General features: G+C 45.7%; 10 protein-coding genes and 1 pseudogene across 13 annotated transcripts; 6 read left to right on the plus strand and 5 right to left on the minus strand.

Annotated features, from left to right (window-relative positions):
* Positions 1–43678: 43678 nt before the first annotated feature.
* LOC125523470 (sucrose transport protein SUT5-like) lies at positions 43679–47494 on the plus strand. The gene is made up of 11 exons (XM_048688507.2): positions 43679–43864; positions 44037–44102; positions 44392–44490; positions 44916–44980; positions 45614–45732; positions 45835–45937; positions 46023–46098; positions 46212–46403; positions 46525–46978; positions 47083–47126; positions 47210–47494. Exons 1-11 carry the CDS (start codon positions 43709–43711, stop codon positions 47393–47395), a joined length of 1560 nt encoding a protein of 519 aa, XP_048544464.2. The 5' UTR covers positions 43679–43708; the 3' UTR covers positions 47396–47494.
* A 3150-nt stretch (positions 47495–50644) lies between these two features.
* Positions 50645–51958, plus strand: LOC147957907 (uncharacterized). The gene is made up of 3 exons (XM_087536994.1): positions 50645–50782; positions 50888–51034; positions 51503–51958. The coding sequence occupies exons 1-3, from the start codon at positions 50699–50701 to the stop codon at positions 51956–51958; spliced, it is 687 nt and encodes a 228-aa protein (XP_087393120.1). The 5' UTR covers positions 50645–50698.
* A 6245-nt stretch (positions 51959–58203) lies between these two features.
* LOC147957908 (MEIOTIC F-BOX protein MOF-like) lies at positions 58204–61523 on the plus strand. 2 transcript variants are annotated; one of them, XM_087537159.1, is made up of 6 exons: positions 58204–58286; positions 58436–59561; positions 60059–60214; positions 60301–60487; positions 60702–60759; positions 61241–61523. In XM_087537159.1, the coding sequence occupies exons 2-5, from the start codon at positions 58569–58571 to the stop codon at positions 60740–60742; spliced, it is 1377 nt and encodes a 458-aa protein (XP_087393285.1). In that variant the 5' UTR covers positions 58204–58286; positions 58436–58568; the 3' UTR covers positions 60743–60759; positions 61241–61523. The 2 variants fall into 2 exon arrangements, with proteins under 2 accessions (XP_087393285.1, XP_087393284.1); XM_087537158.1 differs by having other exon boundaries at positions 58211–59561.
* Positions 61524–62397: 874 nt separating this feature from the next.
* Positions 62398–65138, plus strand: LOC147957909 (cytochrome c oxidase subunit 5b-1, mitochondrial-like). The gene is made up of 6 exons (XM_087534630.1): positions 62398–62616; positions 62705–62790; positions 62908–62958; positions 64377–64443; positions 64593–64672; positions 64795–65138. Exons 1-6 carry the CDS (start codon positions 62490–62492, stop codon positions 64864–64866), a joined length of 483 nt encoding a protein of 160 aa, XP_087390756.1. The 5' UTR covers positions 62398–62489; the 3' UTR covers positions 64867–65138.
* Positions 65139–65278: 140 nt separating this feature from the next.
* On the plus strand, positions 65279–67318 carry LOC125524179 (putative receptor-like protein kinase At5g20050). The gene has a single exon (XM_048689251.2). It carries the CDS (start codon positions 65771–65773, stop codon positions 67136–67138), a length of 1368 nt encoding a protein of 455 aa, XP_048545208.1. The 5' UTR covers positions 65279–65770; the 3' UTR covers positions 67139–67318.
* A 1596-nt stretch (positions 67319–68914) lies between these two features.
* LOC125521006 (wall-associated receptor kinase 3) lies at positions 68915–73555 on the minus strand. Of its 2 annotated transcripts, none has more exons than XM_087535238.1 (4): positions 72687–73555; positions 70811–71699; positions 70552–70722; positions 68915–70373 (listed from the first exon to the last, which is right to left on the minus strand). In XM_087535238.1, exons 1-4 carry the CDS (start codon positions 72879–72881, stop codon positions 69181–69183), a joined length of 2448 nt encoding a protein of 815 aa, XP_087391364.1. In that variant the 5' UTR covers positions 72882–73555; the 3' UTR covers positions 68915–69180. The 2 variants fall into 2 exon arrangements, with proteins under 2 accessions (XP_087391364.1, XP_048542003.2); XM_048686046.2 differs by having other exon boundaries at positions 70811–71707; positions 72687–72947.
* A 3746-nt stretch (positions 73556–77301) lies between these two features.
* LOC125523648 (wall-associated receptor kinase 1) lies at positions 77302–85244 on the minus strand. Its single transcript, XM_087536715.1, has 5 exons — positions 83441–85244; positions 81423–82776; positions 79235–80137; positions 78947–79117; positions 77302–78775 (listed from the first exon to the last, which is right to left on the minus strand). The coding sequence occupies exons 2-5, from the start codon at positions 81607–81609 to the stop codon at positions 77583–77585; spliced, it is 2454 nt and encodes an 817-aa protein (XP_087392841.1). The 5' UTR covers positions 81610–82776; positions 83441–85244; the 3' UTR covers positions 77302–77582.
* A 939-nt stretch (positions 85245–86183) lies between these two features.
* Positions 86184–90989, minus strand: LOC125523649 (wall-associated receptor kinase 3). 2 transcript variants are annotated; one of them, XM_048688698.2, is made up of 4 exons: positions 90751–90988; positions 88461–89369; positions 88165–88335; positions 86184–87772 (listed from the first exon to the last, which is right to left on the minus strand). In XM_048688698.2, the coding sequence occupies exons 2-4, from the start codon at positions 89338–89340 to the stop codon at positions 86589–86591; spliced, it is 2235 nt and encodes a 744-aa protein (XP_048544655.2). In that variant the 5' UTR covers positions 89341–89369; positions 90751–90988; the 3' UTR covers positions 86184–86588. The 2 variants fall into 2 exon arrangements, with proteins under 2 accessions (XP_048544655.2, XP_087392842.1); XM_087536716.1 differs by lacking the exon at positions 88165–88335 and having other exon boundaries at positions 90751–90989.
* Positions 90990–96917: 5928 nt separating this feature from the next.
* LOC147957910 (uncharacterized) lies at positions 96918–97915 on the plus strand. The gene is made up of 2 exons (XM_087531973.1): positions 96918–97611; positions 97686–97915. Exons 1-2 carry the CDS (start codon positions 96918–96920, stop codon positions 97913–97915), a joined length of 924 nt encoding a protein of 307 aa, XP_087388099.1.
* Positions 97916–101235: 3320 nt separating this feature from the next.
* On the minus strand, positions 101236–101869 carry LOC147957911 (uncharacterized; annotated as a pseudogene).
* A 195-nt stretch (positions 101870–102064) lies between these two features.
* On the minus strand, positions 102065–106274 carry LOC147957912 (protein FAR1-RELATED SEQUENCE 3-like). Its single transcript, XM_087531879.1, has 5 exons — positions 105847–106274; positions 105476–105758; positions 104681–105391; positions 102378–102530; positions 102065–102091 (listed from the first exon to the last, which is right to left on the minus strand). The coding sequence occupies exons 1-5, from the start codon at positions 106182–106184 to the stop codon at positions 102065–102067; spliced, it is 1512 nt and encodes a 503-aa protein (XP_087388005.1). The 5' UTR covers positions 106185–106274.
* Positions 106275–116105: the final 9831 nt, after the last annotated feature.

A 116105-nucleotide genomic window follows, 5' to 3' on the forward strand; every position in this document is an offset into this window, starting at 1 on the left:
GGGCCCCGACGCCGGCTTGGTTGAGTACGGGTACCGGGTCCCCTTTGGTGGAATCCACGTCTTCATTGGCCGGATCGGCGAGCCGGGCCCTGAGCTGGCCATCTGCACCGACCTCATCGAGATGGCTCAGCGTGCGAGACCCTCCCAAACTCAGCCCGCCGTGAAGCGTGCCTTTGCGGGTTGCATCCATGGAGGGGAGTTCTCTGAAGGATCTGTGGATGGCGGTGAGACGGCCGTCTATTCTGATGGTGAGTCGTCCACAGGCGAGACGGATTCATTGTATCAACTACAGGATGGCGGGCTTGGGGGCTTTTCCGATGGCAGCATTATTCCAGACCCCTTTGAGCCGCCGAACAGAGCGAGGGTCTTCGTGACTGGTACACAGCCCGCACAAAACTCTACAGCTGCGGCAGCAATAACCTCCGGGGCGGCCGCGGCCGGGTCAGGAGACCTGGCGCCCCCGCCGGTTCAGGTGCTGATGGATCTTATGGATAAGATGAGGGCCCTGTTGACCGTCGTGGTTGAACCGGCAGATAAGGCTCAGCATGATGCGGAGGTGGCACGGCTACGTGAGGAGGTAGCACAGGCCAAGGAAAACTTGGCGGCAGAGGACGTCAGGATGGCAGCAGAGCAGACGGCTTTGGACGCCCGGGCTCAGCAACTTCAATCAGAGGCTTTTTAGCTCACGATGAATCTGAACGCATCAAATGAGGTCATGAGGAGAAGGCACCAGAAGGCTCAATCACGACTGCCTTTGACTTACGATCCTAGGAACCTCTTCCACACACCTGGAGCCGGTCCCAGTAACCCGCCGGAGGCAAACCGGATTACAACACCTGGAGATGGGGCGCCGGGTCAGCCGCGGGGTATGGACCCCCCCCCCCCCCCCCGTGTGAATACTGCTCCACCTTGTTATACACCGACGCCACCGGGTCACTTTCCGAGCCCTCTGGAGAATCTAATCGCTGCATCGGCACGTTTGGCGGCTCTCCCCATGGAAGGCGACTCTCCAACAGCGATCGAAACGCGAAGGGTCAGAGAACTTCTTCAGACGGCTCTGGCACAGCAGGAATCATACTCTTATAGTTGAGACAGAATTCATTCAACCCCTCGCCCGAGCCGGAGCCCAAGCTATAGCAGGCATATGGATTCAGCGGCCGTGTCAAGCAACGCCCAGCGCCATAACCAGTCATGCAGGTATGACCCGTCGCGTGATTGGGCTCTTAACTTCGCTGACCAGGAGAGGATTCGCCAAGAGGCTGAGTGGGTGGCTCAAGAGGCAGCTGAGCAGGCGGCTTACCAAGATTTTCCGGTTTATCCGACGACCTCTGTTGAAGCAGGTGTGGCCACAAGGACAGGAGGTGTCCCTTGCTTGGTGCCGGCTCTACATAATGAGCGTTTACCAAAGAATTTCAAGGGGCCTCAGAAGGTGCCTAATTATACGGCTGACTTACAACCCGGGGCATGGATCAAAAGTTATGAGATGGCCATGGAATTGTTGGAGGTCAGTGACACGGCGATGGACAAATACTTTACCATGATGTTGGATAGGACAGCTTGCACTTGGTTGAAGGGGTTTTCCCCCAACTCCATCGGCTCATGGGCAGAGTTAAAGGCCCAGTTTATTCAGAACTTCAAAGATACATGCAAGCAACCCATGTCGATTGTGGACTTAACTAATTGCAAGCAAGAGGAGGGTGAATCCACGACCCATTGGGTGCACCGGGTAAAGGAGATAATACATTCATCTGATAAGATGGATGCTGGCTCCGCGGTCTTAATGTTGGAGAAAAATTGTCGTTTTGAACCTCTGGAACAGAAGCTGGGGCGGCTCAAGCGTGATCGCAATGACATGGGCCAGCTGATGGTGGCTTTGGTCAAATACGCCGATTCTGACAGTACCAAAGATCTCGCATCTGACAAAGAGAAGACAGGGAAGGGAAAAAAGAACGGCAACGGCAAAGGTCATTAGCATAACCCGACAATCAAGGAGGTAATAATAAATGTAAGGCTGGCGGTAGACTGGAGTTTGTGGCTAACACCAACGCACAAGGCAACAATCAATAGCGTAAGGGGAGGCCACCTCCTCGATCAGGCGGGTCAGGTCCTACCCTTGAGCAGTTGCTAAATGAACCATGTCCAAGACACGGCACCCGCGAGAAGCCGGCCACCCATCTATGGAAAGATTGTATGATCATGAAGACGTTTAAGAATTCTAACATGTTCGATGGTAATCATGGGCTTGGCAATGGTTCAGGCGGTGGCGGCTTTCATGGCCCGGGCGGCGGCTCAGGCGGTGGCGGTTTTCATGGCCAGGGCCCTCAGGGCAATCAAGGCGGCTATAATCAGCAATCTGGCCAAGGTAGTCAACAGCAGCAGCAATCCGAGTATCAGAGTAACCCAAAGCAGCTAAACAGTGGGCAGTACCATGTGTTCACCACCAGTTTATGCAAAAGGGACCAGAAACTTCATAAGAGAGCTGTGAATGCGGTTGAACTGGTGGTTCCATGTTATTTGAGATGGTCTGAGCAGCCTATTGTGTGGAGTAGGGAAGATCACCCTCCCCTGGTCGATAATCCGGGTCACCTGGCTTTGGTGGTGGCTCCTTAGGTTGGTGGATACAAATTCACTAAAGTACTCATGGATGGAGGCAGTAGTATCAACATTCTCTATTATGAGACGTTCCGTCGCATGGGGTTGACTGACAGAAGTCTTAAGACATCCAACACCGTCTTCCATGGAGTAGTGCCTGGTAAGTCGGCATATCCAGTTGGTAAGATTGAGCTGGAAGTAGCCTTTGGAGATGAGCATGATTCTAGGACGGAGAAGTTAACTTTTGAAGTGGTCAACATCAAAAGCCTGTATCAGGCCCTGTTTGGACGGCCGGCTTATGCAAAATTCATGGCACAGCCATGTTATGTTTATCTGTAGCTCAAGATGCCGGGTTATAAGGGCACTATCACAGTGCATGGAAGCCGGAAGATAGCCTTGGAATGTGAAGAAGGTGATGCTGATTACGCCGAATCTATTTGTGCAACAGAGGAATTGAAGTTTTACAAGGATAATGTTGACCCAGCGGACATGACATCTTTGAAGAAGCCAACTACTGAGCATGAGCCGGCGTTGAAATTTAAGTCAGCTGACGATACCAAGATGATTGATTTTGTGCCTGGCGACTCATCCAAACAATTCATTATCAGTGCTAACTTGGATCCCAAATAGGAAAGCGTGCTCATTGAGTTCATCCGTGAGAACCGGGACATCTTTGCATGGAAGCCTTCTGACATGCCGGGTGTACCGAGAGAACTCGCTGAGCAAACTCTCATTATTGACCCCAAGTTTAAGCCGGTCAGGCAGTTTCTTCAGCGGTTCAACGAGGAAAGGCGTAAGGCTATTGGAGAAGAGGTGGCCCGCCTCTTGGCAGTCGGGTTTATTGTTGAAGTTTTTCACCCAGGGTGGTTGGCTAACCCGGTGCTTGTGCTCAAAAAGAACGGCACTTGGCGTATGTGTGTGGATTACACAGATTTAAACAAAGCTTGTCCGGCTGATCCTTTTGCTCTCCCTTGTATTGGTCAAATCATTGATGCTACGGCGGGTTGTGAGCGTTTGAGCTTTTTGGATGCTTATTCTGGCTATCATCATATCAAAATGGTAGTTAAGGACTAGGAGAAGATGGCTTTCATTACTCCGTTTCGAGCCTTCTGCTATGTGTCTATGCCTTTTGGGCTTAAGAGTGCCCATGCGACTTATCAGCGGTGTGTACAAAATTGCCTTCGTAATCCGATTGGCCGTAATGTTCATGCTTACGTGGACGATATAGTGGTGAAATCCAGAGAGAAGGAAACCTTGGTAGCTGATCTGAAGGAAACCTTTGATAACCTCCGGGTCTACAAGGATGCTTAACTCGGCCAAGTGTGATTTTGGAGTCCCAGCTAGCAAGCTTTTGGGCTTTTTGGTGTCTAACAGAGGCATTGAGGCTAACCCAGAAAAAATTAAGGCAATTACATCTTTGGCTAAACCGGCGTGCATCAACGATGTTCAGCGGCTGGCGGGTCGCGTTGCAGCTTTGAGCCGGTCCATAAGCCGGTTGGGTGAGAGGGCTATGCCGTTGTATCAAATGATGAAGAAGACGGATGATTTTGTCTGGAGTGATGCTGCTAACTCTGCCTTTGAAGATCTGAAATGATAGCTCGCCGAACCGCCGGTTCTTGCTGCTTCGGTTGAGAAGGACCATTGTTGTTATATGTGGCTGCTAACACACGTGCTGTCAGTGTAGCCATTGTTGTCGAGCGCAAGGAGGCTGGCAAGGAACATCCTGTTCAACGGCCGGTTTATTACGTCAGTGAAGTGCTCATTGAGTCCAAACAGAGATATCCACATTGGCAGAAGCTTGTTTATGGGGTGTTCATGGCAATCCGGAAGCTTAAGCATTATTTTCAAGGTCATCCTATCACTGTGGTTAGCTCTGCTCCTTTAGGAGATATTATTCAAAATAGAGAAGCCACAGGACGAGTCGCCAAGTGGGCCATTAAGCTTTGGTCTCATGGTTTAAAGTATGTGCCACGTACTGCCATCAAATCTCAAGCACTGGTGGACTTCATTAACGATTGGACGGAGTTGCAGATACCTGAAGAGAAGCCAGACAACACATATTGGACGATTCATTTTGATGGGTCCAGACAATTGGAAGGCTCAGGGGCTGGAGTTGTTTTAACTTCTCCTTGAGGTGACAAATTTTGTTATGTGTTGTGATTGATGTTTCCTTGTACTAACAATGCAGCTGAGTATGAGGCCTTACTCCATGGGCTTTGAATGGCTAGAGAGATGAGTTTAAGCCGTGTACGGTGCCTCAGCGACTCAGATCTGGTGGCTTAGCAAGTATCAGGCAAGTGGGATTCCATGGACCCTCTCATGGCGGCTTATCGCCGTGAGGTTGACGTTGTTGCTGGACACTTCAAGGGTTATCAGGTGGAGCACATTGACCGCAGAAAGAATGAAGCGGCCGATGCTTTAAGCCGGTTGGGATCTTAGCGTAAGCCGGTGCCGCCTAACACCTTTTTAGATGTTATGCATAACCCTTCTGTCAAGTTGCCTACAGAAGAGGACTTGGCTATTCTAGACCCAGAAGCACAATTGGTGGCGGCTCTTCATGTCATTCCAGATTGGACAGTGCCATATTTGGCTTACATGACCCGGGGTGAGTTGCCGGAGGATGAGACCTTGGCTCGACAGATAACCTGGCGGTCTAGGTCAATGACAATTTCCAATGGTGAGTTGTATCATCGCAGTGTCACCGGAGCGTTTCAACGTTGTGTCTCTCCTGAAGAAGGTCAAGAAATTCTTCATGAGATCCATGAAGGAGATTGTGGCCATCATGCCGGTTCAAATTCTCTTGTGGCCAAAGCCTTTCGTCATGGTTTTTACTGGCTAACGGCTCACGCTGATGCGGAGGATCTGGTCAGTAGGTGCGATGGGTGTCAAAAATTTGCACGACGAGCGCACGTGTCGGCTTAAGAATTGCGGATGATTCCAATCACTTTGTTGTTTGCAGTCTGGGGGCTTGACATGGTTGGACCTTTCAAAAGGTCTAAAGATAAGAAGACGCGCCTTTTGGTAGCAGTGGACAAGTTCACAAAATGGGTTGAGGCAGAGCCGGTCAGTAAGTGTGATGCGGCCATGGCGGTTCAATTCATGAAGAAGGTGATCTTTCGTTTTGGCTTTCCACATAGCATTATCACTGACAATGGCACCAACTTGTCCCAATGAGACATGGAAGAGTTCTCTCAACGGGAGCATATCCGGCTTGATGTTTCATCAGTAGCTCACCCCCAATCCAATGGTCAAGCTGAAAGAGCCAATCAGGAAATCCTGAAAGGTCTAAAACCCCGGCTTATGGTCCCTTTACAACGGACGTTGGGTTGTTGGGTGGAAGAATTACCCTCTGTGATATGGAGCATCAATACTACTCCTAATAGGTCTACGGGTTATACGCCTTTCTTTATGGTTTATGGAGCGGAGGCAGTTCTGCCCAGTGACATCCGTCATGACTCGCCCCGCGTGGCGGCTTACGTTGAAGCTGATAACGAGCAAGCCCAACAGGATGCGCTTGACTTACTAGATGAGGAGCGAGACTTGGCAGCAGCCCAATCAGCAATTTATCAGCAGGACCTGCGCCGTTATCACAGCCGTCGGGTTAAGTCCAGAACCTTTCAAGAAGGTGACCTGGTGCTCTGGCTCATCCAGGATCAGTCTAATGCACACAAGCTATCCCCACCTTGGGAAGGACCCTTTGTGGTTAGCAAGAACTTAAACAATGGGTCATATTACCTTATCAATGTTCGAGAGCACCAAGACTCACGTAAGTCGGAGGAGGAGACCCGCCGGTCATGGAATATTGCTCATCTTCGGCCTTACTACACTTGAGCCACCGGCTCTCATAATGTACATACTTTAACGTTGTATATATTATGATAAGTAATAAAGCAGGACCTCTGTCCTTTTTTGATCATATATCTTTATCATTCTAATTATTCAAAATGACCAGTTGGGGGCTGATCGTATTCGAATCTAGCTTAACCCTTTTGATCCGGATCATGATCGTATTCGAATCTAGCCGTTAAACCTCGTGGTCACCAGGGGGCTTCCTGTTCAAACATAGGTCGTATTCGAACCAAAGAGAACATAGCTGTCATAACCCTTTTGATCGGCGCAAAGCCAAACTCACTATGGGGCTTCTTTATCGTATCCGAATCATAGCTTAACCCCTTTTGGGTCCGAATTGGATCGTATTCGAATTAGGGCCGTTAAAAACCTCTCAAGGTCATTTGGGGGCTTCCTGTTCAAACATAGGTCGTATTCGAACCAAAGAGAACATAGCTGTCGGTACCCTCTTGATCGGCGCAACACCAAAGCCACTGGGGGCTACATGATCGTATCCGAATCCTAGCTTAACCCCTTTGGTCCGGTTTACTGATCATATTCGAATCAGAAGCCTCCAAATTTTTCTTACTGCTTGATTTACATTATTTGAAAGATACTCTTTTGTTTTATTGGTTTTTTGTTGTCTCGAATCTAACTATAAGGCTGGTTTCAATTTAAACCGGCTTGGTCCTTTGACAATAAGTTGCCAATGTATAACAGTCATCAGGCATATGGAGTATTGACTTATAAAACGATTGGTTATCACCCTTACTGTCTGGGTCATATAAGCCGGTAGTTCAGAATCAAAGAACATAGGTATGACATTGTCGTTCATAAACAGACTTATCTGTGTTTTTTGTTAATCAAAGGCATTTTCAGCCTTGTTTATCTTTACATCTGGTCCTGATTATTCCACTGTGGTAATTTCATAGTTATGTATCGGGTGTTTTGATCCATCCAGCGATAAACTGCCAGGACAGATTTTTCATCTTTTGCATACAGGAACAGATTTAAACACTACAGATGTGATAAAGGTTATAATGCATACATTGACATGACGGGTAAAACAGTCATATGCAACATCATATGCACGACGGCATAGACAAAACATGCAGTTTTCAAGCTAACCTATTACAAGGCATTGAGAGCCCAAAAGGTTAAAATTGTTTTCTCTCCTAAACAGATGTCAAGCTAAGGCCGATTCATTAAGTCTTGGCCGGATTATTCGGACTGTTATGACTCCTCCCTCACCGGTTCACCTCCCTCCACTGGTTGGAAGCTGGGCTTGGACCAATCAAAGCCATTCAGAGCAACAAACTCAGCTTCATCGTCAATTAGACCAGCCGGGTCAATTTCTGGGGCAAAGGTGTGTTGGCGAACCGGCGGGATAAGATCTGTCACTTTATACGAGGGAGTCGCCATCTTATTATTATCAACATCAAAACCCGGCTGATATTTATCAATGTTGGTTTCCTCGCCAAGGATGGTAGCATGAGGACGAACTCCCCTCACACAAGCAACAAAGTCATCTTGATCAAACAAAGTCTCGTCTTCCTTCAAAGGGGGATACCCCTTGGCTACGTCGGCCGGGTCTAGTTCCGGCACCTAGGCTTTGGAACGACTTAGGGCAGTTAGGGCTCCGGCTCTTGCACAAGACCGCTTGACCTCTTGGAATCTGGCGGGTAAAATAGATAGCTTCTTCAAAACGTCACTCAAGAGGCTGGCTCCTTGGTTGGCTGGGGAGATAATAGCAAGCGCCTGTTGAGCCCTAGTATACAGTTGCTCCACCAAGGTGTAAACCGCCTTGAGATTTGTCACACTGTTTTGACTCAGATTGTTGCTCCGTGGACCTATGAGTATTTTAAAAAAAGGTTAAGCAGGCGGCTTATATTTCTAACAAAAATAGAATGCAAGTAAGTTTGCAAATGACTCATCAAAGATTGCGGACACCATCTGAGACACACGGTTTTTTAAGCCGGTGAGCTCCGTGGTAACCTCCTTGAGAGCCACCTCCGCTGTCTCAGCATGTTGTATCAGCAAGGTTCTCTCATCGGCCCAGGATTTCTTCTCCGCATCAAAACTGGTCTTCAGTTTTTCAGCTTCAGAGAGGCTCAACTGGAATTTGGAGTCAGCGTTCTTTTGTTGACACCTGATTTTGGCAAGATATAGACTGCAATGAAGATGGTCTCGAGTGAACGGGTTTTCAGCATGAAAAGATTCATGTCGCCGAGTGGAACAACTTTGATGTTTCGGTTATATTCATTCGACCTTACCTTATGGACCGAAACTATACTCCGAGAATCATAATTCAATGTTTCGAGTGGTTTTTGGCCAATCACATCTTCAAGATGACCTCGGATGAGGAGCACTCTTAAGGAATTGTCTTCGTCTCGTTGAGCCAATCGATTTTGATATATAGATCATCTCAATCCAAGTTCATATGCAAAAGTTAGAGGCAATACACCGCAGACCGAACCTCAACAGAAATATGGCGCAAGGTGCCACACACTTGTCTAATAGGTTGCGCGAGTAATTCGGCCATCAAGGCGGCCTTGAATCGAAAAACCTTCAACACGAAAAAGTTTTGTCTCATCGAGCCGATCGTTTTTCATATAAAATTTGTCTCAATCCGAGATCGTATGCAACCTGGAGAGGCAAATCAAGATCAGGCTGTGTTTTCAGTCGGGAAATTCGAGTGAAAAGTTTACCATCCGAATGAAAACCTACCGATCGAGTAAAAGGTCGAGTGAAAACTTATCAATCGAGTAAAAGATTGGCTTCCGAGTGAAAATATAGTAATCTGAGTGAAATTATCATCCGAGTGAATTTATTCCGAGTGAAAAGATTACCGTCTGAATGAAAACTTGACGTTCGAGTAAGATATTGCCTTCCGAGTGAAATATAGTCATCCGAGTGAAAGATTATCTTCCGGGTGAAATTATAGTCATCCGAGTGAAAGATTGTCTTCCGAGTGAAAGACTCTAACATCCGAGTGAAAAGGTCCAGTCGGACGAAAAACTCTAATATCCGAGTGGATGAGCTCGGATCCAAGTTAAACTGAAGATGTGCCCGAAAGGTAATCCAGATGACCTTGGATGGAAAAGTGATCAACACGGAAGTTGTGCGCATCGTCAAAACGGTGAACTTTGGTTTTGGAGTCATTATCATCTGAGACAGTAATACGGCATGTAAGTTCACTACGAGACCCGGACAATCCAGTCCGTTACATGACCGAGTCCGACTGGATATTAAAGATGGCTTCGTAGAATATTCAAGATGGTCTTATTTGGAAAAGTGTTCAACATAAGAATTGTTCGTCTTGTCGAGGCACACAAGTTTCATATTTGGGTCGTCTTGATCGGAGGACATATGCAAGCTCGGCGGCCCGCGCAAGGAGGAAGACAGAAGTTGGGTCTGAATTCGAGTTGGAATAGAATTAGGACTCTAGGACGTGAATTCATGTAATTTTTTGTAAGGAAAGCCTAGATGAATTCTTTGCTTGTACGGGAAGTCCAGCCGCCTCTTATATATGTTGGGGGTCATGGCCGATTGAACAACACCAATCGAACCAATGAATCTATTACACTTTTGTGTTCATCTATCTTTATCCCCTACCTTTGTATCTTTCTTTCTCATTATTCGTTCGTTCTTCGCGTTGGAGGGCAGAGATCCATGAGGCTCTAGGGGCGAGCGAATCGACCTAGGGCAGCCCATAGCCGCCGCACTCCCTGACGGGGTCCCTCCCGGGAGTGTGGGGTTTCGGGTCCTCAAAAGCGCCCGCTGACTGTCTTGCATATCGCGTTGTCGGTCGGGTCTCCTTCGACGTGAGCTGCGGTGCATCACCCCCGGCGTCGAGGGTACGCACGACGTGTTCGTGTGTCAACACACTTTTTGGCGACTCCGCTGGGGACGAAGCTTTGAACAGTCTCCAGCCTGTTCTTGCTACAAGGAGAGCGTCATCGAGCGGCTGCAATCTACAACGGTAACATATATCATCAATCTCCTTACGTAGATGCAAATAGCCATTATGTTGATGTTTCTAGATCTTTCAATGGACATGTCATGTCGGCTAGCCCTAACGAGCAAAGGCCGACTAGTTATTCCGTTGGAGAAACTTGGAATTTACATAATCGCGACATGCAACTTATGAATCTGAACTTTCGTGCATTGACAACATCTTTCAATATGCCGATGAACAACACAATTTGTTTGAGTGATCAATATATGACACCTCATGTGTAGGAGGGCATCTCACAGTTTTATCCATCGGCAGCCAACTCGCAATATGCGGGTTTATCCCCAAACATGCCGATGAATGAGGCAATCGGCCATGCTTCCATTAGCTATTTGGCCGGTTATCCTCAGTCATCATATAATACACCTCATGATATTAATTGTTCAGCATCATATGCAACTAAAAATATTCATGACTCGGCTCACTTTTATGGCCGAGTGAATGGAGATTCTACAGGAGTGTATGTGTCTAATATTGCAGGAGATGAGGTGACTTTGACTGCGTTAAAAAGCTTAGCGAAAAATAAGAAGATTACCACTCTTTGCCTTGAGCAACATGATAAAGGCTTGGTTCCTGATTATGAGGCAATAAAAGCTAGGGTTTTGAAATAATATGAAGTGTTACCGATTGATCAAATTGGCATGAGAAAATATTCAACAACAGTGCACATGTCTTCACCTATCATTGCAGCATGTTATACACCCCCTATACAATCGCAAAATTTCGGCAACATCAATTCATTGCCGATAGATCATAAAAGTATTGGGGGGCAAGCTGATCCAAGCAGGGCTGAGTTTAAAGAAAAACATGTGGCCCAAGTGGACAAGATCAAGCCAAAGCTCACAGGGAATAGCGTCAACGAATTTACTACGCCAACTCTTGAGGAATTACCAGCAGAATATCGACATGCTTATGAAGCACTCAAGAAGAAACATGGAGTGGAATATTTGCAAGAATACGCAAGTGCCTTCCTCCATGTAGCAACCATGTTGGCTCCTTTGCAATTTTGGGGCAAGATAAAAAAGAAGCTTTGCAAGAAAATCGTCAAGAAAGGGTTCACTCGGCTAATACGGTTGATTCGGTTGAAACTGAGTCAAATATGACTAAGTCGTCTACAGCTGAGTTGAACAATTCCTTTTGTGACAAGACAATGGTGGATACAATTTAAACCAAATTGACCACTGAGACGTTTAAGGCCGAGTGTGTTGCATCGAGCCAGCCGAGTGCATTGTGTCAGCCGAGTGCATCACCGGCTAAAGCCGCTAGAGCCGAGTGCATCAAGCCAGTTATTGCTGCGTGTACCAAAATAGAAGATGCAAGCTTCATCGAGCAAAAGAACGGTAAACGCAACAAATTGGCCGTGCTCGATTTTCTGGATGTGAGGGAGCTTACATGCTGCCCTATGAGTTCCGTGCCAAACAAATTGATGAGCATCAAGAGCAAAGTTATATGGCCAAACAAAGTTTGACTAGTGATGAAGACCAAGAACCAGAGCGTGCAGCTGAACGAAGTATAGCTGACGAAGAGCGGTCGAGTGGAATCCATTCGGGTAATCCGAGTGAAATCTACTCGGGAAATCCAAGTCAAATCTATTCAGGCAATCTGAGTGATGAGGCACGAGATCCAGAAAAAGAGGAAGATGCATTCGAGAATTATTCAGAAGTGGAGCAAGGTATTGTTCCAGTGGTGTAACCATCTTCTCGTTCCAACGACTTCACAAAGGTACACCTAGCCGAGAGTTTACTCAGTTTTCGATTCGGTCAAAATCATATTGTTGATGCACCCGTTAGTAAGATTCTAATTAATTTTGAAAGACCGATCGAGATGAGTAATCTATTTGTTTCGAATTATCTTGTTACTAATCATGCTGATCAACACATGGCACCATTCATAAAGGCTAATAGTGACAACTTATCGCAACCATAGTTGTTCCCGTCATGCCGACTGAACTTTATATTCATATGGGCAACTTTGTTTGTTTCATGCCTGGCTAACATTTGGTCTCAGATGAGACATATATTCTGTAATTATTTTGGTTGCAGGAGTATAAAGCCAGGTTCAAAGTTCTCCAGGATAGCCGATTCAAGAGCATCGGGAAAGGAGGACGAAAATCAATGCATAGACGAGTCGGATGATGTTAAACTGACACCACTCAATTGTTTTGTATCGAAGCCGGTATCACAATATCGGTTAATGGACCAGGAGTGTACGTCCAGTGCAGTCATAGTGGGTCACATCATCAGTACATCGCTGACTAATCTTATTATTATAATTGATCATGATGTCGAGCCGTCAAGACAAGAGCCAACGCAATGTTCGTTCAAGAAAAATGTCAAAGATTGCAACATGATCCATCAAGTCAAGCAATCGGACAAGATAGGACGATTGGAGTTTGTTGAGGCACGATCATTTGGACAGTCGGATCATTTTGACGGCCATCAAATGTTGACTCGGCTATCTTCAGCCGATTTATCTAAAAGTGGACATGTACACGTCAATGATGATGAGGTCAAGTCTTCGAGCAAGGATATTGTTAAAAAGTGCATCAAGAACAATCTTGAAGATGGAAATTCCATCAAAGCTACAATGATAACATCTAGCACTGGGGGGCAACAAGAGAATTCAAAGACCGGTGCACGCACAACCAAAGAAAGCAAATGCGATGGTAAGCACAAAAGCAAAAAAACCGAAAGTCACTTTCGCGCAGTTATTAGAAAAGTACCAAAAGATAAGTGAGGCAAAGAGTGCTTATCGGCCGAGTGAACCAAAAGCATCAAAGTCACCCCCAAGGCATAAATCTGAAGACTTGGATGGCAAAGGAAGACGTTGAGCAAGCAGACTTCATATCCTGCTTTTGGTCTGCCAATGCCAATGTCGTGGATGCCTCCCTACGCTCATGTAAATCCATATCCATCATGGGGCACGTATGATACAAGGGCAAATTATCCATCTTATTTTAGATCATCTCGCCAACATTATGCAGCTCCAAAAAGATCAACATTTGATGAACAATCACATGTCAAAGACCATTTCAATCATAAGGAATCGGTCCGGAGCTCAAGGAACAAGAAAGAGGTGGTCAAGCAAGTGTACCAGGTCAAGAAAGATGGTCGTAAGTGTGCTACTTCAGATTTGTTCTCAAATAACAAAGAGCCAGTTAAAGTATTGACATTGGCTACAAAAGGCAACGAGGCAAGTCAGTCAAGTGCCAAATCTGAAGGGAAGAAGTTGAGAGTGCACAAGGCCAAAAAAGAGTTGGCATTGGTTGAAACAAAATCACAGCCGACGTGCTCACTCGGCTTAGCACATTGGCAAGAGAAGGAATTACAAAGACTTAGTGCACATGAGTTGAGAAAGAAGAACATGGCATGGGTTCCCAAGAGGAGCAGTCAAAATAGAAATGATGTCCGACCTTCTATTGCAACAAGTGTTAAAAAGGTGAAGAAAGAAAAGGATGGCCGCAAGAGTGCTATTTCAGATCCGACTCCAAATGACAAAAAGCCAGCCGGGCCTATGTTGGCTGCTAAGGACAAGAAAGTGAAGCAAGTAAAATTCAAGGATCCAATAGTCAAGTTTGGACAGGCCAAGCCAGAGATGCCCAAAGTCAGGAAGAATTTGCCAGTGCATAAACCAAAGTCCCAGCCGGGACGCCCACTCGGCTTACCATATTCGCAACAGAAGAAGCTAAAACATCTTAGGGCCAAAGAGCTGGAGAAGAGGAACATGGCCTGAGTTCCTAAGGGAAATCCTCGAGTCAAGAGAGGCATCACATCTCCTGTTGCGAAGCCAGCAGAAATAAGGGAGTACAAGCGTAAAGCCCGTAGGCGAGGACGACAATTTTCATATAGGAGACTCCAGGAGGCGTCTCATCCATATTCTTCAATCGTACCATCAAAATCAACGCTATGGAATTTATCCTCAGCCGAAACATCTGACTTATTTCGGCTATTCACACTTTGGTGGACGGACTCCCGAGCACTTTTGAGATAAGAACGCATGGCCGATATTTGCATATCGCCCTCAGAATTCATTGTGTTGACAAACCCGGCATCTGGCTAACGGTGTTCACCATGGTTGATTTCCTACTCCTATAGCCGATGCTCGGTGTTTGCCAATACTGGCGAGGCCGACTTAATTATTGAGTCGACCACCAATCAAGGGTCTAGTGCATAAAAGAGCCCCGACTCCAAATGTTATTTATTTGCAGGATCCAAGTCAGGAGACAGACGTTGTTCGGCGGAGGCTTGATGGTGTACTTTGATAACGAGTTGAGTCGCCGAACAGTTGACGGTATTCCTTTGAGGTGCATGGTCATAATCGTTCGGCAACCGTCTTCGTTGATGGGTTCTAATATTCCCAGGGAATGCCTGGACAAATGCAAGGTCCGGATTGACATAAGAAACTTACGTGGAAGCTTTGTGACATCCAATTGTTGTTTTCAGACAACTATTATCCAAGAGGCTCTACCGAAGAAGCAACAAACATGAGCATATGGATGATTAAAATTATCATACTCAACATGCACAGCCGATGGAGTGTCGACATCGTGCTTAAACATTACCCTAAGCAAGGTATTTTCTGGCACGCAAGCTCTGCCAGAAAACAGGGGGGCATGTGTTGACACCTGATTTTGGCAAGATATAGATTGCAATGAAGATGGTCTTGAGTGAACGGGTTTTCAGCATGAAAAGATTCACGTCGCTGAGTGGAACAACTTTGATGTTTCGGTTATATTCATTCGACCTTATCTTAGGGACCAAAACTATACTCCGAGTGTCATAATTCAATGTTTCGAGTGGTTTTTGGCCAATCACGTCTTCAAGATGACCTCGGATGAAGGAGCACTCTTAAGGAATTGTCTTCGTCTCGTCGAGCCAATCGATTTTGATATATAAATCATCTCAATCCGAGTTCATATGCAAAAGTTAGAGGCAATACACTGCAGACCGAACCTCAACGGAAATATGGCGTGAGGTGCCACACACTTGTCTGATAGGTTGCGTGAGTAATTCGGCCATCAAGGCGGCCTTGAATCGAAAAACCTTCAACATAAAAAAGTTTTGTCTCGTCGAGCCGATCGTTTTTCATATAAAATTTGTCTCAATCCGAGATCGTATGCAACCTGGAGAGGCAAATCAAGATCAGGCTGTGTTTTCAGTCGGGAAATCCGAGTGAAAAGTTTACCATCCGAATGAAAACCTACGGATCGAGTAAAAGGTCGAGTGAAAACTTATCGATCGAGTAAAAGATTGGCTTCTGAGTGAAAATATAGTAATCCAAGTGAAATTATCATCCGAGTGAAAAGATTACCGTCGGAATGAAAACTTGACGTTCGAGTAAGATATTGCCTTCCAAGTGAAATATAGTCATCTGAGTGAAAGATTATCTTCCGGGTGAAATTATTGTCATCCAAGTGAAAGACCCTAACATCCGAGTGAAAAGATCCAGTCGGACGAAAAACTCTGATATCCGAGTGGATGAGCTCGGATCCGAGTGAAACTGAAGATGTGCCCGAAAGGTAATCCAGATGACCTCGGATGGAAAAGTGATCAACATGGAAGTTGTGCGCATCGTCAAAACAGTGAACTTTGGTTTTGGAGTCATTATCATCTGAGATAGTAATACAGCCTATAAGTTCACTACGAGACTCGGACAATCCAGTCCGTTACATGACCGAGTCCGACTGGATATTAAAGATGGCTTCGTAGAATATTCAAGATGGTCTTATTTGGAAAAGTGTTCAACATAAGAATTGTTCGTCTCATCGAGGCGCACAAGTTTCATATTTGGGCCGTCTTGATCGGAGGTCATATGCAAGCTCAGCGGCCCGCGCAAGGAGGAAGACAGAAGTTGGGCCAGATTCAGACTGAATCCGAGTTGGAATAGAATTAGGACTCTAGGACGTGAATTGATGTGATTTTTTGTAAGGAAAGCCTAGATGAATCCTTTGCTTGTACGGGAAGTCCAGCCGCCTCTTATATATGTTGGGGGTGATGGCCGATTGAACAACACCAATTGAACCAATCAATCTATTACACTTTTGTGTTCATCTATCTTTATCCCCTACCCTTGTATCTTTATTTCTTGTTATTCGTTCATTCTTTGCGTTGGAGGGCAGCGATCCACGAGGCTCTAGGGGCGAGCAAATCGACCTAGGGCAGCCCATAGCCGCCGCACTCCCTGACGGGGTCCCTCCCGGGCGTGTGGGGTTTCGGGTCTTGAAAAGCGCCCGCTGACTGTTTTGCATATCGCGCTGTCGGTCGGGTCTCCTTCGACGTGAGCTGCAGTGCATCACCCACGGCGTCGAGGGTACACGCGACGTGTTCGTGTGTCAACATCTTTATCTCCACCTCTTGATCCACCAGCTGGGTCTTTGCATCAGTCAATTGAGAACCCAATTCAGTTAGGGCGGTCTACAAACATGCACAGGTGTGTTAAAATTTATTTCAATAAAGGTTATAATGATTAAAGTCCCAAGTGCTTTGCAACGCAACACCACACTAGGCACTTGGGGGCTAATGTCTGCCAAAGCAATTTTTAAATGCAAAATGGCTCTTCCATGTTTAAAGTCCCAAGTGTTTTACAAGTAACAACGCTTGGTACTTAGGGGCTAATGCATGATATTAAGAAAGTTTTTTCATGTTGAGCCGGATCACACTATTTGTTTGGACTGATTCAAGACAGTTATGAAGTCAAGTACCGGCTCATTCATGATAAGTGAGCCAGCCCTTGGGGACTACATGTGAAATTTAATCTAGACTTAAGGAAAATCTAATATAGAGCATCAACCTATATCACAAGTCTACAGATCATTCAGGTTCATCATAATCCGGAGACTTGGGGGCTGGCAGAGCTTATGTAAGATAGTGAAAGCCGGAGAACGTACCTCATATTTCAGTTGCAGTTGCTTGATCATCTCAATTTCTGAGTCACGGCTGGAATGCACATGAATGAGGTATCTAGACATCATGTCACTAACATTCAGGTGAGCGTAGACGTCAAACTGCACCTTCTGCCTTTCTAAAGCCTCTTGCTTGGCAGAGTGCCGGGCCAGTACAGTTGGGTTTCCCGGCTCAATGAATCGACTGCCAGTAATTAAGACATCATTGTCAGAAGTCGTTGGCGGGTTAGCTGAGCTAGATGGCTCAGCGGTAGACGGATTGAGAATGGTCTCATCAACTGACGGCTCAGGAGGGTCTGATTGAATGTGGACAGCAGGGTCTTCTGGTGCTTCAGATTGTTCAGGAGGAGTTGGTATTGCCGGTTCAGGAGCAGGGTCTTTCAGTTCTTCCGCCGGCTTAGCTACCTTGGCTTTCTTGGACTTTGCTTGACAGCTAAGAAGGATTTCATGAGTTAGTATAATGATGCAGACTTAAAGATGTAGAAGAAAGATAATTTCCCTTACCCAGGGGCAGTCTTGAAAGCCGGGAATTGAGTTTGTGAAGAATCGCCAGAAGAGCGAGAAACCTCCTACAAAAGTAAAATAAAGTTAAGAGAGTAAGGAAATAGATTCATTGATAAAAGCAAGAGACAAAGGTAAAAGAAACCTCATTTTAGCGTTTTCGAGGAGTTTTTGGTAAGGCGGAGGGCAGTTCATTGTCATCATCAGTCCGGGCCTGATGGCGGCTCTCAAGTTGTTGCTTTTTCAAAAGAAAAATGAGGATCCAAATAAGCCAAAGGGTGTGAAAACCTTACTTTCTGGGTTACCAGTTGAGGTTTCGGTCTTGGCAAAGGTTCTGAGTCAGAGGAAATAGTTACCTCTTCTTCTACTGCCTGGCTGGCCCCTGTGTCATCCTGGCAATAGTCAGTGTCAATAAGGTTGTTAAAAAACAGGCCAAGGGAGTCAAGGGCTATCCGACTCAGAAACATCATCCAGCTTGAACATATCAGAAGCAGTCTTTTTCTTCTTGGACTTTCGGGTTGTCTTCCTGGTGGCTATGGCAGCGGCTCTAGCCTTCTTGGCGGCTTCATGATCATATTTGGCCTTCCAGATGTCAGATTTGGCCTATAGGCAAATAACAGGTTAAAAGTATGCAAGTACTTAACTACTGAAAGCAAAATGGGGTCAAGGGGATTTACCTCTGGTGTCGGGTTAAGTTTGCAGAAAGGATTTAATCCAACTTTACTGCAGTCCTCATATTTTCCGTTCACAAGGATGGTTGACATTGCAACAATGTCCTCTTCAGCCAGTGGTACAGAACTATGACGCAGAGGGTCATCTGGGCCTCCGCCATATTTATACATCAAGTTGGATCAACGGCCCAGAGGGATGACCGGCCATGCGATCCAGCAACGGATCAGGTTAACTCGAGTTAGGTTGTTTCCCAATAAAGCTTGAATCCTTTTGATGGATGGTATGAGCTTCTTGCGTTCAGCGGCAATCAGCTTGTCAGGGAGCACAAACTTAGAGTCAAGACGCTCCACGTGATAACCCGGCAGTGGCTTTTCATCAGCTGATGAAGTGTCTTTGCAGTAAAACCAGGTTTGGTTCCAATCCTTGGGATGGCTTGGTAAGACTACTAAGATAAAGACAGTGCCCTGTCGGCGCTGAATCGGATTCCACCAAGTTCCAAGCTAGGACCGTTGGTGCATTCATTCTGGCGGTTTAGATAGAAATACTCTCTAAAGAGTTCAACGGCCGGTTCTTCTTGAAGATAAACCTCACAGAGAACTTGGAAATTGCAGATGTTGGATATGGAGTTGGGTCCAAGATCTTGTGGATGAAGCTTGAAAAAATGCAGAACGTCTCTGAAGAACTTTGAGCCGGGTGGTGAAAAACCCCGATTCATGTGGTCAGTAAAGATGATAACTTCACCATCTTTGCGCTGAGGCTGTTCTTTGGCCGGGTCAGGAGCATGATAGGACATAATGGTCTTCTCCAGCAAATATCCGATGGTGACAAAATCTTTCAAGGTGTCATCAGTAACTGTGGAAGGGACCCAGTTGCAGACTGTTGGCGCTTTTGATGGCATGATGAAAAAGGACAAGCTGAAAAGAAAGTAATTTGCCGGTTCAAATTAATTGGTGGAATTACAGGTTAAATGATTATAATATAGATGAGTAATGGTGGCTTAAGTAAGGGCTAATGATATATGAAGGAGAAATGAGCCGGTATGATAAGCCGCCATGGCGAAAGATATTTGAAGGTTGTTTGAGACAGAATTGACTAAGTACCGAGGCAAACAAGTTTCAAAAGCTATTGCTATTATTTTGGATCAAGATGGTTCAAAAAAGAAAAAGAAATCTAGACCTAAAAAACCAGCACAAAGGAGTTCATCAGTTCTAAGGGGACCTTTGTACAAGAGAAAGGGATCTGCTAGCATCTGAAATGGATGCAAAACAACTACCGCGTAGGTTTTATACTTCTTTTAGATCAAAGGAGGGTGCGGTGGAGAAACTCCAAGGAATCTTCAATTAACAGCGAAGAACACCGACGAACTTGCAACCCTAATGCGGATCTAAAGGTGCGGAAAGGTAAGAACTTATGGATGCAGATCTACTGTGGAGGGTCGCTGCTGTTCTCTGGACAAGCTCAGGGTGATGCAGCGGCCAAAGTTGAGGACGACGGTTAGCACTGTGGTGGCGGAGCTCGAGCGGCAGAGAGGTTGCGAGAGAAGGAAGAACAAGAAAGAGGAAGGACCGGTCGTGCCTATTTATAAGGAGACAGGTGAACAGGTAGGCACAAAAATCAAGGAAGGCTAAAAGTAATGATTATCCAGCTAAATGGACGCCTCGATTTAAGGAACCCATTTAAGATAAGGATCCGTTATATATGACGTCGTGGCGGGTTTCCAAATTTTCTGAAGATGATGTCATGGTGGGTTCCAGAGCTTTTAAAAGCAGCAGAAGATGGATTTCGTCTAAGTGTTGGAGATTGACAAGAACAAAGTTCAAATTAACCTGGGGCCTAATGTTGGGGATATAACTACCAGGTATGACCCACCCAGGAGGGGCCGGGTCAATCACCATGGCGGGTTACTTAAAAGAAGCCCGGCGAGTATACAGGGCGACGGTTCATGATAAGGCTTGTAGTAGGCCCAAGCCTAGAGGCGGCTTAAGGCCCGTAATTATAAACCGCCATGTATGATAAGACTTGTAAAGTAAGGCATGTAAAAGAAGTTATCAAGCCGGACACGTGGTATGAGCCAGTCGGGACTCTGTAGGCCGCCAGGCGTCAACCCGTGTATATAAGGGGACGACCCGACGGCGTCTTAGGGCAGGAAACAACAGATCGAGAGCCAAGCTAGTGTATTTCGCTCCTTGGTCATCGAAACCTAGCAATACCACAACAACTGGACTAGGCTTTACCTTCACCGCAAGGGGCCGAACCAGTATAAACCTCTCGTGTCCTTTGTCCCGATTAACCCCTTTAAGCTTCCTAGTTGTGATTCCACGACTAAGTCCTTGCACTAGGACATCTGCCGTGACAATTCCACGACACAACCCATCACCGTCCAGCAAGCCTACGATGGAATTACTCATGCACGGCAGTGAGCATCATGAAATTGGTGATGGGGGAAGGTTTATGATGACGATGGCGACGGATTCCCCTCTCCGGAGCCCCGAACGGACTCCAGATCAGCCCTCCCGAGAGAGATTAGGGCTTGGCGGCGGCTCCGTATTGTAAAACGCGATGAATCCTTCTCTCTGATTTTTTTCTCCCCGAACGTGAATATATAGAGTTCGAGTTGAGGTCGATGGAGCATCAGGGGGCCCACGAGGCAAGGGCACGCCCCCCACCCTCGTGGACAGGGTGTGGGCCCCCTGGCCTTGATTCTTTCGTCGGTATTTTTTATATATTCCAAAAATATTCTCCGTGAAGTTTCAGGTCATTCCGAGAACTTCTATTTCTGCACAAAAATAACAACATGGCAATTCTGGTGAAAACAGCGTCAGTTCGGGTTAGTTCCATTCAAATCATGCAAGTTAGAGTCCAAAACAAGGGCAAAAGTGTTTGGAAAAGTAGATACGTTGGAGACGTATCAGTCAGCAAGGGTAACGTCCTTCGCTATCATGCTCTTGACGCGTTTGTGCAGCCGCAGCATCTCGGGGACCGACCCCCAGTCCGGACTCTTGTTGGTCCAGGATGTAAGCCTCAGCGGGGGTCCGGATCTAAAGGCTGGTGCAGCCGCCCACTTGGAGCCGCGGGGTTCTGTGATATAGAACCATTCCTGTTGCCATATTTTGACGGTGTCCACAAAAACTCCTTTTGGCCAATTTGACTTTGGGAAGCTTGCTCACCATGGCGCCACAACAGTCTGCGTGTTGCCCATTGACCACCTTTGGTTTCACATTAAAAATCTTGAGCCATAAGCAAAAATGTGGAGGGACACGGAGGAAGGCTTCACACACGATGATTAACGCCGATGTGAAGGCGAATTTGGGGCCAGATCGTGAATATCCAGCCCGTAGTAGAACATGACACCCCTTACAAAGGGGTGGAGGGCGAATCCGAGTCCACGGAGGAAGTGGGGGATAAACACCACCCTCTCACCGAGCTCCGGCATGGGGATGACCTACGCCGGATCGGGAAGCCTGTGCTTGATTTCCGCGGTCAAATACCACGCTTCCCGCAGCTCCTTGATGTTCTCCTCCGTGACGGAGGAGGACACCCACTTGCCTTGAGAGCCAACCATGGTCGGAGGAGTTTTCAGGGAGAGAAAAGTTTGGAGTTTGGGCACTAGAGCTCGGGGACGGAGAGGAAAAGAGAATGAGGCGTGGGGTGGAACAGATGGGTTCTATCCACTTATATGGACTGCGAATATCAAGCGTCCCCTCCCTTGAGCCTTAAAACTCGCCTGTTCCCAAAGGGTCACGCAAACCGCACGGTTAGGTTACCAAAACTCGTATTGATGAGAATCCCGTAATAAGGGGGCACGATCTCTGCTTTGACAAGACGTGTCGCTGGAGGCTGCGTCTCGAAACACGAAACAGGAGGCCAAAAAACGGTTCAAAGTAATAAAATGGCTGGATGTAATGTCTTGTGAAATCATCAGAGGATGAAACTTGTCTATATTTTACCTTTATACTTGAGGATTGTGATTATTGTACAGAGCTGGATATAGTGCTGGTGTTCAACTACTTTGAAGTGTTCGAAGGAGGAACCCGCCTTGCAATGCCGAAGACAATCTGTGTGTCAGACACATCGTCGTTGAAGACTGGTTCAGGGGCTACTGAGGGAGTCCAGGATTATGGGGTCCTCGGGCGTCCGGGCTATATGATATGGTCCGGACTAATGGGCCGCGGAGATACAAGACGGAAGACTTTCCCTGTGTCCGGATGGGACTCTCCTTGGCGTGGAAGGCAAGCTTGGCGTGCGGATATGTAGATTCCTTTCTTTGTAAACCGATTCTATACAAGCCCTAGCCCCCTCCGGTGTCTATATAAACCGGAGAGTTTAGTCCGTAGAGCCATTCATAATCATCAAAGTCAATCAACTCTTGTAACCCCTATACTCATAAAAGTCAATCAAGCAGGACGTAGGGTATTACCTCCATCAAGAGGGACCGAACCTGGGTAAACATCGTGTCCCTTGTCTCCTGTTACCTTCGATCCTTAGACGCATAGTTCGGGACCCCCTACCCGAGATCTACCAGTTTTGACACCGACAATAGGATTTCTGGATCGATCACCTGCTGAGAGATTGCATTGAGGAATGCACATAGCTTCACAATGGCTAATCGAACGTTTTCCAGTAGAAGCCCCCTCAATGCAACCGGAAGCACTTGCATCATAATCACGTGGCAGTCATGAGACTTTAGGTTCTAGAACTTTTTCTCTGACATATTTATTATTCCCTTTATATTCGACGAGAAGCCAAATGGGACCTTCATACTGAGCAGGCATTCAAAGAAGATTTCCTTCTCTTCTTTGGTAAGAGCATACCTGGCAGGACCTTCATACTGCTTTGAAGGCATGCCGTCTTTTTTGTGCAAACATTGCAGGTCCTCCCGTGCCTCCGGTGTATCTTTTGTCTTCCCATACACGCCCTTGAAGCCTAGCAGGTTCACGTAAAGGTTCTTTGTCACGTGCATCACGTCGATTGAAGAGTGGACCTCTAGGTCTTTCTAGTAGGGTAGGTCCCAAAATATATATTTCTTCTTCCACATGGGTGTGCGTCCCTCAGCGTCATTCGGAACAAACAGTCCGCCGGGACTCTTTCCAAAGATTACGTGTAAATCATTGACCATAGCAAGTACGTGATCACCAGTATGCATGGCGGGCTTCTTTCGGTGATCTGCCTCGCCTTTGAAATGCTTGCCTTTCTTTTGACATTGATGGTTGGTCGGAAGAAATCGACGATGCCCCATGTACACATTCTTCCTGCATTTTTCTAGGCAGTGCATGCATGCGTGGTATCCCTTGTCTGTCCTGAAAGGTTACTGAGAGCGGGCCAATCGTTGATGGTCACGAACAGCAACACATGCAGGTCAAATTCCTCTTGTTTGTGCTCATCCCACACACGTACATCGTTTCCATTCCACAACTATAAAAGTTCTTCAACTAATGGCATTAGGTACACATCAATGTCGTTGCCGGGTTGCTTAGGGCCTTGGATGAGAACTTGCATCATAATGAACTTCCGCTTCATGCACAGCCAAGGAGGAAGGTTATAGATACATAGAGTCACGGGCCAGGTGCTGTGATTGCTGCTCTGCTTCCCAAAAGGATTAATGCCATCCGCGCTTAAACCAAACCATATGTTCCTTGGGTCACCTGCAAACTCAGCCCGGTACTTTCTCTCGATTTTTCTCCACTGCGACCTGCTAGCGTGTGCTCTCAACTTCCCGTCTTTCTTACGGTCCTCTCTGTGCCATCGCATCAACTTGGCATGCTCTTTGTTTCTGAACAGACATTTCAACCGTGGTATTATAGGAGCATACCACATCACCTTCGCAGGAACCCTCTTCCTGGGGGGCTCGCCGTCAACATCACCAAGGTCATCTCGTCTGGTCTTATACCGCAATGCGCCACATATCGGGCATGCGTTCAAATCCTCTTACACATCGCGGTAGAGGATGCAGTCATTAGGGCATGCATGTATCTTCTGCACCTCCAATCCTAGAGGGTATATGACCTTTGTTGCGTACATACTGTCAGGCAATTCGTTATCCTTTGGAAGCTTCTTCTTCAATATTTTCAGTAGCTTCTCAAATCCTTTGTCAGGCACACCATTCTCTGCCTCCCACTACAGCAATTTCAATACGGTACCGAGCTTTGTGTTGCCATCTTCGCAATTGGGGTACAACCCTTTTTGTGATCCTCTAACATGCAATCGAACTTCAGCTTCTCCTTTTCACTTTCGCACTGTCTCCTTGCATTAACAATGACCCGGCGGAGATCATCATCGGGCACATCGTCTGGTTCCTCTTGATCTTTAGCTTCCCCCGTTGCAGCATCACCGTATTAGGGGGCACATAGTTGTCATCATCCTCTTCTTCTTCGTTGTCTTCCATCATAACCCATATTTCTCCGTGCTTGGTCCAAACATTATAGTGTGGCATGAAACCCTTATAAAGCAGGTGGTTTGAAGGATTTTCCTGTCAGAGTAAGACTTCGTATTCCCACATATAGGGCATGGACAACACATAAAACCATTCTGCTTGTTTTCCTCAGCCACTTCGAGAAAATTATGCAGGCCCTTAATGTACTCGGAGGTGTGTCTGTCACCATACATCCATTGCCGGTTCATCTGCGTGCATTATATATAATTAAGTGTGTCAAAAACCATTACAGAACACCATGAATAGATAAGTGACCAAATTAATAGAAGTTCATCATCACATTAAAACCGAAGTACATACATAGTTCTCATTGAACAACATATATCTCTCCAGAGCATCTAATTAAACCATACATTGAAACTATGTAAAACATTTCAATGCAACAACAAATGCGATCATAATCGCAACCAAGGTAACAATTGATCCAACGGCATAATGATACCAAGCCTCGGTATGAACGGCATATTTTCTAATCTTTCTAATCTTCAAGCGCATTGCATCCATCTTGATCTTGTGATCATCGACGACATCCGCAACATGCAACTCCAATATCATCTTCTCCTCCTCAATTTTTTTTATTCTTTCCTTCAAGTAATTGTTTTCTTCTTCAACCAAATTTAACCTCTCGACAATAGGGTCGGTTGGAATTTCCGGTTCACATACCTCCTACATAAATAAAATCTATGTCACGTTGGTCGGCATAATTATCATAAACAATAAATGAACCAAATAGTTATAAAAGTTAATATATATATACCACATCCGAATCATAGACAGGACGAGGGCCGACGGGGGAGGATACCAAAACCATCGGACTATATAATAACAAACAATAATAGAAGTAAGAAAATTAGACAAATATCTATCTAATCATACAAGTAAGAATTTTTTTTCTTTCACAAAGAAGATAAGAACAAGAGGCTCACCACGATGGTGCCGGCAACGAGATCGGCACGGGCAATCGACGGCGGTGAAGATGGGGATGGGACATGACGGACCGCTAAACCTAGACAAATCTTGAGGAAAATGGAGCTTGGAGGTTGAGCTTAGAGAGGACAAAGCTTAAGTGGTGTGGCTCGGGCATTCCATCGAACACCTCATGTGCATAGGAGGTGAGCTAGAGCACCGCAAAGCTCTCCCCTCGCCGGCCAGAAAAAATAGAGCAGTGGAGTGCTCTGCCCACGGGCGAGGGGTATATATAGCCACCTCATTGGTACCAGTTCGTGGCTGGAACTGAGACTAAAGGCCACCGTTTGGTCCCGGTTCCAGCCACGAACCAGGACCAATGGATGTGGGCCAGGAGCGAGGCCCATTGGTCCCGGTTCATATCTGGAACCGGGATAAATGGGTCCAGACGAACTGGGACCAATGCCCCACGAGGCCCGGCTGGCCCCCTGGGCTCATGAACCGGGACGTATGCCCCCATGGGTCCCGGTTCGTGACTGAACCGGGACTAATGGGTTGGCCAGGCCTGGACCAAAGCCCTATTTTCTACTAGTGAACGCTTTGCTTATTATAAGAAACTGTTTTGGCCTGTCCTTTGCCACAAAAGGATTGGGCTACCTTGCTGCACTTTATTTACCATTACCATTACTTGCTCGTTACAAATTATCTTTCTATCAAACTACCTGTTACCGACAATTTCAGTGCTTGTAGAAAATACCTTGCTGACAACCACTTGTCATTTCCTTCTGCTCCTCATTGGGTTCGACACTCTTACTTATCAAAAGGACTACGGTTGATCCCCTATACTTGTGGGTCATCAACGACCACGACGCTACGCTGGAGATCAAGGTGTCGAGCCGGTGATGATGGAGATCATGCTATTTGGAGATGGAGATCAAAAGCACAAGATGATGGCCATATCATGTCACATATTTTTGTTTGCATGTGATGTTTATCCTTTATGCATCTTATTTTGCTTAGAACGATGGTAGCATTCTAAGATGATCCCTTCACTAAATTCCAAGATAAAAGTGTTCTCCCCGAGTATGCACCGTTGCCAAAGTTCGTCGTTTCGAAGCACCTCGTGATGATCGGGTGTGATAGACTCTACGTTCACATACAATGGATGTAAGACAGTTTTGCACATGCAGAATACTTGGGTTAAAGTTGACGAGCCGAGCATGTACAGACACTCGGAACACTAGAGACCGAAAGGTCGACCGTGAGTCATATAGTTGATATGATCAACATAGAGATGTTCACCATTGATGACTACCCCATCTCATATGATGATCGGACATGGGTTAGTTGATTTGGATCATGTATCACTTAGATAACTTGAGGGATGTTAATTTAAGTGGGAGTTCATTAGTAATTTGATTAATTGAACTTAATTTATCATGAACTCAGTCTTAATAGTTTTTGCATATCTATGTTATAGATCAATGGCCCATGATACCGTTTTCTTGAATTTTAATGCGTTCCTAGAGAAAGCTAAGTTGAAAGATGATGGTAGCAACTACACGGACTGGGTCCATAACTTGAGGATTATCCTCATTGCTGCACAAAAAATATGTCCTTGATGCACCGCTAGATGACAGGTGTCATGGAATTGTCACTGCAGATGTCCTTAGTGCCAGGACTTAGTCGCGAGGCCAACGCATCTATGTGGTAGCTTGAGAGGGGTTGAGCGGGACGAGAGACGCGAGGTTTTACCCAGGTTCGGCCCCTCACAGGAGATAAAAGCCTACGTCCTGCTTCATTGATATTGATGATGATGATGATCACGGTTACAAGAGTGCTCATCTTGAGAGCTATTGTCTAAACCTAACTTGTCCAACTTGTGGAACTTGTGAATCTTGTCCCTTTTGGGGAGCCCTGCCCCTCATTATATATGTTGGAGGGGCGGGTTACATGTAGAGTCCTATTAGGATTACGACTAGTCTATCTCTAATACAAACCGGATACAAGTCCAGGTCTTAGCTCCTTGTAAGATAATATTCCTCCTGACTTTCTTCTTAAACCGGCCCACCATTAAACGTGAACCGGCCTTCTGGGTCTTGGGCCTTGTCATCTGTCTGTCCCGCCCGCCGGATCACCAGTGAGTCATAATAACCAGGTGGGTTGCTTGTAAACCGCCAGGTCAAGGTGGGTCGCCAGTAACTCGCCAAGTGTCAGCGGGGTCTTCAGATAAACCGCCAAGTCCGGCCGGGTTAACTTCCGGCCGGTTTACACCGCGGGGTATATCCCCGACATTAGCCCCCAAGTTTAGCTTGGATTTATTCATGGTAAACTTATGCTGCAAAATAAACACAAGAACAAATTTGACAGGTTATGCTCCGGGTTAAGAATTGTAAACCGGTACCTGATCATCCTTAAGTCCTTGTTATTTCCTCCTTCTGGGAAATCCGGGTCAACAGACCAGCTTCATAATCAATTTGCCGACATTGGCTTGTCACCGAGAAATATTGTGAAGAATAACTCCTTTGACTCAGCTCCGCCGGTTTAAGAAATATGGGTCTGAAAATACTTATCTGATATTCAGCCGGTTTGAAGATGTAAAACTTGCCGGTTTAATATTACCAAAATGGCCGGTTTATAAATATTGATGGCGTCGGGTCATAATTGTTGTCGACACCGGGTCATGTAATTGATCTTCCTGATTTGCTCAAAACTAATAAAATGAAGATGTTCCTCCTTTATATGCATAATACCTGTAGCCCCCAAGTCTTAAGAGGAGAACATAGTGATAACTTAAGACTTCCTCCAATAAGTGTTTCAACCTTGAAGAAATCCGGTTTGTTCATCTCAATCATATAAACTGAATACTCCATATATGTAGCCCCCAAGTGCCGGGTCATTATGCAATAATTAGCAGGGACTTTATAAATATAATCATGTAGACTTGAGCAGTGATGTGTAGCCCCCAAGGGCTGTCTTAGTAAGATAATACTGAACCGGGACTTGATATATACTTCAGTGAAAATAACATCTTATAATGTAGCTTCCATCGTAGGGCTTGAACCCACGTTCACAAGGTTAAGAGTTTTGTGCTTTACCAACTGAGCAATGAATCCTTCAATATTATGGATGAAAACTTGTGTACCTTGAATTGTTGACAGGAGCAATTGGTAGCCCCCAAGTGTCATGATGCATGCTTGCAGCGACATGAGACTTGCATGTAATCTCGATTTGAATAATGTAGCCCCCAAGTGCCGGGTTGTAAGCCTGCAGCGACTCGGGACTATTCCTTCCATTGTAGAATAAATCATATCCTTTGATAAAAGAGTAGACATTGCGCTATAGCGACTTTGAAAACCTTAATAATAAAAATCCAGCCATGTTGGCTATTCAAGATAATATAACCCGGTATGAAAACCTTATTCATTCAATATCATAATGAAATTTCAGCCAAGTTTGGCTATTTGAATAATATAACCCAATGATTTATAAGCGCATGATTCCAATGGCGCAATCCAAATATATACTGGCGACTTATTGTCCAAAGCCAGGCCGGTTTAATAAACACCGGATCATACTACCGGTTTAATAAACACCGGTGATCATGCTTTATTCAACTTGTTTCTGCATACATTAAGTTTAAAGTGTCCTGGCGGTTTACCGCCGGACGGGTCATAATGCCCAACATATAACCTGGGTTTATAACCAAGGCTGCATTTAGAATAATCAAATATGAAATATATCATACCTGTGACATTGAATCACATCGTTGGTTTTACCAACTTTTCATAGTAAGGGTGATAACCCAAATCTTGAGTACTGATAACTCCTTCCATATTGTGCCAGTTTATGATAAGACCGTGCCGGGTTGTGATAAACACCGTGTTACTCCATAAGAGGATGTTAACAACAAGGATCAAACCGGGCAAATAGTCTCTGGATTGACGTGAACTGTGTTCCGTCAATTGATTGGTTGAAAACTTTGTCGGTTTAAAGAACGCAAAAAAAAGCAAAAAAAAACCTTCAAAGAAAAGTGTAAATCAAGTGCAATGACAAAACGTTGCAAAAAAGGTTTATTTGAGCTGATCAGATGGTGTTATCATGGCCGAACACGACCAAGCTCCCGTTAGGTGTAACTATGGTTCTAGTTAGCCAGGTCCCCAAATGAAACCGTGGCATTTATGCCGATCAAGTGGCATGGTCATGGTTCGGGTTCGACCAAGCCCCCAAATGATTCTGTGACCTTAGGCCGATCAAGAGGCATGAGTGGTTCAGACGTGACCAAGTCCCCAAGTGATCTGGTGGCTCTCGCCTATCAAGAGGTATGGTATTGGTTCGGACACGACCAATCCTCCAAGTGATATAACATGATGCTTTTAAAAAGCGAACTCAAGGGGTAAACCGGAGGCCGCTTTAGAACAACTCCGTGTAACCACACATGATATAAAAGAACAGATACCCCGCTTTAGCCGAGGTTCCCATGTGATCAATAATATGTCATGGCCAGTAAGGCAGAATACCCATGTTTGAACCGCACATCATGGCAGCAGGTCCTCTTTGGCCATTTTTAACTTTTTGCAAGAGATAAATTCTTCTTGAACCAGGATCTTGAACCGGATATTGAAAGCTTCAAAGCTTTATGGGAGACATCTTTCCCTTGAACCGGATTTTAAACCGGAATCTTCATTTTTAGCCGGAAATTTTTTTACGGCCTTCAAACTCGAACTTGCGAGAAGTTAATTCCCTTTTGAACCGGACATTATTAAACCGGATTTGAGCGCTTCAGAGTTTTGTAGGAGAATGGATTTTTCTTGAACCGGATTGTAAACCGGAGTCATTTCTGATGACCTGGAACTTCTTCATCGAGCCGGGATTTTATAACTATCATATACTTTCTAAGCCGGAAATTTTCTGACGGCCTTTAAACTTTCATCAATATAACAGTAGCCTCCGGGACCGGGTTATCCTTCCTCCATCGTCCTGGGGTTCTTAAATTTGCTGAAACTGGCAAGATTCGCTGGGTCATGTCATCGTAGCCCCCAAGTCTCAAAGGTGACTCGAGGAGTTGGCTTGAGACTCTCCATATTTGACCGTGATATAAATCGGCATAACTTGTATATCATTGGCGTTGATAGCACGATGTGAATCCATAGAAGGTTGAGGTGACTGCGGCGGGTTGTAAATGATCCCATATGAGCCGTATCAGCAACCCGGCCAATTGTTCCTTCCAACTGGCGATTTGAAGTTTAATCAAAACTGTAGTGGCGGCGACTTATGCGCCCAATAAACAGCTCATGCAGACAAGTGCAGCCCGGTATGTTGATGTAGACCAGGCCGCGAGAGACGGACGGTAAAAATAACCGCAGCATCAGATACGGCACAGCCAGATGAATCGGCCGCGGCGTAGTAAGTCGGTGCGGACGGGAGAGTCGGCCGCGGGAGTTGTAAACCGGCGCGGACGGAGAGGATCAGCACCGGTGTCGTAAACCGGCACGGACGGGCAAGTTAATCGCGGGCGCGGTCCCGACAAATTGATGTAGATCGAATTACACGGGCGGCGGCTTGCGCACACCCGTCCAACAGCAAACGATAAATCATTGTCCTGCATTTATATAAATACACAGACAAAGTAATTGTTCCTTGAAGAAAACAATATATGCTGAAAATAATAAGAAAAGATAGCACCTGGCATGTGTTGGATGAATGAGTATCATAGTACTTGCAGTACTGTGCCAGGCCTCCGCCATTAGCTTTTGTTTCTGGTAGCCTTCTGAACTAGCTTTGCTCAATCAGCATCAGACATCCACTCTAGGATTGATGTATGTTGGCAGCCTCAGGACTTGTCCACTTGACTTTTCCTCCAACCAATCTCCTCTTATCTCTTTCTCTTTCACTTACAGGGGAGCGCACGGGAGTAAAAACCTGGGCGACTCACGGCCATAACCCATAGCAGAGGGGCGCAAGACACGGCAGCTCGGGCAGAATCAACAGGGCCGCGGCGGTTCAACGACCGGGCTGTAGTAGAGACGTCCACAGACCGACGTCAACAGCTTGGAGGCGAGGCCGGAGTAAGGCGCCGGCGTTCTGTGGCGCGGACAGCTAGGGCGACTCTCTACAGAAGTCCGACAGGACGGCCACCCACAAGCTGGGGCGGTACGAGGCCGAGATGACTACAGGCGACACGAGTCCGGGCTCAAGGCCGCTGCGGCTCAGGGTCGAAGCGCCTCGACATGGGCGTGCAGGAGCCGGAGCCAGCGAGGGGCTTAGCAACTCTGGTGGCGCGGCGGCGGCCTGAACCTTGGTCAGGGCAAAAAGTGGAGCAGGGCAGCTGAACGGGGCGTCTCCCACGGCGGCGAGGGAGACCGACCTCAGGCGGAGCAGCATGAGGCCCAGGCGGCGGGGCGTTGCAGCAGTAGCGGTCGACTCGGAGGCAGTCGGCGGACTGAGGCCGCACCTGTGTCCACAACGGCCAAGGAGAAACGGGTCCGGTCAGCGCGAGATTGGAGACGGCTCGGAGTCGTCGCGCGCGAGACTGAAAACGGCTCGGAGATCAAATCCTCCTCCGAGCTGCCGTCGGTTTGACTTTTCCTCGTGCCATGGGTCACTTTTGCCTTCACGTCTGGAACCAGTAGCTATGGATGATGGAGTAGCAGCAGTATCGCGACCGATCGATTTCTTGGGAGTTGCAGCGAACATGAACACAAAAATCAGCTGACGCCTTCAATCGGCAAAACAGGCTGCAGTGATTTGTACAGCTAGTAATCGGAGTCTCGGACACGCAGCAGAATCTTCAAATTTGATCTCGGCAGGTAGAAACTTTTACAGGGCGATGTAGCAGCAAAGATGGATCTTCGGTTGACCTCGGAGTCAAAGCGCCATGAATACATTGCTCGTATAGTAAACCTTGTCTTGGATTCGGCGTATTGAAATGACGGCGGACAGATCGCGTGCAAGGGCGGCAGACAAACCAACCCTAATTCCTTTGAACCTTGAATCTCACAAAACTTCAAATCTGAACTGACAAATTTGACACTGATGCAAATCCGTTCAAACCAGCTTTTATTCATCCGAAAAATTGTGAGCCCCTCGATCCCTAGGAGAGATCCCTCCAAGAACTCAACACCACCGTGCGCAAACCCCATGGTGGGCGCCAACTATCGTGGAATTATCACGGCAGATGTCCTTAGTGTCAGGACTTAGTCGCGAGGCCAACGCATCTATGTGGTAGCTTGAGACGGGTTGAGCGGGACAAGAGACGCGAGGTTTTACCCAGGTTCGGCCCCTCACGGTGGAGGTAAAAGCCTACGTCCTGCTTCATTGATATTGATGATGATGATGATCACAGTTACAAGAGTGCTCATCTTGAGAGCTATTGTCTAAACCTAACTTGTCCAACTTGTGGAACTTGTGAATCTTGTCCCCCTTTGGGGAGCCCTGCCCCTCCTTATATATGTTGGAGGGGCGGGTTACATGTAGAGTCCTATTAGGATTAGGACTAGTCTATCTCTAATACAAACCGGATACAAGTCCAGGTGTTATTCAAACCGTTTAAGTCGGCCTGCTGGGCCACCTCCCATGATGGGCCGCGGCCTACCTCCGTGAGGATACCCGTGTCCCATATCCACGACAACAGGCCTGCTGCAGGAGCTACTGTAGATGTTATGAACGTTTGGTAGACTTGATCTGATGACTACTCGATAGTTCAGTGTGCCATGCTTTACGGTCTAGAACCGGCACTTCAAAGACGTTTTGAATGTCATGAAGCATATGAGATGTTCCAAGAGCTGAAGTTGATATTTCAAGCTAATGCCCGGGTTGAGAGATATGAAGTATCAAACAAATTCTATAGCTGTAAGATGGAGGAGAACAGTTCTATCAGTGAACACATAATCAAAATGTCTGGGTATCATAACCACATGACTCAGCTGGGAATTGATCTTCCAGTTGAAAGTGTTATTGGCAGAGTTCAGTCACTGCCACCAAGCTACGAAGGCTTTGTGATGAACTATAATATGCAAGGGATGGTGAAAACGATTCCTGAGCTCTTCGCGATGCTGAAATCGGCAGAGGTAGATATCAAGAAGAAGCATCAAGTGTTGGGTTAACAAGACCACTAGTTTCAAGAAAAAAGCCAAGGTAAAGAAAGGGAACTTCAAGAAGAATGGCAAGCAGGTTGTCGCTCCAGTGAAGAAGCCCAAAGCTGGAGCCAAGCCTGAAACTGAGTGCTTCTACTACAAAGGGAGTGGTCACTGGAAGTGGAACTTCCCCCAAATTCTTGGCAGATAAGAAGAATGACAAAGTGAACAAAGTTATGTTTGATATACATACTAGCAAAAAGACTCGTGCGTTGCAACGGGAGAGAAAACACAAACTTCCCTAACGCAATGGCTCAAGACCCCCTCCACCTCCTCCCACCACCCGCCGCGAGACATTATGACATCAACATACTCTTTGAAATCATCCATACTGCCATGAAAAGATATGTTGCCCAAAAGCTTAAACGTGAAAGTATTTCGTAAGGCTACTGAAGGTGACTCACAGAAACATCTTCATGGTAGCGAGTATCTCTTCACATCTTTCACAATGTTAATTCCATTTTCTTCACTTGACAGGCAACACAAAATTCCATGAACCCGTCTTGGCATTTTTTTAGGGATTTTGTAGCGTAGCACTATTCGTGTCCAATGATATTACGAGGTTGTACAAAACTCCTTCATCCCTGACTAATAATAGAGAAAATATGGAGTGTGTGTCGCACACAACAGGGGCTCCCCACCGACTCTTTGTATTTTGGTGTCAGGCGGAAAAATATAAAAAACCTCCACCGCATGCCACTATGTGCCACCTTCTGTATTCAACTCCGACAAAGGTCACAAATAAGATTACTCTCATCCCTAGTAACATTGTGAAATTTAGTTGCTTCACTAAAACTAAGAGTACAAATGTCTAGATTCTTGTTTTTTTCTGCGGGAAAACTTTGTCAAACTTACAAAAGTTTTTATGTTTTCTTGCTTTTCGCAAGTTAAAGTTACTTATGTCAGGTGTGTTGATGACATGAAAACTACGGCTCCTATGACATAAAGATATAGAAATTTGCTTCAAGTATGAAGAAAACTTTTGTCAAACTTGTAGAACATGTTTACTTCGGGAGAAAGAATTGACATAAATATATTATTAAAAGGAAGTATTGCCCATACGTTATAAATCAATCGTTGCATGCGGGTCTACAATCCCGTTCATATATGTGCATTTTAGAATTCTGTTGTTTTAAAGTAGCAATCAACCACCCATTTTTAAACGGGACTCCCTTTTTCGTTATTATTATTCTGAGAAAAATATTGTACATGACAAACAACAAATAAATATTTTTTTATTATGATTTAGAGAACATACATTCACGAACTGGGACGCGCGGGATGGGGAAAAACTACGCACTGGCTCTTTCTTTTTCTTTCTTTCCTTCTTCCCACTTCCCGATTTTTTTTCTATTTTTCTCTATATAAAAACCTGAAATCCCTGCTTTACATTTTTATTTTCTTTCTTTATTTCCTTATTACGGGGTAGCTTCCAACTTTCCTATTTTTTTCCTGTCAAATCTGAAATCCCTCCTTTCCTTCTTTATTCTGTTTCCTTCCACATTACGGGATGGCAAGCTTCCCAATTTCCTTTTTTTCTCTATCAAACCCCTCATTATGGGATGAGTTCCCACTTTCTTATTTTTCTCTATCAAACTAAATCCCTCCTTTCCTTCTTTATTTTTGAGCATTAAATTCTGGATCCCTCCTTTCCAACTTTATTTCTCGGCATTAAATTCCGAATCTCTCCTTTCCTTCTATATTTTTTTCCTTTCCTTCCTCATTATTACGGGATGAATTTTCACTTTACCCTCTTCTCCACGTGGCTCGTTGATGATCAGGCAATTTATCTACGTATATAAATTGGCAAGCTTTTGTAAATATGACCGATGTGGGATCATTAAATTGTACGATGAATCATCTATTTCACATGGGTATTGCATAGCCCATGTGGCCGCAGCCCTCAAGATGGCTGTTGAGTTTTTGGAGTTCAAAACCCCAATCCTACTCTTTTTTGTTCGGCCCACACCAACCAGCTGTGTGCGGCCCACAACCACGTGCAGGTCCAAGTGTGTGGTAGGAACGCAGCGAACGTGATGTTTTTGATGTATGGGCAGCTATATAGATTAGTACCACCTCGGGTAGAGAAAATATAATATGAGCAAGGTGGACGGACCAAAAACGGACGAAATTACGGTGGTAAGAAACAATAGCCCCTTTATTAGTAGGTATAGATATAGATTATTGAAGTGTTCCTTACTAATGCTCGTAGTACCGCCTGGGTATTTGATACCGGTTCGGTTGCTCATATTTGTAACTCGAAAACAGGAGATGCGGAATAAGCGAAGATTGGCTAAGGACGAGGTGATGATGCGCGTCGAGAATGGTTCCAAGGTCGATGTGATCGCCGTCGGCACGCTACCTCTACATCTACCTTCGGGATTAGTTTTAGACATCAATAATTGGTATTTGATGTCAGCGTTGAGCATGAACATTATATCTGGATCTTGTTTATTGCGAGACAGTTATTCATTTAAATCGGAGAATAATGGTTGTTCTATTTATATGAGTAATATTTTTATGGTCGTGCACCTTTGATGAATGGTCTATTCTTGTTGAATCTCGATCGTAGTGATACACATATTCCAAATATTGATGTCAAAAGATGCAAAATTGATAATGATAGTGCAACATACTTATGGCACTGCCGTTTAGGTCATATTGGTGTAAAGCGTATGAAGAAACTCCATGCGGATGGACTTTAAGAATCACTTGATTATGAATCATTTGATACTTGCAAACCATGCCTCATGGGTAAGATGACTAAAACTCCGTTCTCTGAAATAATGGAGCGAGCTAATGACTTACTGAAAATAATACATACCGATGTATGCGGTCCGACGAGTGTTGAGGCATATGACGGGTATTATTATTTTCTAACATTTACAGATGATTTAAGTAGGTATGGGCATATCTACTTGATGAAACATAAGTTTGAAACATTTAAAAAGTAATTAAGAAAAACCAAGCTAAAACCAAATATAAACACAAAAAACACAACTATGACTAGAACTAGAGGATGGGGTCTAGACAGACACGCAAAATTAAGGAATATAGTCTTAGCCGGACGCAAGGCCAAGGCCCACAACCACCAGACATAGCACAAGTCCAGCCAAAGGGACCTCCACCATACTTTCAAGAGATCTCATCCACAACACGACTTGCGACTGTCTATGCATCGAAGAAAGAACCATGAAAAAAAACAAGAAGAAAACCGGTCCAAAGCTTCCAAAACAAAAAACAAAAACATATTTAGTTTACGTGGGCTGCCCCATAGTTCCAGGGGTGTGCGCCATGTTTTTTTTAGTCTAAACACACTTCACTTTATTGGATAATGTTCATGGGGATACAATTTAGATCTGGGGGGTTTATGAGCCACACATGGTACCCTGGGTCCAGACCAAAAGCATGCTTAGTAAGGCTATGTGCCTCTAGATTTGTAGCCCGTCCTTCAAAGATGACGGTGCACTGTTGGAAAATCTTCATTGTCTCTCTGATCTCCTTCACGATAGATGCATACATCCCACCAATGCTAAGTTTTATATCCTGCACCACACCCTTACAATCTGATGCAACAATAACATGGGATAATGAAAGATCTTGGGCGAGTGCAAGAGCCTCCCGGCAAGCTAGCGCCTCAAGTGTTGCCGGATCGGTGAGGCCGACGCATCTGATCGCTGATGAGCCCAAGTAATTGCCATCTCCGTCCCTGCAAACTGCACTGAAAGAGCCCTCTTCATTTGCTCTGTTGACAGCCCCGTCGACCCTGATTTTAGCAAAATTTTCCGGTGGCCTTATCCACCTAGGCTGCCTCCCTCCGGAACTAGTAACTGGAGTGTGTTTCACCTCAGCTACCTTGCAGTCATTGAGCTCCCGAATAAACTTCAAGATGAATTGATGTGTTGACATCGGGCTCTGAAAGATGTGCTCATGTAATGCTTGGCGTCGGGAGAACCAAATAGCCCACAGAGTAACAAGTACTTGAGTGAACTCCGCCGAGGGAAGCGTGTCCAGTAGAGAGAAGATCCACCATTTTGCATCTGGTTCGGTTGTTTCGGTTAAAACCTCAAAAATCTCAGGCGCTTGCAAAGCCCAGACCGAATGAGCAACGTGGCAGTGTATGAGAGAGTGTTGCCAGGAATCTGTTGCACCACATAGCCCGCAACTGTCCACGGTCGCCATGTTTCGGTGGTGTAGCACATCCGCCGTCGGGATCGACTGTTGAGCTAGTCTCCAGAGAAAGATTTTGATCTTTGAAGGCACTTCGACCTTCCTAGCTTGGACCAGGACTTCTGTTCACCTTCAGAGTTGGAGGAATCCGCTCGCCCCTCTAGCCAAGCTTCTCGGCTGTGTTTCGTGGTAACAAGCATGCGATATGCCGATCGAACTGAAAAAAACACCGTTCCTCTCATGAGCCCAAGACCAGAAGTCATCAATCTGCTTAGTGCATAGAGGAATTGAGAAGATAGCCGCGGCATCAGTCGGTAAAAAGACTTGAGTCACAACCTATCGGTCCCAGGAAGCATCCGGCATTATCAGTTCACTAACAAGCTGCGGTGGATTAGCAACCCTGCTCGTGATCGGTCTCATGTTATGAGGGCGTGAGAGCCAGTTGTGATGCCATATCTCCGTAGACTGCCCATCACCAACCTGGCGTATGAGACCTTGTGACATAGTATCTCTTCCATCAAGAATGGCTCTCCACACTTGATATGGGGAAGAGCCAAGTTCGTCATGGAGGAATTCTCCCGTGGGGAAATACTTGGCCTTTAGGATTCTTGCACTTAGGGTGTTTGGGTCTGTCAGAATACGCCACGACTGTCTTGCTAGAAGAGCAAGGTTAAAAAGTTCAATATCGCGAAAGCCAAGGCCCCCACACTACTTAGGCCTTGTCATGGTACTCCAAGAAACCCAATGTGGCTTCCTCTTGCCATCCTTGCTGCCCCACCAAAATTTCCTTATGAGAGAGTTCAAGTGCTCGCAGAGCCCGCGAGGAAGTTTGAAGCATGGCATTGAGTATACCGGAACAGCCTGTGCCACTGACTTGATTAGAACTTCTTTCCCTCCCACAGATAGAATTTTTTCCAGCCAACCCTTGACTTTGTTCCACACTCTGTCCTTCAGAAACTTAAAAGCACCATTTTTGCTGTTTCCCACATCCGATGGCATTCCCAAGTATCATTCTGAAAGAGACTCATTGGTTATGTTGAGTGCCTGTTTCACTTCGGCTCTGAGATTGTTTGGACACCCTTTGCTGAAAATACCGATGATTTTGAAAGGTTGACTCTCTGACCCGAGGCATTACAGTAAGAGTCTAACAAGGAGGACAACTCGTTTGCTCCATCAACACTGGCCTTAACAAACAGCAGGCTATCATCTGCGAAAAGCAAGTGGCTTACCGGCGGAGCCGATGGAGCAACTTGAATACCATTGAGGTGCGATGACTCATTTGTAGTTTTTAAGAGGCATGAAAGGCCCTCCGCTGCAAGCAAGAATAGGTAAGGAGAAATTGGGTCCCCCAGTCGGATCCCTCTAGACGGCAAAAATTCTTCGAGTTTTGTGCCATTGAATAAAACTGAGAATTTAACGGAACTCACCATTCTCATGATCAGAGCTACCCACGTGGGAGCAAAGCCCATCTTTAGCATAATGGCCTCCAAATAGTTCCACTCAACCCTATCATAAGCTTTCATCATGTCCAACTTAACTGCACAGAAACGGTTTCTTTGCGCCTTGTTCCTTTTCATGAAGTGCAAGCATTCGTATGCCGTGATGATATTGTCTGTAATCAGCCTTCCTGGCACAAAAGCAGATTGCTCCTCAGAGATAATATCAGGCAGGATGATTTTTAGTCTATTGGACAAAACCTTTGAAGCAATCTTGTAAAGGACGTTACAGAGACTTATGGGTCGAAATTGCGTGAGCTGGGTTGGATCTTTTACCTTCGGGATTAGAACCAAGATAGTTTCATTGATTACTTCTGGGCTCTCCTCACCACGAAGAATGCGAAGAACCACCTCTGTTACCTCAGTACCACATAAGGCCCAATGCCTTTGGAAGAAGTGATCCGGATATCCGTCGGGTCCAGGTGCCTTCGTAGGATACATTTGGAACAAGTTCATCTTAACCTCTTCTGTCGTGTATGGTGCGAGTAAGTTTTCATTCATCTCACTTGTCACCTTGGTCGGAACAGCCGCCAAAACCTCATCCATGCCCGACGTCCCTTCGGAAGTAAAGAGATTTTTGTAAAAGGAGTTCGGAAGGTTAGCCATCTCTGACACATCTTGCGTCGTCGATCCATCATCTCGTTGGAGGTTTTTAATCTGGTTCTTCCTACGCCGCATGCTAGCTCGTCGTTGGAAGTATTTCATGTTTTTATCTCCGTCTGTAAGCCAGTCCACCCGGGATCTTTGTCGAAGCTGGATCTCTTCCATATGATAGAGCTCGACGAGCCGATCCGCCGTTTTGACCTCTGCATACGACGCAGTTCTCTGGGGGTCATTCTGGAAAACTGCAAGTGCTTTCTTGAGTTTTTTAATCTCCCTTGACACCTTCCCGATCGTTGCCCCACTCCATTGGGTTAGAGAGACAGACAGGTTTGTGAGTTTTTTATTCATATCGGCAATAGTGTTTGCTCCCTGCTCCTGTGCCCAAAGACTGTCCAGGGCCGCTTTGTATTCGGCATGTCTCTCCCAGTACAGCTCGTATCTGAAGATTTTATCTCCTTTGTTAGCTGTCGGACGGGGTTCTAACTGCAACCGGATGGGGCAATGGTCCGAGGTAGCTGCATTTTCATGGAATAAAGTGGCATGAGGGAACATAGCAGCCCAATCACCGTTCACCATAGCACGGTCTAGACGCACTCGGCAATATGTGTCGCCTGCTGTTTTCTTCTCAAAGGTCCATGGACGACCTTGGTAGCCCAAGTCATCAAGAGCGCAGACATCCATCGCATCTCGAAAGCCAGCTATCTATGAAGCACGCCTCTGTCCTAATCCGACGTGTTCATGGGCATGTAAGACCTCATTGAAATCTCCTAAACATAGCCAGGGCAATGGGTTAACCGAGACTAAAGATTTTAGCATATCCCAAGTTTTATATCGCTCTCCGACTTGGGCTTCCCCATAAACGCAGGTGAGGCGCCAGTCTGTGCTGTTAGGGGAGCTAACTGTGGCATCTATGTGGTACTCCGAATAACCAAAAACATTGATATTTATTCCATCATTCCAAAAAAGGCCAAGACCACCGCTACGGCCGGTGCTACCAACAGCATAAGCATGAGAAAAACCTAGTGTGTCACCAAGACTTTCGACCCGTGCTTTTGAAATTTGTGTCTCAACTACTCACAACACGGTCGGGGCAAATTGCTTCGCTAGATCACGAAGCTCCCGAATTGCCGCGGCTTTGCCCGCTCCACGACAATTCCAGCATAGGAGATTCATTGCACCCGGCGGTCCTCCTCACGGGAGGTCGCGGATTTTGCGTCGTTTGTTTTTTCTGAGGCACCACTCTTCTTCAAGTTGTTCTTGTCTTGGTTTGCTCGGAGCCTTTTCTGCTCCTTCTTGGATGAGGGACTTGTCGGCACCATCGTCAGTGGCAAGGCTAGGGCACTGTTGGCCGCAGGCGGGGCTGTCTTTTGGCTGATCACACCCAGGTCATCTGGCATGCGCTTCCTGTTCCCATCTGCTTCTTTCATCACCGCATCCATGTCACCATCTGATTCTTGCTCTGAGTGTTTTTGTCCCATGCTCATAGGGTCCATACCGCGTCCTCCCCGGCCACCACGACGGCCTCCTTGTCGCCCCTTGCCCCGGCCAGCTCCAGGGCTAGCACCAACTCGCATATTCCATGTTGCCCTCGGATCCTTGAAGTATAGGGATGATGGAGGATGAATCCCGTCACCATGCTCCTTGAAGACATGCCCTAGATGGCCACATACAGCACACCAGTCCGGAAGGCGCTCATACTTCACACGATAGATCTGTCGTTTACCATCACGGATCATGGAAACCGCATTCTTGAGAGGCTTGTTGACATTGATCCTAACCCAGACGCGGTAGAAGTTACCCGCAAAGTCCTGAGTCATTGTTTCCGTAAACAAAACATCTCCCACTTTAGCTGCAAGAGGTCCCACTAGATGAGCATACAAATCTGGGACGTCATGGATCTGAATCCATATGTTGAGATGGTCTAGATTCACCTCTGTTGGCTTAGTGATTCCATCATAAGGCTCAATGACCACTGCATTTCCTCTGAAATTCCATGGCCCCTCCTGCATGACCCGTTCCCAATCTCCCAAGCAGAAGAATTGCATCGTGTAGAGATTATCATCGAGGGGACGGAACTTTACATCATGCGCGAGGTCCCAGGCTGACCTCATGTTCCTGAAGAACCAATATTGGTTGTATGGTTTATCTATGTGAACCCTAGCCACAGCCATCCACCTGGTAGCCTCTGGTGGCGCCGCTTTCTCATCGAAAACAACATCATCGAGATCCTCCTCTCTAAGACCTAACTCAGCCATCATCTTTTCTATCTCTGTCGCGGAACCTGAGGCCGACGCCTCATGGGCGTTCGCTCCCATCGCCGCAGACGAAACCTTGAACTCTAGCCCGAAAAGAACAGATCGGGCGCTGAAGCGAACCCTAGCTCTCGTCTCGAAACCAAGCCGACGATCAAGGCCGGGAAGTGATGCAGGGATCACCCCTTAGTCAGCCCGAATCGTCAGGCGAGGGTAGATCGGAGGAGGGAAGACAAGATCTCGACGGCGGCGGCAGAGCGCCTCCGGGAGGAGAAAACCCTAGCGAGAGGGGACCGGCTGCTATGAGTTGAATCCGGGTGTGCGCCATGTACAACCACGAATAGTATGTACCTGTAGCGAGGGCCGAGGGCTACAGGTGAATCTCCCACAAGGCACTGGAGGTGGGCCGGCCGAGTAGCTCCCGCTATGCGCGCGGGGGGGGGGGGGTCTACTGGTTTTATTTCAGGAGGTTCGAAGTAGTTTTTCTGTTTCAGGAAGCCGGTTTTTCCATTTCTTTAGGTTCCCTTTTTCGTTTCTTATTCTTTTTTTCTTTCTCCTTCTCTTCTTATTTTTTTTCAAAAAATCATGAATTTTTAAAATTTTCTTTTTATTTTACTATACTATTTTTTTAATTCATGAACTTTATCAAAATTCACGAATATTTTTGAATTTAGAAACAAATTTTTTTATTTTCGAACCTTTTTAAAATTGAGGAATTTCATCAACTTTTGCCTGGTTCACAAAAAAATTAAATTCGTGGACCTTTTCTAATTTTGCAAATATTTTAAAATTCATGAAGATTTTCAATTTTGCGAACAATTTTGAAACTTGTTAAATGAAAACTAAATTCATGAAGTTTTTTTCCAAATACGTAGTTTCTTTTGAATCACGTACTATTTTGAATTCACCACCATTTCTAATTTACGAATATTTTTTTAATTCCTGAACATTTTAAAATTTGAGAACATATTTTTAATTCCACAATCAATTTTTGAACTCATGAACTTCTTTCAAATCCGCGAACTTTTTGAACCCTCCTGGCGGGAGGACGGGGAGCAATGGATTAGCTAATGGGTTGGTAGAAAAGGCCCGCCATACCAGAGGGCGACACTTGGCCCAGAAAATGAATATAAATAGGCAAGCCGGTGGCATCAGCAGCTTGCAACCCTAGTGTCAAAAGAAAAGAAAAACACACCTGAAGCAGCACATGGCGCCGCCAGGCGAGAGCGGCGGCCCCAGCAACGGCGGCGCGCGCCGGAAGAACCTGACAGCCGCCCTCAGGCTGTTCCTCGTGTGCATGGTCTCCGGCGGCATCCAGTACATCTCCGCCCTAGAGATGTCCCTCCTCTCGCCCTACTCCCAGGTGCGTCCGCGCATCGCCCACTGCTAGTACCTCAGATACCATCATCTTTTCTAATCTATCTATAAACGGACAAAGTCAAGTTTCATGATATTATAATCTGATGATGATGTTATATTCACGATGGCTCTTTTGTTTTGCCATATGTGCTGTTGATTTGCCTCGTGGGCTTTAGAATCTTGGGATTCCGCACAAGTATGCTTCCATGATCTGGATTGGCGGACCGATCGCAGGATTTCTGGTGAGCGTTTCATGTGACCCATCTCATCTTGTCTTCATTTCCATCGTTTTGTCATCTTATCGGAGAAGCATAATGCACCATTGTAGCCAAGGACACCGAACTTGTGACTACTGTCAAGCTTATCCTGTGATTGCATTGCACCCACAAAAATGGCGCAACTTTTCTCATATCGGTAATTTCTTCCATTTTTCCTTCCCTGGGATGTGAACCCAGTTAATTATAAACGCATTTCACAAGAAAGACATGAGATCATCGGTAGATCATAACACTGTGCTATTTTTTTCCCTAGGTAAACCCCATCGTGGGCTACTATAGCGACCGATGCACCATGAGGATAGGACGCAGGAGGCCCTTCATCATCCTAGAATGCCTCATCATATGCATCTCTGTAAGCTCATTCAAAACTCATGTTCTTATTTCCACTAGCTCATTCAAAACTCATGTTCAAAACTCATATGCACGTTTATATTAGGTAGGATATTAGTTGCACATTATATTAGGTAAGATATATCTGTTGCACGTTGGTATTTGGTAAGATATCAGTTACTTTTTTCGCGGGAATGGTAGGATATTAATTACATGGCAGATTTCATGGGATAGCGTTGAGTCAAAACGTGTTTATAACCAATGGCAGTGGTGGATAATTAGAGTGTTAAACGTGTTTGGTGCTCAACATTGGAGCGATTTGAACCGCTAGATAACATGATTTGACGGTTGAGATGGTTTGGATATGCCCCTTTGGGTCTTTTTATATTGGTATAGATTGGACGTACTGTCAATTCTTTTTGTAGCCAAAAAGTCTGACTTGAACAGGGCATGCTCATCGGTTTCTCCGTGGACATTGGGCAATACCTTGGCGACACCAAAGAGAACTGCAGGTCTGTAACAATACATTTTTCGTTGGTTTAATATAGAGTGGTTTCCTACCATACACGATGTATAATGTGCATGCTTTGATCCACCGTAGAATGTGATCCGTGCATTCGGATTTTGTTGATATATACAATACGATGAATCATTAAGATATGGCACTCTGAAAAAAGCCGAAACCTAATGGAACATGCTGAATACACTCTTGAAACAAGGGGAAAATCTCAATAATCATTATGTACTAATAAGAGTTCTCATGTACTAGCAGATTGGAACAAGACAAATTTTGCCGAAACTAGAAAACATGACATGATTCTGCAAGTACCGACACACAGTGGATGCATGCACACGAAACACGGTATAACATGAATAGTAGAAACTCATTTCTTAGCTTGCATGTAGGTGTCCCCTTTATCTGATGAAATAAGAGTGTTTGGAGGGGTCAAAAGCTGAAAATGTTTTCATGTAAGTCCTTTTTTTCCCTTCACAAGTTGGTTCAAAGCTTGGGGGGGGGGGGGTGGGGGGGGGGGGGGGACTGGCCCTCGCTGGGCTACCACGGCGGTGTACGTCGTCGGCTCCTTGTTGCTAGCCCCGCACAACACAGCTCCGCCGTTGATGTGTGTATTGTTCTTCTTCTTCAGCACCTACACCGGCCCTCGCTGGGCTGCCACGGCGGTGTACGTCGTCGGCTTCTTGTTGCTGGACTGCGTCATCCATACCGCACAGGCGTCGGTTCGAGCAATGATGTCTGACCTATCCGGTGAGCTCCATCCATCCTTCCTTTCATCATCAATTGTGTTGTAGCACTTGTTTCCCACTGAAATAACTAATTGACGTACCCGTTGTGTTGCGCCCACTGCAGCTGCGAATCATGGCCCTAGTGTCGGCCAGGCGATCTTCTCCGTGTGGATGGCCATCGGCAGCATCCTTGGCTACGCAGTCGTTGCCTACGGAACATGGCACCAGTACATTCTAGCCTTCTTCTTTAGATCAGAAGTTCATGTCCTTCTTTTGGTCCTTACTGATGTGAATCCGTCATATGTATGCAAGGTGGTTCCCCTCTCTGAAATCTAGCGCGTGCTGCAACGCTTGCGCAGATCTTAAGGGCGCTTTCTTGACTGCTGTGGTAAGTCCGTCTGTATTGTCACCATCAGCCTAATAATTTCGCATGCATCCATTTCATGACCCTGATATTGACAAATTGGTGATCATATGTTGTATTTGTACATGGTTGATCAGGTGCTCATTGTCATCAGCACAGTAGTGACCATGCTCCTCGCTGATGAGCAGTCCCTCGATAATGAGGGTGTTGGCGGTGCCGCCTTTGCTCAAACTTGCGGCGGCCTCAACGCATTCATCGACCTCTTCGCGAGCTTGAAGAACATGAGTCCTGCCATGTTCAGAGTGCTCGCTTTAACAGCCTTCACCTGGGTACGTCCAGACTCCACGGACCAGAGCTATAACTATATTAGGCGAGTGTAATGCATGCCCACACCGAAGTTACTACGTGCTCTAACATGGATCCTTCTTGTGATCTGGCATTTGGTTGCAGCTCTCCTGGTTCCCGTTCCTGCAGTATAACACGGACTGGATGGGTCGCGAGATTTACCACGGCAACCCGAACGGGGTGGCTGACATGGCCGCCGACAAATACAATGCCGGTGTCCGCGAAGGAGCCATTGGGCTCCTCCTCTGCTCGGCCTCCCTCGGGGCTACCTCCTTCCTCATCCCCAAGCTATGCCGCAAGCTGACGTCCAAGGTCATCTGGTCCATCAGTCTCTTCTCAGTGTTCCTCATCATGGCAGGGATGGTTGCCGTCAGCGTCGTCTCGACAAAGGGGTACGACCTGTCTCTGAGCACCAGCCTCACCGTTGCTGGCCCCGACAACAGTCTCAACGCCCTAGCGCTCACCATGTTTGCGCTCATCGGGATCCCACAGGCTGTGTTGTACAGTGTTCCATGGGCGGTCGCCGCTGAGCTCGCGGCGGGGGAGGGTGGTGGCCAAGGTTTGGGCTTTCTTTGTGATTTGTAAACATCTTTGTGTTCTCACTGCCCCTCTAAATTGCTCCAAGAAATAATTAACCCGATTTTATTGTTCAATTTTGACCAGGAGTCACCGTTGGTGCGATCACCAATGTTATATCCCTAGCGCAAGTGAGTATTTCTGCTAGCTGTTTTTGTTGATTAACCTTTCTTGGAACAGAAATAACTTTCTTGTCATTGCTTCTCTTTACCAGCTGCTAGTCGGCCTCACTGCCGGTCCGATAGACGGGGCCTTCAACAAGGGCAACGCACCGGCCTTTGGTATCGGTGGTGTCATCGCCTTCATATGTGCTATCCTGGTGGTGCTGGCGCTTCCAGATACCAAGGACGGCAGGGGGCTAAAAAGACTGTTATTGAGCAGGGAAGATTGGTCAAATTGAATATGAAGGATACCTATTTGTAATTAATGACCAAATGGATTGGAGTAATCTTTGTAAGATAACTGTGATGCTGAAACTTTTTATCTAGGGAGGTTTATGCAGTGCCTTTGATTCAACCCTTTGGTGTTACTGATATTGATACACTGCCATCTTTCATAGTCCTCGTTTTTTTAACCCTACACTGCAGGGCAAATGCCCCACAGCCCTTCCACTTTATTAAAGTCATAATAATGTTGCAACATAATGTAAAACAAGTAGTTTAGAACAAAACCTACCTAAGGTGGTAAAAAGGCTAACCACCTCAAGAGAAGAGTCCCAGACAAAATGAGCACCTAAGAAAAAAAAGACCAGCCCTTTTGTAGTCCATTGAACTGTCAAAATCTTTAGAATAGTCTATCCATTGCTCAAAAGGCGGGTTGCAGGGGCTGTTTTTGACGATTGTTATCTTTTGGCTTGTGATTTTCTCGTTACTAGTTTTGAGCATTGTAATAGGGTACCTAATAATGTTGCTCATGAACTTGCTAAGTTGGCTAAATTTTATTTCACTTTTGACTGGTTTGAGGAGCTTTTGAGTGAAATTGTACCCCTCTGTTAATTTCAATGAATTAAGTGTTGTGTATTTTATTTTTGTCAAAACCTTTGATATAGACGAATAACAGTAAAATGTTTCTCTTCTCTCCTCCCTTGATGGATGAAGAACCGACCCTAGGTGCATATATATTCAGCTAAGTGCGTGTACAAGCACTTAACTAGGTGCATATATATTCAGCCAAGGCGAGGAGCTCTTGGGCGAGAAGCTCCTGGAAGCCAAGTGCCTGGGCTAGCGCCTGGGCAAGCACGTCGAGCACCAGGGCTTCGAGCTCCTGCGCTCTGGGCGAGGCCAGCGGCCAGGCACTGTGGGCGCAGCGAGTTTCCTGGGCGCAGCGAGGAATTTGAATTGCTGATCGCGAGGAAGAAGCTCGCGGGGTACAAATGTCTTTTTCGCCTGATTTGGTGCTGTTGGAAATCTGAAAACCGATCTTACACTTCGAGACGGAGGGAGTACCAGCAAGAGATTCATGATATTCCTCAACTTTCTGAGGAAGGAGAATCATATCTCAGTTGTGGTATTCACCGAAAAAGAGGTATATGGAGAAGAATAAAGCTCCGGGGCCTGATGGGTTTCTAGCTGAATTCTATCAAGGATGTTGGGTGTTTCTGAAACACGAATAAATGGCCATGTTTAATGATTTTCACAAGGGGTGAGCTACCTTTGTGTCATCTTAATTTTGGGACCATTTTCCTTCGCTGTTTCCTGCGGGGGTTTCTTTTTGTTTTTATTCTGCGGTTTTTTGCTTCCGGATTTTCTGATTTTTTTGGATTTGGTTCCTTTTTTCCTTTCAATTTTTTATTTTTTGTTTATTTTTTGTTTATTTTTTATTTCTTCTTCTATTTTTGTGTGTTATATAAAAAGTTCACCTCCTATTACAAAAATGTTCATCATATATTAAAAAATGTTTCAGCATAAATTATGAAAAAGTTCACCATACATTACGATAATGTTCATCGTGTATTACAAAAATGTTCAACGTATATTTAACAAAATTTTCACCATATATTAAGAAATTTTTCACCATATATTAAAAAAGTGTTCATTATGTACTTAAAGACATTCAGCGTATATGAGAAAAATGTTCAATTGTATTTAAAAAACTTTCAGTGTATATCACAAAAATGTTCAATGTGTATTTAAAAATGGTTCATTGTATATTAAAAAGATGTTCAATGGTTGAATTTTTTAGATGTTTTTATCTTCTGCTGCGCTTAGTTCTTAAATATTTGCGCGCCCTTTATTTCACTAAGAATCATCAGCTCAACTGGTAAGTAAGACTTACCGTCTGTCGTTGGTTGTGAGTTTGCAAGTTCGACTCTTCAATAGAGCTCTCGGGGCGCTTTAGTTGCGGGAAAACCCAAATTAAAACATTTATTTTATAGCGAGCGCAATTCCTAGTAAAATGATCGTGTATCCTTCCACTTAGATCAAAAGGAATTTTTCAAATAGAACTAGGGAACTACCGAGTGGTTGCGGTTGCGGTTGGACCTGTACTGCAGGAATAAGGATACTTGCTATTCACTCAGTTTTATTTTCCACAATATGTTATTTAGGAGAGATGGTCGAGCGGTTCAAGGCGTAGCATTGGAACTGCTATGTAGACTTTCGTTTACCGAGGGTTTGAATCCCTCTCTTTCCCTTTTCCTAATTCATCAACGTTAAGGATCACAATGTATCAAATCAAATACTAACAATTTTTTCCACCAATAATTTCTTATATTATCTTATTTTCATTTAATAGAATTAAAAATTCTTTATAGCAAATTACTGTGGTATGTAAAATACACATATATAGAGAAAAAAAATCGTAATCCGACTCCTCAATAGAGCTCTCGGGGCGCCCGGGGGTGGGGGTCGGGGAGAGTGGAGCGGGCCTTGGTCAAGCAGGGCCATGGCCCGGGGCTTGGAAATTACTATACCCTGGTCCAGTTCTTTTAGCCGATTCTCTCAAAATCTTGAGAATCGACCCTCCACCCAAGTTCTCCCAGAATCTCAAACCCATTTTCTTTTGACAATTCTACGTGTTTACATCCTAACTACTAGTTAGGATTGTAAAGAATAATTTTTTTGAGCTAATTGTGAAAAATATATGGGTTCAAGATTCTGAAAGAAGCTGATGGGAGGCCCGAGGCCATAGTAGCTTAGAGATTTGGTTGGCACCGCTCAAAAAAAAGCTTAGAGATTTGGTCGAGGTCTCCAGCCCATTAGTAGCCGATCAGCGCCCAGTCTCTCTCCGTTTCCACTGGGAGAAGCCCAAAAACATCCACACGGAGCGCAGGAGGCATCGAGTGGAAGTTTGAGTCTCACTCAGATGAGTAAATTGCACAAAACCACCACTTTGAAGGTAAGGTTTGCGAAAACCACTACAATACATTTTTTTTGCATAAAACACCATCTCTTTCGTAATATTTTTGCAGAAAGCACTGATCGGCGGATCGGAGTCAGTTAAGCTTGTTTATGACAGGTCGGGCCCTTTTTTGCGTACGTGGCACCGTCGGCCGTCCCGACAGCCGTTTGACGGCGTTTGACGGCGCCGTATGCCTCCGTTTGATGGATCGGTCAAAAGACTGGTCGATGCTGCCCCCACTCCCCACTCCCCACTCTGTCTCGCTGCTCTCTCGCTCACTCCTCCTCTGTCTTGCTCCTCTGCTTTGCTCGCCGCACCCGCAGCCGCGTCGCCGCACCCGTCGCCGCGCCCCCGCCGCGTCGCCATGGTGTCCTGGAGCGATGGGTCCAATAGCAGCGAGCACACCGTGGAGTACGTCAGCTCTGGTTCTGACGACGGCAGAATTAAGGTAAGTTCAGATTTTTAGGGTTAGGGTTTGTGATTTGGGGGATTTCTTGAATGAGCTTGTTTGCTGACATGTGGATCAAATCTCTGGTATTCCTATGCACTACAGATCCCTGCTACCACTGAAGACTCCGATTTCGAGGGACCTGAAACGGAGTTGCTTGTTCTCTGCAATGAACATGGGAAGGCCACAGAAAGGCGTGTTGCTTTCGAAGGAATCCACACTGGCAGGAGGTTTCTTTGCTGTGCTGAGAAGGTATATTGTGATTTGTTTTCTCTGGATCTGCCTTTGTTTGTGTTGTGCCTTTGTTTTCTCTGGATCTGTACTGTGGTGGCAAGCATTGCAGTTTAGTGTTAGGCTTAGTTGTATTGTTTAGTTAGGAAAGTGGATCAGAAGCAATTGCTTACTCTGGCAACATCTTTTCCCCTTGGTCTGGAAACATTATTAAGTTAGGTCACTTTGTTTAGTGTAGCATGCTATAAATAATTTAAGACAGAATATGCATGGGTTACTGGAGCAGGACAGAGGATGCAACTTGTTTAGTATGACATGTTAGGTCATTTGATTGATTATCTTTACTTTATAGCAGGACAACATTGTTTAAGTAGCATGAGGACATGTTTAAGTAGCAAGCTCAAGCTCTGAATTTGATGACAGTAATTAAATAGTGTTGCTTGGAAGCATTCTAATGTTTTTGTTTATATTAATTCTGATTTTGTTCAGGAAGGTAGAAACTGTGGATTAGTTGAATGGATTGATCCAGCTTGGCCCAACACCCTTGAGAATGCATTAGCCAAGTTATGGTTTATGTATGAACAAAGTAGGAGAGACAGGACTGAGGAAAATATTTTGCATTCATTTGATGTTCATGACTTGACACAAGAGAAGAAGAAGCTGCAGGAGAGCTATGAGAAGTTGGTTGAAGATGTGAATGGACTTTTGGATGCTCAGGAAAGGAGGGCAGAGGTAGAAAGGAAAGATCTTGAAACCAACAAGCTTCGGGAGAAGTATGACATGGTTAAGAACCTAGCAGCTGCTCAAGCAAATGTCATTAGGAACATGAAGCTCAAGCTAGCTGAAGAGAGGAAGAACTTGCAGAACCACATTGATGAGTTGAAGAAGACAGTTGAAAAGAGCAATGTGAAGCTGCAGGGAGTGAAGGCCATCATAAATGGATAAGCAGGTGATTCTGGAAGAGAAGAATGGGCAATATCATTTGGCATTTGCTGACCTTTTGCAGAGTGTGGTTTGGCATTTGCTGTAATGATGGTAGATTAAATTCTCTGAACTATGAGTACTTCTGAACTATGGTGATGTAATGTAGTAATCTTCAACTATGATTATGTATGGATTTGAACTATTGCGAAATGTGGTGGTATTTGGAGGTGCTGGATGTGATCTTAAGTAAGATGCTTGCAAATTGATGATTGTGATCTTAAGTATGTTTCTGTGCAACTGGTGTTTTTTATCAACCTCGAGGCGTCAAGTAGGCTCACTTAGGTTTATTGGCTTTTTATCGACCCCAAGGCATCAACTAGGCTCAATTAGGTTTTTTTGGCTTTTTATGGACCCCGAGGCATATGTAGGCTCACTTAGGGTTTTTTGGCTTTTTATCGACCTCGAGGCATCAACTAGGCTCACTTAGGGTTTTTAGGCTTTTTATTGACCTCGAGGCATCAAGTAGGCTCACTTAGGGTTTTTAGGATTTTTATCGACCTCGAGGCATCAACTAGGCTCAATTAGGGTTTTTAGGCTTTTTATCGACCTTGAGGTATCAACTAGGCTCACTTAGGGTTTTTAGGCTTTTATCGACCTCGAGGCATCAAGTAAGATTTTTTGGCTTTTTATCGACGTCGAGGCATCAAGTAGGCTCACTTAGGTTTATTGGCTTTTTATCGACCCCGAGGCATCAACTAGGCTCAATTAGTTTTTTTGGCTTTTTATGGACCCCGAGGCATCAACTAGGCTCACTTACTGTTTTTTGGCTTTTTATCGACCTCTAGGCATCAAGTAGGCTCACTTAGGGTTTTTTGGCTTTTTATCGACCTCGAGGCATCAACTAGGCTCACTTAGGGTTTTTTGGCTTTTTATCGACCTCAAGGCATCAACTAGGCTCACTTAGGGTTTTTTGGCTTTTTACCGGCCTTGAGGCATCAACTAGGCTCAATTAGGGTTTTTAGGCTTTTTATCGACCTCGAGGCATCAAGTAGGCTCACTTAGGGTTTTTAGGCTTTTTATCGACCTCGAGGCATCAACTAGGCTAAATTAGGGGTTTTAGGCTTTTTATCGACCTCGAGGCATCAACTAGGCTCAATTAGGGTTTTTAGGGTTTTTATCGACCTCGAGGTATCAAGTAGGCTCACTTAGGGTTTTTAGGCTTTTTATCGACCTCGAAGCATCAATTAGGCTCAATTAGGATTTTTAGGTTTTTTATCGACCTCGAGGTATCAAGTAGGCTCACTTAGGGTTTTTAGGCTTTTTATCGACCTCGAGGCATCAAGTAAGCTTTTTTGGCTTTTTATCGACGTTGAGGCATGAAGACTAGCATCACAAGGGTAAGTTATGGGTTTCTGGCTTCTTGGTCATTGGCACAACATTATCATCACAAGAGTAGCACCATCATCATAACTAGAGTAGCACTAGATTAGTTCATCATCCCAGTTGATCATCACAGGACTACTAGAATGCCATAGTTTGACAGAAGGATCATAACAGTACCAGAACCTAAGTTGGCCATTACAGTACCAGAACATAACTTGATGATCACTTGGTCATCAAAATAGAAGCAGTATCACAACATGATAAAGCATAGTTTGGATCACAACATCATTCCCATGTTGCACCAGAAGCAGTCAGGTAGTCCTTTATCTTCTGGGTTGGCTTTCTGACTCTCTGGGAACCACTGTTTGGTCTTGGAGGCAAGAAAGCTGCCCTTGCTCCCTTTGCAGCAGTTGAAGCTCTAGTTTGTGGAGCCTTACCCTTTGCAGCAACAGTAGCAGTTCTTGTTGATGGTGCAGTGGTAGTAGATGGAGTCCTCCTTGCTGGTTTGTTGCAGTGGCAGTAGAAGCAGTCCTCCTTGCTGGTGCTGGTGCAGTGGCAGTAGAAGCAGTCCTCCTTGCTGGTGCTGGTGCAGTGGCAGTAGAAGCAGTCCTCCTTGCTGGTGCTGGTGCAGTGGCAGTAGATGCAGCCCTTCTTGCTGGTGCAGCAGAGGAGGCAGCAGTAGCAGCAGTAGCAGCATCAGGTGGGTAAGAAGAGCTGCTTGGCTGCAAAAAGAACACAAGTAATTCAGCATTTTTGTTACAAGCATAGAGAACACAAGTAAGTTAGCATGTTTTGCATTGTTTGTACCTAATGCCTGTTCTTTCTCATGGCTAGTGCAGGCTTCAAAGGAACATGACAATTTGTGTACCTATGGCCAACTTTGTTGCAATTCGAACAAGTGATTGAGGCCATCCTTGAAGTGTCCTTTGGAGCTAGCTTCTCATGTCTGCCCTTTCTTCTCTTAGTTTGTGCTCTACCTTTGTGTTCTTTGAAGACTGGAGGGTCAATGTCCCTACTGTCTGTCTTTGGCCACATGTCAGGGCCAGGTACTGGATAGATTATGGGACTGTATGCAGCCTTGTACATTGGTTTTTTGAAAAAAATCATGAACAAAGTCCTCTGGCTGTAGCTTAGCTTTGTGAATGGCAGAGACAGCATGATGGCAAGGCACTGCTATCATATCCCACTTCCTACACCCACAAGTCTTTTTCTGCAGGTTAACAGCATATGTTTTCTCTGCACTTGTCACTTGGTAAAGATGTGGTCCAGCCATCAAGGATTGGCAGTTCCTAGACCACTTCTTTGCTTCTTCTAGTTTCTCTGCACATGTAGGACAAATCTCCCATTTGACAGTATCAATTTTTGTTCTATTTGCATTGAATTTGACCATCAACTTTGTCCTAATTCCATCAACCATGGTCCTTATTAGCTTAGCCCTAACATCTAGGACCCACCTATTGAAACCCTCACTTAGATTATTAACAACTAAGTCAGTCTTGCAGTTCACATCCATGGCATGTCTGGCCCAAGTGTGTTTGGGTATTTTGCTAAGCCACACCCAAGCTGCTTCACACTCTGACTTTAACTCATCCATTGCAACTTGAAAACCATGTTCAGTATATGAGTAACTTGCTGCATCCATGTATTTTTTTTAATTCTGGCCCTCTAAACCCAGCAATCTGAAAGTTCTGGTAGATATGCCTAAGGCAAAACCTTTGTGGGCAATTAGGGAAGACTCTATTTATGGCTTTCAAAAGACCCTGTATGAAACAAGTACAACTAAGTGACTACAATTACATGAAAGTAACTACAACTACATGAAAGTAACTAAATATATTACCTTTTGCCTATCTGAAATGATTGTGTACTGTCCAAACTGGCCAGATTGCCCACCTATTGCCTCCCTCAGCTGGTATAGAAACCAGGTCCAGGAATTAGTGTCCTCCTTGTCTACAATTCCAAAAGCAATGGGAAAAATGTTGTTGTTCCCATCTCTTCCAGTAGCAGCTAGGATTTGTTGACCAGTAGTGAGCTTTATGAAGCATCCATCCAAACCTACAAGTTAAGCACAAATGATTAGTACTTCAAAGAACATACAAGTGGCATAAACAACAATACAAGGCAATTACCTATGAATGGTCTGCAGCCATTGAGGAACCCTTCTTTGCATCCATTCAGGCAGATGAAAAGTCCATGAAACCTAGGGTTCTTGCTAGGATGCTCTCTAATATGTTTTTTTGTCACAATACATCTAGAACCTGGATTGGTGTCTAGGACAGCCTCTAAATAATCCCTAATCCTGGTGTATTGGGCCTTTTGATCTCCTAAAACAACATTCTTTGCTGCCTTCCTAGCCCTGTAGGCCATGTGGGTTGAAATTTCCACTCCATACTTGCTCTTTGCAGTGTTAATTATTGTTGTTATTGTTGTGTTAGGGTCATTCCTCACTGCCTCCTCACAATGTTTTGCAACCCACTTGGCAGTGACTTTGGTGCTCTCTGACACAGAAGGGCATGTGTGCACCAAATACAGCTTTCTAATGGTAAATGTCTTCTCATTTGCAATCTGAGAAGCTGCTATATAAAAAGGGCATTGCTCATCTATGCACTGTGCTATAACCCTATCACTGCAGTTTCTGTGGTACTCACACTTCCTGTTCTGTGATATGTGCAGGGTTTGGAGTGCAGTTCTGAACTGGTACACATCAATAAAGCAAAGATGTTTCACAAATTGGTCTTGTGGGTCAGCTCTGTCCTCAGCATACCATAACCTTGGCTTCATTTTCTTTGCTCTGCTCTTCCTACCATTGGGCAACACATAAGCCATTGCCTCAGCACCATCATCATCTTCCAAACCCAGGTCTAATGGTTTTTTGTCCTCATCATCTGATGGTATCCAGTCATCCTCAAACATTTGCTCTACACTTCCATGTGATCTGCTAGTTGGCCCTTTTCTGTCTCTCTTGGCCTTATTCTTCTTCTGAATATGTTGACCACTCTCTTGCTCCTCTTCATTGTGTTGCTCCCCTTGCACCACTTCCTCCAATTCCTCCTCCTCTTGATCATCATCATCCTCTTCTTCACCTGATGGCTCATACAGTTCCTCCTCCTCATCTGTATCCCACATCTCCTCAATATCTGTGTCCCCTTCATAATGCAGTAATGGATCATCCCTTTGTTTTTTCATTTCCTCAAGCCTAGCAAGGATATCCCCATATTCTGATAAATTATCATCATCACTATCCTCTTCATTGTCCATAACTGCAGCTTTCCTTTTCAAATGAGTGGCCTTCTCTTTTTCTTTCTCATTCTTCCTAAACATTCCAATTTCCTTTCTCCTTCTCTCCTCCATAACTTTTTCTATTTGCAGTTGTTCCTCTGAATTGTTTGTGCTCTGCTGTGTTTGAAACTGTATTGGTCTTGGTTCTTCTACTGGTACTACTGCTGCTGTGTTTGAAACTAAACTAGGATGTGCATTGAACAACACTCCTTCTTCATCTACCTGATACAGTTGGGGCTCTCCAATTTCCTGCAGAGGTATCTGCTGCTCAATAACATTAGCACTGCAATTTATATGTGCAGGTTTGGGGGAACTGGCCCTAACAACTGTCACATTGAAAATCTTTTGCTTCTGCTGTACTATATGGTCTAGAATTTCCTCCAGCATGTCATCATCCTTTATTTCTTGCATTCCTTCTATCCCTAGGCCAGGATCCTTCACATAGTACATGTAATCCCTCACCCCATATCCTTCAGTCTCTATCAGTGCAACTAGATTGTAAAAAGTGATGTCTGACAACATCATAGTTCTCTCAAGATTATCTCTATCATGAAAATGCATCCTCAATTCCCAAACCTCATCATGCAGACTACAAATTTATAAAGAAACATAGTGTTGTATAAGTGTTCAATTATAACACTTATGAAAAAGCAGGACAACATCAATACATAGCTTTGGGTTGCTTAAGTAACCAATGTAGTACAAAGCAAAAAAACTGCAATAACCCTAGCTTTGGTTAATTAAGATCTACTGCAATACAGATCAACACATCAAATAATTCCAACTATATAACCATAGCTTATTTCAACTAAATAAGACACATAGAACAGCTAATTTAAACATAATCAGTTAATTTCAGAAAGAAATCGTCGCAATAACAATCATAGGGCCAACAATATGCAATGGAGATGTGAAGGGGATATCACTACACACTAACCCTAGCCCTAGCCCTAGAAACGGATCAGATAAGTTCACAGAATAATGGATAAGGGAAGGGGATCTCACTATACACCGCCGAAGGATGAGGCGATGTGGTGGCTTCCATTGGGATTCGCCTTCACCGCCGCGGCGAAAGATCTAGCCGCCGCGTATTCCACCGAATACTGCACCTCCGCATCTCGCGTCGCCTTGCTAGGGTTCGAGCTCCCGCAGAGCTCACCGCCTGGGTCGGGATCCGCGCCGCCTACGCCACTGCCGGGAGGACCGCCGCCGCCAACACCGCCTGCTTTCGCCGGAGTAGCCATCTGCCTACGCGACGAGAGGAGGGGAGAGAGCGGCAGGAGAGTGGGGAAGAAGGCAGACGCGAGGAGGGAGAGAGCGGCGGCACCAGAAGAGGGGGAGAAACGAACAGATGGGGGATGGAGGCATACGGCGCCGTCAAACGCCGTCTAACGGCTGTCGGGACGGCCGACGGTGCCACGTACGCAAAAAAAGGGCCCCACCTGTCATAAACAAGCTTAACTGACCCCGATCCGCCGATCAGTGCTTTCTGCAAAAAGATTACGGAAGAGATGGTGTTTTCTGCAAAAAAAAATTATTATAGTGGTTTTCGCAATCCTTGCCTTTAAAGTGGTGGTTTTGTGCAATTTACTCCCCTCAGATCGAGGCATTCCTCTGCGGACCTCCACGACATCTCCGCCTCTTCTCTCTGATTCGGCTCTGGCTCTGGGCTCTGATCACCGTCGAGGTTTGTTCGTGGCTTAAAATTTACCCACTTCTGCCTAGCATTTCACTCGTGGAGGGAGCAACAATTAATGTGTACCATCGGTGGGATTGTATTTGATTGAGAGTGCAAGAACTCACCGCAACTTCTTCCACCGATCGATCCTTGCGCAGGCCCGCCGATCCATCCTCCCTCCGCCTTCTCTTGCTCCCCCGCAATCTGCAATGCAAACCTCCAACGAATTTCTTCCTCCTACTCCCAGCAAACTCGGAGCAACCATCTGAAGCAGGCTAACCGTTCGACGAAATGTCCCGGAGGAAGAAACCCAGAGCCGAGGCCGTCTCCCTCGACGCTTCCGCCGGCCTCGACCGCCTCAGCGCCCTCCCGGACGACCTCCTCCACAAGGTCATGTCGTTCCTGAGGGCGTGGGAGGTGGCCCGCACCTGCGTGCTCTCGCGCCGCTGGCGTGACCTCTGGGCTTCCGCGCCCTGCGTCGACCTCCGGGTCTGCTGCAAGGCCCGGCACCGGCGCCTCCCCACGCGGCTCGCCAGCTTCGCCAACCACTTCCTGCTCCTGCGGGAGGCGTCCGCGCCGCTGGACGCCCTCCGGGTCCTGTCCAGCCCCCCACGCCAGGATGCTCCACACATGCCCTACAGTCCCCAGTACGACGACGACGGGGAGGACTACTCCTCTGAGGACGTCGAAATGTGGATCCGCGCCGCCATAAACCGCAGGGCTCGCTTCATCCAGCTCAGCCATCACCCAAGGGACGACGACCTCTCCGACCTCGACAACGTGCCCCTCGTCTCCTGCCACCTCAAGCACCTGCATCTGTCGGGCACAATGCTGTACGACAAGACGCTGAGGCAGCTCTCCTCTCAGTGCCCTTCTCTGCAAGTCCTGGAGCTCAAGGACTGCTCCCTGGATGGCCCCCACATATTATCTGCCTCCCTTATCACTTTGACCATGGTCGAGTGCAGGATCATCAGGGACCTCACCGTCGCTGCTCCCAACCTCATATCGCTGCGCTGTGTCAATCCATACCACCATGCTCCCTCGTTCGAAGACATGGCTTCCCTGGCCACAGCCACAATCATGCTTAATGACTCTTTCTTGCATGATGAGTTTGAAGAGAGGTACGCAGAGCCCGATCCAGAGGTGTTTGAGTGTGACAGCGACGCTGATAGCGACTTGAGTACATGTGATGAATTCTATGGTGACAAAGTTTTAGGTGGCCAAAATGTTATCCGCAGCCTGTCGAATGCTACAAGTTTGGAGCTGATAGCTGATGCCGAAGAGGTATATATACGAATCTGTTGCTGATATCTCTATTTCAGCAATGTTATATTTGTTCAACTAATATAGATTTGTCAGTTATTTTCTTTGCAGAAAAATTATTTACTTAACGAACCCCCCCTTTTCTTTACTGGACATCCAATGTGCTATCTGCACATTTTGTGTGTTTTTTGCACTCTAATACCAACAGCTGGTTACATACTCACAATCACAACAAGTGACCTGATGAGTTATGGGAAATAATTTCTAGCTTTATTGTAATAAAATTCTAAGCAAAGCACATAGAATTTGAGTAGTTTGCCGGGAGCATTTTTTATCCCTTTTCTTTTGCAATGTTGTATCCTTGTTAGCATGTCTACAGTCTAACGGCAACATCCTCTTACACAACTTAATCAGAAACAAACATTCACTTGCAAATGTCTGATTGCATGTAGGTTCACCGTGTTATTATTCTTTTGTTTGGACCGAACTGAACAAATTCACTTGTGTTCCGTATGAAGGTAATTCTGAATAGGGAATTGGAGATGTGCCCAGTTTTTAGCAACCTGAAGGTGTTATCCCTTGGTGAATGGTGTATGGCTGCTGACTTGCATCCATTAGTTTTGTTCCTGCAGCATGCTCCAAATCTCGAGAGGCTTTTTCTTAAACTCAAAACGGTATAAAGATTCTTATACTGCTTATATTTTGAGCTGTGGTAAATTAGTTTGGACATTTCATGATATTCACTTTGTTCTGCGACAAGGAACATGAGGAAATAGATGACGATATCAAACCCGAGGGTACATCATTTGCTTGCGAAAACCTTACAATGGTCAATATAAAATGTCCCAAGGATGATGAAAGAGTTCCTGTGTTAGCACAGTTCTTCGTGGCTAATGGCATAGCGATGGAAAAGATATCTGTCAATCACCGACCGACTCACCAACCTCGTGAGTCATGTATTCTTGCCATATCTCACTAAAGTCTTACATATTACTACTTAGGCTAAATGATACTAAAGCCACAAAATGTCATTATATTTGCAATGTGAGTCTTACATTATTACTATTTTGGTTAAATGATAAGGCTACTGTTTAAACCTGGTGTTTGTTTTTCGAGCTTGATCTGGATGTAAACTTATTTGCCCCCTCACATTTCAACCAGGCCTTTCCTTGGCCATAAGACGCAGATGGGCTGCCGTGTAGGAACTGCAGACTTGGCGGTAAGATCTTACATCCGGTTACATATCTTTTCATCTACTGTAACTCTGTAAGGCGTACAAGTCTTATATCTGAATAATGGAAATCGTCACTTTGTACTCAACATAGATCTGAGGGACAAGAAACTACCTACATTTCAAAATATTTGGCATCTTTTTTTGTGCATCTCCTAAAGTTACACTTTCACCTTTTTTACTAATACATCTATAAATATTAAGGAAATTAAGTTTTATAATAATGTTTGTAATAAAAATCTAACATTACCACCTAAATACACCCAAACTGAACAACAAGAAGGAAATGATTAATAAAATATAACTGAATTTGACTGTTCAAGGTGAAAAATGCCAGGTATTTTGAAACGGGAAAGTAAAATCTTCTGCAGCACATTATTACTATTATAGGCCTACTTACAATTTTTTGTGTACCTTGAAATTTGGAACAATGGAAGGCTATCTTAATGTCAAAATGTTGTCCGTGCAGATGATTCTCTCATGCGGCACAGATCATGGCGGCAGCATGGAACAGAGCTTCTGATATGCTTCATTTGAGTAGCTCTGAAGTCGGAACTATGTGTGCCTCTATGAAACCCTTGAAAGTCGAGACTGTTTTTCTCTAGCGTTGTGAGTTAGCATTATTATATATTGATCAAGGTCGGTTTCGTCCTTAGACAAGTACTATGAAATGATGTTACCATGGTATTGTGGAATGTTCATACTAACCATGACATTATTGTGGAATGTTCACGCTAAGAGTAGCCAATTTATGTTTTCTCGTATATATGGTGGAGCAGAAAACGGTTTTGATATTCGATACTCTTGTACGAAATTTTGTATCCACACATGTTCTCAGTTGAATTATTAGTATTATCCTAGTTATAAAACTTTCGAGGTTAATCTGCTTAGTCCAAGCTATTTCTAAGTACCCCATACTTGAGCTTCTCCCACTACACATTATAATCCTCCCAGAGTATGTGATTCCCAACAATTTATTAGGCTGCAGAGAAAGGAAGGGCATGTTTGGTCCATGAACACGCAAATGTCCAGGACTCGTATTTGCGGGCGAATAATTCAAACCTAGCAGTGTAATTAATAACCTAGCGTTAGTATCTGGTTAAACCCTTTTTGTATGAAATGTTTGAAAAACATGGAAATTTAAACAGAAAGCACATTTTGCAAATGCCGCACTCAGAGAACATCAGGTGGGTGATTTTGAAACAGGTTCAAGAGATGAGTAAATTTGTCTTGAACTATAAGACGAACACCATATTTAAGCATGTGAAATGCATGACTAATTATAATACAATAATATGTTACACCTTTTCAAAAAACATGTGTTACACACAAGCATGTGCTCGTCATGTCGGACACGGTCACCGAGACGCTCTATTTGTAATTATATGCATCACATGTAGTAGTAGTTGATAACTCTTAATCATATCCAGTTTGTGCAACCAAACACGCTCCCGGAGGAGGGACGGACCAGACGTCGAAAATCAGCCGAGGAAACGGGGTTGCCAACAAAAATCGAAATGGAAAGAGAGAGGTTGGATTTTTCATCATTTCGAGGGAATTATTCTATATTTTTCACTATTGGTTGCCTAGAAAAGAAACACCAAGTGGAAAAGGCCTCCATTCCATAGGACCCATCGGCAGAGAGCGAGCCATTCGAACCACCCCCGACCCCGACCCCTCCTCCCCACCCTCTCCATCGCCCGCCGCCGCCGCCCGCCATGTGGAAGCGCGCCGCCTCCCTCCTCCTCGCCCGCCGCACGGCCCTCGCCGCGCAGCGCGCCCCGGCGATCTCGGGATCCGCCGCGGGCGCCACCCGCCGCGCGCCCGCCTTCTTCTCCACCCTCGGTAAGCAGTCGCCCCTCGCCGCCGTTCCCCCGTCCCCGTCCGTCTCCCGGTCCCGATTTGACAGCGGCGGGCCGCGCGTTTTCCGCAGATGCGGGGCAGGCGAGGACGCGGGTCGAGGACGTGATGCCGATCGCCACGGGGCACGAGCGCGAGGAGATCGAGGCCGAGCTCCAGGTCCGCCCGCCCGCCGCCTCCTCCTCCGTCGTGGCCGCCTTAGGCCTCGTCTCTTCTTCTCATGGTTTCTTTCCTTGCCGGTTTATATTCTTGACCCTCGTTGGATTTTGTCTGCAGGGAAAGAAGCGGTTTGACATGGACGCCCCCGTCGGCCCATTCGGCACCAAGGTCAGCGCTTTCCCATTTTTGGTACCATCTGATGTGGTTATTTGATCCGCGCGTGAATTCGGTGATTGCATTGTCAAATAGATTGCTTAGGATGGATTGTTGTGTCCGCACTGAAATGTTGATGTGTAGTCCTTGTACTTGCAGTTATTGCCTTAATGTACTACAGTAGTAATAATAGTAATAGTCAGAGACTGGTATGCTAAACATAAGTTAGGTATTAGTGAAGAAGACTACTCTGCTCTAGTTGTAAGTTTTGGGGGATATGATGGTTGATATTTTGTTTATTGAATTGTGAAGAATTAACATTCATATGCGGAATTGAGTTCTCCATTGGTTCTTTTCGTCGAGGTAGATGTTCCACAGGATTGTAAGGCAAGATGATTATTTTGATATATTCAGTCCAGCTTAGACAACCATGTCTGTGTTTGTATTTTTTTGGATGCTTTTGTTGGTAAAATGAGGCTGTATGCTGCATCCAAATTTGTCTTCTTGCTATAGATTTTAACATTCTTATGACCTTGTCACTGCTTGAACATTTTGTGCACTTGTCATCTTCTGGGTTGTGATAATATCAGACCTTGGCGATTAGCATTTGCTTGGCTAATGCTATACCAGCTGTCTTGTCCTTTTAGCATGTTATAAAAATACAATTTAGAGGTTGTTTCAAGGGTTAACTTTCTGAATTTCCAACCGCTAGTTATGACTCTGACGCACCTGTTGAACTTACAATACTTCCAGGCATCTAGAATTTGCTTTTTGATTGGTCTGTTTTCTATTCCTTTTATGCTTATTGGTGGGTTTTTGTTCTTGGTTTGTAATATCATGTTAAGACTTCCTTTCATGGAGATACATTTTGTGTGGAAAATCATGCTTGTTTTATTTGGTGAGGCTGTTCCTTATCAATGCGATCTTAGCTGCTGTGATTTGTGAATTGACATACTCAATGGTTGTAACTCTTATTTTGAAGTTGAATTTATAGTTTCTTATCTTCCAATAAAGTATATTATCCTCATATATCAAGAGTAGACTATTCTCAGTTAGGCCTTGTTCGGTTAATTCTCTCCCCAAGAGGACTGGAGGGGATTGGCAAGGATTGGTTCGTATTTTGACTTATAAGAGGTTTAAATCCCCCTCAAACCCCTTCAATCCACTCGGATTCACACGCAACCAAACAAGGCCTTAGGATGGTGAAGTGCTTAGATGTCCCTGTGTATGCTTGTTTGCTGCAATGACCCCTTTCTGTTTTACCACACTGATTTGCCTGGCCTATTTTCTCATAACTTGCCCATTTGAGACAAATCACTTTGCAGGGTGTTTTGTTGGCTCAACTGTACCTTACATATCATTGTCCACTTTAGTTGTTTTTTCTACTCGTGCGGTCTAACTGAACGAATATGTGTCCACATCCTCATTCATAGGAAGATCCAGCTATCATTCAGTCATACTTTGACAAAAGGATTGTTGGTTGCCCTGGCGGTGAAGGAGGTATATTACCTTGCATACATAATTCCGTCTCCACCAAAGGAGGCTGCGAAATTTCAGTCTTCTCCTGCATCTTATCTAGAAATGATCATCAACCCACCATGAATCTAATTAACTCAAATTCCAAATCTCACCATTTTGCTCCTTTTCAGAGGATGAGCATGATGTTGTGTGGTTTTGGTTGAAGAAAGGCGAGCCACATGAATGCCCAGTCTGCACTCAGTATTTCAAGGTATGTTGCTGTCTTCTGTTGACATAATTTGCTTTTCCTTGTGTGAACTTTTTCTGAACAAGATACTAAATCATGTATTGCCTCCATGTTTCTGAGCTTTGGAACTAACTTTATTTCTGCAGCTTGAGGTTATTGGGAATGGAGGAAACCCTGATGGACATGACGATGACGATGACCACCACCACCACCATTAAGATCGAAGAGAGGGCATGTCTACTGATGAAACAGTGGACCGGTGCCGATTATTTTTGTTGCTGAGATGCTTTGAGCTGTGAAAAACACCAGCTTTTTTGCGTGCCCATAGAGTTTAATACCCATGCCAACCAGTTTGCTGTTCTCAGTTGTCATGACTGGGAAATCAGAGCAGCAGAGGGCCCTGGAAACATAGTTTTTCTTTTCTTTTTGGGGAATTGCCGCACACGAATAATGCGATTCATTAAACAAACAGTGACGTCCCTTTCATTTTCGACCCGCCTTTCATCTAGTCAATAAGGTTTTAATTGCTTCTTTGCGCGGACGGCTCCAATTTTAGTGGCCACATCAACTGTTTTGCTGGTGGGCAATTTGTTATCCGTGCATCGTTTTCGCTTTGACGATCTGGATCCATTGTTTGTCCTTCTGATGACGATAAACAGAGCTTGAGGAAACTGTCAATCAAGCTCATTTTCTCTGCAACATTTAGTTGTTGGCTGAAGCATTCCAACCTTCAGTTTGGCCAAAATGCAGGCTTCACCAACCACGAATGACAGTGGTGACACCGCACTATCCACTGATGTCACTGAAAGGCGTTGAATCCCTCTTTGCTCATCTACTTAACAACTTAACGACTGAAAGCGTGAATGGAATTCTCGACGAAATTCCCCGTGGCGCGATGACATTCGTGTCGCGCCAAATCGGTTCTTGGTTTGAACATTTCCTCGCCTGTTGCCTATCCTATTCGAAATTTACGACTCCAGAGAGACCAGAGGAAAGCTGAAAAAATTTCAAGTTGAGAATGTCGTTATCGCTCTTTAAGATTTAGGGATCAACATTCAACAAGTCAAAACTGGGAGTATGACAACGTGAAGGAGCTCGGACGATGGTCAGGGATCAGGCGGGATGGCGAGCAGAACGGCCAAGGTGCTCGCCGTCGCGGTGGCCAGCACGGTGCTCGTGGCGGCCGAGGTCGCCCTCTACCTCTGCCTGCGCCTCTCCAGGCCCTTCTACCTCTCCACGGCCGCCGTCCTGGCCGCGACGGTCCTGACGCTTCTCCTCCTGCTCCACTGCACGGCGGGGCGGGCGGACCGCATGGCGGCGCGCCGGGCGCTGAACGACGGCGAGGAGCTGCGCGTGGAGTACAGCTACTTCCGCAAGGTGGCCGGGCTGCCGCGCAAGTTCTCGCTGCACGCGCTGGCGGCGGCCACGGACGACTTCCGGTGCGTGGCCGGGCGGGGCGCCTCGGGCACGGTCTTCCGCGGCGTCCTCGACGACGGCACCCCCGTGGCCGTCAAGCGGATCGCCGACGACCGCCCCGGCGCCGCCGGACGCGCCGACAAGGAGTTCCGGGCGGAGGTGGCCGCCATCGCCGGCGCGCAGCACGTCAACCTGGCCCGCCTCCTCGGCTTCTGCCTCGGCTCCCCGCGCTTCCTCGTCTACGAGTACATGGACCACGGCTCCCTCGACCGCTGGATCTTCCCTTCCCCCGGCGACGCCGACGCCGACGCCCGCCCGCGCGGCTGCCTGCCGTGGCCGCGCCGCTACCAGGTCGCCGTCGACGTGGCCAAGGCGCTCGCATACCTGCACCACGACTGCCGCTCCAAGGTGCTGCACCTGGACGTCAAGCCGGAGAACATCCTCCTCGACGACGGCTTCCGGGGCGTCCTCTCCGACTTCGGCCTCTCCAAGCTCGCCGGCAAGGACCAGAGCCGGGTGGTCACGGCGGTGCGCGGCACCGCGGGCTACCTGGCGCCCGAGTGGCTCCTGGGCGCCGGCGTCACGGAGAAGTCCGACGTCTACAGCTACGGGATGGTGCTGCTTGAGCTGGTCGCCGGCCGCCGCTGCGTGCGGCCCGAGGAGGACGGCGGGTGGTCGTACCTGCCCAAGATCGCCGCCGAGATGACCCGGGCGGGGCGCGTGATGGAGGTCGTCGACCGGAGGCTCGTCGGCGCCGACGTCGGGGAACCGGAGAAGGCGGCGGTGCGGCGCGCGGTGCACGTGGCGCTGTGGTGCGCGCAGGAGAAGGCCGGGGCGCGGCCGAGCATGGCGCGCGTGCTGGAGATGCTGGAGGGGAGGCTCGCCGGGGAGGTGGAGGCGCCGCCGCCGTCGGACACGATCATGGAGGACCTGCTGGCGCTCGGCCACGCCCGCGCGCGCGGCGGCGGGCCGTTCCGGCTGCCGTCGGCGGGCCCGGCCGGGAGGGCCGCCTCGTCGGCGTCGGTGCTCAGCAAATACGACTCGTTCGCCATGTCCTACCTGTCAGGGAGATAGCGCTCCTCGTCTGCACAGTCGAGTCAGCTCTTCGCCTTAACTGCATTTGTGGGTTGGTTGTGCTGACGTGGCATGAGGTTCGACTGTGATTAGTCAATTGGCTCGGCACCGCGGTGGCGGTCCACTTGTCACTTGTGAAGGAAAATTGGTAGGCATTGCCACATGGCATGCTGCGTTGTACTGAAGCGATGACTATTGAACCTCGGGAGCTGGGAGGATGAGACAAGAGGGCGAAAAACAAACGATGACTATTGAACCTCGGGAGCCGGGAGGATGAGACAAGAGGGCGAAAAACAAAATTAGGGTTAGGGTGGGCGATGAGGAGGCGGACGTCGGTGAGGGGAGGGTAGTCGATGGCACAATTTCGGTTAGCATGCCGGTTTGATTGTGCCATTTTCACGCACCTAGTTTTCTGAAGGTTGGACACAAGGTAATTTATAATTTGCTACAAATCGATTACTAAATGTTTGTTGAAATTGGCCTAATCTTTGTAAGGGTTGTTTGTTTTAAACACTGGTCTTTGAATCCCTAGATTATTGTCCATGATTCGCGGGCATAGATTCCTCTTGACGTTGAGGCTAGAGTTTGCAGGGTATGTCGATGTGGCAGTGGCGCCGGCTTACCTTTGCAATTGGGTTCCCCAGCCTCATCTTTGTCATGTTAGTGCACCCCTACAATCGGCTTTTTTTTTTGACAATCAATACCATATATATTATAGTAGCTAACATTACATGGTATAGATACATCATACATGAGCTGACTATAGTGCTTACAAAATAAAGACTAAAGGAGACAAGTAAATCTTCGACATCTTCAAGCCCTTTCTTCTTCCATGATACGATCTTGTACTTTTCTAAAGACAACCCTAGAACAATGGCAAAGATACCAAACCACAGACCTGTGAATACCAACGAAGGTTCTTCCATAATTTTAATTTTGAGCTGCAATGCCAAGGCTTTGTGCACGCACGCAGCCATTAAAGTAATCAACCAACATTGGCAAGAGTACCAACACCGATATTCCAGGGAAAAACAATCGAACAACTTGGTCGACGTCATTGGGAGCCGAGAGAACGAATCACCATTGTTGAGGACATAGTAGCCGGGACAGATATTGCGAGGACAATCCTCCTCGCGGCACCCGTGAGGAAAAAATAATCCAAAATCGATCTGGTGAAGCAAGTTCTGAAGAACCATACCTAGACAAATATAATCTTTCAACACCACCATTGACGCGGGGAAGGAGATCTCGTCGTCGAACCAAGGGCCGAAAATTACTTATTGTAGACGAAACCATCTCCATCGAAGAAGAAGACAGCTACCAAAACCCCAATCCAATCTATTGAGAAACACTAACTTTATTGAAAACTCCACTCATAGACCGAGTTCCCCACCCCTCCCGACGCCGGTGAGGCCGGCCGAAGGAGGAACAGACCTATGGTGGTGGAGACAGAGGTGGTGGCGGCGGCTAGGTTAGACGAGACCTATTGGATACATGACTCTTCCGGCTATGACCACTTCTTCTCCTCGACGATGTTTGGCACAACCATAGCCTTGATGACTTCTCGTCCATGATCAACAGCTATAAGCTAGCTCTGGAAGGAGCAACGAGCTACCGACGCATCGGGGATTTCAATGTAATTGTTTTATTTTCCAGAGTTGTTTATCCTGCTTATTTGATTAATAGATACCAATGTTATTTTAAGAAAAAAATCCAATTTGATCGATGATCGATCGGTTGCTGGGAACTGAATTTTCCCTTAACACTAACACTGGATTCTCATACTGAATTTTCCCTTCACACTAACCCTGAATACTAGAAGCAAGGGAACTGCATTTTGTGTCCCTTCACACACATTGCAAACTCCACACTGAAACACCAAACACACAGCAAATTACAACATCTACTTGGATACCTCTAATACAGTAGAACTACCTGTACATTTCTGCTGGACAGTGTATAAATCTTGGAAGCTCTACGCCTCTTAACGCACACATTTCCTCCTGGCACTACAACTCCCAAGGAAGGTTCAAATTAAACCATCATCTGGGTGCCTCCATGCTCATTCCGGACATGTCCGGCACCGTCGAGGGGGCTCCCGATGACGATGACACGAGATCCCCGGGCACTGGAGCTGCTGCAGGTGGCATGTGCACGACCATATTTTCCGTCACGGCACGGTCCAGCACCAGCTCTTCCCTCCAGGTGCTTCGCAGAGCCTTCAGCCTATCGGCCACCTGGGTCATGGAAGGCCTCTCTTCACCCATGGGACCCAAGCACATCCTCCCGAGCTCGGCCACTTCTCCCAGCAGCGTCTCCGTCCCTGCGCGCACGATGCTCGGGTCCAGAATGTCCTCGAGGCTGTCCTCCTTCATCGCGAGCAGGAAGGACCGCACGAGGCTCTTGCCTTCATTGGGCCCGTCGTTATAGATCGCTGTCTTCCCTGTGATCAGCTCCAGCAGCACGACCCCGAAACTGTAGACATCACTCTTCTCCGTGAGCTGTCGCTCTTGCAGGTACTCAGGGTCCAGGTAACCAAGGGTGCCCTGCACCAATGTCATGAACTGGGCCGCGTCCTTGGGGAGTGTCCTTGATGCCCCAAAGTCAGTCACCTTCGCCATGTAGTTCTCGTCCAAGAGAATGTTCATAGACTTGACATCCCCGTGCACTATAGGGTGGTTCATGGACAGATGCAGATACGCCAGTGCTTCGGCGGATTCTTGAGCAACCCTGAGACGGGTGTCCAGCGACGGAGGTGGACTCCCGTAGCTACGATGGATGAACTCAAATAGAGTGCCATTTGGAATGAATTCGTAGACCAGTATGGGGACTTCCACCTCTAAGCAGCAGCCTAGAAGCCTGACCACATTCCGGTGGTTGGTCTGTGAAAGTATAATAATCTCCTGCACGAATTCATCAGTTTCGGCCACGTTCATTATCTTTGAGCGTTTCACGGCCACTACCCTGCTATCCTTCAGAACGCCCTTGTAGACAGTGCCATGACCACCCCTTCCCAGTTCTTTGCTCTTGTCAAAATCGTTTGTAGCCTTCTTCAGATCTTCTTGTGTGAATATCTTCAATGTGTCGACTTCTTTTGACATAATTTGGCGATATAATACCTGACCACCATTCTGGTCAAAGAATTTGTCCTTCTCTTCGGCAAGCTTCCTTTTCTGATACTCAGCCCGTAGAGCAAAGATACAAACCATGAGGAAGACAATACTGAAGGATATGCCTGAAAATCATGATAGTTAATCACCATCAGTTCAACTAGCGGCACTGTCCACGTTTGCCAAAAAACCAGTGCAACATACTGCGCCATTGGGTTCCATATAACATGCATACAAAGTGTACTTGGAGTTGTATAATTGGTACATAATATTTTGATTACTAACAAGTAACAACCTCATTACCTAAAACCACCTTCAACGCTTTCTTTGGGTCAGCTGGAACGCAGGGTATGCTCTTGGGATCATCGCTCCTGAATCCTGATGGGCATAGACAGATGTAGTTTCCATCGGTATTTCTGCATTTACCTTTGCAAGGATAGAAGGACTGGTTTGGAGGTTCGCACTCATTGATATCTGTCATTTCAAGGAAGTGAGGAGAATGCCAACATGGATCAACTGATAGAAAGAGTGTAGGTTGAGTCTGCAAGATGCATATACGTACCTTGGCACCCTCCTTGTAGGTAGGGATTGCCCTCATAACCTTGAGAGCACTTGCAGCGGTAACCGGGGCCATTGGAGACACCGATGCATTCACTGTTCATGGCTTGGCATGCATACTGTGATCCCATCTTGGTGGCTTCCGAACAACTTTTATTACCAACAACCCAATCTAGTACCAAAGGGACCCCCTCTGTATATTTAGTTGCAAAATTTGTAGAGATGATATATGAATGATTGAACTTGAACCAGTCCTCCTCAGCAACGAATGTGTAGCTGCATGGGCGGGAAGGCTGGGTGATAGAGTTGTATATTGTTAATGGTCTAGATCCGGTGCGAAAGGAGCTGATGTTTCCTGGAAAGGGGGTTTCGCAGCAACCCATGCCAACGCACTGTGTGCTACCATTCATGCTACTTGCGTCAGTGCAGAATGAAAAGCATGAGTTAACAATGGGGAACAAAACCTGGTTCTCGCCCTTGGTGATTCCTCCGATAAATCCAAGTGTAGCACAACCGATCGATATCAACTTGTTCTTGGTGTCGGAAAGCTTATGAAAAGGATCAAGTCTTAACCCATCCGAACCGCTGCTATTGGTGCCGTCGGTGTAGTTGCATTCCCATGCTATACGTGGATTCAGAACACGAATCTCGCCCATGGTAAGATTGATGTCCAGTATCCTAACTCTGGTTGAAGCTAGATATGGCCCACTGGCATTGCATGTGACACTAAAGGGTTCTTGGAAGCAGCCTTTCCCGGTGCCGAACGGGTACGGGATGCTGATGTTACCACACTTGTCTGGGCAGTCAGGCCGTGCCATGCGGATGCTCCCAGAGGACTCAGACCCATAAGCGGTAGTACTATGTTGCAGGGTGGTGGTGAAAAGTAGTAAGAGCTTCAGTCCTGTAAGGCAACGACCAAGTGATTGATATGAGTCATTTGGCCCTGAATAAAATAAAATAAATTCCAAATACTTGCTTTCTTCTAGAATATGGTGTTTCGTCATTCCTCCAAACACAATTAATAGGGGAGACCCCCTATAACCTCCGATTGTTTGAAATATATCAGTAGCTAGTTAAGAGTTTAGTCCACTATTACAAACAGTTTGACCCAACAATATTGGAATCAGATTTAGAGAGCAAAGGGTATAGCCCATGTTTGAAAGTAAAACATGGACTTTGAATGTCTATCTATGGTTTTCTCTGATTCCAGGTCCATATTAACCACAGAAGAATTGAAGCTCAAAATTAAACTAGGTGCGAAGAAACAAAGACTAAAAACTTGAGTACACAATGAATATGGACAGAATATATATTTAATAAATATATTAGTCACCTGTTTGTGGTTCTATGTGTATAAAGCTAAAATGATACATTATACCACATTCTTGCCCACTACGACACCACGTTTTTAGTGATTTATACTGGGTTTTTTTCCCCTGTTGTCCGATGACCGCTTATCATGTTCGTTCCATTTTACATCTTGAAACGAAGAATTGTAAGAATTCATCTTCTATGTAGTAATATATTTCTGTCATTTGCCATCGGAAACCAGCCTATATATTTCTTCCATGCCGCCACTCCATGAATCTGATTCCTACATGCAACACAGCAGTGAACTGAAAATCCCCTCTACGATGCAACTGAATGTTTCGCGGTTTCAGCGATGGAAGAAACGGCAAACTATCTATGTTGGGCTTGCTTACATCTCTTCTCCTAATTCCTAGTTCCTCCTAATCTCCTAAGGCTTCGAGTTTGCATTACATCAACGGTACAGGACAAACTCCAGCAACAGGGGGAAAAAATGCCCCCTGACCAGGCGCACCATATGCGTCAGCCCAGATAGACAAATCACTGCGCTGCGCGACTAGGGTTCGCCGTACCTTACAGGGCCTGGTAGCCCAGAGAGCAGCACGGCGCGGCGGCTGAATACGGCTGCGGGGGAGGCGGGTAGCGTCAGATACCCGGATCCGACGTGGCAGTGCCGGTAGGAGGGGACAGACCACCGGCCGCGGAAGCTCGCCGGAAGCGGAGGTTCCGTACTGGTGGTGGTGCGCAGATGGAGCAGGCATCTGCATCGGCGGCGAGAGGCATGTCGCCGGCGAGGCGACAACGGCGGCTGGGGGTCACTTCGCTCTTTTTTTTTAGCAAAAGGGGGCTCAGGTCGGGGAATTGGGACATTGGGGCCCCTAACCTGCTCATATGGGCCAGGCCAAGCCTAACCGGCCCGGTACGGCCTTTTAGTGCTGTGTAGGCCTTTTAAGGTGTCTCAAAAAAAAAGTGTAGGCCTTTTAAGCTTGCCTAAAAAAAGGTCTTTTTAAGCTGAAAATTTAAGCCTTTTTGGGTTATATTTTGACATTTTTACTGCTCTTTGCACCTTTTTAACACGACGGCCGGCACATAGATGTGTCATGACGGGCCACCCTTTTTACGTCACGTGCCAAGCCGATACCCGAGCCCAGGCCTTCGGGCCTGCATGGCACGACCGTTTTATAAAAGGGTGGACATGGGTCGTGCCGTGCTAGGCCTTTTTATAGGCAAGTTGTGATGTGCCGACCCACATGGGCCGATGTGAAACATAGCGAATATCGTTTTTTTTTGTGTGTGCAGAAAATTGTATTGTTATAAAAAAAACAAGGGAGCACCTATGGATCATGCGACTAAACACTATTTTCGTTTTAGTCAATTTACGGTTCCTCCCTCTCAACTATACGATTTAAATCCAACACCTTATGTTCCTCTTGTTCTTCTTTCCATCCAAGCGACATGGTTCATCTTCCTCACCCAACCCACGATTTCATCCCCTCCTCCCCCAGCCTGCCCCCTACCTCACGCCTGGCAAGTTCCCCTGCCCAGCTCTCACTGGGGATGCCATTGTAGGCTGTCTCGAGCTCGAGGGCTGTCTAATCCTACCCACCTCCAGCGAGGTCATGGCTCACCCTCGTCGGCAAGGTTGCGACCATCACGGTTTGGATGGGGCTTTGCTCCACTTTCGGGCAAAGTAATTTGTAAATCCATGCAACTGAGAAGTAACTAGTATTGGATAGAAATAAACTTGTGTTAATTTTCCTAAAAAAAGATTATTATGAGACCCGGGTGAAGATTAGAAAATGAGAAAGTTACAACACAAGTTTTGAAGCTTAAATTGCAATGCTTAAATTGTAATGTTATTACGTTCACACGGGTGGAAAATGGTAACAAAAATTATACGGTTAAGTTTCAACTGTGTGTGTGTGTGTGTGTGTGTGTGTGTGTGTGTGTGTGTGTGTGTGTGTGTGTGTGTGTGTGTGTGGACACTTTTAGAGTAGAAATAGCACTAGGTTTATAAGAATAGATTTCCGCAGTTAGCATTTCCCCTTCCAGGAGTACTTTGCCATATATGTTGCCCAAATACCACATCTACACTCATCACAAGATTTATTTAGACCAAATCAGAAATAGTTAAAGATCATGACACCCTTCCCAGAAAAAGAAAAAAGAGGATGATGGCACCCCTTCAACCAGCCACCCATAAGGCAAGTTAGGAAGCAAGAGGGCGAAGAGCAACGAACAAAAGGAAAACACCATCACAAAACTTCTGAAAAGGGAACTATACATGGTACATAGAGGGGACTGTAAGGGAGAACAAGCGAGGCCAAAAAAGAGATTCTTCTCACCCGCAGTCAGCGACCAGTCCATGATTGGAGCCGCCGGCCGGGTTTCGCCCGCTGCCCCTCCCTCCACCGGTGCCTGCGCCGAGGCCGTCGCGCGCGCTGAGAGAGATATACGACGAGATGAACCAAGAGGAGGGGGAGGAAGGGGGAGCCGACTGAGCTGAGCTGCAGCAGGCCATCGCCTCACTGCTGTTTTGTACTAGTAGGATTAGCGACGCATTTTCAGACGACGAGTTGCCATCATGCTATTTAAGCTCAATCAATGCCTCGACGGTAACCTTGAGCTAGCAGGACCCCCTGGCTCGAAACCTGGTTCTGCAGGCGCAGGTCGAGGTCGAGGAGACCCGCTCTCCTCCTCCTCCTAGCTGGCTGGCTGGCTGGCTATTGACCCGCTCCACAGGATCATTGGCCACACGGGCCCCTGTCAAGCCGCGCCTCAGTAACGGAAGAACGTAGCATTACTAAGTGAGTACTTTTTGCTAAGCTCTAGAGTGCATATCGGATTTTGGGCCAATATTCACCTTGAGAGCTACCGACTATATAGCACGGCAACGGATAAATTGCGCCAATCAAAGAAAAAAACAATCACAGGGAATCGGCTCGCGGAAGCCGACTTGGCTTGGCGGAGGCTGGCTATCTTCATCAACAACTCAAAATCGAGGTGGTGCGGACCACTTCGGAAGCAGATTGACATGGAGGCCGACGCTCAGCGGCTGGCTGCGGGGGAATATTACCCGCGCAACTTGGCTTGACTCTCAATATTTCCCAAGACCGGGGTGGTTTAGATCACCTCAGATACTTTTCGACCTGGAGCTCGGACGCAGGAAGGCACTATTCGGAAGATTTTTGTTGGACCAACTTCAAGACCGACAGCGACTGATGTAGACGAGCAGCTTGGGTAGGCGAGGTGCTGCTAGCTTGAATACCAGTTCAGAGGCTATTGATGGTGTCCTGGCTGAGGGGCTTCTCACCATGTCAATTTCATTCCTGACTTGGTGGGCTGGGCTGATGACCCCTAGTTGGTTCCGTCTAGGGCCACTTTGGGCAGCCCATGACACTCTACAAAGAAGACTCCGGAGGACTTGCCGTTCAAGACAAAGATTCCTCTTCACTGATGTAGCCGACTAAGAATCTTGTAATCCTAGGTCTGCAGCATCATATGTAAGCTGAGGTCAGGCTAGTTGATAGAACAGATTACATATTACAATCTCTAAGTAGATATATGTACTCTGTACTACACATAAACACAAGAAACACAAGCAGGACGTAGTACTATCTCCTCGAAGAGCCCAGTGGTGGAGCCACCGCCCGGCTAGCCTGGGTAGTTGCCCGGGCTCGCTAGTTGCGCTGCATGCTACGATGGTGCTATACCCGGGCAACGTGCAGCTGGGCCAATGGGCTTCCATTAATTTCCTCTCTAGTCAACAGTACTAATTATTTAATTAAGCATTGACGGATGGGCTACGAGTACCCACGTGAGACGAGCCTACTTGTTCGGTTCGATTGTTCTTTCTTTTACTCGAGACGAGAAGGCAACCTCCCTGTGACTGTGACTCCCCATTTGTTTAGCTTCTATTTGAAAAATGGCGGCATCCTTCGTTGATTAGAGACAGAGACAGACCTTCAGTGAGCGGAGGTTGGCCTGGGCGCGCGGCCGGCCGCGGGGGCGGAGCCGGAAAGCATCCACCCAAGATTCCGAGGAACGGTTTGCATCAATGGCCGCTTGTCCCCGTCGTTGTAATTAGGTGAGATTAATAGTTTTTTTTGCGAATAGATTAATAGACTTATTTTGAGGTCACGACGAGGGGAATTGGTCATTGGAGATGATCACCATTTTTATGAGCTTAATCCTTCGTTTAGGGGTATGTTTTAGATAGTTGATGTTAATTTCAAACTTCGAATTATTAACTCTGAGAGATAAGGAGGTTCTTGGCACTGAAAGTACGCCACAACCACCATCTCATATTGCCTCGTGAGACGGTTGCAAGCTCTCTAATTTGAATATATTCACAGATCACAATACTTAATTTATATGAATTACAAATCCATTTTTATCTTATAGTGTCTTCTAGGACATTTGAATGGTAATTTGGATAGTTATATTTCCGCTGGCAATATGACGAGTTTGGCCGCAGGCCTGGTTTTATAACTTAATGTTTTCAAGTCTCAACTTCATTTTGGCCTATGAAACTAAATAAATACTTCCTCCGCCCCAAAATAAGTGTCAATCATTTAGTTTAAAATTTGTACACTAATTTAGTACAAAATCAGTGACACTTATTTCACTCTAAATTACATTTATATGATTTCTATGGTTATATTTTCACCACATCATTAATGTGGATTTGTGGTTTAAAAGTTTGATGTCGTTTTATATATTGTGTATCCGAACACCCGATTTTGGTTTCTAGGTTCTACACTCAGTCTCAAATTTGCCCAGACTTCACAAAAGTTTTGGCTCCGCCACTGGAAGAGCCCGAACCTGGATAAATCATGTGTCCTCCTGTGTCCTTCTTACCGTCGCTCCTAGACTCCTAGCTTAGGATCCCCTACCTCGATATCTGCCGGTTTAGGTTCCGTCACCTTAACCGCATTGCCGCTGCCCAAGATTTGATTTTTACTGCCAAGGAGCTGCGAGAAGAGGATCTTGAAGCAGAGGAGTAACAGTGTTCAGTCAATCAAACCGGGAGTATGAGCAAGAGTACAATTTCTAGGAGACTGCAGTACAATTGTTCTCTTTGACTGCAGTTTATGATTACTCCAGTGGTCCAGTTCAAAATTATGATTACTGCAGTGCCGGCCGACGGACCGAGCTGACCTCACCACCAAAACAAATTCCAATGCGTAGTTGAACAACACTGCATGAGAATTCTCATACTGGAAACTAGATTTTTGTGCTCCTTCACACTGACAAGTCAAATGTCATGGACAACTCCACACAGAAACACACAACACTGAACACACAACAAATTCCAACTTGTACTTACATAGTAATTGGTACCTCTAACACAGCACAGCTACCTGTACATATCTGCTGGACACTATAAACCATGAAGCTCTAAGGCTCTAAGGCACACACTTTCTCCTGGCACTACTGCTCCAAAGGAGGGATCAGATGAAACTATATCATCTGGGAGCCTCTATGCCCATTCCAGACATGTACGGCACCGTCGAGGGGGCTCCCGACGACGACGACGCGAGATCCCAAGGCATCGGAGCTGCTGCAGGTGGCATGTGCACGACCATATGCTCCGTTACGGCACGGTCCAGCACCAGTTCTTCCCTCCAGGTGCTTCGAAGAGCCTTCAGCCTGTCAGCCACCTGGGTCATGGAAGGCCTCTCTTCACCAATGGGGCCCAAGCACATCCTCCCCAGCTCGGCCACTTCTCCCAGCAGCGTCTCCGTCCCCGCGCGCACGATGCTCGGGTCCAGGATGTCCTCGAGGCTCTCCTCCTTCATTGCGAGCAGGAAGGACCAAACAAGGCTCTTGCCTTCCTTGGGCCCGTCGTTGTAGATAGCCGTCTTCCCTGTGATCAGCTCCAGCAGCACAACCCCGAAGCTGTAGACGTCGCTCTTCTCTGTCAGCTGCCGCTCCTGCAGGTACTCGGGGTCCAGGTAACCCAGGGTGCCCTGCACCAATGTCATGAACTGGGCCGCGTCCTTGGGGAGTGTCCTTGATGCCCCAAAGTCAGTCACCTTGGCCATGTAGTTGTCGTCCAAGAGAATGTTCATAGACTTGACATCCCCGTGCACTATAGGGTGGTTCATGGACAGATGCAGATACGCCAGTGCTTCGGCAGATTCTTGAGCGACCCTAAGACGGGTGTCCAGTGAGGGAGGTGGACTCCCATAGCTACGATGGATGAACTCAAACAAAGTGCCATTTGGGATGAATTCATAGACCAGTATGGGGACCTCCACTTCCAAGCAACACCCTAGAAGCCTGACCACATTCCGGTGGTTGGTCTGTGAAAGTATAATAATCTCCTGCACAAATTCATCAGTTTCGGCCACGTTCATTATCTTTGAGCGTTTCACGGCCACTACCCTGTCATCCTTCAGAATGCCCTTGTAGACAGTGCCATGACCACCCCTGCCCAGTTCTCTGCTCTTGTCAAAATCGTTTGTAGCCTTCTTCAGATCTTCTTGAGTGAATATCTTCAGTGTGTCGACTTGTTTTGACATAATTTGGCGATATAATATCTGACCACCATTCTGATCAAAGAACTTGTCCTTCTCCTTCGCAAGCTTCCTTTTCTGGTACTCAGCTCGTAGAGCAAAGATACAAACCATGAGGAAGATGGCACTGAAGGATATGCCTGAAAATCATGACAGTTAATTACCATCAGTTCAACTAGCGGCAGTGCCCACATTTGGCTAAAAACCAGTGCAACATATTGCCCATTGCTTTGCCATATGACATGTATATAAACTATACTTGGACTTGTATAATTGGTACAAAATATTTTGATTGCTAATAATCTCATTACCTAAGACCACCTTAAGAGCTTTCTTTGGGTCAGCGGGAACGCAGGGTATGCTCTTTGGATCATCGCTCCTGAATCCTGATGCGCAGAAACAGGTGTAGTTTCCAACGGTATTTGTGCATTTACCTCGGCAAGGATACAAGGACTGGTTTGGAGGTTCACACTCGTTGATGTCTGTCATTTCAAGTAAGTGAGGAGAATGTCAACATGGATAAAAAGAATATTCCATTCCACAAATAAAGCTGATAGAACAGAGAGTGTAGGCTGATTCTGTGAGACACATATATGTACCTTGGCACCCTCCTTGTAGATAGGGATTACCCTCATAACCTTCAGAGCAGTTGCAGCGGTATCCAGGGCCATTGGACACATCGACACATTTACTGTTCATGTCTTTGCAGGCATACTGTGATCCCATCTTGGTGGCTTCCGAACAACTTTCATCACCAACAACCCAATCAAGTACCAAAGGGACCCCATCTGTATATTTATTTAAGAAATTTGTAGAGATGACATATGAACGATCGAACTTGAACCGGTCCTCCTCAGCGACGAATGAGTAGCTGCACGGGCTGAAAGACTGGCTTGTAGAGTCTTTAAATGTTAATGATGAAGATACGGTGTTGAAGGAGCTAATGTTTCCTGGCAAGGGGGTTTGGCAGCAACCCATGCCAACGCACTTTGTGCTATCATCCGTGCTATTTGCATCAGTGCAGACTGAATAGCATGTGTTAACAATGGGGAACTCAAGCTGGTTCTTGCCCTTGGTGACTCCTAAGATCAATCCAAGTGTAGCACAACCGATCGATATCAACTTGTTCTTGGTGTTGGAAAGCTTATGAAAAGGATCAAGGCTTAAGCCATCCGAACCGTTGCCACTGGTGCCGTTGGTGTAGTTGCATTCCCATGATATGTGTGGGTTCAGAACACGAATCTCACCCACGGTAAGATTGATGTCCAGTACCCTAACTTCGGTTGAGGCCAGATACGCCCCGGTCTCATTGCATGTGACATTAAAGGGTTCTCGAAAGCAGCCTTCTCTGGTACCAAACGGGTACGGGATGTTGACGTTGCCACACTTATCTGGGCAGCCAGGCCAGGCCATGCTGATGCTCCCAGCAGACGCAGCGACATAGGTGGTAGTACTATGATGTAGGACTAGGGTGGAAGCAACAAGTAGTAAGAGCTTCTGACCTGTAGGCAATGACCAAGAGATGTCATATACATACCGATCTATGTGGGCTAGATGCATGTTATATTAGTGATATGGCCCCCAGAAAATAAAAGATTCATAATACATCATACAAGTCAATAAGAAATATTTAATTTATTTCAAAATATGTCAAAGCCATTCCTCCAGTCCAAACATCATTTAAGGAAAATCCCTTACAGCCCCAATCATACAGGACAGCTGAGTAGTCAATTAAGTTTGATCCCACAACTACAAATATTTTGACCCAGCAATATCTGAACTGGATGAAGAAAATAGAGTTAATTTCCTCTTATATAAAATTAAACATAAACTCTGCATGGGTTTCTGAATTTATTTCTGATTTCAAATCTTTTGCCATCGTTTAAATTCAAATTTGGTATAGATAAAAAAGAAACAAGAATAACAATTCAGACTCCATGCTTCTTTATGTTCTCGTTCTAGAAACTGTAGGGAAGGTACTACCTCTGATTTGTATTTATTTGTCATTTGGGTTTGTATTTATCTGTCATTTGGGTTTTCATATGAGACTTTTCAGACGAAGCACCTCTATTAATTATTTATCGACATCAATTTTAAAATCTTAAGTACATGTGTACTTGATATGGAAAAAATATATCAGAAAAATAATTAAATACAATCCCGTTTGTTGCTCTATTTGAATAAAGCTAAAATGGCACAATTGGTGGGTGGAGATAGGATCAGCACATTCTTGCCCACTATGATACATCATTTTCATTTTTAGTGATTTATATTGGATGTTTTTGCTGTTGTCCCCCTTTTCATGTTTCCGTTCTATTTTACATCTTGAACCACTCTTCTTTATTTGAGAAATAACCTTCCATATAACAGAATAACACTCTAATCCCTATTTGGCACCGCCTATTTCTTCATATCACTGCTTCGCGATTGCTTCCTTACTCTGAAATCTCCATCTCAGCTCAACCATTAAGTGCATAAAAGAGGCTTCTCCCCCTGTTTCGCACGAATGTATCTAAGGCAGTAGTAAACTAAAAGATCACCGCACACAGCAAACTGATTCTATTCTTGTTCAAGCAACGCAAAATGTACGAATTATCTATATTGTGTGCTTCCATTACGCCCCAATTTTCTTGTAAAAAAGACAGTTTCGAATTGGACGAGCTAAAGTTCTTCTTCAACCTCGGAGTCAGCAGCAGGTCAACGACACAAGACGAATTCTCCAGCCAAGAATAAATAAAATCGCCTGAATCGGCGTTGTGTAGTATGCGTTACTAGGGTTCGCCGTACCTTGCAGGGAGGGTCTGGTAGCCCTGAGCGTAGAACGGCGCATCGGCCGAATACGGCCGCGGGGGAGCGGCAGGGCGGACTGCGCGTGACGCCGGAGGAGGCGGCCAGCGCCGGATACTCGGATCCGACGTGCCGGCGCCGGCTGCCGGAACTCGCCGGAGGTGGAGCAGGACCCTGAGGTTCCCATCGATGGCGCCGGGCATCTCGCCGGCGAGACGGCAACGGTGGGTGGGGGGGTCACTTCGGTCAGGTCGGGTGGAGATGCCGGATGTTTACTCTCTTTTTTTAGAGTTTTTTTTTTTTGAGAGGATGTTTACTCTTTTTTTTTCTTCAACTGCCTTCGGGTACATCGGTCATTTTCAAAACGACATTTTGGAAGATGATAACAATTCGTGCCCGGAAAATATTATGGAAAAAATAGTACGATTTTTTTGAGGAAAAAAGGTATATTGTTTTTGTTTTGTTTTTTTAAGTATATTGTTGATTGGTAAACAATCTGAAATAATGCAGCATTGGATGGTAACTTGCTTGGGTAATTATTTCATAGAAAGTTATGGCTCGCGCGAAAATCCAAAAACAAGAGAGGCGCCTAGCACCGACTGATCTAGCGCCGAATCAGCCTCGCGCACCATCTGATATGGTCGAGTTCTGCCGTCTAACATGTTTGCCCAAAACGACCTTTACTTTTGCTAATAAATGTTTCTTGTCATCGATAAAGTAAAAGGCCAGCTTCGGTAGGGGAGTGCCGCACCGTCTTGGAATCTCAATTTAATTTCTATCATGCTAAGAATGTGTTGTACTTCTGGTTAACTTTTAAATATACTCGGATTCTTTTTCACAAATAAAAAAAGAATCCCATTGGCATTTCTCTCTGACTTTGCCATGTTACTAAAAACGTCGCGTCTCCGTCGGAAATTGCTTTTGGAGGCCGAGCTCCATGGAGGTCTTCAAATGCAAAATTCAAAATTCGTATTTTTACATTTCAGAAAATTTTGAAAAAAAAATACATACATGAAGGCTGAAACATATACAGACATGCACAAGTGTGTAAATTTTCATTTTTCAAGACGAAATACATTGAAATGAGACCATGAAAAGAAAAAAAAATATGAGGTTTTTTAACACATGATACTATTCATCCGTCCAGACCATGAATTTGTCTTTTTCGTATAGGTCGCATTTCAATTTATTTCATCTTGAAATTTTACACACATACACCCCATATCCTAGTTTTTTATTCTAAAACCGAAAATTTTGAATTTTTCAAAAATCCGGCCTCCTTGGAGGCTGAGATCCAAAACACCATGCTCGCGTCTCCATCCTTTATTAATCCCTCTGTTCACTTTCATAAGCCCTTGTAGACATTTCAGACAGCATACAAAACAGGTCAATTTCAGTTGTCTGAAACGACTTATAAAAATAAACGGAGGGAGTAGAAGATTCAATAAGGATAATTGCACCCTAATCGCAGATAGTAAAAGGCCAGGCATGAGGTACTTCCTCCGTAAATAAATATAAGAGCATTTAGAACACTAGTCTAATGATCTAAACATCCTTATATTCTTTTACAGAAGGAGTAAGTTATTATTATTGTGGAAAAGAAAAGGAAATCCTCTCGAAGAAAAGAGGACATTGGTGCTGTGACAACAGACCCAGTGGCGGAGCTAGACGAAAGTCACTAGGGGCGAAACGAAAATCATCAATATTTGGGGGGGCCAAATGTTAAAAAACTTCTAATTTATGTCTCCCTAAAAAAATTTCTTCAGAAATTGAGCCAAATATTGATGATAAAAAAGATATGTAGGACTACTATCGTTAAGAAAGAGGACCAGACATAGCTCCGCCACTGAACAGACCCGCTATCGTTAAGAAAGATATGTAGGACTACTGTAGTTTGTTCCACTGCCCAAGCACTCGAAATGGGAGCACCAGGTTGCACGCGCGGAACGAGCCTGGACGGCATGAGAGCGCTCTAGCAAGAAGAGAAAGAAGAGAAGGGACATGGTGGCGCTTCTTACCGGCGATCAGTAGCCAGACCATGGCTGGAGGCTGGAGCTTCCGCCGCCGTCGCCGACCCTCCACCCCCCACCACGGCCGGTGGCTGTGCGCGAGCGCGGCGCGCGGGCGAGAGAGAGGACCAGCTAGGGAGGTCGCGCTTATGTTATGTCATCTACGACGAGATGAACTGAGACGCAGTCAAGCAGCCTCCCCTCGGACTCGTACTGCTACTAGTACTGACCAAAACCGCGTGTGGTGGGTGGGCAGGAGGAAGCGGGAGCTGACCGCAGGCAGGTCATCGCCTGGCCACTGTTTTGGTACACTACAACTATAGCGCAGCTTTCTCAGCCGGTGTCGAGTCGTATAATTAAACTCGGCCCGTCAACGGCGTCGCCGGCCGGTGCCCGGCGTGACAGAATCCGGTGCCACTTCAACTCTGACCAAGGACCCGGTTTTTTTTTCTTTTTTTTTGTCGAGGCGACCCGCTCTTCCTCCTGGCTGCTGGTATTTGACCCGCTCCTAGCGATCCTTTCTCTTCAACCCCTCAAAAAGAAAAAAGAAAAAAAAACGATCCTTTCTCTCCTTCTCCTTTTTCGATTTTTTTGGCATAGCATGGCATTTTTTCTGTTGTGGCATGTCAATTGCCAACCATGTAGGCAACACCCCCTTCTATATCATGCCAATTTCCCCTGCAGCAGAATTTGCCGTGTTGTAATTTTCATAGCATGACACATTTCTCTCCGCGCACGACATGGCAAACACTGGACACATCATAGATTTGACGAGCGGCCCACCCCCATGTCTCTGCTTTTTGTTCTATAATGGAAGTTAGGGCAACTTTAATGCGGATCATCAAACCGATCAAGTCACCGCGGCGCTTCGCTATCGACGGGAGTGACGCCTACCATTGAATGAAATATTCCACCTAAAAATGACTCCTATACAACTTATTGCGGCGAAGTGAAAAAAAATATGCCACAAGGACCTATCAATTTTACCGGTAGGAACTTGTTGGACCGTCTTATTGGGTCATTTTGATATATACGCTACTCCTTAATTAATTTTATAGCCCTTTCACTCAACTAATATGTTAGATTTGGATTTGGTTCGATCGGATCAAGGATTTCTTAAGGAGCTCTCCCATTCAATTGAGACAATAGATTTTGAATTTGATTCATGATCTTGACTGGGTCAACAATTTCTCAAATTAATCGACAGCAGCCAGCCTAACTTTCGTGCATCCTCTCATCACATAGAATTTTTTTCTCCTAACAACACCATCTTCCCCACTCGCCAAACCAATAATAAACAAGCGAACCAACATGTGGTTGGATGGTTAGAGGGACAGTGATATCTCTAGCCCATCAGAGTTCAAGTCATGGTGCTCGCATTTATTCTTGGATTTATTTCAGAATTTCCGGCGATGCGCTTGACGTTCCCGTCGACGACGAGGCGTCTACGGTGAATTCGTAAATCGCTTGCGTCTGTATTGTGTTAAAAGAACAAAAAACCGCACATCATAGTCTTTAGAAGATTTATGCGAAATGGCATTCTGAGTCACAGACGGGAAAAGAGCATGACATGCACCCCTTGTCCTCTCAACCACCACGGGCAACTCCTCAATCAAAAAGGGAAAAAGTTGGGAAAAAAGAAAGAGGACATTCTCAACGCAAGGATTCATCATGCACGTACGAGCCTGCCTCTAGTAAGAGTGAGCTAAAGGAAACCATTGCAAAAACTTGAAAGAGAAAGACCATGCATGTATGAAGACTGCAAGCGGAAAGCAACAGAATTAAGTGTTCCCAGGCGAAATGAGATTCCTCTTACTACGTACGTACCCGCAAGCAGTGAGCAGCCCATGGCTGGAGCCGCCGGCCCGCCGCGCTTCGGCTGTCGTCGACCCTCCCTCCCTCCCTCCCTCCCTCCGCCGGTGAGCAGCGAGTGCCTCCTTGTGCCTGTGTGGGCCGGCGCGCGAGAGAGGGGGAAGCAAGCAGGGAGATATATGGCGTTTATGTACGATGAGATGGGATGAACCAAGAGACGCGGTCATAGTCAAGCAGCGAGCCTCCCCCTCGGAAGCAGTAGTAGTACTAGTAGTAATCAGAGATCCAAAACCGTGTGTGGGTTGGGCCGCAGGGGGAGCTGACCGCGAGTCATCGCCTTATAGTACTGTTCTGTGATAGCAGTAGTATGATTTGCGTGGTGCTTTTTCAGGCGGCAAGTTCCTGTCACCTTCTTCCTTCTTATTATTTTTTTTTATTAAACTCTGTAGTATCGATTCAATGGTGACGCTGGAGTGGTTGAACATGGACATATGGCGCTGCTCGTGTCTGTGTGCTCCGTGAATCATGACGCTGGGTTTTTTCTTTGTTGTCCAGGAGACCCGCTCCACCACGCACGTGCCCCTCCTCCTCCTAGCTGGCTATATATTGACTCGCCCCAAAGGATCCATGCCCAAAGTTCAACCTAAAATACGATGATCCCGCCTTATAATTAAACCCGGTTGGAGACTTGGAGGGAGTATGAATGAGATAGTTAGCTACTATCCTACTGCTCTGATTGTTTGCTTGCAAACATATATGAACTTGTGGTCGTTGATCGCCCTGAAAAAGTTGGTGACAAAAAAAAAGAAATCGATGCATCAGTTGTACAGTAGCATTAATTAATCAGTATTTAGGAGTATCATAAAGCTGTCGATAACAACACGAAAAATGGGGACAAGGCGATGTGCTACATTTTCGACAGGGTCACTCACCACCAATGTTGGGAAGAAATAAACTTGAAATTTGACACAATTCATTCATAGGAACACAAAATTCAGTTACCATGACAGAAAGAAAGGACCTTGAGATTTGACACGATTCAGAGTCATATCATAGGTCAGGAACACAAAATTCAGTTAGGCATGCATAGTTGAGCAACATTGCAAACTGAAATCTGGTGGTCCATGTGCGAATTCTCATACTGAAAACATGAAGACTGAGTTTTGTGTTCCCTCGCACCCGAAACTGAGAACTCACATGCCGCATAGCCCGTCGTGGCAAGCTCCACCGATGAAACGCATAACACACACAGGTCCCATGAGAACATTTACTTAGCTACTTGGTACTTCTAGCACGGTAGATTAATTTGTCATTTTTGGTGAAAGGCTCAAACGTAACTACTCCATCATCTGGGCGTCTCTATGCCTATTCCAGACATGTACGCCTCCATCGAGGAGGATCCTGAAGACGGAGGGCACCAAGCCGCCACAGCCGCAGGCGACGAGCACACAACCAGACACTCTGTTTTGGCATGCCCCAGCGCCAGTTTCTCCCTCCAGGCGCTTCGCAGGGCCTTCAGCTTGTCGGCCACCTCGGTCATGGAAGGCCTGTCCTCACCCCTGGGGCCCAAGCACATCCGCCCGAGCTCGGCGACTTCTCGCAGCAGCGCCTCCATCCCCGCACGCGCGATTCTCGGGTCAAGGATGCCCTCGAGGTTCTCAATCTTCATGGCGAGCAGGAAGCATGACACGAGACTCTTGCCTTCCTTCAGGCCATCGCGGTAGATGGCCTTCTTCCCCGTGATCAGCTCCAGCAGCACGACCCCGAAGCTGTACACGTCGCTCTTCTCTGTGAGCTGCCGCTCCTGCAGGTACTCAGGGTCTAGATATCCCAGGGTGCCCTTCACCAGCGTCATGAACTGGGACTCGTCCTTGGGGAGCATCCTCGACGCCCCAAAGTCCGTCACTTTCGCCATGTAGTTGTCGTCCAAGAGGATGTTCATGGACTTGACATCTCCGTGGACTATATGGTGGTTAGTGGACAGATGCAGATAGGCCAGCGCTTCTGCCGATTCTTGAGCGATCCTGAGACGGGTGTCCAGCGAGGGAGGTGGACTTCCGTGGCTACCATGGATGAACTCAAAGAGAGTGCCGTTCGAGATGAACTCGTAGACCAGTATGGGGACCTCCACCTCTAAGCAGCACCCTAGAAGCCTGACCACATTCCGGTGGTTGGTCTGTGAAAGTATAATTATCTCCTGCACGAATTCGTCGGTCTGCTCCACGTTCATGATCTTCGAGCGTTTCACAGCCACTACCCTGTTATCCTTGAGAATGCCCTTGTAGACAGTGCCATGACCCCCCTTGCCCAGTTCTCTGCTCTCGTCAAAATCGTTTGTAGCCTTCTTCAGATCTTCTTGAGTGAATATCCTCAAAGTATCGACTTGTTTTGACATAATTTGCTGATATAATATCTGACCACCATTCTGATCAAAGAATCTTTCCTTCTCTTCCGCCAGCTTTCTTTTCTGATACTCAGCCCATAGAGCGAAGATAAAAACCATGAGGAAGACAGCACTGACGGATAAGCCTGAAAATAATGAAGGTTAAATACCATCAGTTCAACGGGTAGATATTGACCACATTTGGCTAAAACACAATGCAGCATGTTGCTATACACACCCTTTAGTCTGCTGTATGACATGAATGCGAACTGTTCATGGACTTACATAACTGGCATAAGAAGTGCAAAAGAGATTTCAAATTACTATATTTAAGCAGTGTGGTGCACAACAGGTGTGCAATCCTTAACTATCCCATTACCTATGACAAACCTCTGAGCTCTGTACAAACCGTACTCTAGTTGCCTAGTTGGCCTTGTATGTCTCGCATAAAAAAGTACAGAAAAGCTTTTTGTTTATGGTCAATAAGTATGTGAACATTTGGTGTGCAAAATATTTTGATTGCTTATAACACCATTACCTAAGACCACCTTCAGTGCTTTGTTTGGGTCAGCTCGAACGCAGGGTATGCTCCTTGGATCATCGCTCCTGAATCCTGATGGGCATGAACAGGTGTAGCTACCGTGGGTGTTTATGCAATTACCTTTGCAAGGATACAAGGACTGGTTTGGAGGTTCGCACTCATTGATGTCTGTCAATTCCAACTCGAGGACGTGAGGGGAATTTCAACATGAATCAACAGAAATCACATTCCATGAACACTAAAACTGACAGGAACAAGAATATATCTGGAATTTTGGCGATGCATATTCATACCTTTGCACCCTCCTTGCAGATAGGGATTGCCCTCATAACCTTGAGAGCAGTTGCAGCGGTAACCGGGGCCATTAGACACATCAATGCATTCACTGTTCATGGCTTGGCAGGCATACTGTGATCCCATCTTGCTGGTTTCAGAACAACTTCCATTACCAGCAACCCAATCAAGTACCACAGGAACTCCATCTGCATATCTACTTGCGAAATCAGTAGAGCTAGCATATGAAGGATCGAACTTGAACCACTCCTCCTCAACAACGAAAGCGTAGCTGCACGGGCTGAAAGACTGGATGGTTGAGTTGTATATATCTAGTACTGGCATGGATGTGGTGTTAACGGAACTGACATTTCCTGGAAAGGAGGACTGGCAGCAACCCATTCCAGCGCACCCAGAGCTATTATCCACATTACTTGCGTCAGTGCAGTATGAAAAGCATGAGTTAACAATGGGGAATTCAAGCTGGTTCTTGCCCTTGGTGACTCCTACGACCATTGCAAGCGTAGCACAACCGACTGATGTCAACTTGTTCTTGGTGTAGGAAAGCTTATGAGAAGGATCAAGAATTAAGCCTTGCGAATCACCACCAGTACTATTGGTGCCATTGGTGTGGTTGCATTGCCATGCTATGTATGGGTTCTGAACACGAATCTCACCTAGAGTAAGATTGATGTCCAGTATCCTTACTTTGGTGGAGGCCAAATATGCCCCGCTCACATTGCATGTGACATTAAAGGGTTCCTGGAAGCATCCATTTCCGGTGCCGAACGGGTACGGGATGCTGACGTTACCGCACTTGTCTGGGCAGCCGGGCCGTGCCATGCTGATGATCCCAAACCCAGCCCCATAAGCGGTAGCACTATATTGCAGGGTCAGCATGGCAGCGACAAGTAGTAAGAGCTTTAGACCTGTAGGCAAGGGCCAAGAGATGTATCATGTACATATTTATCTATCTACTCTGGATGCATGTTTATACTGTCGCTATGGGACATTTGGCCCCACAAATACAAAAAAAAATCCTAATACGGCGAGTGAGTAGATAACATATATTTGCTTTCTTGCAGAATATGCCAAAGCCCCTCCAATCCAAGCACCATGTAAAGAAAATGTCATAGAAGTCCATTCATAAGGAATACATCAGTAGTTAGTTAAGAGTTTGATCCCACTAGTACAAACGTTTTGACCCAACAATATCTGAATCAGATGAAGAAAATAAAGTTAATGCTCGTCTTATATAACAAAGCATCAACTCTGTATGTCTCCCTTAACTATTATTCTCTGATTTCAAGTTTTGTTTCACCATACAAGAGTTTTAAGTTCACATCTTCATTATGCGTCTATGCTGGGGAGCAGGCCAAAAAGGAGAAGTCTGCAGTCCAGACTCTAGACTCCATGTTTCTTTCTATCTCATTCTAGAAACTGTCGGGAAAATATTACCTCTAATCCAAAAAATATATATGGCTTGTTTCAGTTTATGACTTTGGATTTTTCTATGCAACTTTTCAGATGAAATATCTAAATTAATAGTTTATTGGCATTGATTTTACGAATTTATAACTACATAAAAACTAAAACAAGTAGCAACTAGTTTGTTGCTCTCTGTTTATAAACCTAAAATGGCACATCGGGTGGCTGGGGATAGGACCAGGGACCACCACATGCTTGCCAACCACAACACACAGATTTTAGCGATTTATTAATGGATGCATTTTCTTTTTCTATGGTCCGAGCAGCCCTTTTCATACTTTTGTTCCATCTTGCATGTTGGAACGAAGAATTTGTAGAAATAATCTTCTACGCAACAACTAGCACTCTAACCCCCCATTCGCCACAGGAAAAACAGCCTATTTCTTCCATCCCACCATCTCCTGAATTTGGTTCCTTACATGCCATCATCACTCTGAAACCACCATCTCAGCCCAACCATCAAGTGGATAAAAAATCGTTTTGCTACTGATTTCACATGTACGTAGTCAACTAAAATCCACACTAACCTGTAAAATGGTTTTCTCTAGCAATATAAAATGTATGCACTATCTATTCTTGTGCTGGCCATGTGCGCGCTGGAAAAAAGTATTAGGCAATTTCGAACTGGATAAGCTCCTGATTTCCCCAAATGCTCGGAGCTTGCAGAGTTGCAGTGCACTACAACAACGGCACACAGGATAAATTCCCCGGCAAAAAGTAAATAAAATCGCGTCCCAGGCCCGGTCGATGCGTCGTGCTCGACTCACACGCGCCAGCTCCGATAAGCAAGTAACTGCATCGTACGGCTAGGGTTTCCCGTACCTCACAGGGCCTGATAGCCCGGCGCCGTGGCACGACGGCGGGTAGTGTCGGGTAATCAGATTCCGCGTGTCGACGGCGGCTGGAGGAACCATGGCGAGAGGCGGATGGGGACCCGGCGGTGCCGCACTGGTGGTGGCGGCGCGGGCCTCTGCGTCGCCGTCAGGCATCTCGCCGGCCTGGCGTGCTGGGTGGGGAATTGGGAGAGCTCCTTTTTTTTAGGGGTTATTTGGGAGAGCTCCTAATCGGCGCCTGTAGCGCCAGTTTTCATTCTAGCGCACAGAGCATCCCCCACTGGGCCAGCCCATTTGCGGAGCCTGTAACGGGGGCGGAGTACCGTGGGGTCTGTGTTGCGTCTCGAATGTACTGCAGCGACCTCAGTCTTTGTAGCGATACGGGGTACTGTAGCAATTCGAAACAAGTTTGCTCGTTTGAAAAAAAAAGAAAAAAAGTCCATGCATTTTTTCCAAATTGTTCATGAGTTCAGAAAAGGTTCATGAATTTCAAAAAAAGTTCATAAATTTGAGAAAAATGTCATGAACTTTCAAAAATTCTACAATTTTAATGGTGTTCATGAATTTTTAAAAATTGCATGGATTTGAAAATTGTTCATGAAAACTAAAAAATCTCAAAATTGAAAATGTTCATAATTTTCATATAAGTTTACAATTTTAAAATGATATTTAAAATTAAAATAAGAAAAAGGAAAGATAAAGGAAAAACAAAAAAAACATAAAAGGTGGAAGAAACCAGAGAACACCAAGCCCAAAAACCGGAGGGAAAGGTTACCAGAACCAATGGGAGGAATAATGGGTTGGCAGCCCATTTATGTCCTAGCGAACCGTGGGTGTGCACCTTCTACCCGTAATGCTATAAGTAGTGCTTAAGGCGCTAATATGATCTGACGGGGATTTGGACATAGGAGGAAGTTTTTTTTTTGCGATGGCTAGATTGACCCAGACCTGGCCATATGGGCCGACATGGCACAACCCATCGATAAAAAGGTCATGCCGGCCCGAAGGCCTGAGCTGGAGGACCAGCCTGCCACATGACTTAAAAGAAACGACCTACGACTTCTTGACTGTGGGCCGACCAACGTTAAAAGGGTCAAAATAACCTAAAAGGACCGAAATAGCTTAATTGACCCCTAAAAAGGCCAAAACAGTCAAAAAGAGTCAAGACGGTCCATAAAAGGCCAAGGCAACACTATCCTAAAAGAGAAGAAACAACCCTAAAAAGGCCGCGCAATTTGAAGGGGTCATGTCGTGCCCGACCTTAAGGCCTGGCGGCTGAAGGCCGGTCCGGCCCTTTTATTCACGTGTCGTGTCGGGCCAAAAATCCATGCCCACGGGTTGGCCTTACAAGTACGGCCCATATGACGAAGTTTGATTGACCCGTAGCCCTATGTCTTCTTCCGGATGAAGGTTTATATCAAGATTACGAATAGAAGGGGGGCCTCACTGCAACCAACAAGTTGCTCTTCCAAATTGTCTAAAAAAAGTTGCTCTTCCAATCCCGTAGGGACGTGGCTCCCCTGAGGTGCCGTTCGCCCACTGACATGTGGACCTGGCCCCACACGTCACTGGGCCAACGGTAGGGTGTAGTATGTGAGAGGATCCGTCTCCATCCCATAGATGTTCCAATCTATGAAGAAACTATTATATTAAAAAACGGAAGATCAATTTGGGCCTTGCCCGCGCTTCTCTACTACAATGCCATTTTAGAGAGCTTTAAAAAGAAAACAACCATTCTACTACAATGCCATTTAATAGACCTTTAAAAAGAAAACAACCATTTTAGGGTGTATGGAACTACAGTATTACTTGCCAAGACATTCATGTTGCTAGTACATTGAGAACTGTTTCACACAGGGGTGAAATTAAGGACGAAGTCGAACGGCAGAAGATAGTTACCGGTAGCCGCAGGCAGTGACCAAGCCATGGGCTTCAGCCTTGAGCAGCTCAGAGTCTTGGGAGTGAAATGCACTCGTCTCGTTCGTCCACCTGAAATTAGGATAGGGTAGGATGATCCTGGAGAACAACCAACACCGGGCGTGCATATATATGCATTTGCATGCACAGGCCAAGCGCTGCTGAGCTGCCGCCGATCGATGGCGCGTTGGAACGAGCCAGACAAATTCACACGGCGGCAATCTACACGGCGGCCTTCGTTCTCTCCGTCCAAACAATGGACATATGTGGCGACATCAACCCTTTGTAAAATCGCAATAATATAGTAGAAACACACATATATGTACATGCATGCCGTCACGACGCGCACTCATGTGCGTCCGACCACACTGGATCTACCGCGCTTTTAAGATTGACAGAGTCATCACACGTTCGTGCCTCGCTATCAACAGAAACGTCACCTCACGTCGTAAGAATATATGAGTTGTCAAATATGCGGTTTGATCCCTTGTTGGGACAGACAGCCAGCCATCCCACTAGACACCAAACCGATGATTGGTTCTTGTGATTCAATCCTCTTCACGGCATAAAACAAAAGCAAAGAATGGTCACCATATCCCGAACGATTTCATTGTAATTTAGCCGTCTGAAATAAGGGCACACGTTGAGCCTCTCAGAGGATGAGCACTTATGTTTTTTTGTGTGCTCTTGGAAGTTTTTCTTTTCTAGCTTAATTTGGAGTTGTTATCTGACGCAGTGGGCTAGCGGTGTACAAGGTCTCCGATGACACTTTAAAAGGTTCTATTAAAGAACTGTGAAAACTTTGATACAACATAAATCTGTAATAGTGTTATAGAAATTCAGGTAATTTTTTTGAAATATTACTTGATTTTTTTTGACAAATTCGTTCTCAGTAGTGATGAATGGCCAAATCCAAGGCCCAACTTCCATTAGATTATATTCAATGTCGAAGTTGTCTATTTTCTTCTCGATGTGTGTTGTGGGCTTGGATTTGAAATGCTATGATATGTTAGATGTAAGTTGTGTTCTTGTCCTAGTTTGTTTTCCAAAAAGAATATTCTTCAAAGCTGTCAATCCTGCCGGTTGCAACTTCTTCACTTTGGAGCAAGCCATAGGAGATGCTACCCAAACCCTCTAAAAAGAGCACATTCACATCTTAGCATCTCACCTATCTATTTCAGATGTCATCCAATGGTCTCAAGCCGAGCCTCAACAACTTTGGAGGAAACATCCTTAAGAATTCCAAAAATAAGTGCAGGTCCAGGAGATCCAACAATCATCTATGGACTGCAGATCTGACAGCCCGGATGCTCATTCCTATGCCCTTCCCATTCCCGCCCAGCTCATCCGAATTTCGAAATTTCAAAACCAAGTTGCAGGTGTAACTAAAGGGCGTGCCATGTGTCCATTCCCACCTACAAATGCACTCTCCACATGAAATTCAAACTTCTAAACTACTTGCTGCAGATAGTTCTACATGGAGCCCGCCTACGTTTACAACACCGAATCCCTTAGGCCGTATTTCCCGCATGTCCAAATTAAATTGAGTTGAGCCACACCGCACGCCTGATAACCAGCACAAACCCATCCTTGCCTCGTCAGACAAACCCAGACAGATTTAAACTAGGCTTATGTACGCAGGGGGGCGGACCTAAAAACTTTTTTGAGTGTGGGGGCGAAATACTTGAGTGGGGGGCATATTTTGGCACATTTTGTATCAATTTAGAGAGTTTTAGTATGTATTTTAAAAATACAACCAAATCCTACAGGATTTTCAAACCTTGGAGTGGGGGCCATGGCCCCCCACTCACATCAACGTGGGCTCACCCCTTTATGTACGTACCAATTCACAATGCCACAGGAAATGCATAAACCTCACACTCCTTAAATAGTTCTGAACAATATCAAGGACAGGTCTACGCAGCGGCCGGCTGCTCCCTGGCTGTTCGGAGCGGCCGGCCCAAAAAGAAAAAATTTAGTCCTCTAATCTAATTTGGTCCCCTAATTAATTCTCTTATATAGCAAAACTTCATTCCATATTAGAAAAAGAATCACGTAAACAGGAAAAAGGAAAGTGAATTATAAAACCATCCATGTGAACGCATTAATTCAAATTTCTAAATTTATGAAAAGCCAAAACTTTTAAACCGCGCATCGAAATTAAGATCCGTTTTCACTGTTGGAACTCTCGCGGCGTGCTCTTCAAAACTAGATCCAACATGAGTATGTTTCGATGAAATTTTTTGTGTGCAATTTTGACCTTGTTTTGTGCAACTGATTAGCCGTTGATATGCAACTACCTGAGAGGGATGTGCAACTTTTCTCATACACCTTACACGTGCAGTTTTCCTCTATGATACCTCCACCCCCAAACTGCCTGCTTCTAGTGAGATGTGCAACTTCATTTGTTGCCTTGGCCATACAGTTTTCACTAGTGGCACCACCCAACTACTCTCTAACAGTGAAATATGCAATTTCGTCTGCTGCCCAGGTGCCCTGGCCAACTGCATGCCTGGTAGTTGCCGCGCGTGTGCACTCCCCACAACCGCGTTTGAGTGTTTTCACTGTTTACTGCATCAGCCAACTATCTACCAGTAGATATGCAACTTAGGATATTGCCACGGCCAACTGTCTAACAGTGATGTGCAACTTTTTCTTGTATCCCATGAATGTGTAGTTTTCCTGCTAGCACCTAGGCCAAACCCTCCCTGCTAGTGAGATGTACAACTTTAGTGTCCTGTCTATATGCAACTTTTCACTATCCTCATGAATGTGAGTAACCAAAAACTACCATATTTGCCGGAAACATGACGAAAAACTACCACTCTACGTTTTTGTGCGAAAAACTACCAAATTTTTCCTAAACCGTGGCAAAAACTACCAACTCACGAAAACGCTCGCTTCGCCCGCGCTAACCCCGTTTCTGACCGGTTGGGCCTGCGAACAGTTGCCACGCGGGCTAACGGGCGGCCGGCGCGCGTTGACGGCCGTTAATGGCGCGTCCGCTGTCGGAACGGCGGCTGTTGGTCGGCCAATGGGTCAAGATCTGATCCTCTCCCCTCTCGCTGCACTCTCTCCGTCCTCTCCCTCTCTCTGAACTAGGTGGCGGCGGTGGCAACGACGATGGTGGCGGTGGTTCCGGAGGGGGGCGTCGGCGATATGGGTGGTGGCGGCGGCGGCGACGACGCTGGCGGCGGTGGCACAAGTTTGGACGCTGCGGGCTCAGTCGACAATTGGTTGGGGAGCACCAGCTTCTCGACGCAGGCCGGCTCGCAGCAGCAGGAGGCACAGCTCGCCCAGTCATCGCCAATGGGTTGCAGGTATGGAAATATCATCTGCTAGGTTAGCTGCTTCAATCTGTCAATTTGGTTAGCTGCTCATGAATTGGTTAGCTGCTTCAATCTGGCAAATTAGTAAGATGTGTTTGTTAGAGATTGTTGTGTAGTAAACTGTATTGCACTTGTAGCTCTGTCATTTTCAATTCAATTCATGAGCACCTATTTCTGCAGTTTTGCTGACAAGAAGTGGGAGATATGGTTTCATTTAGAAGGAAGAAACCCTGTGAAAAGGGGTATATATGAGTCAGATATATCTTCTGTTACTCTACAATCACTCATTGCTAGTGAAGGGTATGGGCAGAGTGATTACATGTACTATGTGAAGGAGGAGGAAATTGGATCTGAAAGAGTAAAGTATTTAGGTAATGAAGCTAGTGTTCATGAAATGTTGAAGTTTTTTAATCATGTTAATGTTGTGAACATAAAGGTTGTGAGAGATGTTGAACCTGGAATAAGCACACGGGCTATTCAGAATTACATGAACACTCAAGAGAGTTGCTGTGTGCAAAAGATTGTGGAGCAATCCGAGCTTCAGAATGAGATAGATGATAGAAAGGCTCAGCTTGAGAGGAGAAGGATTCAAAGAGAGGCAGATTTGAACCACTTTGAAGGAGACACTGAAGTGTCTGAATTTTATTCTGATGATTCAGTTCATTCAGATGGGAGTGTTGAAGCTGTTCAACAAATGGAAATAGAGTGTGCCTCTCAAGAGGAAACAGCATTGCAAAGTACTGCTATTGTGAAACATGTGAAGAACCCTGGGCCAACTAGCAGATGTCACAATGAGGTAGAGAAAAAACGTTTTGAAGTTTGGTTTCCTAAAGCAGATGAGTTTTGTTTTGCTGGTGATGCAGGCATAAGTGATGAGGAAGAAGAAGATGAAGTTGAACTACCATACATCATGAAGAAGCCAAAGACAAAGAGCAGTAAGAAAAAGATGAAGGAAAGGGTATATTTTGACCCTTCAATTCCCAATTCACATTTACTCTTGTGCAAGAGCTTGTGTTTTGATTCTTTTTACCAGTTCAGAGAAGCATTAAGAGATTTTCATATAAGGACTTTGAGGTCTTTTCACTACCACAGGAACACTCCAACAAGAATTATTGTTTGGTGTTCACAGAGAGAGCATGAATGTGAATTTTACATGTGTGCCTCCAGGATAGCTCATGAAAGAACATTTTGCATTAAGAAGTGTAACATGGAGCACACTTGTCCAGCATCAGCAGAGAACACAAAGGTTACTACTAAGTGGCTTTCCAAAGCAGTCGAGCCTTCTCTTAGAGCAGATCCTAGAGCACCTGTGGATTCACTAATTAAAAACAGCAAAGTCAAGTTTTCAGTTGATGTATCAAAGAGTGTGGCCTATAGGGCAAGGAGGAAGGCTATTAAGGTTGTACAAGGTGACCAGAAGGAGCAGTACTATAGACTGAGGGACTACCTACAAGCAGTTCTTGACACAAACCCTGGTAGCAGGTGTGTAGTTACAACATTTGAGGACCCAGAAAACCCTGCCCCAACTCCTAGATTTAAGTACATGTTCTACTGCTTGCATGCATCAAAGCAAGGATTTCTTAATGGTTGCAGGCCCTTTATAGGTAAATATATAACTGCATTTTGTTCAAAATATCTTGTTGTAATTTTTTGGTAGCTAATTTGGGTATGGATGCAGGGCTTGATGGTTGCTTCATCAAGCTAACCACTGGACAACAAATTCTTGCAGCCACAGGAAGAGATGGCAACAACAACATCTACCCCATAGCCTTTGGTGTGGTTGATAAGGAAGATTCAGAAAGTTGGACATGGTTCTTAACCCAGCTAAGATGTTGCATTGGAAGTGGAAGCAAATTTGGAACCTACACCACTATTTCTGACAGGCAAAAGGTATGCAACCTATCTTAGCCAGTAGTTCAGATAAATATAGTTATTACTGGCTTTATTTGTTTTTGTTCATGACCATGGTTATTAATTTACAATCAGGGTCTTCTTAAGGCTATAAATGAGGTGTTCCCTGATTCCCCTCAGAGATACTGCCTCAGGCACATCTATGCAAATTTTCAGTCAGCTGGTTTTAGAGGAGCAGAACTAAAAAAGCTAGTAGATAAGGCTAGCTACTCATTCACCAAACATGGCCATGAATTAGCAATGGCAGAGCTTAAAGCAGAGTGTGAGGATGCCTGGAAGTGGCTTACAAAAATTCCAAAGGAGACTTGGTGTAGGTCTTCAATGGATTACAATTGCAAAACTGATCTTGTTGTGAACAACCTTAGTGAGGTTTTCAACAAAATGATCCTTGATGTTAGGGCCAAACCAATTAGAACTATGTTTGAAGGAATAAGGACTAAGCAGATGATCAAAAGGCAGAAGACCAGGGAAAAACAGAGAACAACAGGTGGATGATCACACCCAACTATTCAGAGAAACTAGAGGAGAATAAGAAGTATGCCAAATTTTGTGAGGCACATAAGGCTGGTCCTGACATTTGGCAAGTGTCTAGTAAGGAAAATCAGTACTGTGTCAACCTAGCTACTAACTCATGTGACTGCAGGAGGTGGGACATGACAGGTGTGACATGCAGTCATGCAATATCAGCAATGAGCAAGATTCACATGCACCCAGAGGACTATGTGCATGAATTTTTCAAAAAACCACTATATATTGAAGCATACAAAGACATAGTGTACCCTGTCCCTGGTCCTGGATTCTGGCATGACACCCATACTCAGGATATTGAGCCACCAGTGTTCAAAGAAAAAGCAGGGAAGAAACAAACAGCTAGGAGAAAGGGCCAGTTTGAGGTGCCTGCACCAAAAGACACAAGCAGGATGGGAACAATTACATGCAATAATTGTGGTCTACAGGGCCATAGATTTACTTACTGTGGGAAAGCTCTAAACCCAAGTCTTCAGATGAGAAAGAACTTACACCAGGTCATTCAAAAATGTTGCATTCTATGTTTACTTAATAGTTGTTTAATTATTTTAGGTCTGCTCTATGTACTAACTATCTTAATTCTGTCATGCAGGAGAATAGAGAAATTTTTAGGGGTTCCTCTAGTGCTAGTCACCCACCTCCAGAACCACCACATCAACACCAAACTTCACAGATGCCAACCTCATCTGCTCCACCTCCTAAAGTAGTGAGGAACAGAAAAACAACAGCAGATAAGAGAGCTTCAGCATCAACTGTTTCTGCAGGAGCAGCCAGGTCTTCACCAGCACCTCCAACAGGATCAGCATCAACAAGAGCTCCAAGAGGATCAGCATCAACAAGAACATTCAATGCACCAAGAGCATCCACTGCAGAACCAGGGATATTAGCAGGCAAGAGGAAGAGGAAACCCCCTAGCAAGTTTGCACTATATTTTAGTGCTAGTGGAAACCATTGAAACTCTGTTACTAAGCTTGTGTTCTGCTACTTAGTTTGATTGTATGGTACTAAGTTTGTGCTCTGCTACTAGACTGCTTAAATTCAGACATCTGAACTTGTGTGCAATTTTGAATGTATGGTTGCTACTTATTTGTGCCCAATACCAATGGGTTAAGTGCTAGTGTTTTGTTTTATTTGTTTTACTTTGCCATTTGTGCAGTTTAGGTGCATGTTTTAATTGTTTTAATTTGTTTTTTTTGTTTTACTTTGCCGTTTCTACAGTTCAAAAAAATATGCACAAAAAAATGTCTGGCCTGGGGCTTGAACCTAGGACCAGTTGGTTGTAACCATGCTTTCAATACCAATGGGCTAGTGCTAGTGATTTGTTTAACTAGCATCGGCCAAACTTATTATATGTTGCCCACCACGTCGTCTGTTCAGCGTGCGTTGCAGCCGCCATCGTGGTGAGCGTGTGTTGAGTAAACCCAGCCGTTTCGAATTCTATGACTTTATTACGTGTCCACCCACCACGCTCTCTGCTCACTCGCCCACTCGCCGCTCGCACCGCCCACTCCGCTTCCCCCTCTCTCCTGTCGAAATCGCTGCCGACAACCACCGCCACCGCCGTCGCCATGGACTGGCAGCTGGCCATCAAAGCTCTCGCCGACAACAACCAGGAGATGCGCGCGCAGTACAGGGAGATCGCGCGCTGGTTCCCCAGTCTAGCGATGATGAGGAACCACGCCCGCGGCCTCGTGAAGGTGATGACAGCTGCTGAAAAGCAGCGCGCCTTCCCTGCCGGCCGCACCATCCCGCCGCCGTCCCTTCTGCTGTGGGCGATGCGCGAGGTGCAACGCTCCCCCGACCCCAGGCAACGCGCCCGATGGTGGATGTACCGCTCATCCACCACACCGCCGGCCGCCGCGGACCACGTCACCGACGCCGTCCTCGCGCTCCCAGCCCCAATCAACAACGCCTACTGGGAGAGGCGCAATCCATGGGTCCTTGGGCCCTCTGACGACTCTGGCGGCGAGTCTTCAGACGACGAGTTCTCTGACGACGAGTCCAGTGAATATGATGAGGAGGAGGAGTATGACGAATCTGACGACGAGGTGGATGAGGTCGTCGTCCTCTCCGACGATGAGCCTGAAGTGCAGTTGCTGGCTCCCGTCCTCGACGCCGTGGAGAGGGACAGGAACCTCCCAATCCACGTGGATGCGCTGCCGGAGGTCGATCTCCCAGACGGCGTCGTGGTGAAGCAAGAACAAGATGGCGGCGAGGAAGATGTGGTGGAGCCGGCGCCGGGCAAGAAGAAGAGGGCGGCCGTGACTCCAGTGCGCCGCTCCCAGTGCCTGAAGATGCTGAAGAAGGAGGAGTGAAGTGCTGCCTTCAGTTACTTCAGTGCAAAAAAATTCAGTTTCGTCAGTCCTGAACTTTCGTAAGTTCAGTAAGTTCCTAGGTTCAGTTTCGTCAGGCAATATCTACTAATAGTTGCTTTCTATGTCAGACACTATCTACTACTAGTTTCTTTCTATGTCAGACTATGAATGGCAGTACTATCTATCTATGTCAGACTATCTATATATGTTACTTGCTACTTGCTACTTGCTACACATGTTAAGTTATTTGTCACACTATCTAAGCTACTTGCTATATATGATATATGCAGAGTAAAGCAACCTCATCATAGATAAAACATTCTTACTTACTTAACTTAGCATGAGTACTCACTTAGCATAGTAGGTCTTAACATAATAGTCATTACATCATAGATAAAACCAACTAGTTTTTAAACCATAACAGTACCTTCCTCCCTCATACCATTCTGAAAGCACATGAAACTTTCCCAAAATATACACCTAACATGCATGACATTCCAAGGCCAGCTATATATATAGGCCTACTAATTACTTAACCCACACACCAAGCACTTCACTCATTCATAATTGCCTTGATCCTCTCCAGCTTATCTTTGCTGGCATGCCCAGCATTGACCAGATCAGCAATCAGATACTCCAGCTTCTTCTTCTCTTTCTTAAGTAGGTCCCTGTCCCCCTCCACTTCCTTCATGGCCTTCCTCATGTTCTGAATGATATCTGCTTGGCTTTGAAGAATGCACCTTTGCTCCTTGGCAAGCTTCATCTTTTCCATACTTATCTCAATCTTTGCTTGATCCTCAAGTTGTTTCTTCTTTGCATTTAGATCATTGATTGCCTGACTGGTATAGTCCATGTCATGAGACATCTTGCCATCTTAATAGTCAAAAAGCTTGGATACATCTTCCACCAACTGGCTGTAGTTGTTTGACAGGAAATCAATTTCCTTCTGTAGCTTGGCCACCTCTTTCTCATGGGCTTGTTTGTCCTTCACCCTCCCCAAGTTCTGCTCATGGTACATGTCCCAAATCCTTGTTAGGCACCTTTGTAAAATCTCTGGCCAAGGACCATCCACCCACTCCACAACCCCACAGTTCACACCTACATCCTACAGAAGCAATTATTTATAATTAAGCACAAATCACTTAGTAACAAACTAAGTACAGATAACCAAAGTTCACACCTACATCAATATGCTATCTGAATTATGCAAACATAATTCTTTCATAGTAAGCACACAACACCTGACTTGGCATCAGAGATAAATTCAGTTAACAGCTATATTAAGCAATAAATATAAATTCATTTAACTCTGTTCTTTTTCAGTTAACAGCTATATTCAGTAAACACCTAACTAATACATTCAGTTCACAGTACACTAAAGATCTCTGCATGTAGGTGTTCTCAGGTTCAGTCATGTATTGAATTCAGTTAACTAAAGATCTACTTTCACATATAGCTTCCATATGTATGGCACTTTCAAGTTTCAGTTCTAAACTACATCACACATCTCTGCACATCACACATCTCTGCACCACATGCTGCACCACACATCTCCAGCAGCAAAACACATCACACATCTCCACCAGCAAAACAAGTTAGCGTTCAAGATTTAATACCTGCTGCACAGGACAACCCAGGAATCGCCTCCCAGTCAAAGCACCTTCAAAAGCCACCATCTTCTTCGGCCTCTGATGATGCATCATGCACGTCGGCTCAGATTCAGTGTAAGAACCACAGAAAAATGGTTCCACCACAGTGTCAGGGGTTTCCTGCAAAAGAAACTTCGAATCAAACCAAAAGCAACTTGGAATCTCCAACTTGGATGAACTAACCCTAACCCTAACTCTGTTCCACCATTATGCACTTACAAAGAGCTGAGGATCCATTGAAACCATGTTGATGTCCTCGTCCGAGCTCTCCTCGTCATTCCAGGATGGCATCCTCAACTTCTACCGGCAGCAATGGCCGCGGCGGCGACAGCGATAGGCTAACCTAGCTCACAGCACTAGGGAGAGGGGAGAGGATGAGGATGAGTGAGAGCGAGCGAGGAGGAAGAGAATGAGCGAGTGGCTGAGCTCGCTCGCTCTCACTTATCAGCCGACCGACAGCCGCCGTTCCGACAGCGGACGCGCCGTTAACGGCCGTCAACGCGCGCCGGCCGCCCGTTAGCCCGCGTGGCAACTGTTCGCGGGCCCAATCGGTCAGAAACGGGGTTAGCGCGGGCGAAGCGAGCGTTTTCGCGAGTTGGTAGTTTTTTGCCACGGTTTAGGAAAAATTTGGTAGTTTTTCGCACAAAAACGTAGAGTGGTAGTTTTTCGTCACGTTTCCGGCAAATGTGGTAGTTTTTGGTTAAATACTCCATGAATGTGGAGTTTTCACCATCAAACTATCCTGCTTGTGAGATGTGCAACTTCGTATGTTGGCCTGGCCAACTGCGTGGCGGACTTGTGCAACTCCGTATATTGCCTCCGCCAACTGAAACTACATATCCACAACAAGGTAGGGGAAAGAGTTGCACATCGACTAATAAGCTGTTGGCGTGAACAATAGACTAAGTTGCACATAGGACTCGTAGGGGGTGGGCAGGGTGTGTAAAGCATGAAAAACTACACATCCACGAGTAAGGATGAGGGTTGCACATCAAATACTAGGTTGTTGGTCGGGACGGTAGACTAGTTGCACATTACGTTCTCATGGTTAGGTTGCAAACCTCATAGAAAATTGGATCATGCAGCTACAAAAACTAAGTTTGTAAAAAAGTTGCACCATTCAGTACTAAAGTTGCATAATGCAGTACTAAAATTGCACTGTATAGCACCAAAGTTGGCATCATTTTTTTTCGTGAAAACATACTCATGAGGGATTAGTTTCAAAGATCTCGCCGCGAGGAATCCAACGGTGAAAGACGGATCAGAATTTGGATGCACGGTTTGAAAGATATGACTTTTCAAAAATTTGAAAACCCAAAATAAGCGCATACGCACACCCATCAGACAAGAAATCTCTTGCTCACGTGAATATATCATTACTATCTACCACGTCGTGCATAAAGACAAAATTTTAGACCACAACACTGCATGCATGTATGTGTGAGAGCCCGGCCGCTCAATTTCGCTAATTAGTGCGTATGCACTTTTTAGAATTCAGGCAATATCAATTGTTCAGTCACAACTTCAATGGGCTTGGGAGACGAATGGTGACTTCTCAGTGCGTTCTTCCTATGCGGCCAAGTTTATGGGCAGGGTTGCCAGCTCATCGACAGACTTCACATGGAGATCGAGGGCCCCACTCCGTTGCCGCTTCTTCACTTAGCTGGCTCTTATAAACAGGTGCTAGACATCGGACAGACTGGCAAGAAGGGGCCTACCGCACCAAGATTCTTGCCCCTTCTGCAACCAATGCGACGAGACCATCAGTCACATCCTGCTAGAGTGTGTGTTTGCGCGGTCTTTGGCATGAGGTTTGTACTGCGCTCGGCAGGCCGGACTGGGCACCAACCACCTCGGATGTGCTAAAGGGATGGTCCCAGAGTAGGATCTCAAGGGATGGCCCACTCAAGGACCTACGGACAATCTTGGCTTTGGTGCTTTGGGAGCTTTTGAAGCATATATAGGAACGGTATTGTATTCTATGGGGACTCCCCTTCCCTCGACCATGTTGGGTGTAGGATCCTACACGAGGGACGTGCCTAGGCTAGGGCTAGTCTGCTCAAATGTGACTTGAGTAGCTTCTTTGGGCGGTTGTCGCGGTGGGTGCGTCGTGAGTAGTCGGCTTTGTAATATGATGGACTAGGGTTGTGTTGTAACACTCCCATGCAATGGGGCTCTCCACCCCTTTTCTCTCTATCAATGTATGATACGCATGGTTGTGCGTATTCGAGAAAAAAATGAAACAAATCTCGGGAACAACCATCAACTACCAACTCATCATACCAGGAAATATGAAGGTCTGACGTCCTCATATCTAGGGGCTTTGTGCAGTTGTTCCTGCAATGACCTACGACGCCATAATTTTTGCACCTTCCGGACCTTCTAGGTTGCTTTGGAGTGTCGCTCCTATCAGGGCACGTCGTTCGCTTATGACCTTGCTTCCCGCAGATAGTGCATAATCTTGGCTTCTTGCTCAGACCATCATATGGTGCTTTCTCCCTACCGGTCGTTAGACAACCAACTTTGTTTCTTTTAGCCGGATCAGACACCTCCGCTAGTCGATTAATCAATCCTGAAGCAGAGATATTGTCACAATCCCCAAATTCTGCCTGCTGTGCCTCTATTAAACATTGCTCGGCGTCCTCGCTGATTTCCAGCTGATCTACGACAATTCTGTTAACTGGTACTCGATTTTCCGAACCTAGCCCATCGTGAACTTCGGCGAATGGCTTCATCTCCTGCATATTCGCCTTGAACAGAGACATGAGTTTGTTGAACGCATCCACACTCGCGTCTCCTAGGCACACTAGCTCCATTGCATTCATATACATGTTGGAATGCCTGTATGAAAATGGCCGTTTGTACATCTGGTCCTTCTGGTATTGGGCCAAGTGAGACGGCAGCACGTCACGGGCATCCATCGTCCATCTCTTCATAATGTGCTTAGGCGGTATTTGCTTCACACGTGTAAAATCAAGAACCTGCGGCACAAGCATTAGAACCAGTCATGCATTCAACGACACAGCACAAAGAGATGACAAACAATCCAACGGCTGTTTCCTAACCTTGTGGACATGGCTGCACAGCAGACCCATGTGAGAGAACTGGCCACATTCACAAACAAATTCTTCTCCTTGTCCGATCACCGAGACATTGTATGACACCTTGCGCCATTTCTTCCTGCGTTCCGGCTCGGTGTGTATCGCAACATACAGTTTGTTCTTCTCCACTTCTTCAACTTGGTATGCGTCGGACTCGTACAGTATGTGTCCAAATTGCTCGAACACAATTTGTGTGTAGATTTCTGCAGCATGACGCTCGATAGCCAAGTTGGCTCTCATCAGCGGCCTCCCCTGCATGACAAAATTGTGTATGATTGCCAGGACACCTGAAGAAATTCTGGGATGGAACAAAACAATTATTTTAAGTCAAGGACCTTATAGTCATGGTTCTCTTCTCCTCGTAATTCTTTTCTAACTCACAGTCGAATTGAAGTCTCATGTATTTCTTCACGAATAAATGCATTAGGCACCCGGGTGGTACATAGTTCTTCAGCATGTGGTTCGCGCTCTCACCCCTCTGCGTGCTCGTCATCTTTGCACAGAAAACACATTTGAAATATGATTTCGCCCACTTGTGCCTTATCTCGTATATCCGGGTCATGTATGAATGTGTCCTAAGGTTGTACTTCTCAATGAGAAAACGACACGCCTCCTCAAACTCTTCAGTTGTTATCATATCATTGACCACTTTGTGGAACTTTGCTCGGAACATATTCTTTTCCGTGTATAGCGCTCCGAGCGACTCTTTAGCCTTCTTTAGAACATGCCACTTGCACCACCGGTGCACAGTGTCCGGTATAATATTCTTGTTGGAATTTTGCTAGTAGGCCTTTGGCCCAAAGCCCAACTAAAATTCTAAAATTCTCTTGGCCCATTCATGCACACATGTGAGTGGAGTGAGTGAGGCTAAAGTTTAGTCCCACCCCGGAAGTTGAGAGAGAGTTGCACCTCTTTATAAGGTGAGCTCTTCCACCACTTGTATGAGCATGAGAAGAGGAGACCTACTCGCTCGCCTCGCCACGCCACGCCACGCCGCGCCGCGCCGCGGGTTGCGGGATTGAGCCGAGTCGAGGACAGAGCTATGCACGTTGTCTATATTTTTGCTGCATGGGAAAATTAATGAGTCATTAATTAATAATTAACGGACGCGTTAATTACTGAACCGTTTCCGATTCTTTTGGATCGTGACGACTCGGACGTGGGGTTTACTCCCACGACCTACCCGGCCCGCACTATATAGTCAGGCAGACGTCTACCCTAGCCGCAGCCGCTTCGTATGGTTTCTCACCACCGTTCCAGATCATTGCGCCGCCAAGCAAGTCTTCTCCACCCCTCCTTCCGGCGTGCACCGCGAGAAGGGACAGCAGGCCTCCGGAACCCTGCCTCTCGTGATCCTGTACGGGAGAGGGACGATCAGGTTTTTGGGGAGCGCACTCGCGCGACTGCTGGCAGCGACGACTTCGCGAACGACGACTTCTTCCCCGACCTCGGCAACCTCGTCCTCGACGACATGGGCGACAACGTCAACGCCGGCGGTGCTGCACCCGCTGCACCGTATGTGATTCTATCCTTCCTGTTCGAGATCGTGGTAGAATTCATGCTTCTAGTATGTGCCCTAGATGTGATATGTTCATCTGCTATGCTAGTTCGCATGATTAGTTTAATCTCTGCTGCTGTGGTCATGATTTATCTTCTATTTATTCGGATTAAATCTCGTAGTAATTTGCTCATATTTCCAACAATCCAAAAACCTGATTATAGGTAATTTACTCCGAGTGGTTTTGCTGCGCATCTGAAGCCGCCTGCCTTTAAGGGGGCGCAATATAAGAGGTGGCGCACGAGAGCAGTCTACTGGTTTCAGACCATGGGCTGCTATGATGCCACCAAGGGCAAGCCTGAGGGCGATCTTAATCCAGCACAGCTGGAAGCTTTTGAGAAGATCGATACCCTCTTTAAAGGCGCTCTTCTGAGTGTTCTTGATGACTCCATTGTGGATTCGTATATGTCGTTTGACAATGGCAAGGACATGTGGGCTGCGCTCGAGGCCAAGTTTGGTGCCTCGGACGCCGGCAGCGAGTTGTACATCATGGAGCAATTCTATGACTACAAGATGACTGATGAGCGCCCTGTTGTACAGCAGGCTCATGAGATACAGTCGCTCGCAAAAGAACTTGAGTACTTCAAGTGTGTGTTGCCGGACAAATTTGTTGCCGGAGGCATCATTGCCAAGCTTCCACCTTTGTGGAACAATTTTGCTACTTTCCTGAAACACAAGAGACAGGAGTTTTCCGTTGCGGATCTCATTGGTACTCTTGATGTTGAAGAGAAGGCGAGAGCAAAGCACACACTTGCTCGAGTTGCTGAGGGAGGTTCTAGTGCCCACATGGTACAGAAGAAGAAGTCCCAGCCCAACAAGTTCAAAAACAATAAGAACAAAACTCAGGGCAAAGGCAAGTTTGATACAAAGAACAAGCCATCACATTCTACCAACTTCAAGAAGAATTCTCATAAGAAGGGGAAGGGACTTTGCCATGTCTGCGGTGATCCTAATCACTGGGCTCCGAAGTGTCCTAACCGCTTTGAGGAGCGCGAACATGAGAAGAGCGGCAAGTCCGCTAATGTTTGAAGGAAATATGCCCTAGAGGCAATAATAAAGTTATTATTTATTTCCTTATATCATGATAAATGTTTATTATTCATGCTAGAATTGTATTAACCGGAAACATAATACATGTGTGAATACATAGACAAACAGAGTGTCACTAGTATGCCTCTACTTGACTAGCTTGTTAATCAAAGATGGTTATGTTTCCTAACCATGAACAAAGAGTTGTTATTTGATTAACGGGATCACATCATTAGGTGAATGATCTGATTGACATGACCCATTCCATTAGCTTAGCACCCGATCGTTTAGTATGTTGCTATTGCTTTCTTCATGACTTATACATGTTCCTATGACTATGAGATTATGCAACTCCCGTTTGCCGGAGGAACACTTTGTGTGCAACCAAACGTCACAACGTAAATGGGTGATTATAAAGGTGCTCTACAGGTGTCTCCAAAGGTGCATGTTGGGTTGGCATATTTCGAGATTAGGATTTGTCACTCCGATTGTCGGAGAGGTATCTCTGGGCCCTCTCGGTAATGCACATCACATAAGCCTTGCAAGCATTGCAACTAATGAGTTAGTTGCGAGATGATGTATTACAGAACGAGTAAAGAAACTTGCCGGTAACGAGATTGAACTAGGTATTGAGATACCGACGATCGAATCTCGGGCAAGTAACATACCGATGACAAAGGGAACAACGTATGTTGTTATGCGGTCTGACCGATAAAGATCTTCGTAGAATATGTAGGAGCCAATATGAGCATCCAGGTTCTGCTATTGGTTATTGACCGGAGACGTGTCTCAGTCATGTCTACATTGTTCTCGAACCCGTAGGGTCCGCACGCTTAAGGTTTCGATGACAGTTATATTATGAGTTTATGAGTTTTGATGTACCGAAGTTAGTTCGGAGTCCCGGATGTGATCACGGACATGACGAGGAGTCTCGAAATGGTCGAGACATAAAGATTGATATATTGGATGGCTATATTCGGACACCGGAAGTGTTCCGGGTGATTTCAGAGAAAACCGGAGAGCCGGAGGGTTACCGGAACCCCCCCCCCTCGGGAGAAGTAATGGGCCATATGGGCCTTAGTGGAAAGAGAGAGGGGCAGCCAAAGGTGGGCCGCGCGCCTCCTCCCCCCCTAGTCCGAATTGGACTAGGAGAGGGGGGGCGGCACCCCCCTTTCCCTCTCCCTCCCCACTTCCTTCCCCCTCCTAGTAGGAGTCCTACTCCTACTAGGAGGAGGACTCCTCCTTGGCGTGCCTATAGGGCCGGCCGGCCTCCTCCCCTTGCTCCTTTATATACGGGGGCAGGGGGCACCCCTAGATACACAAGTTGATCCACGTGATCATATTCTTAGCCGTGTGCGGTGCCCCCTTCCACCATAGTCCTCGATAATATTGTAGCGGTGCTTAGGCGAAGCCCTGCGACGGTAGTGCATCAAGATCATCACCACACTGTCATGCTGACGGAACTCTTCCTCGACACTTTGCTGGATCGGAGTCCGGGGATCGTCATCGAGCTGAACGTGTGCTAGAACTCGGAGGTGCCGTAGTTTCGGCGCTTGATCGGTCGGGCCGTGGAGACGTACGACTACATCAACCAAACGCTTCCGTTGTCGATCTACAAGGGTACGTAGATCACACTCTCCCCTCTCGTTGCTATGCATCACCATGATCTTGCGTGTGCGTAGGAATTTTTTTGAAATTACTACGAAACCCAACAGTGGCATCCGAGCCTAGGTTTTATGTGTTGATGTTATATGCACGAGTAGAACACAAGTGAGTTGTGGGGGATATAAGTCATACTGCTTACCAGCATGTCATACTTTGGTTCGGCGGTATTGTTGGACGAAGCGGCCCGGACCGACATTACGCATACGCTTACGCGAGACCGGTTCTCCCGACGTGCTTTGCACAAAGGTGGCTAGCGGGTGACAGTTTCTCCAACTTTAGTTGAACCGAGTGTGGCTACGCCCGGTCCTTGCGAAGGTTAAAACAGCACCAACTTGACAAACTATCGTTGTGGTTTTGATGCGTAGGTAAGATTGGTTCTTGCTTAAGCCCGTAGCAGCCACATAAAACTTGCAACAACAAGGTAGAGGACGTCTAACTTGTTTTTGCAGGGCATGTTGTGATGTGATATGGTCAAGACATGATGCTAAATTTTATTGTATGAGATGATCATGTTTTGTAACCGAGTTATCGGCAACTGGCAGGAGCCATATGGTTGTCGCTTTATTGTATGCAATGCAATCGCGCTGTAATGCTTTACTTTATCACTAAACGGTAGCGATAGTCGTGGAAGCATAAGATTGGCGAGACGACAACAATGCTACGATGGAGATCAAGGTGTCGCGCCGGTGACGATGGTGATCATGACGGTGCTTCGAAGATGGAGATCACAAGCACAAGATGATGATGGCCATATCATATCACTTATATTGATTGCATGTGATGTTTATCTTTTATGCATCTTATCTTGCTTTGATTGACGGTAGCATTATAAGATGATCTCTCACTAATTATCAAGAAGTGTTCTCCCTGAGTATGCACCGTTGCGAAAGTTCTTCGTGCTGAGACACCACGTGATGATCGGGTGTGATAGGCTCTACGTTCAAATACAACGGGTGCAAAACAGTTGCACACGCGGAATACTCAGGTTATACTTGACGAGCCAAGCATATACAGATATGGCCTCGGAACACGGAGACCGAAAGGTCGAGCGTGAATCATATAGTAGATATGATCAACATAGTGATGTTCACCAATGAAGCTACTCCATCTCACGTGATGATCGGACATGGTTTAGTTGATTTGGATCATGTAATCACTTAGAGGATTAGAGGGATGTCTATCTAAGTGGGAGTTCTTAAGTAATATGATTAATTGAACTTAAATTTATCATGAACTTAGTCCTGGTAGTATTTTGCAGATCAATAGCTCGCGTTGTTGCTTCCCTGTGTTTATTTTGATATGTTCCTAGAGAAAATTGTGTTGAAAGATGTTAGTAGCAATGATGCGGATTGGATCCGTTATCTGAGGTTTATCCTCATTGCTGCACAGAAGAATTATGTCCTTGATGCACCGCTAGGTGACGGACCCATTGCAGGAGCAGATGCAAACGTTATGAACGTTTGGCTAGCTCAATATGATGACTACTTGATAGTTTAGTGCACCATGCTTAATGGCTTAGAATCGGGACTTTAAAGACGTTTTGAACGTCATGGAGCATATGAGATGTTCCAGGAGTTGAAGTTAATATTTCAAGCAAATACCCGAGTTGAGAGATATGAAGTCTCCAACAAGTTCTATAGCTAAAAGATGGAGGAGAATTGCTCAACTAGTGAGCATGTGCCCAGATTGTCTGAGTACTACAATCGCTTGAATCAAGTGGGAGTTAATCTTCCAGATAAGATAGTGATTGACAGAATTCTCTAGTCACCATCATCAAGTTAGTAGAACTTCGTGATGAACTATGACATGCAAGGGATAACGGAAACGATTCCCAAGCTCTTCGTAATGCGGAAATTGACGAAGGTAGAAATCGAGAAAAACATCAAGTGTTGATGGTAGACGAGACCACTAGTTTCAAGAAAAGGGCAGAGGGAAGAAAGGGAACTTCAAGAAGAATAGCAAGCAAGTTGCTGCTCAAGTGAAGAAGCCCAAGTCTGGTCCTAAGCCTGAGACTAAGTGTTTCTACTGCAAAGGGACTGGTCACTGGAAGCGGAACTACCCCAAGTGATTGGCAGATAAGAAGGATGGCAAAGTGAACATAAGTATATTTGATATACATGTTATTGATGTGTACTTTACTAGTGTTTATAGCAACCCCTCAGTATTTGATACTAGTTCAGTTGCTAAGATTAGTAACTCGAAACGGGAGTTGCAGAATAAACAGAGACTAGTTAAGGCTGAAGTGACGATGTGTGTTGGAAGTGGTTCCAAGATTGATATGATCATCATCGCACACTCCCTATACTTTCGGGATTAGTGTTGAACCTGAATAAGTGTTATTTGGTGTTTGCGTTAAGCATGAATATGATTTGATCATGTTTATTGTAATACGGTTATTCATTTAAGTAAGAAAATAAATTGTTGTTCTGTTTACATGAATAAAACCTTATATGGTTACACACCCAATGAAAATAGTTCGTTGGATCTCGATCGTAGTGATACACATAATCATAATATTGAAACCAAAAGATGCAAAGTTAATAATGATAGTGTAACTTATTTGTGGCACTACCGTTTAGGTCATATTGGTGTAAAGCGCATGAAGAAACTCCATGCTGATGGGCTTTTGGAATCACTTGATTATGAATCAGTTGATGCTTGCGAACCATGCCTCATGGGCAAGATGACTAAGACTCTGTTCTTTGGAACAATGGAGCGAGCAACAGATTTGTTGGAAATCATACATACTGATGTATGTGGTCCGATGAATATTGAGGCTCGTGGCGGATATCGTTATTTTCTCACCTTCACAGATGACTTAAGCAGATATGGGTATATCTGCTTAATGAAACATAAGTCTGAAACGTTTGAAAAGTTCAAAGAATTTCAGAGTGAAGTTGAAAATCATCGTAACAAGAAAATAAAGTTTCTATGATCTGATCGTGGAGGAGAATATTTGAGTTACGAGTTTGGTGTACATTTGAAACAATGCGGAATAGTTTCGCAACTCACGCCACCCGGAACACCACAGCGTAATGGTGTGTCCGAACGTCGTAATCGTACTTTACTAGGTATGGTGCGATCTATGATGTCTCTTACTGATTTACCGCTATCGTTTTGGGGATACGCTCTAGAGACGTCCGCATTCACGTTAAATAGGGCACCATCAAAATCCATTGAGACGACGCCTTATGAACTGTGGTTTGGCAAGAAACCAAAGTTGTCGTTTCTGAAAGTTTGGGGCTGCGATGCTTATGTGAAAAAGCTTCAACCTGATAAGCTCGAACCCAAATCGGAGAAATGTGTCTTCATAGGATATCCAAAGGAAACTATTGGATACACCTTCTATCACAGATCCAAAGGCAAGACTTTTGTTGCTAAATTCGGAAACTTTCTGGAGAAGGAGTTTCTCTCGAAAGAAGTGAGTGGGAGGAAAGTAGAACTTGACGAGGTAACTGTACCTGCTCCCTTATTGGAAAGTAGTGCATCACAGAAAACCGTTTCAGTGACACCTACACCAGTTAGTGAGGAAGCTAATGATGATAATCATGGAACTTCAGAACAAGATACTACTGAACCTCGTAGATCAACCAGAGTAAGATCCGCACCAAAGTGGTACGGTAATCCAGTTCTGGAAGTCATGCTACTAGATCATGATGAACCTACGAACTATGAAGAAGCGATGGTGAGCCCAGATTCCGCAAAATGGCTTGAAGCCATGAAATCTGAGATGGGATCCATGTATGAGAACAAAGTATGGACTTTGGTTAACTTGCCCGATGATCGGCAAGCAATTGAGAATAAATGGATCTTCAAGAAGAAGACTGACGCTGACGGTAATGTTACTGTCTACAAAGCTGGACTTGTCGCAAAAGGTTTTCGGCAAGTTCAAGGGATTGACTACGATGAGACCTTCTCACCCGTAGCGATGCTTAAGTCTGTCCAAATCATGTTAGCAATTGCCACATTTTATGATTATGAAATTTGGCAGATGGATGTCAAAACTGCATTCCTGAATGGATTTCTGGAAGAAGAGTTGTATATGATGCAACCAGAAGGTTTTGTCGATCCAAAGGGAGCTAACAAAGTGTGCAAGCTCCAGCGATCCATCTATGGACTGGTGCAAGCATCTCGGAGTTGGAATATACGCTTTGATAAGTTGATCAAAGCATATAGTTTTATACAGACTTGCGGTGAAGCCTGTATTTACAAGAAAGTGAGTGGGAGCACTACAGCATTTCTGATAAGTATATGTGAATGATATATTGTTGATCGGAAATAATGTAGAATTATTCTGCAAAGCATAAAGGAGTGTTTTTAAAGAAGTTTTTCAAAGAAAGACCTCGGTGAAGCTGCTTACATATTAAGCATCAAAATCTATAGAGATAGATCAAGACGCTTGATAAGTTTTTTTTTCAATGAGTACATACCTTGACAATATTTTGAAGTAGTTCAAAAATGGAACAGTCAAAGAAAGAGTTCTTGGCTGTGTTATAAGGTATGAAATTGAGTAAGACTCAAAGCCCGACCACGACAGAAGATCGAAAGAGAATGAAAGTCATTCCCTATGCCTCAGCCATAGGTTCTATAAAGTATGCCATGATGTGTACCAGATCTATTGTATACCCTACACTGTGTTAAGCAAGGGAGTACAATAGTGATCTAAGAGTAGATCACTAGACATTGGTCAAAATTATCCTTAGTGGAATAAGGAAATATTTCTCGATTATGGAGGTGACAAAAAGGTTCGTCGTAAAAAGTTACGTCGATGCAAGTTTTGACACAGATCTGGATGACTCTAAGTCTCGATCTAGATACATATTGAAAGTGGGAGCAATAAGCTAGAGTAGCTCCGTGCAGAGCATTGTTGACATAGAAATTCGCAAAATACTTACGGGTCTGAATGTGACAGACCCGTTGACTAAAATTATCTCACAAGCAAAAGATGATCACACCTTAGTACTCTTTCGGTGTTAATCACATAGCGATGTGAACTAGATTACTGACTCTAGTAAACCCTTTGGGTGTTGATCACATATCGATGTGAACTATGGGTGTTAATCACATGGTGATGTGAACTATTGCTGTTAAATCACATGGCGATGTGAACTAGATTATTGACTCTAGTGCAAGTGGGAGACTGAAGGAAATATGCCCTAGAGGCAATAATAAAGTTATTATTTATTTCCTTATATCATGATAAATGTTTATTATTCATGCTAGAATTGTATTAACCGGAAACATAATACTTGTGTGAATACATAGACAAACAGAGTGTCACTAGTATGCCTCTACTTGACTAGCTCGTTAATCGAAGATGGTTATGTTTCCTAACCATAAACAAAAGAGTTGTTATTTGATTAACGGGATCACATCATTAGGAGAATGATGTGATTGACATGACCCATTCCATTAGCTTAGCACCCGATCGTTTAGTATGTTGCTATTGCTTTCTTCATGACTTATACATGTTCCTATGACTATGAGATTATGCAACTCCCGTTTGCCGGAGGAACACTTTGTGTGCTACCAAACGTCACAACGTAAATGGGTGATTATAAAGGTGCTCCATAGGTGTCTCCAAAGGTGCATGTTGGGTTGGCGTATTTCGAGATTAGGATTTGTCACTCCGATTGTCGGAGAGGTATCTCTGGGCCCTCTCGGTAATGCACATCACATAAGCCTTGCAAGCATTGCAACTAATGAGTTAGTTGCGAGATGATGTATTACAGAATGATTAAAGAGACTTGCCGGTAACGAGATTGAACTAGGTATTGAGATAGCGACGATCGAATCTCGGGAAAGTAACATACCGATGACAAAGGGAACAACGTATGTTGTTATGCGGTCTGACCAATAAAGATCTTCGTAGAATATGTAGGAGCCAATATGAGCATCCAGGTTCCGCTATTGGTTATTGACCGGAGACGTGTCCCGGTCATGTCTACATTGTTCTCGAACCCGTAGGGTCCGCACGCTTAAGGTTTCGATGACAGTTATATTATGAGTTTATGAGTTTTGATGTACCGAAGTTAGTTCGGAGTCCCAGATGTGATCACGGGCATGACGAGGAGTCTCAAAATGGTCGAGACATAAAGATTGATATATTGGACGGCTATATTCGGACACCGGAAGTGTTCCGGGTGATTTCGGAGAAAACCGGAGAGCCGGAGGGTTACCGGAACCCCCCGGGAGAAGTAATGGGCCATATGGGCCTTAGTGGAAAGAGAGAGGGGCAGCCAAAGGTGGGCCGCACGCCTCCTCCCCCTGGTCCGAATTGGACTAGGAGAGGGGGGGCGGCGCCCCCCTTTCCCTCTCCCTCCCCACTTCCTTCCCCCTCCT

Source organism: Triticum urartu, chromosome 7A (genome assembly GCF_056163025.1).
Source record: "Triticum urartu cultivar PI428250 chromosome 7A, HENAU_Tu73, whole genome shotgun sequence".
Taxonomy (NCBI): Eukaryota; Viridiplantae; Streptophyta; class Magnoliopsida; order Poales; family Poaceae; genus Triticum; species Triticum urartu.

What these genes read in the sequence shown, in the direction of transcription:
- LOC147957908 (XM_087537159.1), top strand. Translation starts at nt 58,569, where the DNA reads ATGTCCCGGAGGAAGAAACCCAGAGCCGAGGCCGTCTCCCTCGACGCT. An exon ending in TTTTTCTTAAACTCAAAACG is followed by an intron (nt 60,215 to 60,300) that starts GTATAAAGATTC and finishes TTCTGCGACAAG; the next exon opens with GAACATGAGGAAATAGATGA. An exon ending in CCGACCGACTCACCAACCTC is followed by an intron (nt 60,488 to 60,701) that starts GTGAGTCATGTA and finishes CATTTCAACCAG; the next exon opens with GCCTTTCCTTGGCCATAAGA.
- LOC125523648 (XM_087536715.1), bottom strand. Translation starts at nt 81,609, where the DNA reads ATGGGAACCTCAGGGTCCTGCTCCACCTCCGGCGAGTTCCGGCAGCCG. An exon ending in TACCAGACCCTCCCTGCAAG is followed by an intron (nt 80,138 to 81,422) that starts GTACGGCGAACC and finishes CATTGCCTACAG; the next exon opens with GTCAGAAGCTCTTACTACTT. An exon ending in AGCTCTTAAGGTGGTCTTAG is followed by an intron (nt 78,776 to 78,946) that starts GTAATGAGATTA and finishes CATGATTTTCAG; the next exon opens with GCATATCCTTCAGTGCCATC.
- LOC147957907 (XM_087536994.1), top strand. Translation starts at nt 50,699, where the DNA reads ATGGTGTCCTGGAGCGATGGGTCCAATAGCAGCGAGCACACCGTGGAG. An exon ending in CTGACGACGGCAGAATTAAG is followed by an intron (nt 50,783 to 50,887) that starts GTAAGTTCAGAT and finishes TATGCACTACAG; the next exon opens with ATCCCTGCTACCACTGAAGA. An exon ending in TTCTTTGCTGTGCTGAGAAG is followed by an intron (nt 51,035 to 51,502) that starts GTATATTGTGAT and finishes GATTTTGTTCAG; the next exon opens with GAAGGTAGAAACTGTGGATT.
- LOC147957910 (XM_087531973.1), top strand. Translation starts at nt 96,918, where the DNA reads ATGAAGAAGCCAAAGACAAAGAGCAGTAAGAAAAAGATGAAGGAAAGG. An exon ending in TGGTTGCAGGCCCTTTATAG is followed by an intron (nt 97,612 to 97,685) that starts GTAAATATATAA and finishes GTATGGATGCAG; the next exon opens with GGCTTGATGGTTGCTTCATC.
- LOC125523470 (XM_048688507.2), top strand. Translation starts at nt 43,709, where the DNA reads ATGGCGCCGCCAGGCGAGAGCGGCGGCCCCAGCAACGGCGGCGCGCGC. An exon ending in GACCGATCGCAGGATTTCTG is followed by an intron (nt 44,103 to 44,391) that starts GTGAGCGTTTCA and finishes TTTTTTCCCTAG; the next exon opens with GTAAACCCCATCGTGGGCTA. An exon ending in AATGATGTCTGACCTATCCG is followed by an intron (nt 45,733 to 45,834) that starts GTGAGCTCCATC and finishes CGCCCACTGCAG; the next exon opens with CTGCGAATCATGGCCCTAGT.
- LOC147957912 (XM_087531879.1), bottom strand. Translation starts at nt 106,184, where the DNA reads ATGTTCCGAGCAAAGTTCCACAAAGTGGTCAATGATATGATAACAACT. An exon ending in TGTGCAGCCATGTCCACAAG is followed by an intron (nt 105,392 to 105,475) that starts GTTAGGAAACAG and finishes CTTGTGCCGCAG; the next exon opens with GTTCTTGATTTTACACGTGT. An exon ending in TTTCCTGGTATGATGAGTTG is followed by an intron (nt 102,531 to 104,680) that starts GTAGTTGATGGT and finishes TTTCTTTTGCAG; the next exon opens with GAAACCCCTGACACTGTGGT.
- LOC147957909 (XM_087534630.1), top strand. Translation starts at nt 62,490, where the DNA reads ATGTGGAAGCGCGCCGCCTCCCTCCTCCTCGCCCGCCGCACGGCCCTC. An exon ending in CGCCTTCTTCTCCACCCTCG is followed by an intron (nt 62,617 to 62,704) that starts GTAAGCAGTCGC and finishes CGTTTTCCGCAG; the next exon opens with ATGCGGGGCAGGCGAGGACG. An exon ending in TTGCCCTGGCGGTGAAGGAG is followed by an intron (nt 64,444 to 64,592) that starts GTATATTACCTT and finishes GCTCCTTTTCAG; the next exon opens with AGGATGAGCATGATGTTGTG.
- LOC125523649 (XM_048688698.2), bottom strand. Translation starts at nt 89,340, where the DNA reads ATGCTGACCCTGCAATATAGTGCTACCGCTTATGGGGCTGGGTTTGGG. An exon ending in TCTGCAAGGAGGGTGCAAAG is followed by an intron (nt 88,336 to 88,460) that starts GTATGAATATGC and finishes TGGAATTGACAG; the next exon opens with ACATCAATGAGTGCGAACCT. An exon ending in AGCACTGAAGGTGGTCTTAG is followed by an intron (nt 87,773 to 88,164) that starts GTAATGGTGTTA and finishes CATTATTTTCAG; the next exon opens with GCTTATCCGTCAGTGCTGTC.
- LOC125521006 (XM_087535238.1), bottom strand. Translation starts at nt 72,881, where the DNA reads ATGCAGATGCCTGCTCCATCTGCGCACCACCACCAGTACGGAACCTCC. An exon ending in GGGCTACCAGGCCCTGTAAG is followed by an intron (nt 71,700 to 72,686) that starts GTACGGCGAACC and finishes ACAGGACTGAAG; the next exon opens with CTCTTACTACTTTTCACCAC. An exon ending in CCTACAAGGAGGGTGCCAAG is followed by an intron (nt 70,723 to 70,810) that starts GTACGTATATGC and finishes TTGAAATGACAG; the next exon opens with ATATCAATGAGTGCGAACCT.
- LOC125524179 (XM_048689251.2), top strand. Translation starts at nt 65,771, where the DNA reads ATGGCGAGCAGAACGGCCAAGGTGCTCGCCGTCGCGGTGGCCAGCACG.